Source organism: Eumetopias jubatus, unplaced genomic scaffold, assembly GCF_037043125.1.
Source record: "Eumetopias jubatus isolate StellerSeaLion01/CBP00866 unplaced genomic scaffold, mEumJub1_p1.0 scaffold_3, whole genome shotgun sequence".
NCBI classification, from domain to species: domain Eukaryota; kingdom Metazoa; phylum Chordata; class Mammalia; order Carnivora; family Otariidae; genus Eumetopias; species Eumetopias jubatus.
Window position 1 is genome coordinate 187,536,880 of NW_028274809.1, and position 144,179 is coordinate 187,681,058.

Here is a 144,179-nt window from a genome sequence, read left to right on the forward strand (position 1 = left end):
CTCCTACCGATTAAGGGTTGCTTAAGCAACAGGCTGGGAGAAGCAATATTTCCAGTTTACCGCAGTTGCTGAGAGCAACAGTGAAATGAGAACCACGGAATCATGAAACATTAGATCTGGAGGGACCCTAGAGAAATCTTACGCCTCATTTTCAATTGAAGAAACTGTAGCTTTGAGCAGTTTATTGATTTCTTTAAAGTCACATAGCTAGTACTGGCAAATCAGAACCAGACCCTCATTCTTCTGACCTCTGCTCCGGTGTTTTGCTGGATCTCATTCCTTGTCCAGTGATGCCCCAATCTCAGTATTATCAGGGTTGAAAAGGCAAATTTGAAAGGTTGCCTAGTCACAAAACCAACAGAGAAATGGGAGAAAGATCAGATCAGGGAAGAGTAGATGGAGAAGCTCAGTGTTGCAGAAGTTAGGGAGCGTTAGTACCACACACCAGAAAGACAGGAACAATGACTAGGCATATGCCGCATAAAGACCCAGCACAAAGCCAGCTTCACAAAGGCTCAAAGCCACATGCTAACTGGGCAGAGTACCAGGAAAGACAGCTGTATGGAAGCTATAGTCCAGAGACATGCAGAATAAATGCTGAAACTTGAAATGTGTGGCCAACAAGGGGAACAGGCACCAATAAACTAGGAGCATATTGAGTAAATAGCCTCATTATTTCAGTCAGCGGCTGAAAACATAAGGCTTTAGCTGGCTGTAAAGGTTCCTTTTAAGCCTCTTGGACCTGTTCTTCTTGTCTGAAGAGAATGTTGTTCCATTTGAGCAAAGGGAGAAAGAGGCAGGTGCATCTTATCTTTATGGAGCATCTTCCAGGGGCATGTTTCAGACCTGTGTTAATTCTAACTAAAATTCTTCCAGTTTGCTATTATTTTCTTTGTTTTACAGATGAGGACCTGAAAAATAACCATCTCTTACCTAAGGTCATACAGCTGTAAATGAAAGAGAGGGGTCTTGGGCACCTGGGTGACTCAGTCAGGTCAGGGTCCTGGGATCAAGCCCCAAGTCAGGCTCCCTGCTGAGCACAAGCCTACTTTTCCCTCTCCCTCTGCTGCTCGCCCTGCTTGTGTTCCCTCTTTCTCGCAAAAATAAATAAATAAAATCTTTTAAAAAGAGAGGGGGGGTCTCAAATTCAAGTCGGCTTAAAGCCCAACTTCAGATGTCTTCCCAATTGTGTGGTGGGTCAATTATGGAGGAGAAGATGGTAGTGAAGCTGTGAGGGGCAGCCCAGTTGGATTTTAGGAGATCTAGAGTTGGAGTTTGATCTAAATTTTGAGATATTAGGCATGAGGATGGAGCTGGAGCTTTGAATGACACTGCAACATATTTCAGGGCTCAGCACTGGAGTGCGCAGCTCAGGGAATAACAAAGCAATGGTGTGCTGGAGCCAACTCATATGTGTTTGTGAGAGACAGTGGTTACATTGACAGAAATCTGTCAATTCAGTATCATATTATATCTAGAAAAATGCTGCGATGGCTGATGTCAGAGAGATTATGGCCTATGCTCTCTCAAGGATTCTTCTGGATTCAGGTCTTACCTTTAGGTCTTTAATCCATTTTGAATTTATTTTTGTGTGTGGTGAAAGAAAGTGGTCCAGTTTTATTCTTTTGCATGTGCCTGTCCAGTTTTCTCAACACAATTTGTTGAAGAGACTGTGTTTTTTCCCACTGGATATTCATCTTCCTTTGACAGAGATAAACTGACCATATAATTGTGGGTTTATTTATGAGTTTTCTGTTCTATCTTATTAATCTATGTGTCTATTTTTATGCCAGTACCATACTTGTTTTTTAAAAAATATTTATTTATTTTAGAAAGAGGGAGAGCAAGAGCACAAGCAAGGGGGTGGGGCAGAGGGAGAGAGAGATGACCTCCAGTAGACTCCCTGCGGAGTGAGAAGCCCAACATGGGGCTCAAACTCACAATCCCAGTGGGATCATCCTCTGAGCTGAAACCAAGAGTCAGATGTTCAACTGACTGAGACACCCAGACACCCCGAGTACCATACTGTTTTAATTACTACCTATTTGTAATATAACTTGAAGCATTGAATAGTGATACCTCCAATTTTGTTTTTTTCTTTCAAGACTGCTTTGGCTATTCGAGGTCTTTTATGGTTCCATACAAATTTTATGATTACATTTTTCTAAATTATCTCCTGAGGCAAGGGGAAATAAAAGCAAAAATAAACTGTTAGGACTACATCAAAATAAAAAGTTTCTGTACAACAAAAGAAATAATCAACAAAACTAAAAGGCAACACCTAGAAGAAATTTGCAAATGACATATCTGATAAAGGATTAGTGTCCAAAATAAAGAACAGATACTACTTAATACCCCAAAACCAAATAATCCAATTAAATAATGGGCAGAAGACATGAACAGACATTTCTCCAAAGAAGGCATACAGATGGCCAACAGACACATGAAAAGATGCTCAACATCACTCATCATCAGGGAAACGTAAATCAAAACTACAATGAGATATTACTTCACACCTATCGGAATGGCTGAAATTAAAAACACAAGAAACAACAAGTGTTCCCCGAGATGTGGAGAAAAAAGAACACTCTTGCAGTGATGGTGGGAATGCAAACTGATACAGCTACTGTGGAAAACAGTATGGAGGTTCCTCAAAAAATTAAAATAGAACTACCCTATAATCCAGAAATTGCACTACTGGGTATCTACCCCAATCCACAAGAACCCTAATTCAAAGGGATACGTGCATCCTTATGTCTACTGCAACATTATTTACAATAGCCAATCTATGGGAACAGCCCAAGTGTCCATTAGTAGTTGAATGGATAAAGAAGAAACAATATGTTACTTAGGGAATGTTAGCCATAAAAAATAATGAAATCTTGTCGTTTGCAGCAACATGGATAGAAGTAGAGAGAATAATGCTAAGTGGAATAAGTCAGGCAGAGAAAGTCAAATACTGTATGATTTCACTCATATGTGGAACTTACGAAACCAAACAAATGCACAAAGGAAAAAAGAGAGAGAGAGAGACAAACCAAGAAACAGATTTTTTATTATAGAGAACAAACTGATGATTAACAGAGCGGACGTGGGGAGGGGAGGATGTGGGAAATAGAGGAGGGTGATTAAGGGGTACACTTATGATGAAAAAATAAAATGTAAAAAAATTATATTATAAGGGTGCCTGGGTGACTCAGTCGGTTAAGCGGCTGCCTTCGGCTCAGGTCATGATCCCAGGGTCCTGGGATTGAGCCCCACGTCAGGCTCTCTGCTCAGTGGAGAACCTGCTTCTCCCTCTCCCTCTGACTGCCTCTCTCTGCCTGCTTGTACTCTCAATCTCTCTCTCTTGTCAAATAAATAAATAAAATCTTTTAAAAAAAGAGAAATTATAAATAAGCACACTAATTATACCAAAATAAAGGTGAATATCCAAAACTCATTACTTCCTAATCATTATACCACATTTTTATATTTTCTATGGTAATGGATTTGTCTATGCATATGATTTCTGTAGTAGAGACAATGTACTACTTACTGAATATCACTGCCCAGCTTTGTGTTCAATATCACATTGGGAGCATGAAATTGGCAATGATGGGAGTAGTTATTCAACAGAAATTGGTAAATGCGTCAACTTGAGCCTTCATCTTTGGTTTTGTGGACTACCCAGGCTCAAGAAATTGATGAAGGAAAAATTAAATAAGGCAGAGTAAACTCAAAGGTGTGTTATATCTCTCATTACTTTGTAAGTAAGTCACATAGAATATTGTTAAACCATGGCTGAAGTGAGGCCATAGGTTGGCTGTGGACCCAAGATACAAGCATTTGGCAAAGTACATAAAAGCGTTCTGTGAAAATCAATTGGCTAGATGGGATTTATGATAAAGGTATTGGACATTTTGTTATTAATGGCCAATTACTTGCCATACATTTTGGCATCAATAAAATACAATACAAACGTATATACATACATACACACCCATACATTTTATTTTTTCTGGAGGGCCAGTTGTTAAATGCGTTCTAGCCCACCACAAAGCGAAGGGGATCAAAGTGATGAGGTCAGCTGTACAGGCTGACATTGGTCAATATACAGAAAACAGAAATGGAATGTAGTAGACAAAGCAGAAGCTGATCGCCCTGATGAAAAGCCCTGCGATCATATCTTGCACAAAGCTCCAACAACCCTGATGGTCATAACAATGTGACATTTTAACTGGCATAGCCCTCGGCACCATGGATACATGCTAAGGGAAAAAAACCCACAGGATATTTAAAGTTTAGGAGATCCAGTAATCCTTATGGAAATGGATGCAAAAGCACAGAGTGGAGAAGTGCGAGTAGGGGAGAGTTTATGAAAATCCCTGCCTGTGTTACTGCATTTGCCAGGGTTCGGCACCGGTAGAGATAAAATTACCTGCCTTCCGATTATTCAAACACGGAACTCTGGCAAATACATGCTTTCAAGCTCTCTTCCTTGTCATTGATCAACCCTAGTCCATAGATGTCAATGAGAAATTGATTTTCTAGATAGGAAGGACCTCAGATACATTATAATTCTGCAGGTATTTTTCATTAAATACATTCTGTCCTTTGGAAGGCTTTTTGTTTATTTATCAAATGTTTCTCCAGTTTTATTAAAAATTGGGCTTCCTTCTTCATTCATCTCTGAAATGATATTGCAGAAAACTGCGTCATTTAAAAATCATCCCATCACTGTGTACACTCCAGCAACTTTTCATACCGTGACTGCATATTCCTTTCTCAGCAGTCCTGGGAAACCTCCCTCGTTAGATCTTAACTCATTCCATCTTCTATGATGGGAGCTGCCTTCCAGGCAGGTTTAGATTTTTTTCTCCAAGACTTAAACATTTTATTTACAAAGTTAGGAGACATTTTGTGAATCCAGTTTCTTTCTTTTCAAATTTTTGTCTGCTTTAAAGCAATTGATTCAATTCAGGGTCCGTTTTTTTTTAAGGAGAGGAGTTTTCTCACTTTACACATAAAAATTTTCCTGTTCAAGATTTTGAGAGGAAAAAACACAAAAATAAGGAGTGGGTTTTTTTTCTTTTTTTTTTTAATTCAATTGCAGGCAGAGTTGAAACAATGATAATGGAGACATTTTCTCCGGTAAAAAAGCAATGGTGAAACAATTCAATTTCTATTTTATTTTTTTCCTAAAGAATTGGAGCATACTGTCACAGGGTTATACCCTTACTTCCATGTGAAACTAGATATACAACAAGCACCATAGATTATGAGGACCTCACAAATTAAATATGGAGTGGTGATATATTCACCGACACAAAGATAATAAATACGATACAAAATACTGGTTATATGACAGAGTTGTTAATCAAAAACATTGAATCAAGCCTCAGATTCTTGTCACAAGGCAGCCATTTTTATAAATTCCACCACTTAATAGTACATACTGGTGAAATATTCAGTGGATTTATGGCTGGTTGACATTTTGTACTCCAACAGTGTCATTATCATTTAGCCCCTATTACGTATGACTTTACTTTGGGTTGAAGACTCATCTTTCCTATAAGACTGAAGGCTCATCAGGTCAAGGGTTTTGTTGTGTTTTTAAAGCTTTTGCACATTACACATTGCTTGGTTCATACATATTACTTGGAGGAATGATACGTAATTATAAAATTAGTACCAAACAGTCTATTTAATAAAGAAATATGAATGAATATGTGTAGCGTAAACTGTGAAAGATTCCTTTTATCTTTCTTGGTTGAAATCAGGTTCCACTAGCAGAGTATTGACTTCAGCTCTAACCTAAAGAAGGGCCTGAGCAATTGCAAAGGTTCAGATAAGAGCCACAGAGTAATTTTCGGGCAATATTCAGCTGAAAGTATCAAAGAGCAAGGCACTTTCAGTGACGGCCCACTGTACTTGATGCGATTGATGTAGTATGAAGAGCTGTTCTCTTTGTTCTGGAAAGCAGAACAAATAGGCTGATGATTTGAATTAAGTATGAAGAAGTAATATAATATCCTTTATTCCTAGCTTAATCAAATGATCCCATTGCTCGAGATCAGAGAGCTCTTTCTGCATTGACGGTGTTGGCAAGCAACTATGGCAGATTTCATAGTAGCTGGGAAATCCATCTCCTGTCTTCACTGAGGCTGGAAATCACACTGAGGGTATCGTTTCCCTCCATATGAAATATTAGCTACTGCCTACCATAATCCCTTAAAATTCATATGGCCTTATGCAATGTAATTTAGATCTTGCAGTTGTCAATACTGATGTTGTTTATTTACCAGATTGTTGCCACTTCTCCCTCTGAAGACAGTAGCAAGGTGTCTCAGGGTGTGTGTGGTGTTGACTCCTACAGGGGGAGTGCCAAAGAAGAGAGAAAGAAAAAGATGATCAAAGAATAGAAGAGGATGTAGTCTAACAAATAAGAAAATACTTATCTTAAAGTATTTATTTTTTTTATTCATGGGAGTGAAATGAAATTTATGTACTATTTCTACTTTTATTATTCTAGAATTTGGTGAAGCTCTTTCAGAATGTGTTATTATATAACAGAAAACAATCTTTCTTGTTCTTATGCAAAAGATAAGTTAGTGAGAAATAAGCTATTAAATCTTTTTAATTGTTCAGTAATGATTAATAAGCTGTAAATAATTATGGTGGTGATATTAATTGATGCCATCCCAGAACAATAAATTTATGCAGAGCTTTGCAAAAGCAGCTCTAAATGTGCCTCAGAAGTAAAACATGGGCTTCTAGACTATTTACTTTCACATAAAATTAAATATACCCCAAATTTAATTAAAAAATCAGAATTAACACTTTAATAGATGCATAGTTTTCATTAGATCTCTTTAACTATTTGTCTTCGTTTATTGACTTACATTATTTAGGATCTAAATGAATACTGTATGTAACATTTGGTAACATGTGTGCCATATATTAGCCTAATGGCAGAAGGTATTATGTATCATGTAGATATATACTTAGTATCTCAATTATTTTTATATTTTTATAATCTATCATAAAATTCTGTACATTTGAGAATACCTTAATACATTTAAAATATTGTCTCACAAATAATTTATTGATGCATTTCTCCATTATTCAACAAATATTTATTGCATGCTTGTTAGGTACCACTTGTGTGAGATATTACAAGGAATTCAGTAGTGAACCAAAGGATAGCCCAGTGAAGGAGACAGACAGACAATTAAAACAGAGAGGTAACATAAAGGAATACGTATTGGAGGTAGTGGGAAAAAAAAAAAAATGGGAGCAGGGATTTTTATTTGAAGTAGTCTGGGAAGGTCTACTAAAGACTTAATATTTGAACCGAATGCTGGAACCTAAGAAATGGCTGGCCAGGAAGAGCCAGGGAAAAGGCTGTACAAAGCCTCCTACCACTCAAACCTTGCAGCCCAACGTGGGAGCATGGGGTCTAAGGAGCCATTGGCTACCCCATGCTCTAGAGATGGGTAATCAATAGCGACTCCATTCCAGTGGGGTGTATTCTTGAAAAGACAACTTTGGGGGAAAGTGAAAGAGTTTTATTTCGACATTATCTGTTCGTGGTATTTATGAAGATTTTATGTGTAGATTTTTGTTGAGGAAACAAACTGGAACTCAGGAGACCTGCAGCTTGGCGTCATCAGCATATTGATGGGTAAATAACCGCAGGGAGAGTTAAGATCCTGGAGACAGAGGAGGATTCTGACATCTACACTGGAGGAGCTCAGAGACTACTTGGAGAGCAGGGTGGCCAGGGCTGGGAAGGTTGTGCCAGTGCCGGACACATGCACTTTTTTTTTAAGATTTTATTTATTTATTTGACAGAGGGAGACACAGCAAGAGAGAGAACACAAGTAGGGGGAGTGGGAGAGGGAGAAGCAGGCTTCCTGCAGAGCAGGGAGCCCGATGCGGGGCTCGATCCCAGGACTCTGAGATCATGACCTGAGCTGAAGGCAGTTGCTTAACGACTGAGCCACCCAGGCGCCCCTGGACACAGGAATCTTGCTACTAAAGGTGGTGGACCTGAGGAAGTGTGACCTCCTGCGATCTCTTATTTTGTCAGGCATGGTTTTATTATAGAAGATATAAATCATACCTGGACCGAGGAGAATGGTCCTGCACAATATGATGTTTTAATGCATAAAGGGGTCACCAAAGAAACATGGGTGCAGGAACTTGAGTTCATGGTAAGGTATCACCCTTTGATTACAGAATATTTGATTTTTTTTTAATGTTTTTAGAAATGGGAAGGAAGAAGGATGCTAAGGGTGGGCGTCCTGGGACAGTAGCATTTCCATAGGACGTCAGTATTTTTTTCAATGAAGTAGAGAGAACCCCGTCTTTTTAAGAGGGTAGTGGTACTGTAGCCAGATTTAGCAGATACAACTACAGGATGCCTAGTGAAATTTGAAATTCCAGGAGGCAATGAGAAATGTTTTATATATGTATGCCCCATGCAATATTTTGAAGAATACATGTCACTGTAGTGAATGAAGGAAATGTCCATAGCACACATTACAGAGAGCAGAGACCGAGGTTCCTCACAAGATGGGATAGAAGTGGTCGGTGTTGTGTGAGACCATATCAGGCAGGTGGCAGTGAATGTATAAGTGGTGTCAGGTTGTTAATTCTGTGATTTTCTTCAGGAACATTCCACTGCATGCCTAAGGAAGATTCAGACATAGATTTGCAGCTGGTTGGGTTTCTAGAATTGTGGCCTTGGTGGACCAAGTGCAACGGAAGGAGAGGAATATGAAGGAATTGGGGATATTTTTTTTAAAAGAGTTGTTATAGTGATTAAGCTAGATGTGGATGTGATTTCAGGGATATTGCAGTTTCTGGTATTGAGAATGTTCATGATATCATCTTGGGAATGGGGATCTGTGGGCAAGGAGAATAAAAATGTGAGGTATCACAGAGATGAGAATAACAAGTGGGTGGAAATTTTACAAAGTTAGTAGGAATAAAGAGAAGTCTATGAACACAGATTACAGCCTTGAGCAAGTGAGACAATAATTGAGTCGTCAGGGGGTAGGTAAAGTTCAGCAAATCTATGGGAATGATTATTTTCTTTCTTTTCTTTCTTTCTTTTTTTCTTTTGAATGAAACAGCTCTCCTCTTTTTTTTTTTTTTTTTTTTTTTTTTTTGCCCAGTTTGGGGCGAGGGAGACAGGGGTGGTGCTTCTGAGGAGAACAAGCTTCTTCTTCCAATTTCCTGACAAGCACATGTTCTCAGAGACACATACCAGTATTTCTCTGTGAACTTAGAATTTCATTTTTAAATTGATGGCCAAAATCAACATTATTCAATATGTTTTATTAAAGATTTTCTCCTGTAAAAGGTAAGAATCTATTACAGGGCTTCTCATTATGATATATTTCATTTCTTTATTTTGTATCCCATTTCATAATTTTTACTCTATCTAAAAGAAAATTGAAGTGTAATTCCAGAATGTACAAATATGTTCTTGGCTGAAGCAGGAGTTTAGGAACTTATGACCAGACCACCAAGCTTAGTTGTGTAAGAACTGTATCTCTTTATTTTTGTTTTTCCATGACATGTTTGGTTCTTATTTCGAACCCCATTTTACCTGCTAGCAGCACACGTTTGCTGATAATTCAGGAAAACTGAGTCAGGCCATTGCCTTTTAACCTTTGCCAGGTAAGCTCTACCCATTTTGGACCCTCCTCTGCTTATTCCAACTCCTGTGATGTGCATTTTATGTTTCTGGGAGGCTAAGCAGTCATGTCTTTTTGCACGTGAAAATAAAGAGGAGAGCTCTTCCACGCAGAACTGAAGTAGGATACCTTCAATACACAACTACCCCAAATAAATAGGTTCTCACACCTTAGATTTGAGACTGGACCTAGAAGGGTAGCCGGGTGCAAGGCCCGTTCTCACCAACTCCCTTTTATTTCCCTGTGATTTTTAAATTTTCATTATCTTCCAGTTTGGGGGATCTTTATCTAGACACATGGGAATAGTTGTGGTGAGATAAACTGTCTCTGTTTGAACACATTCTTCCAAAGTTCTATGTCTTCCATGTGATCTTTGTGTCTTAAGGGCTAATCAGCCATTTCCTAAATTTTAAAAATTAAAACAAGAGAAGACCAACAATATGCACAAATATTATACTATTTAACCGACGCATATATGGATATACATGCTGATAAACACACAGACAGATATTCATGTGTTTGTGTGGGTATGTGTGTATAATGTCAGGTGGAATTGAGGGCAATAGAGAAAATAAAGCAGGGTTTAAAAAAAAGATATGGAGTGTGGGGTAAGGGGGAATTGTCAAAATAGGAAAGTTCTCTCTAATAAGGTGAAACTTCCATAGTGACCTAAGATAGTGAACCACATGCATTTTCCAGGAAAAAATATTCAAGCAGAGAGTATTTAGCACATAAAGCTCTGAGACCTGAGTGAGCAGGTCATAGTGTGTGTGTGTGTGTGTGTGTGTGTGTGTGTGTGTGTGTAAGACAGAGAGAGAGAGACAGACAGAGAGAGAGAGACAGACAGAGATACAGAGACAGAGAGAAATGGAGAGAAGGAGTGGGGGAGGGAAGGAGGAAGACAAGTTGTTGGATGCAGATGTGGGGAACAGGATCAGATCGTTAGGTTCTGTAGGTCACCATGAAGACGTCACTGTTCAGTGGGAATGAGACTTCAAACCAGCCATTAGAGGGGAGCGACATGATCCAAGTTACATTTTCAAAGGGTCGCTCAGCTGGGTGGAGAATTGGCCCTTACTGGAGGGACAAGCCTGGCCCCAGGGAACCAGTCTGCAGTTACTGAAATGACCAAGTGGAGAGATGACTGGTTTACAAGATAGTAGCTGGGAAGATTTCAGAGGTAGTCAAGATGTTGGACATATTTTGAAGGTGGGCCAAAGAGCATTTGTTGATGGATTAGGTGTAGTGTGTAGAAGAACTTGTGACAAATAGTTGACAGTGGTTATAACACTTTTTCAGATGGTGATTCTTAGCAAGTATAGTTTTGGTATGTGCCTTAAACTCCTAAAATATATTTATTACCCACACAATATTAACATGTGTATAAAGATTCATTGATTTACCCACGACCAAAAGAGGCTTTAATATCTCAGCAAAAGTATGTTAGCAGATGTAATAAAGATTAGGATTAGTGTATGCAAAAGAATTTGTAATGATAGGTGCTAATAATATTATCAGTGTTCCTCTATTTATCTTCTCCTTCCAAAACAATAGCGTGATCCTTGGAGTCACTTTCATTTCAAAGAGATCATTCCTAATGACATGCTACAACCACCTATCAATATAAATGTTCACAGTAATTTCATCTTCTGAAGAGCTAAGACTAAAATTTTCACACTCAGCATTAAAAAAATGTATCATTTAGTAAACAAAACTTTAGTTTTTTTTAAATCGGATCTTCAATATTCAAGACTATGCCAATTTAACACAATGAGATTTAATATTATATTAAATATTTGTGCATTGGTTTGCGTATATTCTTAGACACAAAAGTTCCACATGAAATATACATGCCCTTTACGTAATCATACAAATGTCCATATATTCAGATAGGCATGAAAATTTTGAAATCATTTGTGTATCTTTTCTTTTATCCCGGTCTATCTAATTTCAAATATGTTATTTTTGTAACTTCTGTTTCTCTGATAGCTTATATAAATAGTTTTCACATTTTATCTCAGTTAATTATCAAAGCTACTTTAAAAGAAGTAAGTCATTAGAATTATGGTACGTTGAGGAAACACTAATGATTAATTGACTTAGTTATTTAAGTACTATGAGTTTTACCTAAGATGTAAATCCCAATATTATGATTTCAATTTCTCTAAAAATATTCTGTGTTGTATTCTTTTTGAGTGGAGAGTGGCCGGGGGACGGGGGACAAGTCACCTTTATTAGAACCGTCTCACAGAGGCAAATATCACGGCTGATGTGCTGTAGAGAGTAAGTGTATCTTTAATTGTGACCAAGGTATGTGGCAGCTTTCTGGAAGAAAAAAAAAAGCAAAAAATTCTTGGGCTGTATGAACAATTCGTGAAATGATGGAGCTGAAGCTGGGGAGTTACAATAAATTGCAATTAAATGATGGGAACAGGATCCATTCCTGTTTTCTCTGATTCCAAAGTCTGCAGCATTCCTACTATATCAGACTCTCTTCTAATAAAGTTAAATTAAGACTGCACACATGACACTTAAGTAGTTTCTAAAGGCTGCAAATGAAACACATATACACAAATTTCTACTTAGATATATAATAGGAGAACAGAGAGCCCTGGGGAAACATGTGATCGCTATGTAGAGTCCCAGAATTTCTGCTCTTAAGTGCTTCTGGTGAAATACTGAAGGTCTAGAAAAGGTAAGGAACAATCTGCTTACTTCTTAGGCATTGCTGCTCATTAGAGTGCTCTGTCCCACTAAGTGCTCCAGCATTTAAGAGGATTATGAAGACTTTGATAAAAGCACATTGCACAGCAGCAAAAATCATTAAAAGACAGGAAAACAGAATCTACAAGGTCAGGTTAAGGAAAGTGACACTGATGAGGGTGACAAATTTCAAAATGACTCTCACATATAAAAAAGAATGGGGTCTTCATCTTCAACTAAACTTGGGGGAAAAGGTTTAAAATTGCAAAATAGATATTTCCTGTAGGTCAAATATTTGACATACCGAGAAAAATAGGAAATGTATTTGTTTGTGGTATCATTCTGTGGTGTAAATAATAACAGACAAGGAATCAACATTCTGCTGATGTTATTTTCTAGGTGGACACCGATAGGGTGGGGAGAGATCCAGAATGAGCTTTAGCTCTCACTTTCTCATATATGGTGAGGTCTTGCATGTCATTGTCCAAGGAGGCAGCTTTTTTTTTTTTTTAAGATTTTATTTATTTATTTGAGAGAGAGAGAGAGAGAACAAGCAGTGGGGAGAGGGCAGAGGGAGAAGCAGGCTCCCTGCTGAGCAGGGACTCCAATGCAAGACTTGATCCCAGGACCCTGGGATCATTACCTGAGCCCAAGGCAGACACTTAACCGACTGAGCCACCCAGGTGCCCCAAGGAGGTGGCATTTTTAATGATGGGTATTTTAGAACCACTTGAAAGCTTTTGAAATGCAGACTTTATTTTTCGAACAGTTTTCAGTTCATGGTTAAACTTGAGCCAAAAGTACAGAGATTCCCCATGTATCCCCCACCGTATATAGCACATCACCGCCCACTACAGAACTCCTGCACTGGAATGGAACCTTCCCTCTGATGGATGAACCTGCATGGACGCACACCATTGCCAACCAAAGTCTGTAGTTTACATTACAGTTCACTCTTGCTGTTATACGTTCTATGGGATTTGGTCCTTTTTATAAAACATAAAACTCCTGTGAGTAACAACAGGTGAGAGAAGTGCATCTTGCTGACACCAGAGCTCAAGAGCCAGGCTGCCTTAGCTCATCTGAGCCTCAAGAAGCTTTCCAACCAGGGAGCCAGGTTTCAAGACACTTGTAGGAGAAAGAGAACTGCATTTACAGTTGGACAGATCCTCTCTCTAGCTCTGTAATTTAGTAACTTAATCCAAATTGCCATGATTCATTTTGCCTATCTCCAAAATAGAAATCATCCCAGACCTCACAGGCCTTTGGGAAAGATTTAACGGAGGTCGAGTGTATGTAATATACCGTAATAGCTGGCACAGGTAGTCATTCAGTGAAGGATAGATTCCCCTAAACTTTCTAAATCTTATTTTGCTCAAGACGAACGTGATTAATCCCACCTCTGCCTTCTTCCAAGTACAATGGTGAAGGTACATTGCAATGAGTGACATTTTATTATTATTCAGAGAGATCACGAAGTATTGTAAGATGCCAGCCTCAAGAACAGGTTAAATTTGTCATGATGTGGATCTGCTAATAAAACTCGAGGAATTATCTAAAAATAATCAGAAAGCTGAAGCTTGCATTATTCTAATTTATAGAAAATTACCGATTTCACGTAAGCTTCTAAATTTACCATTTTCGCCCTGCTTAGGTTATTTCCATATGATGATCATCTGCATGGGGAAATAGAGAAGAAAAAAAACAGGCACTCTTTCTGATAATTTTTTTTTTTTGTCTTATGGCGTAAGGAATGTCTCTAATAAATTAAAGGCATACGTTTAGCATAGCTTATGGCACATAAGTATTTTTCTGAAAATTTAACGTTGGAATCCACATTTCTGCCCGTGTTTTGACTACTATTCCATTACTCGACTGAATAATTTTGAATAATATCCTATTCTTTTGATTTATCTTCATTTTTCACCTATTGAAAGACCTGTTTTCCACTTCCCCATCTATTTTGCATGATTATACCAAGATCAAAGATTTAGTGATTATGAATAACATTCAAATTCCTGACTATAATGTAGTACATATCTTTTCATTATCCTTTGTATAGATTTACAGGATTATATGATAAATTATGTTATTTTACTTGGCCTTCAGTTAATTCTATTAGAATCTGAGTTTATAATTTACAATGAAGTGAATTAATGTTGGAGTGTTTTGTTGTCATTTTAGCTTACCATAAATAATTATCTCTATGTTATCTACTGTTGACTTCTCATAAAAGATTAATGTAGAATTAGTGACAAAATGGGATTCTCATCAAATACAAAATCCCACAGAATTAATGCTTCCCAAGTTGTAACTTGAAAATTCAAAAAGCATTTGTGATTTAAATCTGTTGACTCTCATTATAAAACTTATATTTCTGTTTCACACACGTACATGAGGGCACACACACATTTTGTGTAAGAAGGAAGAAGTGTGAAGAAATGTCATAATCGAGTGTAATAAACTATTTATGATAATGCATTCATACTTTTTTGTTGCTGTTAACATGCATTATGGGAATATTGAGCTACCATGAATCTGGGTACCTTTCTAAAGGTAATCCCCCTTATGATCCAATGGGCCTTCTAAAGGATAACCAGTATGTAACTGCATATTACATAAATTGACTTGGTAAGTAAAATAAAAATAAAATGCAATATTTTCAGATTTCTTAGCTTGGAAATGATCTAATCAAGAGGTACAGATGAATGCATTTTTCCACGAGAGTTATAAATTATACATAACACGACATAACACTAAAGCATTAACAGGTCTATCACTGGTTAAATAAAAAAAATGAAGGCTTTCTATCTGACAGATCTGACTTTGCTACTATATTACATGTTGGCACAAATTTATTGTTTAAAAGCCTTTTAATACTATCCATCTTAATTTCCATTTTTAGTCAGCTAGGCAAGGAAATATTTAATGTATCAATTTGTTCAGATAGTTTACATATTGTTAGCATCAACCAAACCTTGTCTTTGTTAACTATATTGTAATAAAGTTTTGTGCCAAGATGTGCCTGTCCTCAAAAGAGTAAAATATAAATATCTCAGGGTGAAGGATGTTCTTTGTTTTGCATTTTGCCCTTTGTTTCTACAACATAAAGGCGAGTTCTAAACTAAACTTCATAAAGGGGAGTTCTACAAAACCCTTCTCTATTAAAATGCTTAGAAAATTATTTGCCATTTCACTCTAGGTTTGCCTGGCTCAAAGATAAAAGAAAAGAATTCTTTCCATATTTTCCATACCACACCATTATAATCTATTTGCTAAGAATGCTCTAGGGCATGTAGTACTGCCTTATGTTGTGGTGCTTTTAAACCGAGGACCATATGGGGTGCTATCCCAGGAAACAGCAGGGTTCAGTTACAGGGTTGGATGCTTTTTTATTTCTTTACCTTAACAGGCCCTGCATTTATACATTGTTGCCATCAGTACTATTTATTTAGTATAACTTCTGATGCATTTGCTAAGAATGCTATATACAGCATTATTTACATGTATCTCAATATTCACAGGTTTGTGACTTAAAATGCAGCACTCTGTATTATATAGCAATGTCATCCACAAATAAATTTGAGCATCAACCAAATCTATTTTGGAAAAGATAGAAATTATTTTACTGCACAGATTGTCTCCCCGCTAAAAAGGTGACTGTGAAGGCACTTTACCATACCTTATTGCAGAGATTGATAAATGTGTATCAAGGCAAGAGTGTATAATCTATTGGGTCTGCTTTCAAAATGATCATAATATCTTGGCTCATAACTTATGATATCAGGTTACTCTAAACATCTATAGTGTATTCCTGAGTGCATTTAAATTTGAGTTAATAATTCAAATTTTTAATATCTATTCTGAAACTATTATCCAATCTCTAGGTTAATGCAAAGACTAGGAGGCAATTTGTGGAAAAGGACTGAGAATTTCTGCTTCCTCAGAATCAGAATCTGGGAAAACAGCAGAGAATCCTTTGAGGATGCATTTGATTTGGATTTTGGTAGCCTTTAATTGATCCCGGAGCACCCTCCATAATGGAGGACTACTCTCTGGGGGAAAGGAATTTACTTGTGTCCTATACCACCCAGGGGAAGGAATGTCCTGACGCCAGCACCCTCTAGCCTATCTGCATGACTTAAAGAAGAAAATGAAAGAAAAGAAAAAGAAGGAAAGGAAAGGAAAGCAAAGCAAAGGAAAGAGAAAAGGAGAAAAAAGAGAAAAGGAAAGAAAAAGCTAAAAACTATGTATGAAGGCCACAGCTCAAGGACTTAGCTCCACTAAAAGACTAGGATTTCATCATAAGGTTATAGAACACTTCTCTCCCAACCTACTGCCTTACCACCAGCGCTCCCGTGTAAAACATTAGATTATAACTGAAGAGCTGGGAGACAGAGATGTTATCTAAAGAGGTTTTTTAAGAAAGTCTAGAAAAATAAGGGAAAGGAATTATAGAGAAATTTGAAAACTCTAGAACCAACAACTAAAACAAACATTAAATGCAAACTCCTAGCCAAATTAACATAAAACCTCACACTAAGGGCCTAACTACCTCAGCATCTATTCACTGACAAATGATGACCATTTTCAACAAAAATTACAAGGACAAAGGAAAACAGCATGAAGAGACAAAGCCAACATCATAACCAGTCTCAAATATGACACAGATGTTGCTATTATCAGACCATGAATTTAAAATAACCGATGACATACCTTCAACCTCACTGATGATTTCATTGGCTGTGTCCAGTCTACTGATGAGCCCACAAAAACATTCTTCCTGTCAAAATTCTTTTTTTTTTCACTTATTACATTTTCTTTTGATTATTTCTTAGCACTTCCATCTCTTTTCTTATATTAATCATCTACTCTAACATGTCATCTGCTTTTTCCATTACAGCTCTCATGAACACAGATGCAAAAATCCTCCACAAAGTATTAGAAAATTGAATTTAGCAATATACAAAAACATCAAACATCACATCCAAGTAAGACATATGACACATATACAAGGCTGGCTTACTATTTGAGAATCAGTCAGTTTAACTTACTACATCCACAACATAAAAAAGACAATTCATATGAGTATATCAGTAGAAGTTGAAAAAATATTTGACAAACTCAAATACTCATTCATGATAAATACACTCAGCAAACTAGAAATAGAGCAGAACTTCCTCAACTTGATAAAACACATGTACACAAAGGTACAGTTAACATCTTACTAAGTGGTGAAAAACTGGATGTTTTCTCCCTAGGATGGGGGAGAAGGCAAGGATATGGTCTCACCACCCTGCTCTAACATCAGACTGGAAGTCATGCTAGTTAATAAAACAATACAAGGCAATAAAGCTATACAGATTGGCAGATGTCATGATTATCTATGCAGAAAACTCCAAAAAAAAAAAAATAAGAAGAAAGACTGCTGGAATTGGTAAGCAAACATACCGGGGTTGCAGGAAACAAGATTAACACAAAAAATTCATTTGCTTTTTTGTATATTACCAATGAATAATTGGATTCAAAATAAATAATGATGTTGACAATAGAACTAACAACAACAAAAGAAAACCTGAGGTATAAATTTATCAGATATGATTACAATATAAGAATCTTGTCTACCCCAGGTCATTAAAATATTCTGCAATGCTTTCTTATACAAGATGGGTAGTTTTACTTTCTACGTCTGGGAGTCATCTAAAATAACATATGGGTATACTTTATCATATTCAGGTATTCTTCTTACATTCCTTCTTACATTCCTAGTTTTAGAGTTTTTAATTATGAGTGTGTCAAATTGTTTTCAAATGCTTTTCCCACATTTATAGAAATAATTGTGTGAATTTTCTCCTTGCATTAATTCATTTTTGAATGTTCAGTTAACCTTCCATTCCTGCTCTATATCCTCTCAGTCATTATGTAGTAGTCTTTATAAATTACTGGTATGAGTCAGGACCCCAGTTCATGTCTTTCCCATAAATTAATCCAATTCAAGCATGATTCATTGAAAAAAAATCTTCCATTTTCCATCAAATTGCCTTATTGTCTCTGTTAAAAAGGAACTGACAAGTACATGCCATTCTATTTCAAGGCCTGCTATTCTGTAACTCTGTTACACAAATCTCTTTGCTTATCCATGTGTCAAATCGATACTATGTTGATTATTGTGAATATACAATAACACTTGAAATCAGGAGGTGCAAGTCATCCAGTTTTGTTCTTTTCCAAGATTGGGTTGGCTATTCCAGTTACTTTGCATTTTCACATAAAATTTATAATCATCAAATCAACACAAAAACCAATACCATAAACTATTATAACTTTAATTAGATGAGAGAAAAATTAAATTTGGGAATTAGATAAATGTGGATGGAATTGGCATTTCAAACAATATTGAGTTTTCTAATCTGTGAACTCCGTGAGCTTCTCCATTAGTTAAGTCTTCTTTAATTATTTTCAGCAAGATTTTAATGCATATCTGTTGTTATAATTATATATATGTATATCTATGAATTTCACGTTTTTGATGCTATTTTAAATAGAATATTTTTTTAAATTTAAATTTTCCAATTGTTTGCTACCAGTACATAGAAATTCAATTGATTATGTATCATTCTTGCTTTCACTAATCTTGTTATATTCACTTATATTTCTAGAATTTCTGTAGATTCCATAGGATTTTACATAAATAATCACGTTACCCACAGATGAAGATTGCTCTTCTTTTCTTTCAGTATTTATGCCTTTTGATTCTTTTCCATATTGCATTGACTGGGATCATCAGCCTAAGGGCAAGTAGGAACAGTAAGCATAGACATTTTTGTTCTATGCATAGAGACGTGGGTAAAGGTTTCTTTAGATACCAACATGTATTGGGTGTGGATAACAGAAGATTTCTCAGCATGGCAGCATTTGATTTTACCCTGAAAATGTCAGAAATTAGTTACAAGGACACGGGAAGACAGAAGACTAGACAAATATGCACAGAGACATTAGACAACTTTAGAGGAGAGTCAGACCAGAGATTATGAAGCAGCTGGTTTGCTTAGTGAAATTCTGGACGTAAGCACAGCCATGTATTCAGCCACAGATCTCTATCTACTATGTGTGAAGCATTGACCAAGCTTTCTGCCTTCTCCTGCAAAAGACACTCCCTTTATCTAAGCACAGCACCTTCTTCAATTCTATTGAGATAAAACAAATCTATTTATCTATCTATTATCTATCTATCTATATCTTTATATCTATAGTCATAGATGTATAGATTTTTGTTTATTTGTCTGTTTTTACTGCTCCAGTCAAGGGAAGGGAAACGTTATTGAGGTCTCAGGGCCCTGGGGCTCTGGCAGGAGGCTGCCCTGCAGCAAAGGAAGAGCAGGTGGAGAGACTTACTTGACCTCCTTCTTGGGGCGCAGGTTGTTGGCGTGGCCACACTCCAGCAACAGTTGACAGAGCAGGGGTGCAGGTGAGCGTAACAGTTGTGGCAGATCATCTGGTTGCAGTTGCATTTCTGGGCCAGCTGGTGGAGGAAAGGCTCAATGATGATACCATCCCGCAGGAGAAGCACCAAGTGCTGGGTGGACTCTCTCTGGGATATTGTGGTCTAAGAGAGCACTGCCATCCTCCAGCTGTTGGCCCACAAAAATCAGACGCTGCTGGTCAGGCGGGATGACCTCCTTGTCTTGGGTTTTGGCTTTGACATTCTCCGTGGTTATCACTGGACTCGACCTCGAGGGTGATGGTCTTGCCGGTCAGGTTCTTCACAAAGATCGGTGTCCCTGTGTTTGCTTCAAAGACACCAGCACCAAATCACTCTGCCACCTCATTGAAGAGAAAGTCCCTAGATAATTTTAATAATGTATTTTAATCACCAAAAATATCAGAATTTCCAAAGGAACTAAATTGAACCTATCCAAATTAAGACTGATTCTGAAATTGCTTATTCCAATGCCTAAAAAGGGAAATGGACACAATGCTAGAGTTTATGAAGTAAGGAAAGATGAGGGAGAGCTAGAAAATTCAAATTTACTCAAGTTTGAAGAAATATGAAGAAAATCATAGGGAATACATAATCTGCATATGAAATAGAGTGAATATTAGGTACCAAAGTGCCACAGAAGAATGTGAAGATCCCTCCTTCTCTTTCTCTCTCTCTCTCTCTCTCTCTGTCTCTCTGTCTCTGTCTCTCTTTCTCTCTCTCTCACTTGGATGACATGCACGTGTTCATTTGTGTGTTGGTATGTATATATAATCATGGGAAATGTGATATACCGTAGTATACAGTGTTCTATTTTCTTCCTTCTAGTAGCTATTTTAGGAAAAGAAAAGCATGCATTGGGGTATTTTTAAATAACATTACATATAAAATGAATGCCATTTTAGCTAAAATAGATCAAAACTTCATGGCCAGTGACAAATGCAGTTGGTAAATAATAACTAACAATGATTTCCTGTTGAAGGAAGTAATTAAAATCCAACTTGTGAACCATATAATTTGTGTGAGTGTGTAGATCTGCACTAGGTGATTAAAACTGTAATCACTTTTTTTTATGGGTTTCACTTTGAAATGACTATAAAGACTTAAATGTTGGGAAATGCTATCTACATTGTTACTGACTCAAAGTAACTTTCCTAGATTATAGTCTCCAGGAAATGAGACCTCTGTAGAGAAATAAGTAAAACGCACCTTTTCTTAGAGATTTTACTGGCTGTTTTTTGTTTTTAAAGAAATAGTCCATCCAAAGGTAAATGAGAAAAAAAATTTAGTTCCACTAGAACTTCTCGACTTAAATTAATTTCCACTTAATTTTCCTTGAAACATTTGTTATATATGTTCCAAAATGTACATGCAGATAGAAATCAAAACAATCTATAATACCTTCAAATGCATTTGTTAATTCGTTCCTAGGGTTAAGCAGAAATTATTTCCAAGAGAAAATATAATTTGATTTTAGCTGGGACAGTGATCATTTGATACTGAATGAAGTCCAATAAAGGTTCTTATTCTAATGCAATAGTAATAGAAAACATTTGGGAAATTTGCTTTGCATGTATGTACTTAGTGCTTAAACAACTTACATAATATATATTGAAGATGTTTTGGCATTTCTTGTAAAATTAGAATGCTGTTAGAATTGCTGTGTATTTTCCAAGGACACTTTGGTCTCTGGTTAGAGGACATCCTTAGATATGCCCTCTCTTCTCTCTTCTTAAAAGTCCCCTCCCAATTTCTTATTGATACCACTGAGCTCCCTATAGACACAGACCATCAGTCTTGTTGTTGATGTACAAGGTGAATATTTGGGATTTACTCTGTTTTGCTTACTTTCTGCATTCAGCAGGCACTGCAGCTCAGTGCTCTCCTGAAGCCAAATAACTTAGTGCATATTGCCAAAACTTCAGACGTAACAGAAATAAAATCAATAAATCACTGAAGAGATAATTAGTAAAAGTTTATTGTGCACACACACAAAAAAGACATTTTGCAAACTGGGAGCACTCATACCAAAACATGGAATGAGGTTCAGGGATGTATTGTTATAAACAGCTTATATAGTGAGAAGCAGTGACTGTGCTCTTCACAGTGAGAGGCTATAGAATTAGAATTTTTTAAAAGATTTTCTTTATTTATTTGAGAGAGAGAGACAAAGAGCACAAGCAGGAGGAAGAGCAGAGGGAAAGGCAGACTCCGCACTGAGCAGGGAGCCCAACACGGGGCTCAATCCCAGGACCCCGAGATCATGACCTGAGCCAAAGTCAGATGCTTAACCCACTGAGCCAACCCAGGTGCCCTTAGAATTAGAATTTTCTTAAATAATAGAGAATCCAGTCAGTGATTACCTCATATCAACCTTGGGAAACAGTTCAATTTTGCTTCTTTCAGAAACATAAGCAAGAAATGACTCAGGTCAAGTTAGCCTTGCAAAATTACTTAAACGAAGCTGCTTGTACAACTAAGGTGGTTTGTCTGCTCAGGCAATTTTCAAAGCTGGTCTCGTTTGTTTTTTATGTTAACACAACTTTCATGAGCAGTCAAAATGCAAATAATTGCACAAATTACTGTACTAATTACAAACTGATAAATGTTATGAAAAAGAAGTAGGAGTGAAGAAATATATGTACATATGTATTTATATGATAATGCATAAGTATACTTTAATACTTTATCTTCATATGTTTCCAGTTTTATATATATATATATATATATATACATACATAAACATAAACACAGAGCAACAATGTTTTTAGGTGTGTGTATGCATTGTTGTCCTTACTCCTCTTTCTCTGGCAATTCTTTTTTTTTTTTTTTAAGATTTTATTTATTTGAGAGCGAGAATGAGATAGAGCATGAGAGCAGGGAGGGTCAGAGGGAGAAGTAGACTCCCCGCTGAGCAGGGAACCTGATGCGGGACTCGATCCCGGGACTCCAGGATCATGACCTGAGCCGAAGGCAGTCGCTTAACCAGCTGAGCTGCCCAGGCATCCTGACTCTTCTATTTTCTTTTATTTTTTTAAATTTTTTATATAGATTTTATTTATTTATTTGACAGAGAGAGACACAGCGAGAGAAGGAACACAAGCAGAAGGGGTGGGAGAGGGAGAAGCAGACTCCCCACTGAGCAGGGAGCCCAAAGCGGGGCTTGATCCCAGGACCCCGGGATCATGACCTGAGCTGAAGGCAGATGCTTAACGACTGAGCTACCCAGGCACCCCTCTTCTATTTTCTTAATAGTGAATTTTAGAAGAAATTCCATGTGTTATTCTTTTTTTGTGCATGAGACAATAGATAATGGTATCATTAGGGACACTATTTCCAATATCCTATCATTAAGGTAAATGATAAGTTGTATTCTCTTATTTTTATAAAGAGAGAAGCCTTTCTTCCTTTTCTCCACAAGCTAGATATTCAAATAATCAACTTAATCCCTAGTTCATAACAGATGCAGGAATGTTTTCAAGTCTACTGAGAAATCTCAGGATTAAAACACATTAGAAACACATGACTGACATGTATATGGATGTCTCACTTAAAGCCATCACCTTTTATGAAAATTCAGATTTAATTAAAATAATAATAATAATAAACATAGAGACCAGGATTTATTTTATAATGAATTAAACTTGGCAACGTGGGAAAGTTCTATACAGTGTGTTTCTATTTTCAACAATAAATCATTGCACAGGAATTAAATTTATACATAATATTCAGGAATATATGTATGTATCTATGTGTGGGTTACAGAAAAGTTATCATGGTATACAAGCATAACTTTTAAACTTCCTTATTTAAATATAGTTTGAGGGGCACCTAGGTGGCTTAGTTGGTTAAGCGTCTGCCTTGGGCTCAAGTCGTGATCCCAGGGTCCTGGGATTGAGCCCCCAGGTCAGGCTCCCTCTTCTACCGGGAGCCTGCTTTTCCCTCTCCCTCTGCCTGCCCCTCCCCCTGCTTGTGCATGCTCTCTTTCTCTAGCAAATGAATAAATAAAGTATTTAAAATAAATAAATAAAGTTTGAAAAGTCTCTGAGAACACTTAATATTTGCTTTTCACTGCAGCAGAGTGAAGATATTGTAATGATCCTGGTCAGAGGGAATGGGCAAAATGAAGTATTACTAGATAAAGAAATTATTAAGTCCCAAATCACAAAATTTGAAGCTCTGATGCAGACTGTAGGAGGTAAGTGGAGACTTGCTTTTGGAATTCTGACTGTGGGCATCGGACTTGTAGGTGACACAAGGCTGAGCTGCACAAGCCCCGGTCTTCAGAAGCCTGCATGCTTTCTTTCTTTCATGATCTCAGAAGTGTTTAAGCTAATGCTGTGATGTATTAAAAACAACCCAAAGGCATTCCTTTGGGAGGCATTGAGAAGCATCCAACAGAAGATTCAGTGACTCCAGAACAGGACAGGACAGGGAGATCGGGCAGGAGATGTCAAGCTCTCTGCAGGAGAAGCCTTTGTGCAGTCATCTTTCCTAACTCCAGAACCAACATGGAGAAGGGCCCAGCACATGGCTCCCGTGGAACAAAGGCAAAAATCCAGGACAACAGTAAGCAAGCCAATTACTAGAAAAGAGCTGAGAAACAGAAAAGAGAATATTTGGGTTGCCTTTTTTTTGGTAACCAAAATTTGCTATTAAAGAACTCGAGATATGTTTAATTTAAATGTGCAATAGAATGTGTTAAAGTGGTTATATTTTTAAACCTGTATATATTTCCAAAACAATTTCTATAAACCATAAAATTCCTACACCACTTCAGCCACCAGGTGCCTGGAAACATCAAGCCACTCTGGTCCCCCACCCTACTCAACACACACGCCATGTTTGTTCTCGTCTTTACAGTTTTCAGTTTGCTTTCTAACTGCTAATCCAAATGCTCTCCCCCCATAAAAGTGGAAGCCTGGAACCTGTTTCCACTTTGGAGGAAAAGTGACATCTCCACAGTATAAACTCGTCCTGGGGGCAATCAGAGGTTCCCCAGTTCCTTCAGCTGCTTTCATTCCTGGGGGAATCTGGACTCCTTGCTCAGCAGGGAGCAAGAAGTCATGCTTACCTCGATGGGGCCCCTTAGGGGATAGAGGGTCTATCTATTGAAATCCACAGGCATATCATACACAACAAGAAATCCCTTCCATTATGCTCCTCTGAAGGGCTCTCTGTCCCCAAAGTGAATGCATATGATATTTATCATTGGAAAACAACATTTTAAACATGTCTAAGTGAACTTTCTATTCATCCATCAATGCCCAGATTGACATTTATGACTCCCAGAAGGACTTTCTAATTTTTCTCTGGGTATAACTTCGTATGAAACGTCATGCCCCCAAAATTGTCTATCTTACATTATTATTTATACATACCCTGTGTCCCTTTTATAACATCAAGTTCTTGAAGTCCATGAACTGTATCTAAACATCTGCATGTTTCCCACAGGATCTAGAAAAGTGTCAGCTTTAAATATATTCCTTCAATTGAAATTAATTAAAACATTACTCTAAATTTTTATCACATATATTTTCTTCATAGCGAGGGCATAGGGATGATGGTTATGTCCCGGATCTGTTTTGTTTGCATTGAAAATTCATAAATGAGGGGTTCGTTTGTACTGAGTCTCCTTCCCAAATCTCTGAGTACCACGTCACACCATAACCTTACGCTAAGAACCAGATGTTGTAAAGCAATGCACCAGTGTTGTTCAGATTTATGGGAGATTTCAGAGAAAGTGTAGTGCTGAAATAAACGTACGAAAACTCTGGGAGCCTGGTGTGCAGGTGAGCTCGCAGGCACTCTGGAAAGCTACATATTATTTTGATAATGAAGATTCTGAACTTGGGTCTGGTGCCATGTTGAATGAGGTCAATCCAGGAAGTTCTACTTCGAAAATGTGTGTTATTATAAAAATGAACAATAAAAAAATTTCTGAAACAGTTTTAAACTTGTGAGATGTTAACCCTTGAAGTTTTTCCACAGTCAGTGAAATCTGTCACTGAGTAAGTGCAGGGCATACCAGCTGTAATTGCCTGACGAGGGTCTACACTGATTTGGAATGGCAAGAAATTAAAAATGTCTTTGAGCTTGTTTTGCAGAGGTGCACTGTATTTTTTTTTGCTAATTTATGTTTTGTGTTAATATGTAGTTGAGTTTAAGTATTTTAAAAACTAGCAAAAAAAGATAAAAATAAATACCTATCACCTTTTCATCAAATATTATAATTTAGTCATATTAGTGTGAGCATAGTCTTAATGAATTAATAAACTGTAGATACAGTTGAAGCCCCATTTTGCGTCTTCCTTGTTCATTCTGATTCTATCCTTTCCCAAAGAGTTCATTATTTTCAATTTGGTGTTCATCCCGAATACAGTTGCTAAAGAGGTTCCTCTAACATAAGATCTTCATATTTAATATAACAAATTCTTGCATACTCCACATCATTGTGCATCTTGCTCCTTCCAGTAGGCATTTTAGAATATGTATCCACATTGGTGCACATGTCTGTGGGCTCATTCTGCCTCCCAGCTGCCTCTCTGGCCAAGGTTGACATATCTTATTAGACACTAAACAAACAGACAAAACCCAGTTTTGGTTTCAAATTTATTGCCACTTCATCTCTCAAGACATTTCTCCAGAAGTTTCGCTGCCCTTGAGTTTACTCTTGCATAGTGCTGTCATCATTTCAATCTACTTCCACATGTGGGCTACTTGTTTCTGTTTAAGTAGATAATATCTTAAAACAGTAATTTTAATAAAAAAAATTAAGGCACACTGCTATTCAAACTGTGTTTATCCATTATCAGTCTTGGTCTCTTTAGCTGAGTTTAAAATTACCAGTGAACAGTTATTTTTTTGTGATTACTTTGAAGTTATTAGTCATTGCCTTTAAGTTTTTGTTTTGTTGTGGTATAAAACACATCACATAAAATTTACTATCTTGCCTATTTTTAAGCATATGGTTCAGAAGTTAAATAGCTCTCAGAACCTTTTCATTTTGTCGATCTGAAAATCCATATCTATCCGTAGCCCCACCCCGGTGACCATTGCTCTACTTTCTATTTCTATGCATTTGACTACTTTAGAGACCTCATATATTTGAAATCATACAGTATCTCCCTTTTTATGTCTGGTTTAGCTCACTTGCCAGAATGTCTTCAAGGTTCATTCATATTGTAGCATGTGACAAGATTCTCTTCCATTTTAAGCATGAATAATTTTCCATTGTACGTACATATCACATTTTTTCATCTCTTCATCTCTTGATGAACATTTGTCTTGCTTCCACCTTTTGCCTATCGTGAATAATGCTGCTATTTTCTTTAAGCTTTGTGTTTTTACCATTAGTCTGGTTTTCTTCACCTGTAGATCATCTATATCTTGTACCTTTAAAAATATCACTTTATACTAGGTATTCTTTACCATTATTACCATATACTTAAATAGGAGTTTCTTTCTTTTATCTTCCATGGCAATCACAGTCATTTGCAGTAGAAAACTATTCTTTTTCACATTCCAGAAAATTGTTTGTTTCTCCTGCAATCACTATTATACACACTAGACACGACAGAGATTCAGTTTTTATCCTACATGTTTATAATATTTCTTAACATTTTTGTTTTTGACTCTCTGTATTGATTTTTATATAAATCCCTTATTTCTATTTTCCAGTTCATTATTTGTTTTTTGCTTTACCATATCCAGTCTAGAATGTATCCCAATCATTTGCTGTATTAAATTGAATCAGCATACTTCCAAATATCTAATTCATCATTTTTTATCTACCTCTTTTTACTTTATATATGTCTGTTTTGTGTTCAACTTATATATTACAATAATTAAAGTTGAAAATTACTTTTCAAAGCCAGGCAGCCTATTATAAATTATAGGAAAATCTCAATTTCTCAACCCTACACTTTTTTATATAAGTATTTGTTATAAAAATGGTGTTAACTAGGGATGCCTGGGTGGCTCAGTTGGGGAAGCTTCTGCCTTCAGCTCAGGTCATGATCCCAGGGTCCTGGAATCGAGTCCTGCACTGGGCTCCTTGCTCAGAAGGGAGACTGCTTCTCCCTCTGCCTGCAGCTTCTCCTGCCTGTGCTCTCTCTTTTTCTCTCTGACAAATAAATACATAAAATCTTTTTTAAAAATGGTGTTAAGCTATAAGCAATGTGTTTTATAATGAAACACAATTATGCACAATTGTACAACACAATTGTACAAAGAAAAGAAAAACAATTATGCTAAGCCTAATTGTCAACCCACCAATTACCTATGCTAGTCTCATATAATAAGTTAACTTCATTCTCTTCCATGAATGACCCTAAGATTCAGTGCCATGAAAGCAAGTGGTCTCTTCCTTATAGATGAAGTCTTTTTTGGGGTGGTGGGCATTGTCCACTGACTACAGATCACTGGTGAATTTGGACTATTTTTTTGTGTTCCTGGAGTATTCTGCTGTCTATAGCAATTTGAAGAGGTTGGAATAATAAGTTGAAACAGATATCTGATTTCAAAATTCTATAGATGATTTGGTCTGTATCTAATTTTTAGGTACATGTTCAAGGCTAAGCTTGATATTTAAGAATGAACTTAATCCTCAGACAAATAGAGAAAGAAATTGGAATTAGTATACAAATTGAGATGCAGCTTCTCATAAATGCTTTTTGAAGGTTTTCATGGGCCAGTTGGTGCTTCTACATGGCCTATATTTTAGTCTTAAATACATTTTGGGGGAAGAGATCATTTTTATTCTCCTTCATTTTAGAGGAAGAACTGAGGCTCATAAAATCCGATCACTGCCACAAGGTCATATGGTAAGTGAATGCCTGGGATTTAAAACCAAGTTCTGTATCTCCAAATCCAGTGGTCTTATTTTATCATAGCTGCCATATGGAAATATCAACTTGGATATCCATCTGTGATATTTCCATAGCCTCTTGCTTCAGTATTGTTGGAGTTCCAATAAAAATCTAACTTCAGCATTTTCTTCGGTCATATAATAGTGAGAATGTGCTGCAAGTTTCTAAGCAAGAAATATCTTCTGAATCTTGTGTATCCTCACAGCAGGGAACGCCATTAAAATGCTCGTTGATTTAGCAGCTCCCTGAGAAGAGAACGACAAAGTAACTCAAGGGTGGAAGGACAGACTCAAAGGACAGGTAGAAGATTAGAAAAGGCAAAGTAAGATGACCCCAAGTTGAATTTCTGTCCAAAGTGTAGCAACAACTATTCAGGGAAAGAATAGCTCAAGGGGCAGTTTGGTCCCTATCATAATGCCCGCTGTGTCTGCCACTGTGTTCATCAGGAGAGCAGTGTTGAGTTATTTCTGAAGTTGAAGAGGATGACTGCTCTCGGTAACTCTGTAGGCTGCCAACAGTGAAGGGAGCTCATAAAAGATTACATAATGTCTTTCTAATCCTCCAGACCAAACTAAAATCTCCTGACACTTTTCCTCTTGTCAACTCAATGTGTGCTTTACTTTATCTGTTGTTTATTTTTCCATTTTAAGGGAAGTAATTTCCCTGACGATTCCTATCAAATACTACTATACAGTTTGCACTGATCACTTGATCGTAAAAGCTCAGTAACATAAACATTTAAATGCATATGACACAAAGCTGTATATAGGGCAAACTGCCATAGACATTGATTGGACTTGTATTTTACAGAGTAACAGAATGAGGACAATGGACTTAAGAGCAGAGTATACTCATGCTTTGCCTAAAAAGCTTGACCGACTCTACTTATTAGTATAGTCTGAGAACATTTATAGTTGGAATAGGTTGGATAATCAAATCCTACCAATGTTGATATACTTCAGTTTCCAATTTCCCCAATGACTTGGAAATTAGCTATTGAGCTAATCAGACTAAAACTGCCAGAAGTTGCTAAGCCACAGGGGCAGTTCAGCATGAATAATCTGTGTACTGAAATTGATGCCATTCAACCACATGAGAGCTGGTGGCCAGAACCTAAGTCTGAGATGAAAAAAACTGTAGTTTCCTTTCAGCTGGCTTGACTTCCCAAATATACATACTGATATTTTCCCTTGGGCCTCCGGCGATTTCAGGGTAGTGGTCAGAATTCTGGCACTCGTGTTGAACTTGTCTCTCCCAACACGTTTCTCTTTATTATTTTTTCTTGGATAGAGCTCTAATACACCTTTTGGATAACTTTTTTTTAACTATATTTAAAATTCAGTACAACTAACATAGGCAATTTTCTATGACAAAGGACAAAGCTTATAGACTTAACAGATTCACTTGTAGACTAATGATCTCAATTTAATGTAATGGGGATTCTGGCAGGTTGAGTGATTTATTCAATGTCAAAGAGTCAGTGAAAAGCATAACTTGGATAGACTACACTAATAACCTATTTATTATTATTGTTATTATTATTATGCTATTGTCATTCCTTATTCAATTCAGCCAAACATCTAATCTTCATGAACATCATGAAAGCATTAGGAATGGTTCAGGCCTAATTTAGACCCAACTCCTAAAATCTGCTGATGTTCATATGATATAAAGAGAAATGATTTTTCCACTCAGTAAATACAAAGTAAATTTGGTGGATAGGACATGTAGATGGATGTGTAACTAAAATATTAACATGCCAAAGATGTCATAGAGTTAATTGTTACAAGAGTGCACTATTTGCAACACATAGCTCCATGTGACAAAGTATTGGGGAATATCACCACACCTCTGCATGCCTCAGTTGCTGTAACAGGAATGAGATAGATGGGTGACCTTGGCAATCCCTCTTAGCTACAGACTACAAAGCTACTGACTCAAAACTAAGGGATACACTTTCCCAAAGCCTTCTGTTAATCTCAGGGCTGTAATGTCAAGGGTACAAGACTCATAGGAAAAGCCCTGAAGAGCCAGAAGTAATGCAGGTCATCATCAGTTCATAACTTTCCTTTTTGGGTGCATCTCACATTTTGGGGGATAATTTACAAGTTTGCTTCAGGAATGAGAGTAGGAACTTATGTCATTTCTATCCCTGTCATAAATGATCTCAGTCTCTTGACTTTCCCTACTTTATGCTCCTCTTAATTCTCCTTTGAGTGAATTTTATCCCACTTATCTTTGGCCAACCACTCAACTATGCTAAGCTGTAATCTAGCATATCTCTAGCTAGCAAATACATTCCAACTTATTTCATAAATAGCAAAAATGAATAAATATATCCAATATTATCCATTCAGGTTGAATCTTTTTTGCACTGAATGGATGGCTATTTTCAACTTGGTTGTACACTAAGACCTTTACTTTTGGCAACTGAGAGCACAGATCTCCTGGAACAAAGAGAAGAATCGATTCTGAGGCAGGGGCAGAGCAGTTGGGCGGAGTTGCCTTTTCTTCCCCAGGGTGGAGTGCCTCCCCTGTTCTCACTACATCTGGTAGCACAGATGGCAGGAAAATTAATAGGAGGGAGGAAGCATTGACCTCATGTGGATATAAACAAGTTCTGAGACTACACAGGCAGGCAAATCCGATAATAGCCTTAAAAGAGACCTTGAAAGTTCATTGAGTTCAGCTCCCTGCTGCTGATAGAGCTGTGCTTAACAAAGTCCGATGTCCTGGGTGAGCATCCTTGAGATACTGTGCCTAGAGATACTAGAATAGGTCACTGAGGACAGCCATGCAGTGCATCTCCTTAGGTGAGTGTCGAAGTAGGATATGAGCATCTGTTTTATATTAGTATATCTTGTTGGAGATACAACATGAGAAAAATGACTGCTTAATGTGCTTCCTATCGCATGGACTCAACCCATTATTAAATCCTCAGAGACAAAGAGCCTATAAAAAGATGCTCATCTTGAAACACATTTGTAGGGTTAACCCAACTAGCTTATTTCAAGAACATGTTGGTAGTTTACATTAATCACTAAACAAGTTATTTGTTGATTAAAGAATCATTGAGCTGAAAATGACCTGGGTTTTGTCCAGCCTTGGACTGGCCATTCAGACATGGTTGACAGGCTGATGTAAAAGTCATTCTCATCTCCCTCTCCCTCATCACCTCCCATTAAAGGTGGTCCCATTGGCAATGAGCCTTAAACCAAGGCCCACTGGAGGGTTTTACAGAAAAAGATGTGCTTTTCTGATTAAAGGGATAAATGGATCTCATGCTGTGCTTTCTTCCCTTCTACTTTCCTTGAACATGGACTTGATGATATATTGCAACCATGGAAGCAAAGCAAGAGAATTGCAAATTGCTGATATTGTTCCAGCAGCCTTCCTGGCAACACATTCTTGTTATATGAAAATAATTAACTCCTATTTTTGAGCCAGAATTAATTTATGAACTTCATTTGAAATACAGCTAAATGATGCACTTACTAGTGTCTAAATATTCTTTAAAATATCTTAATGGCAAAAGTCTATGTCATGGTAGTCAGAGTAATATTAATCCAACACTTACTCTATATATTACCTCAACTATTATATTTAGTTTTTATAATCTAGAAAGCACTTTCAAATACTAAATCACACCCAGGTTTTTTCTTAGTCTTGACAACTATTTTTACTCCAGTTATTTTTCATCCATATCAACTAAAAAAGCCCTCCTACTGTATATTAAAGATATGCATTTCTCCGTCTAAAATTAAATTTGGAAAAAGTGCTAGATGGACATATATGACAATCTAAAATGAAATTTGGAAAAAGTGCTAGATGGACATATATGACATTTCTACAAAATGAAACATAAAAGGGATTTTTCTGAGGCGTGTTTGAAAACTGTATATGTAGACTATGAGTCCCTGTATGACCAAAGATCAGGGGATTGAGCTAAATTTGAGTATTCCCAATATTTTTCAAATAAATCCACTGGTACTCCCAAATTGTATGAACCCGTGATTCTCTAAATTAGCATGCATCCAGGCCCTTTAGAAAACCTGCTAAAACACAGATACTTGGCCCCACTTCCAAAATGTGATCCAAAAGGTCTAGTTGTAGAGTCCAGCAATTTACATTTGTAACCAGCTCCCAGGTGATCCTGATAATGCTGGTTTGAGGAACAAGTTTTCAGTAGCACAAACACAAGAGATTTCCAATGATGCTTATTAATAAGGCTTTATACTTTCACTTTTTCAATATGGGAGAGACCAACTAATCTTTGGGAAAGATGTTGCCATATGCTCATTCAAAGCCATGTTTCTGTTTAATATGGCCCTTACATAGCACTGGCAAAGTTCTAATTCATATTTAGATCAACAGCCTGATTTCTCAGGCATCTGACTCTTAAACTTATGTAAAAACATTTATGCAAATAAGCGGTCTCCCCACTCCAATTCTGGTAGCTACTGTTTCAATGGGTCCCACCATTTTTATCTTTGGAATTCATTATGATCCATTCCAGGTCCTGTTGCATGTGAACAATCTTTAAAAAACATGTTAATACTATAATAAAAGAGCATGCTGGATCTAAAATTCACAGAAAAATACATGACTATGTTGTGATGCAGTGATCACATTTTCAATTTTTAAAATTTCCATTTAAATAAGGAAGAAAGCATGTTTTTTACTGATCAGTATTCTTTTCTTCTGTTTCTAGTTTTAATCACACACACACACACACACACACACACACACACATTCACAAGTTGTGCATGCTGGGGAATGCTGGGAAGATGCTACTTTACTCTTGATGGAGAGTACAGGCTGCTGTGATGAATCTCATGCAGCAGGTGTCTGATGGACTATTATTTAATTTCTGCTTTGGGGAAGAGCAATCAAATGGTAGCTGTTGGTATTTGTTTAATAAAAACTCCAGATGTTGACAATGTTTCCCCATGGCCATTGATATATAATGATTTGCACACAGCTGCTAAAAAACCATCAAGCCCCACTACTTCATGATTATCACTGGGAATAATTCTTTTTTTCTTTGTGTGTTTTATGCACAGCCCTCATGGCATGACTCACATATTTCTTGAGTGTTAAACTGAGCCAGCTAAATAAGATTTATTCACATTTTTTCCTTTATATTTCTGCAAAGAGCTCTGTCACACAGAAATGGGGGCATTCTGATGTAACAATAGAATGTCATCATTTCGAGCCACTAGTTACCCTGAAAATGCTGTGAGCTACACATATTTATATGGGGCAGAGTTTTGGCAAATTTTTGTGGTAAAATACATATATTTGAACGTTGAACACAGGCAAAGAGAGAGAAGCACAAAGATTTTGTTGATTTATTAAAGGGCAATTCAGATTCAGACTCACCAAGCATTTGAATTTTTCCTGGAATTAAAAAAAAAAAATTTCCTTACTTTTATTTTTTTTACAGTGAGCAAATGTCAGAAAGGGGAACATATTAAATGTGTTCTACAGCCATAGACGTATTTTCAGAATGGTTTTTGAGTTGCTGCAGGATTGATGGATAGGTGGTGTTCCCCAGAGAGCAAAGACAAGTCCTTTCTAGATATTTTAAGACACACAAGAGGGTGATGGGCGTCCAACAAGAGTTAAAATGCTTAACAGCAGCAAATGTCATGTTCATTTCTTTCTTGTTTTTTCCTTTCAGTTACTCATGGGTGGGCTCCTTTAAGAAAATGTGGGTAATCCTCCTGTGGCTCTTTAGGGGAAGAGAGACCAGCTGAAGACGTAGGTAGCAGAGCTGCTATATGGCCCTACTCGGTAACTGGACTCAGCCCACAGACTGGGCAAGAGGTAGGGGCTCTAATTGGTCCAGTCTTCAGGGAGGTGGAGATTGAGTTCTGTCTGCTCCCCTGGCCTTCCCAGTCTCCATAGGCCACCCCAGATCTATGACAAAGCTGGTCTCCCTCTCTCTCCTCTGCAGAGCGTCCCTTACTGTTGGGATAAGAACAGCCACAGCTACATACAGCAATGCTGAACTCATTAATAAGACATGTGTGTGTTAAAAACTGCATAAGGGACACTGAGTGATTATAGAATATTGTGTCAGTTTCCTACTGCTGCTGAAACAAGTTACCATGAACTTACTGGCTTAATACAACACAAATGTATGACCTTAGAGTTCTGGAGGTCAGATGCATGGAATGGGTTTAACCTGGTAGAGATTTCAGTGTCACCAGGGCTGTGATCCCTCCATAGTCTCTAGAGGTGGCATCATGTACTCACATCTTCCAGCTTCTGAGAAGCTGGTGGCGCCTCCTCCATCCTCAAAGCCAGGAGAGCAGCACCTTCCAATATGTGGCCTGCACTTCCCTGGCTGCATCTCACTCTCTTGGACTCTCCTTCTTCCCTCTTGTGAGGGTTCTTGTGATTACACTGGGTGATCCTGTCTACTCCCCCATCACAAGACCCTTGACTTCATCACATCCGCAAAGTCCCCTCTGCCCTAAAACAGGCTGCATTCACAGGTTCCAAGGATGATAACACACACCCCTGGGAGAAAATTATTCTCTCTACCACAAGCACTACAAAGATTCTAAACCATCCTTATAAATTCCAGATGAGACCAGGTCATTCACCCATGCTCTGTATAGTTAACTTTAGGGCATTGTCAATTAAAAACAAAAAACAAAACAAACAAAAAAAACAAACCAAAAACAAAACTCTGATTTACAAGAAGTTCCAAACTGTTCTTTTTAAAAAATAGTTTTAAATAGTTAAATGTTGCAGAGGCCTAAATAAGATTACAAAGAGCACATAAGATTTAAGGCAGCTATTTTGGGCTAAACTATACTAATTACTACTAATTAACTGATTATAATATGAAGATTAGAATGTCAAGGCATATAATTTAACATAAACTGATTTGTAATGGAACAGGCATGATTGACACTTTGTCTTCAGGGCTCTTTCTACTCCCCAGAGTTTATTTATGCATGTTCATTTTTACCTGATGGTAGAGGATAGCAAGACCCGGAAAGCAAAGTAGGAAAGGAAAGAATATGGTGAGTGTAAAATATGGGACCCCCAACTATTCTCGGTCACCATATGATGAGAAGGAGGGGCCAGAGCTCCAGGAGGTAAGGTAAGGGACAGGCATGTGTGTGTGACTGGTCTTCAGTAAGTTACTGGGTTGAAGACGTGAGTTGTATAAAAATGTGGCAGAGGATTGGGTGAAGTGGCAACGAACAGAGAGGGCCATCTGAAGTCATACATAACAAGTAATATTTACCAAGAGAAATATGACATCAAGTCGCCTACTGTCCTTGGAAAGTCATTGGGCACCCATAGATCTTTGGGTGCTCAGTGAGCCTGCCCACAAGGCACGCCCTTCAGTGGATTCTCCAAGATCCTCAGGGTGGTATTCAGGAAATCTTTCCAACATGAAAATTATAAGCTCTTTTTTCTTTCCTAAGAGTGGCATATAGCTCTGTGACTTTCCTAAATGTCAATGGTTGTGTGAAAGATAGGAATATTTGGATATAAAAACATGCAAGTCTTTATTAAAAAAGAAAGGCAACAAAGAACATTTCAACAATTTTAGTGTGGTGCCAAAATAATCTTAATGTGCCACCCACATTCCCATCCATTGAAAAACCCTCCTGGGGCGCCTGGGTGGCTCAGATGTTAAGCATCTGCCTTCGACTCAGGTCATGATCCCAGGGTCCTGGGATTGAGCCCCACATCGGGCTCCCTGCTCGGCGGGAAGCCTGCTTCTCCCTCTCCCACTCCCCCTGCTTGTGTTCTCTCTCTCACTGTGTCTCTGTCAAATAAATAAATAAAATCTTTAAAAAAAAAAAAGAAAAAGGAAAACCCTCTTTGGTGTCCACATTCCTCTCCAGATTCGGCCTGTCTCTTTTCTCTCCTCACCTCACCTACATTCATTCCTTAACTCATAAATAATAGCTTTGAAACAACTGCGTCAAAAGTCAAAAATGCCTCTGTTGCTTAAATCAATGGACTTTAAGCCATTTATTTCCCTGGGTTCCTCAACAACTGTGAACATACGTGATCCATCTTCCCTCTTTCAAATATTTTCTTTATAGTTGGCAACACTCACCTTCTTGGATTTTCTATTAACACTTTAGCTGGTTTTATCAATTCCCTTCAAAGATCTGTGGTCTCCTACCCAATCCTATTCCCTGTCCCAGTGCACTAACCTGCTCCCTCAAAAGTCTGTTCTAATACCAACAATATATTGTAGATAGCCACATGTCCTTCTCATAAATTTCTCTTTCATCTCATATAAATGCAATTGCATAATTAAAATTCTACTCACATGGCTCACAATTATTTAAACTCAATATATTCTAAACTATTAAGAGATCTTTCCCCAAACTTGCTTCTCCAGTGTCCCCTATCTTAGCTAGAAGCTGCACCCTCACTCATATGGCCAACCAGTCTCCAAGTCCTGCTGGTTCTGTCTTCTAAATGCTTTCCAACTTCACCCTCTTCTTGTTCCTGCCACTTCCACTACACTAATGCAAGCCACCAACATCTCCACAGCCCACCTCCACCTACTTATTCTGCTGTCTCTCATCTGTGTCTAAACCTATTTTCCATTCAGAACCAGCATGATCTGTCAAAGAAGCAAATGTCGTCTACAAGGCACTTGATGGTTTGGACTCTGCCTAAAACTTCAGAATTTGCATTGACTTTTCCACTACCGTCCAGACAGTACTCTGACTCCCAGTCCCCATGCATTACCTGCTGACCATACTGACCTTGTTTCTATTTCTCCAATATCACAAACCTCTTTTCTATCTCAGGTATTTGCACTTCCTTTTTTTTGCCAGGAATAATCGGCTCACCTATGTTTCCAAGTACATCCTTCTGGTCTTGCAGGCTACATATGGCCGATCCTTATACTCATATGGTACCTTTCACGTGCATACATCTCAATTTACATTGCATGATTATTTCATGGACTGCGATCCAGTCCATTTTTCCACTGCTCCATCCAAGCACGAATACTTCTTCTTGCTTACAACTAACTTCATAAAACATATTTAATACATGAACATCTTTATTTATTTATTTGAGAGAGAGGGATGGAGATAGAGAGAGAGCACGAGAAGGGGAGAAAGGGAAAACCTGAGCAGGGAGCCCAATGTGGGTCTTGATCCCAGAACACTGCGATATTTTTTTTATTTTAATACATGAATATCTTGACAGATGCATGATATGAATGAGAATTGCCTACTGATAGAAGTTGACGATGGTCAGCTGTAGAGAGAGATCTAGATGAAGATTCCAAACCACATTGTTCATTGTATATGTTTTTCCCACATTGAAGCTTCCAAGATTATGCCTCCTGATAACATTATAAATTAAATCACTGAAAAAGAGTGCACACAATTTAAAGGAACATTTTCAAAATCTATGAAATAAATAACACATCGATGAGACCAAAATTAAGATGACAAAATACAAATCTTAGTATGAAAAGTTAGAAGAAAGGAGAATAAAATCAGCAAAAATGAAGAAAATCGATCCTTCATAAAGAAGAGAAAACATAATCAAAAGAAGACAAATGAAAACAGAGTCTTCTGAGCTGAAGTAATTCCCCAGAGCATGAAGGGCATGACAAGGTCACCAAAGGTAAAAAGTGAAGGACAAGGGAAAGTACAAGCTTGTAGCCAGCCTCTTACACTTCAACCCACATCTGGCAGTTCAAACTCTGGCCCTTACCTCTCCTCTCCAGGCTCACCAGTAAACACAGCTGCAGTCACCTATTGGAAAGATTTAGTACCATTTTGCTCAGAGTGAGTTCTTAGTGAATATTGTTCATTGAACAAATTGAAGTTTGAGTCTGTACTCGGACCAAATTACTCCAATAACTCATATTTGTAGACAATTCTAACCCACCAGTCATTGACTTAAAAAATGTGGAATATAAATGTCTTTCTGTCTCTCTAGATAGATAGATGATAGATGATAGATAGATTTGATAGATAGATAGATGATAGATAGATACAAAAGAGAGACAGAGACAGAGAGATAGAAAGAAAGAGATTGAGATAAAGAGAGAGACAGATTGATTCCAACCAGGAAACATACTGACAAACAAAATAGCTGGAATACAGAAAATAACCTCTGTGGTTCAGACTTCTCTTATATCAATTCTTTCAGGAAATATCCCTGGAAAGCAAAGTGAGAGGAAAGAGAGAACTAATTTCAACCTCTACAAGGAAAACACTACTTAAACCTTGCATCCATTCAATCATCCAAAAATATTTCCACTCTTCTACCCTGTAAGTAGGTGGCAAACATTGAAAATATATGAGAAAGAGGTTATTAAAATTCCTGACTTTCTCAGTGCCTGTGGTTTCTCCCAGAAGACTGATGTGAATCAGTATTTGGCCAACAACCAGGTAACTACACTTATCAGGGAAGTGCATCACGCCATGAATGTGGATTCAACGTGATTTAAAGATCTATTTTGCCTCACTGAGAAGCTGAGTTAATCTGAAGCCTGAAGCTTGGGACAGCTTGTCCATGCAGGGTTAGGTGGGGCATGGAGAGTGTCTCAGACAGAAGAAATACCTATGGGAGTGGTTCTCAAACATTAACACGTGTTAGAAACACCTGGTGGGTTTGTGAAAGCACGGATTGCTGGGCCCACCCCCATCATTTCTGACTCAGTAGGTCAGAGATAGAACTCCAAAATTCTACAAGTTCCCAGGTGATCTGGCACAGGGAACTACTGCTGGCACAGGGAACTACTTTGAGAACCGTTGCCTAATTATGTGCTTTTGAGATGACAGAGCATTTATCAAAGAATGGAAAGCAATTCCACATTCATAAAGGTGGAAGAAAATAAGAAACAAGCTCAAGGTGTAGTTGAGAGGTAGATGGAGACCAAACCATCAAGCATCTCTTAAGTTATCGTTAAGAGATGAGTTTATAGACAATGGGAAGATATCAGAGTTTTAAGCAGGGAGGAACAATTTGATTTTGTTTCATTTCAATCGTTCTAGCTGTAGCTGGAGAGTGGTCTGTGGAAGAGAGTGAGTGTAGGCAGGGAAACTAGCAAAGAACGAACAGAAGTGACCCAGGCAGGTGCAATAGAAAGAAAAGCATAAAAGGGAGTTGTGAATACCAGCAAGAGAATATAGATGTCATGGTTCATGGTGCTAAAGTGAGTAAAAAAGGCACAAAAATCAGAAATGGCCTGATAGATTCCTTGAAGCTGAAAACAAACAAAAACTTAAAAAAAACTAAGCAGATTGGATGTTTTGATGAGACCAAATACATGTTAATGGAGTTAAATAGAAGTAAGTGCTTCTTAATTTCATGAATCTTTTGGGTAAGGAAAAACAGAAGACAGGGAGACTTCTGATTCCAATAAAATAAAGAACTAAGCTTGCATGAAAATCTTCCTACAAAGTACTAAAGAATCTGGGTTAAATATAGCTGTTTAAAATATTGCTAGCTAGCTCCAAATATAACAAGCAAAATCCACAAGGGCTATAATCAAGGAGGAAACAGGCAACCAGGAAAAAGGATGGGTTCCCCTGGGTCAACTGGACCCTAAAATGGCAAGGAGAGTCTTGAGAAAGGAGATCAGGTCTCTCCGCCCAGTGTGTTGGAAGGGACTGAAACTTATGAATGGGATGATAGTCTTGATCTTTGCAGTGTTACAATCTCAGTGAGAAGATGATAAACTGCCCAAAGGTTGAGATGGAGAGATGATATGGCTGGGAAGACTATTTCTATCTTGACTTGGGGGTTGAGGATCAGGGTATTTTTCTAAAGACATTAAAAGCTCATGCCAGCACTTTGCTTTATATTTGTTTGATTTTTCATTATAGATAAGCTGCATAAATGCCCAAGCCAAGCTGTGACTATAAAAATTGGTCCATAGACAATGACATCCTAGCACAAGCAGTGGGTACACACTCAAGATCAACTTGGAGGAATACTTCAAAGGAATAGGGGCTCATAGTAGAAATAAGTAAATAAGTAAGGGAAGAAAGAAATCATAACTAACAAGAAGATATTTTCCACCAGGTGGGAAAGGAGCAGACCCAAAAATGAGGAGGGTTATCACACAAAACTTGAGGTAACTGGAAAAATAAGAGTAATAAAATCAGTACACTCAAAAAGAAGGTATGAGACTAAAAGGAAATATTAAAAGATGCAAAAAGAAAGACAGTGGAGCAGACTATAAAAGGATCAAAAATGAGTTTTAGAAACAACAATATAATTATTCAAATTAGATTTTTAATGCATGCCTTGAACAGCAGATTAGATATGTTAAAAAGAAAATTAAAAAATTAAATGTTATAGTTGAGGATATTACATAGTACGTTAAAAACCACTGAAGAGGTAGACAATTGGAAACAGTATTTGAAAGGTGAATATAGTATTTAATAAGACAATGACACATATGAATACTTTGAATTCCAAGAGGATAAAACAAAATCAATGGGAGAAAGGCAATACCAAAAGAATGAAAGACCTTACCAAAGGACAGAAATATTAATACTGAAAAAATGCAATCAATTTTAATCATAAATAAAATATGCCTAAGTACATCATGGAAACATTGGGGCACTAAACACGAAGGAAGGAAACTCTTGGAAGGCACAGGAGTGTCCTTGATCTTAACCATTAGGCTATAAGCCACAAGAAGGTAAAAAATATATTTAATTATGTATGGGTTACAGAAAACATAGATGAAACGTGCTAGTGTAGAGAGTAAATGATTTAAAAAAATCTCAAATAAAAATGAAAGAATGCTGGCATAACAATATTAATTTCATACAAGATAGACTTTAATAAACATAATTAGGGATAAAGCATATTATTGTAGAATGATAAAAAGAATAAGGATAACCAATATACCTGAGATTTAATATCCTACACCTATGGGAATGTAATAAGATAACAATATATAAAATAAAATTGACAAAGTTACCAAACAAATCAACTATTGTACAAAATAATTAGAAATTATTTATAACAACTCTTTCTCAAGAAGTCATGATATAAGTGATAGATCTGAAAAGATTAGAGTAAAAAACACAAATAACAAGATTGGTGCAAGCGACAGAGTGGCAGGGGAGAGAGGGAAGCATCGTGAAATAGACAATATCTATGATTTTGAAACATCAGTAATTTTGAAGTATACAAAGAATATTTCCAGTTAACAATATAGGACACAGAAAAGGTCTCAACAAATACGAAGACAGCTATATCAGGCAAATACATTAAATTGGGGATTCATATTTTGAAACATCCCTAAATCTTCATAATTTGGAAAATAAAATATAAACACATTTAAATAATTCTTGGGTTAAAGAAGAAACAACAGAAAATACAAAAGATTTAGTTCTTTTTTTTTTAATTGGAGAAAAGAAAATCATTTATATTTGTAGCCCACCAAGTTTATAGTATTCAATAAACTAGTTATATGTTTTTAAATGTGTTATCATGACTATGTGGGGGTTTTGTATTTGTTCCTCTTTTGTTGATTTTCAAACTCTATGGTTAATCACTTTTAACTTGATCATATCAAATACTGTTTTTATTACACTGTATGTTAATGAACTAGAATTTAAATAAGAACTTAAAAAATTATTTATCCTGAATCACAAAAGATTTAGTGCTGATTAACATTGGAAACACTAGATATTCAAACTTGGGAGTTTCAACTATAGCAGTAATGTGAAGGAAATTTGAAGTGTTTTATTTATTTATTTATTTGAGAGAGAGCATGAGTGGGGGGAGGGGCAGGGGGAGAGGGACAAGCAGACACGCTGCTAAGCCGGGAGACCAAAGTGGGGCTTCCATGCCAGGACCCTGGGATCATGATGAGCCCTGGGATCATGACGAGGCAAAGGCAGACACCTAAACAACTGAGCCACCCAGATACCCCAGAAATTTGAAGTTTTTAGAATGCATTCATTCACTTAAAAAAGGGGTTGAGAATTGCATGATGAATATTTAATTTGGTGAGTTAGAAAAAGAGCAAAAGAGTAAGTGCAAGAAATATTGAAGGAAGGGAATCATAAAGTCTAGAAACTAATGAAACAAAAAATAGAATCCAAGGAAAATATTTTTTTAAAAATCTGATTCCTGGTCCATATATACAATGGAATATTACTCAGCCATCAGAAAGGATGGATACCCAACATTTGCATCAGCATGGATGGAACTGGAGAAGATGATGCTAAGTGAAATAAGTCAAGCAGAGAAAGTCAATTATCATATGGTTTCACTTATTTGTGGAACATAAGGAATAACATGGAGGACATTAGGGGAAAGAAGGGAAAAATGAAGGGGGTAGAAATCAGAGGGGGAGATGAACCATGAGAGACTATGGACTCTGGGAAACAAACTGAGGGTTTTAGAGGGGAGGGGGGTGGGGGGATGGGTTAACAGGGTGATGGGTATTAAGGAGGGCATGTGTTGTAATGAGAGCTGTATGGTGACTAACATAACATAGTAAAAAAATTATTTAAAATATCTGATTCTTCAGAAAGATAAATCCAATGTGTGAAACTCTGGTATGATGCATCAAGAAAATATAAAGAACACACACACACACACACACACACACACACACACACACACACAAATCAGGAATCAGAGTAATGTAGAAATCATGGACTGAATTGATTAAAAAAAATGATTATATAGATAACTTTCCAACATATATAAAATGACATTTTCAAAAAGGAAAAATTATTAAAACTCACTCAAAATGAAATATAAAACTTAACAAGCCATTTGTGGTATTAAAGCTATAGAAGCTATAGATTAACATTTACCCTCCTCCCCACCCACCTCCCACATGCAAAATAACACCAGGCCCAGACAGTTTTATAACCAAGTTCTATAAAACCTTAAAAGAACATGTAATCCCTAAGTTATATAAACTGTTCCAGAGGGCTGAAAAATGAGAGTTTCCAAATTCAATTTATGAAGCTACTATACCTCTGATAGCAAAGCCAGGCAAGGATAGATTGAGAAAGACAAATTAGCTGAATTAAGACAGTAAGTGCAAAATTTTAAATATCAGCATCTCAGCGCTCTCACTAAAATTATGCAAGTGGATAATATGTCATCAATGAGCCAGATTTATCTAACAATAGCCAGAATGGCATCATTAACTCAGATAAAATATACACAACAATCTTCATATATTAACAGATCAGAGGAGAAAAGGTAATGTCATCATTTCAGTAGATGGTAAAACTAATTAAATCAACTACCAATAAATGAAACTAAAACAATGTACCTGTAAATTAAGGATAGAAGCTAGCTTACTTTATTTGTTAAAAGAGAACTATAAAAAATCTATCCAAAATAATATCTAATGGTGAAATTTGAGAAGCTGTGCTTGAAGTCATAGAAGAGACAAGGGTCAACACTATTACTACTTATGCAGAACACTATATTTGAAAGACAGTGGGACAAAATATAAGTAAGTTAATGAATAAATATATGCAAAGAAAAAACACAACTGCTAACAAAAATATGATTCTGTAATAGACCATATAAGAGAGTATGAGATTAAAGAAGCAACAGGGTTCCTGTAACTAAGCAATTGCAAATATATAATTAAATGAGGATACCATCAAATTCTACTACATTCCTGAGGGGGGAAATTCTTACAAATATAGCTTAGTTTTCAATAGATACAATTATAAGAATTTGCCAAAGGACTTACCTGTCAGACATGGTTTTCATGGATAGAAATACATCATTCAAAACATTACTTTTCTATGTTAAAAAAAAGAAGGAGATAACAGGAGGGGAAAAATGAAGAGGGGAAATCGGAGGGGGAGACGAACCATGAGAGACGATGGACTCTGAAAAACAAACTGGGAGGGGGTGGGGGGATGGGTTAGCCTGGTGATGGGTATTAAAGAGGGCATGTACTGAATGGAGCACTGGGTGTTATACGCAAACAATGAATCATGGAACACTGCATCAAAAACTAATGAAGTAATGTATGGTGATTAACAAACGTAATAAAAATATAAATAAAAAAAAAAATAAATAAATAAAAAAAGAAAAAAAGAAAACATTACTTTTCTCAAATCATGCTAATTATTCCATGCAATTTTAAGGAAAACTTCAAGTCCTTATCTATGAAGCTTAAGAAAATGGATCTAAGCTTCTTATGGAGGAAGAAAAGCCCCAGAGTGACCAAAACAGATTTGAAGAACTAGTATTTCTCTACTATTTTGTTAAACTTATCATGAAGCAATAATAATAAAGTGTGTGTTGGTATAATGGCAAAGTACACCTTCTGAAAAAATAGCCAGGAAGCGTATCAACACAATCAAACTCATGCACACACTGGAACTTTCCGAATAACAAGTGAAATTGCAAGTCAACGTAGTTAATAAATGGTGCTAGACAATGTTTATCTATATTAAAAAAATATATCCAACTGAATAGTTCAAACAAAATGTAATCAACTAGGTTTAAAGATAGAAATGCAAAAGTTAAAAAAAAAAAGAATTTTAGAGAGACATTTATTTATTTATTTATTTATTTATTTATTTATTTAAAGATTTATTTATTTGTTCTGGAGAGAAAGAGTGTGAGCAGGGGCAGGGGCAGAGGGAGAGGGAGAGAGAGAGAATCCTCAATCAGACTCCATGCTGAGCTTGGAGACTGACACAGGGCCTGATCCCACGATCCTGAGATCATGACCCAAGTTGAAATCAAAAGTTGGATGCTGAACTGACTGAGCCACCCATGCACTCCAGAGAGAGACTTTTTAAAAGATAAAATATTTTAGACAAGGTCACCAAGAGGGGGCAGGGGAAGTAAAGAAAATGCTAGATAATTTTCTACACTAAAATAAACATGGTGCACTAAATTAAAAGATCTTCCACAAATGTGAAATGATATTCTCAAGACATATAACTGAAAAGGATTTGTACCCTGAATATATAAATAGTTACATTAACAATGGTGCCCCAGTGAAAAGAAATTCATAAGAATGGTCAAAAGATATGAACAAGAAATTGTTGGATTTAAAAACCTGATGAAATGGGCTACGTGGGTGGCTCCGTGGGTTTAAAGAGCCTACTCTGGATTTCTCTTAAATCATGATCTTAGGATTGTGGGATCGAGCCCTGCATTGGGCTCCACACTCAGCAGGGAGTCTGCTCGAGATTCTCTTTCTCCCTCTCCCTCTTATTCTTCCCTCCACTTTCTCTGTCTCTCTCAAATAAATAAATAAATCCTTAAAAAACCCAACTTAATGGAAGATAAAGAAAAGGATATAAAAGTTTATTATTTGCACAAGTAAATAGAGAAATGGATGCTAAAACATCTCATAAATACCAATTTGGTCAAATCTGCGTGAATCTGATGACTCAAAATATTGGCAACGCAAGTACTCTCACACCTTAACAACCCTCATGTGCACAAGGACATTTTCTCTACGATGCTTATTGCATCATTGTTTGCAATAAGAATATAGCAAAAATGTTTCTAATATTAGGGAAATAAGTGAATGTGTTTGACGAACAGTGAAATGATAATCGGTTGTATAAACACAATGCCTAAATACACATTTCATCATCTTTCAATTGAACAAGATGAAATAATGCATATAATAATGATTTGTGTAAGTTAAAAAAAAGTAGAAACAATGCTATTTTTTTTCTATTTCCCCATCATCTATCTCTTATCCATAGAGAGATCTATATTGATATATAGCTATGGTTATGTAAAAAATGTAAATTAATCCAGGAGTGTGATATAAAAGGAGAGCTATCACTGAGCCAAGAGGAAAGAGGAAGAAGGGTCTTATTTTAAGGAGTATCATCAGCTGCATTCAAGGAAAAGAGGGAGACAGAAAGTAACAACGACAAAATATTAACTAACATGTGCTTGCCACTAATTTCTCTGCTTTTCAACATGTTTGAAATATTTTATAGTTTAACAAATTAATCAAGAATCAAAAAGGAGGGAAGAATGCATATTTTGTTAGTATACAAAATTACTGGCACCTTCTCATAAAGGCAGGGTCACTTTTGTGTACACAGTGTTCTACATAATTCCTTACCAATTGTAGATGCTTAATAAAAGTTAGCTGCTTTCAGGACACCCTGCAGCAGAGAAGAGAGTACTCACAGCTTCTGAAAACAAACTAGATACATTACTGCTACAATTCCTCAGTCACATTGCTATGGTAGGATTGATAGAGCAACTGCAAAGCATCTTGTATTTCTTGAATGTCTGTGGTTAGCTAATAATGTGCAGCCAGAATTGAAAACCCAACTCTCTAGTTAGAAATTAATTTCTGAAAATATGCCCAACAAGTAAGAATAAGTAAAGCATCAGGTGCCTCTGAGAGCATCACCAAGTCTTTCCAGAAGTCTAGACCCTTGCTGTATCAGCATGGTCCCTAGGCAAACAACATGAGCATCAACTTGGAGATGGTCAGAACTGAAGAATCACAGGCATCTTGCCAGACATATAAAATCAGAGAATGTATTTTAACAAGATCTCCAAGTGATTTATATATCCATTCAAATTTGAAAGGCACTGCTCTTTTTATAAAAAAATATATTAATTGGGATAAATCCAGGTGCTTCTCTGAAGAAACACATAATGAGCATTTAATCATTAAAGCATATCAATCGTTTTGTCCATTTTCTAAAAAGACTAGTATAAAGAAAAGAACACACCTTTAATAAAAACCATTTTCAAAAAGGTCACTTGTGTCTGCTTTAACTGAACATAGAAAATTTAAAAGAGCTTGAACCTTTCAACCTTCTTATTTTATACCCAGTTTAAGTAAGAAGATGTCAAGTCAATTATCCAAGGCTATATATGTAGTTAGAGAACTCAGAGTTTTCCTGTCAAACATATCAAGGGAAAGTATCCGACTCTTTCAGAAGACAAACGACCCAAGCATTGGACTCTGCAGGCAGATCTAGAGCCACATCTTGATGGGCTCCTGGTTTGGTCACAAAATCTCTTTATGACCCGAGGAAAACCTGTCAAGCATCTCTAAGCCTTAGTTCTTAATCTGGAAAAGGAAAACCCTACTCACATTTCTGGGGTCTGTTAGACAAATGAGGACATGAAAGAGAAGAATTTGTTCAGTAAATATGGATCCCCTTCCACGATACTACTTTTCAAATCTCACCATCGTTTAACAGGTAAGATTTCCTGCCAATGATAGTCGACAGTGACTATTTTCTCTTTACTTCAACTTTGTACAAAAAGTCATACTACAGCTTATTTTACACTTTGCTTTTCAGTTTCTCTCCTCTGATCCCTATCATGAAAGTTTTGTTACGAATTAAAGAACACGAGAAATTTGTCTGCAAAAAAAATGTATCTTATTCAGGGAGCGTAAAATGTTTCATCTTGAGTTTTGATGAAAAGCTTAGAAAAATGAAACATTTAATCCACATGCTTGGAAATCACTGATTATCAAATTCATGTACTCCCCATTAAATTGAAACTCTGAAATTAAGGAGGTTCACCAGACAAATACAGGAATTACAGCCTCGATCAGCTCACCTGCTGCAGAAGCCACTGGAGCCATAAATGTGTAGGAATGCTTAAATGAAAGTTTGATGAATTGTTGGAGTCAGAGCATGAACTAGCATGAGAATGAGAAAATTCTGGAGGCTGATGATTTAGAGGAGGGTCCACACTCTCTGGAGATTTATCTCTAGGAATCTTACCCGTTTCTCATGGAGAAGAGTCTAGGGGGAAAAAAAAAACAACCCAAAACTTCTGAGTGTTTCTAGCATGGGTTGTGGCTATGAGGAGAGAGGGAAGAAGTGAGGTGGGGGGAGAAAGATAATTTTGAAATAAGTCCAGAGAATTATCTTATCTGGGAGAGGGAATTACCCAACTATATAACACTCTAGTGTTCCTGCCTCAACCAAGCTGTCAGGAAGAAAGTGAAAGACAGTAATGAAATTCACGGCCAAGGCTCATAAGAGCACTAAAACAGTGACCTTTAATCATAAGATTACAGAATATCTTTCCTACCTTCTATACCTACCTTCAACTGGTAAACTGCCTTATAGCTAATGCAAAAATATAAAATAAATTTTATGCAGATTGAGAATGAAGAAATTAAAATGTTTTATTTTGTACGTGCAATGGTTTCCATATAAAATACAAAAAAAAAAAAAAAAGCAAATGAAAAGCACCTGCAACCTAATAAGTGCTTATAGCAAGGCCATCAGATACAAGGTCAATATGCAAAAGTCAATTGCTTTCCTATACACCAGCAATGAAAAATAGGAATTTCAAATTAAAAACAAAATGTTCATTACAATAGCAGCAGAAAATGAGATATCCAGATCTAAATCTAATAAAATATGATGATATATAGGCAGAAACCCTGATGAAATAACAAAGATGATCTAGGGGTGCCTGGGTGGCTCAGTTGTTTAAGCATCTGCCTTTTGCTCAGGTCATGATCCCAGGGTCCTGGAACAGAGCCCCGCATTGGGCTCCCTGCTCAGTGGACAGCCTGCTTCTCCCTCTCCCTCTACTGCTCCCCCTGCTTATGCTTTCTTTCTGTCTCTGTCAAATAAATAAATAAACTCTTAAAAAAAAAGAAAACAAAAAAGATATAAATATATGGCGAGATCTTTCATGTTCCAGGATTGGAAGACTCAATATTACATCAATTCTTCCTTAATAGAAATATAGAGACATTGCTATTCTGATCAAAATCCTAGCAAGCTATTTTGTGGATGTCAACAACCTGATTCTTATGTTTAAATGGGAAGGCAAAAGATATAAAATTGCCAACACAATATTGAGTGAGAGGAACAAAGTTGGAGGACTGACACTATCCAACTTCAAGACTTACTATAAAGTGACAGTAATCAAGACAAACTAGCATCTGAATAGCATATGCAAATATATCTAGCATAGAACACACTAGAAGTGAAGCCCCTGGGTGGCTCAGTCAGTTAAGTTGTCTGCCTTCGGCTCAGATTGTGATCCTGGGGTTCTGGGTTTGAGTCCCACATCGGGCTCCCTGCTCAGTGGGGAGTGTGTTTCTGCCTCTCCCTCTGACCCTCCCCCCTGCTCATGCTCTCGCTCTTTCTCTCTCAAATGAGTAAATTAAAAAATCTTTAAAAAAAAAAAACCCAAAAAACAGAACACAGTAGAGGCCCCATAGTAGACTTAAAAATATAATCAACTGATCTTTGACAAACATGCAAAAAAATTTAATAAAGGAAGGATAGTCTTGTCATCAAATGATGCTGGAACAATTGATGGCCATGTGTTAAAACCAAAACAAAACAAAAACAAAAAACTTATAGGCAAATCTTACAGTTTCACAAACATTAACTCAAAAGGGATCATATATATATATATATATAAAGCAATACTGTAAAACTCCTAGAAGAAAACACTGGAGAAAATCTGTGTGACCTTGGGTTTGGTGATGCGTATTTAGATACAACACCAAAAGCACCATCTATGAAAGGAAAAAAAATAAGGGGGACTTCATTATAATTAAAAACATGCGTTCTGTAAAAGACACTCTTAAAAGAATACAAAGTCAAGTCAGAGGCTAGGAGACTATATTTTCGTACCACATATTTGCTAAAGGACTTGTGTTCAAAATATACAAATAAAAACATAAAAAGAAAACTAGGAAATGGGTAATAGTTCTGAACAGATGAGTCATGAGAGAAGATGCAGATTGTTCAATAGAAACATGAAAGATGTTCAACCTTCTTTGTCTTCAAGGAATTGCACATTAAAACCATGATGAGATACCACTATATAACTATTAGATTACCTAAAAATCCAAAAAACCTGACAATACCTAATGCTAATGATGTTGTAGAGCAACAGGAACTCTCATTCATTGCCGATGGGAATATAAATAGTAGAGCCACTCTGGAAGATAGTTTGGTAGTTTCTCAGAGTTAAGCGCAGTCTTAGCATGCAATGTAACACTTGTATTCCAAAGTAGCTCCTCAAGTAATTTCAAAACTTATGTCTGCAAATCTGCACGTATTTACAGCAGCTTTATTCATATTACCCCAAGCAAAACAACCAAGATAGTCTTTGATAGGTGAATGGATAGGCAAGCTGTGGTCCATTTATACAATGGAGTATTATCCAGTGATAAAAATAAATGAACTATCAAGCAACAAAAAGACATGGAGGTAAGTTAAGTGGATATTGTTAAGTTAAAAAGCCAATATGAAAAAGCTGCATATATGATTCCAATTATAAGAAATTTTGGAAAATGTAAAATTATTGAGGCTGTAAAATGATCCATGGTTGCCAGGCCTTCAGGGTAGGGCAAGAGGATGAATAACTAAAGTACAGGGGATTTTTAGGGTATTGAAACTTTTCATATAAAACTGTAATGAGGGATACATGGCATTATGCGTTTGTCAAACCTCTTTATAGCACAAATAGTGAATTTCAATGCATGCAAATTTATTTTGAATAAAAAAAAATTACTTGGATGCCCTGGAATCTTAGGAAAGAATGCAGACTGTGGCAAAAGAATCCAATTGTATTAAAAATACGTGAAACACCCCTTGAATGAAGTAGGAGGAAGGGACTGCTGACTAGTGTAACTTTTCTAATGAGTAGCAGCTGTAAGAGGAAAGGATGAAGCAGTTGCACAAAAGCCTTGTAGTCTGGTTGATGAAGTTTACCCCATTAAGATATGAGTTAACAATTCTCGTACTGCTATACACGAACACTGAAATTGAACAATGAAGTAAATAAATGAATAAATGGTGGATGACGAGAGCCAGGTTCCTCACTATTGGAGTAAGAATATGCAGATAAGCCAGGGGAGCTGGGGGTCTAGAATTATCTATATGGATCATTGGAGAAGTCAGTATTAACTTATGTTTTTTTGAATATAGAAATATTTATAGACATGTGTATATGCATGGGTTAGTCTGTGAACCGAGAGTGCCCCAAAGAGATGGTATCCTGGTAGCAAAGAGCACGTCAGAGCTTGGGTTCTAATGCTATTTTCCACTAACAAGTTTCAGGGCTCCTTGAAGAAATGACTGATTCTAGGACTGGGTCAGAAGAATAAGCAAGATGAGCCTGAAGTGTTATATGGGGCCAGAAATTAAGGATGTGTTTAAAAAAAAAATCCCATTGATGAGGTTTGTTAGTTTTCCAGATATTTTGCTCATATTGAGCCAGACACAATGCTAGCTTCTTGCACTGATTTTCTCTTTTAAACTCAGCAATCAACAATTTCCAGGTATGCAAATTGGATGGTTTCCCTCGATCATTAAAAGTACATTAGAGTTCAAATAAGTTATAGAGCTAGGAGTCAGACACAGATCTGTAGAGCTTCCCATTTCACTTTTTTGCAAATAAACCCTGAGGTTCCTATACTAGGAATAGTCTACTCAGAATTATTAAGATATGCCTGTGATAGTAGCAAATGGGGCATTTGTATGCTCAAGAAGTGTAATAAACTTTTTAAACATAAAATGAAATTTTACTGTGATTCTGAGTTAAGTTCTATTATTATTTGGGGATAGATTCCACATTTGTGGCAATTCAAGCCTGTCTTTTAGCAAAATTCATCATATAATGAATTATGTCATGGTACTGAAGTAGCAAAACAATAACTGTTAGGTCATAATAAAGAAGGATCATAGACAATGGAAAAATCTGATTCACTCATCCTGAGAGGCTATTGTCCCCAATTCTATACAGGGTTTCATACTAAAGACAGCAATGACAATAATAAATAGCAGCCACAGTTTCTGCAATACATGAGCTGTGTCCATTGATGCTTTCTCATAGAGCATCAAGCAATTTTATTCACAAATGGGTACTTGTTCATGCAAATTAATGGTAATTACAAAATAAATCATAACAGCATCCAAAAAACCCTATACTTCTCAAACCATATCTAATACAGGATCAATTGTTAGTTGATGATATTTAAAATATCACAAAATACTTTTTTGTATAACGCTTTAGTTATTTTAAATATTGTAGATTTATTTATTCCCGAATTTCTTAAAGATAGTGAATATGGAATGTTGAAAATAACCATGAGAATATCTTCTGAACAATTGGTGTGTCAATAGGGACAGCTGTTCTTCTCTGGATTTATGCCACCTATACAATTTTAATTGCCTTTAAAAATAGTTTTAAGCATTGATGCTAGAAGCAAAACCAAACTTGGCGGTGAGTGTGTTGTGCAGATTGACTTGAACATTTTAGACACTGCTCGTCAACAACTATCTTACGTTTTCCACTTTAAAAATTATCTTCCTGATAATCATGTAAAGAAAACATCTATCAATATTTAAATATTCTACCTTGAAACATGATTTAGCTGCATTCACTTGAATTTCATTTTCAAAAACACAAAATTAAGGATTAATTAGTATGGAACTCTTATTAATTGATCACAATTCCAAAAAGGAGTTTGGTGGTACTTTTGTTCACACTTTGGGTCAGTGATATAATTATATAGGAGGTATCAGGGTTTGTTTGTTTTTTTTCTTATTTTTACTTTAGATTCTGAAATTATTGAGTTTTTCATGCATAGTGATATGTCATATGATTTTTTTTTTCTTTTTTCTGTAGTGCAAAAAGGTAAAAAAAAAAATAGTCAAGCACAGATCTAAATAATGCTAGGTGAAATTCTTATATGGACCTTACTTTGGAAATTTGAAATTTTCATTGCCATTACTCTTTCAAGTTATTGCTGTGACTGTTTCTTACATGTAAAGAATCCTCTTCTTCAGCCTGTTGCTTTTTTTATATGAGCATTTTCTTTTCCATAGACCTTTGAGTTGCGGTTTTGTGTGAATGTGCTCAGTTGTTAAAAGGGGATTGTCTTTGGCCATCAATCCATAATGCTTGGAATGTTTCCAGATGGCCACACTGATTTTAACTGTTCTGCTCACAATGTAGATTGTTTTAATGTTGGGCTGGGCTGTCATTGGGATACTTCCAGAGATAAAATAACTTTAAACCATTTGGCCTTTCTTATCTTTTGTTTTTCATTATTTTAAATCTCTCCTGCATCACTTACAGGAGTTTCTTACAGTTAAAAAAAAAAAAAGAAAGAAAGAAAAGAAAAGAAAAGAAAAGAAAAGAAAAGAAGAGAAAAATACATATACAAAAACCCTATAGACTCATATTTCTAAGCAAGATTCTCTTGCCAAGAAATGTTATCTTTTTGCTGTGTCCTTTTGTGCTTCTAAAACATCTGAAATTTGATGAGTGAAAAAGAACTGTTATGTTTATCCTTAAAACAAATAGTAGGTGAGCTATAATTTTTCTCAAGTTGACCTAAGAATACTAGGCCTAAAAATGAGAGGAGGAACATAAATTTAAATCCTTAAAAATCTTTTTCTGCTATCTAAAAAATAAGCAGACAAATAAAAATTTAAAAAGATCTTAAATCCAGGAAGAATGATTTTTTCAATGGATACCTAAGTGTTCTTTACTTTGTGCCTGTATTAAGTTCATTAATCCAGTTACACAAACACTCAGATAGCTGTTCTTTGCTATAAGTTTTCTGTTAAATAGTCACAGCAAATTATGAAAAGTAAAACTTTTGGAGAGAAAGAATCTAGGTATTAAGTTTGTAAACAATGTGAACTTATAAAAACAGCACAGGCCTCACCAATGTCCTGGCCATACCCAAATGTTAGTCCTTCGGTTCTTTTGTTCATGTCTCTGTTTTATTAAACTGCTAGACTGTAAGAATTCTTAAGGAGGATAACTATGCATTATTCACGAATGTAATTCCCACATGATCCAGAACCATTCCTCTGCCATAAGGAAAATGGAGGTATTGAATATTTTTAAAACATAAAATTAGCAAAATGATTTTTTAAAACCATTTTAATTCAGCTCTGGAAACAAATGATGAAGAAAAACTACAAATGTAGACTTTTCAGTATTTCTATATAAAATACCAGATCCTCAGAAAAAAATTGTTAGATTTACAGACAGAAAACGCACCTGGGTGGCTCAATCAGTTGAGCATCTGACTCTTGATTTTAGTTCAGGTCTTGATCTCAGGGTTGTGAGTTCAATCCCCGTGTTGGGTTCCATGCTGGTCGTGGAGCCTACTTAAAAAAAATTTAAAAAATAAATTAAATTAAATGAAATTAAACTTAAAAAATTGCAGACAGAAGAAGATTTAGATAGATATCAGAATAAGATAGTCCAACTGGGGACCAGAATTCAATGCTTCTAACCAAAATACATCTTAAAAGAATTTGTACCAACTATGTTGTAATAGAGGAGATTTTCTTCTTTCATATTTCTCTAGAACTTAAGGATAAAACAGGTTAATATGTGAAAGAAACATTTGAAGGAACGAGGGCAATCAAAAAATATTAAGCTATCAAGTTTCTTGAAACCAATAGAAAGTAACATCTTATAAATCAAAAACTAATTATAAAAAGAAAATTACAAAATATAACAGTAGATCTACTTGTGATTTATTTGGAATTTCTCCTTTGATTCAGATAAGAGTTTCTTTTGTAGATCAGATTAAGCATTACAAGATTAATGGCACACTGAGACATGTATTTGAACATTTTTTTCAAGCTAGTTCCTTTGGAGATCTGATCCTAAAGCCTCGCCTGTAAATTGCTTATAACTAATTACAGTTACATAAACACTTAATAAATGCAGAACCGAAGAATCTTCTCTCTTGGTTCCTTGATTGTTTGTTCTCCTTCTCCACAAACTTCTGAGAGTTTTGAGTTTCCCCTCTTTCCAGCAACCACAACTCTAGTCCCAAATCCATACCCTTAAAATTATATTATGTTCCCTTCATCTATCTCCTAACAACTTTTCATATCGGGCTTGGCTATTGATATATGCTACGTGATACTGTATAGTTTTCAATTCAATTCGCTGCTTCAATTCTCAATAAGATTGCTATTTTGTCTTTCGTTGGTCAATGATTCTATTTTAAGAATGAGAATTCATGGGTCGAGAATTATTCTTTGGATACCAAAATAATTCTTGGACTAAAGGTAATCTCAGGATTTCACCAGAAAGTTTCATGTGGAAAAAGAAAAATATACAAAATATGTCACCAGATTTTACCACTCTTATTTTTATAACAAAGCTGTAATTTGAACTATTCAAGCAGGCAGCATTATTACATGAGGAAGTGTGATATGGGTATATAGGTGGAATTTTTCACTTATAATTCCACTGGAGATATAACAAAGAGAAGCTGCAGACCACAGTTGGGAAGTAGAAACATAAAAAAAAAAAAAATTGGATTAAGATGCAATCAGTTAATTTCCATCTAACGGCAAGCTGCATAGAAATAATTTATTCATAGCAAGTAAATTAAGAGTGAGTAACTTACTTATAGTGAGTAAATGATCAGAGTGGTTCATAGTATAAAACATACATGTTGTGAAATGATTTCTACCTGGAGAAGTAAAAATCATATACTATTATCACCATTTTTAAGATAAAAGCCTTTGCAAATAATAATGAATAATTGCATTGATCATTCATCTATTCTGTTATGGGTTCACTTATGTCCCCTCTCCCCACAAAAAGGACATACTGAAGTCTTAAGTCACAGTACCTCTGAGTGTGACCTTATTTGGAAATTAAGTCTTTGCAGATGTAATTAATTAACATGAGGTCATATAGGAGCAGGGTGTGTCCTAAACAAATATTAAGTGATGCTCTTAAAAAAGGTAGCCATGTGAAGACGAGGGTAATGCCATGTGATCACAGAGGCAGAGACCAGTTATCCAACTGCAAGCTAAGAAACACCAAAGATGGCCAGCAGCCAACAGGAGCTTGGAGGAAGCAGGGAAAGATTCCCTTACAGGTTTCAAAGGGAACATGGCCCTGCCAACGACTTGATATTGGACTTCAAGCCTCCAGAACTATGAGACAATAAGTTTCTGTTGTTTTAAGTCATCCAGTTTGTAACACTTTGTTAGTGCATCTCTAGGAAACTAATATATATCACTACTTGTATTTTAAAGCAAACATTTATTTAGAATTTACTATGTATCCACCATTCTACTAATTACAGATAAGGCAAAGATGATGGTTGCTTGGGATTGAAAAGTATGGGTTGAGGATGAAGATGGAATGCAAATGGATATGGAGTTTATTTATGGGGGACAAAATGTCCAAAAACTGGATTCTGTTGGTTGCACAGTCATATGAATATACGAAAAACATAGATTCAAAAGCGGTATATGAATTATACCTCAAGAAAGCTATTTTAAAAAATGAAACAGACTCTGGTTTCAAGCAAATCACAGTGAGGTTGAGGACAGAGATCAGTAACTAACTATAAGAATTTATGGCTAATTGAAGCGTGATGGAAGCTGTGTTGAGCAGTCACAGTGGAATGTTACTCACCAGGATGAAGGTCAAGTGGGTGAGGAGTAGAAAAAGTCAGAAAGTGTTCTCAGAGAAGGTGACAATAGGGCCAAGTCACTAAGAATGAAGCATGGCCAAAGAAGAGGTTGGAAAAAGACATGCCAGTTGGGGGAGAGCATCCTAACAGAGATGGCTTCATGTCCAAAGACCCTGAAGCAAGAAGAAACCAAATCAACATAAGCCAATTCCTCAACTTTGGATCTTTGCAAGTCTTTTTGAAGTGAAGTAGAAAGCAAAACCTGTAACAGAAATATATATGGTCATATATGCCAACCTGAGTTGGCATTTCAGGATATTCAATTTGATTTCAGAGCATAAAATGTCTCTTACTATTCACACATTTTCCTATATTCATGTCTCTGAGCATTTAAGAAAGATAAACTCAATGAAAAAATAGTTCTTTAAAAACATTTTTTAAATCTCCTATCTACCATATTTAGAGTCATATGAAATTTATTGGAATATACTATTTTTCTTAGGGCCCTTATGAAACATACAACAGGCTGTTTTTCAAAGACATTCTCTAAGTACATTTTGAAAGGATGAGTTAGTGCTTCTTACTCTGCGGGCTTGAATTGATCTTGAAAATTATGCCACCTTAAGGCTAAGCTTTTTGATTGTAAAGAGCTAGTGAGGTAGCGCACTGTGTAAGTGAACACTCAGATTTCCATCAGTGCTGGAACTTTATTGCAAATATGCATCTATGCATGTTGTTGGGTGCAAAAGTGTGGTTGGTGCCTAAAATGGATTACTATTTTCAGTGAAAAAGTGATATATGGAAAAATAGTATAAAAATCTAATGTCAAATATCTGTTGTGCATTTAAAAATGTATCTGAGAGAGATCATAGTGTAGAAATAAAGAACATACGTTTTAGAGTCAGACGTATGTTATTCTGAAATTGTATTCTGCCTGTTTCTAGCTGTGGGTATTTGAACAATTTTCCTAGTTTTTCTCTGCTTGTCTCCTCATTTGTTAAATGCGGATATCAAAATATCTAGCCATAGTATTGTCATGAGAATTTAATAAGATGATGCAAAGTGCTTGCTAAGAAAAGTGAAATTTTGTTTCAGGTGAAGCAAATAAAAAGGTTTCTGATCTAATTTTTATTTATCAACTATTTAGATTATTGGGAAGTTATATGTGAAATAACTAAATGACAGTAAGGGTTTTTTTTTGTTGTTCATTTTTTGTTTTGCTTCTAATAAATATATGGTAGCAGAGATGTTGAGGATGTTCCCTGGGATCAAACTGATGGAGTTTGAATATTAGCTTCACCATTCACTGGGTCTACATGGAGCACTTTACTTAAACTCCCTGTACCACAGTTTTATTATCTGTAAAATGGGTTAATATTATTAACTATAGTTATTGCAAACTATTAACTACAGTTGTTGCCACATGAAACATGTTTCATGTAGCATGAAAAACATGCTAAATATAATATGGAAAAGCATGCCATACTCGTATGTGGTCATAAATGTGAACAATTCACAACAGCCTGCACCACAGTGTCATGGTCTGCAAGGAATCCACACTCATGACCATCAGCAGAGGCATGAGAAAGTGGAAACAGACCTACAGTGGTTCCACATATACATTGTCCTTTCAGACACAAGCTTTAAAACACTCACTCTAGTTAAGTTTAAGAAGAAAAATACACAATTTAGAAGTTTAACAAAATGTGGGAAGGGTTTCTAAAAATTCCGGAAAATAAAATTCCATTATTAATTCAAATTAAGGAATCCATTGATTCATTTAGCAGTTTAATAGGTACACTGAAGAAGACATAATTAATTGGGAGATAAATAAGAAGAAACTATTCAGAATGAAGTACTGAGACGAAAGACGGAGAACACATAAACAGGTATATGAGACATAGAGGATGGTCATCAGTAAGGAGTCCTGCCATATGGGTGTTAGAGTCCTAGGAAGAAAGGAAAGGGAGATTGGAAGCAAAGCAATGTTTGAAGAGACAACAGCAGAATTTTCCAAATGTTCTAAAAGACATCAATACAGATTCAAGAAGCCATAGAAATCCTAAGAAAATTAAAAAAGAGAGAGAGAGAGAGAGGAAAAAAAGCCACACCTAATCATATGGTAAAATAAAAATAGAAAAAAAGCTACAGGAGATATGAAACCTGACAGCTAACTATTCTACAATAAAAATATGGAAGACAAAAGAAAATGGAATTATATATTCCATGTACTAAAATAAATCAATAATTCTGTATCTAAAATTTCCTACCTCAAACTTACCGTGATTAAAATATCTATTTCACAAAGAAACACTGAACAGAGAGAATTCATCATTAGAGGACCCATAGCAAAGGAAATGTCATGGGTGTTTTCCAGGCAGGTAGGAAAGAACCTCAGGTGGGGAGTTAGAGTGGGAGGAAAGAATAAACAACAATAAAAGGGTAAATGTGATAAAATTTAAGCAGATAAATTATTTAAAAATATCATGTAACTTAGGAGGATTTAAAAGTCTTAAGAGGATAACAAGACATCACGTGGCTTAGGAAAGGACATAAGTATCAAAAAGTATTAACCTCTTTAGCGCATCACTGTCACAGAACAACATTCACTAACCTTTACAAATCATAGAAGTACAGCATGATGAACAATCACAGAGTGAACTGACCATATGAAGACCAACCTAGTCAATAACTAGGAAATTATCAGAAATTAACTATATGGTTGACAGATAACCATATGTTCTGAAACCTAGAACTATACTCTCTAATGGTATTTGTATTGATATTAATAAGAATATTAAAATATCATATATAATTTGATTTTGCTCTTTTTGAACTTTATATGCTTTGAATAATAGGTTGTGTTTTGTTTTTTATGTCTGTCGTATTTTACTCAACATTGATTTTTGAAAATCATCCATATTGCTGTAGGTATTGGTAGCTCAATAATTTCCATTACTGAGAATATTCTTTCGGTATGAACATGCCACAAATCATCTATTTCAATATTAATAAGCATTTGCATTTTTTCCAGTTTTTGTTTGTTACAATACCTATATTGTAATTGTGGAGGCAAAATTTTGAGGTGTCTCGCATTGAGTCACTACATTTCAAGGAAACACAAATGTACACAGAAATATGAGGGAAATTATTTCAATAGATATTAATGTAAAAATATAGATATTCTTCCATAGCTCCAACTTCTACCCATGAGTTTTACCCCCAAACATGTACAATACTATTAAAATAAATTATAGAAATAATAATGAAATTATGAAAAAACTTGGTGGAATCTTTTTCATCTTAAACATACTGATATCTGTGCTTGATCAGAAAATTCTGAGGACATTTCCAAACTATTAAACCCTTCGGTTGTCTGATTTCATCAGATGGGGACAGAGAAGTGGAAAAAGATTAGCCATGTCCACCTCTGTTGACTTCATCATCTAAAAGGCGTATGCAGATGGAGGGTGGGAGCTATAATATACCAAAGGGGTATGCTATCTTGAGACAGTAAAGAGAAAGTGTCAGCTCTTTAACCATGAATCACAGGATAACTTGCTTGTTATGTCTCAGCTAGTTTCCAAATACTTATTATAGATCTAACTGTAAAAATTGACAAAATAGGATGAACTAGAGTTATATAAGTGAACCAAGCAAAATAACATCTAAAGAGTTAAATTACAAAGTGTACACACCATGGGAGTACTAGAAAGCTTAAGGATAGCAATGCACACTGTAGACAGTTCTAACTACTGTTTTCTCTGTGTCTTGGCTCTTAGCATAATGATACTTTGGTCTATTAAGTTTATACACCCATAAACTGTCCTACACTAATCATTTGGTAAGCCTACCAACTCTACATTTCACCTGTCCCTTCCCACAAACCATAGTTAATACTGTCATAAACACTGTAATAATTCAAATACTAAAATTGCTTCTGTTTTGTTTAAAAAGGAAAATACATTTTTCTCATTTTATATATTTTAGCAAAGTTGCAGTTCATGCTCCTTTATAATCCTAAAGTAAAATGATCAGGTGGGTCCTCCACCCAAGATATTTCATGAGGATAAGTATTGTATTTGTGTCTTACTCACCATGATATATACAGATCCTAGTATATTGCCTAGGCATATATTAGACAATCAATATGTGTTGAATGAAAGAACACACGTCTTTCTGGAGTATCCAATCAAATACAGATGGAGTAAGTTAAGGGTAATTAGTATTGGCTAAGTGTTATACTGGAGTAGGGAGTACTTCAAAATTTTACTGGCTCTGAACAAAAGGGTTTATTTGTTGTTCAATCTTCATGCAGTTTGGCTGAGTGAATCTGCTATAGATCTCTGCTAACAGAGGCTCCACCATCTTATTATGAGTCTCAGTGAAAGTTTTCAAGGTTTGCCAGAGCAAGGGAAAAGAACATGAAAACTAACACATCAACTCGGAAATGTTTCCACCTTGAAGTGATGTGTTCTTATATCACTCAATTATATTAACTTCAAGAGGGTGGGAAAATCTAATCCTCCCAAAATCTCAGAAGGAAAGAAGAACCAGAAATGTTGATGGGCTGCGGTGATGTCTGTCTCACCGAGACTACAAATACCGTATGGGTTTGAGAGATAGTTTATTTAGAAACCGCCAATATATACCAAAATACTGTAATTAACTTTAATGGCAATGTCCCAGGGAGATATTACGGGATAGTTGGAGTGTTAGTGGTGTGCAAAAACACACAAAAATATACACCCGTATGCACACACACACACACACACACACACACATCCCTATACTCCCAACACATTAACACAGTTTTACTGAAAAGAGTTAAAGACTTAGATTAGAATTCTAGCTGTCATCCACTGAGTGTGTTTGGAGATATAATTTAACCTTTTAAAGCTTTACTCCTACCATGAATTGAGCGATGAGTAACTAAGAAGGAGCAAAGTATCTCTAGTACATGGAATCTGTATTTGAATTCTGATTTTGATACTTAATTCCTGAATGTCCGTCAGTGACTTACATAAATATCTGAACCTCAATTTCCTTACCTTCACAATGGAGATGCAGTATAAACTTGAACGGTTGTTGTATCAAATAAAATGCTGTTTCACAAGGTATCCTGAAACTATAAGTTATTACCAAATATTAAGAATTATGCTTCCTTCACACTATTGTGCCTTGATCTTGGACTTTCAGCCTCCAGAACTGTGGGAAATAGATATCTATAGTTTCTATGGCATTTCTGATATAGCAGCCCAAGCCGACTAATGGGAACACTAATACAATCTACTGCCAATAAATTCCCATTGTTTTAACTCTTGATAGCTCTAAGTAATAAATTTGGCATAGATGCTGTAACAATGATTTTTTTAATAAATTTTTAATTCAAAGAATTATTGTGTACCATGGAGAAAATGTTCGTTTCTTTGTCATGATCATCAAGCAACCAATACAGTACCTGAGACATAATATAAATGTATGTGCGCCTTGGACGCAGAACACAATTAAGACCAAACCCCAGTTACTCCACCAAATTACTTAAAACAGGGCAAGCAAATCATTTAAAGAGAGAAACCCTCAGTTGTCTTACATTACACTATAAATAATAATAATATCTGCTTGACAGAGTTGCTGTGAGAATTAATGAAATTGTGCCCCAAAATAACAATTGTCCTTCTCCTAAAGCAAGTGATTAAGTTGTAGCTCACCAGACCTCCCACTGAGAAGAACTAGAACATATTGGAGAAATAGATTGTATAAGAGCTAGCTGGAGGCATTAGAGACCTACCCAGGTTGCTAGGACTTGAGGAGTCAAGACCCAGGATGAGGGGACCTCACTGAGGTGTGACGGAGCACAGTGCCCTGTAAGTCATTTGCCAATTCCTATGTGGCCAGAGTGGAGAGGTGTGAAGTCAAGCAGAAAGCACGTGCTTGAGGATGGGCACCCTGGGCACAGATGTTACCACCCCCTTGGCATGATTCTTCAAGCAAACAGGCAAGTTGTAGGGGGAAGACCAATATAGAAAAGATGATCTATTCTTATATATGGCTAGTAATAACTTAATTTGGTTTTGTGGGGGAAAAAGTATAATTAACTAAATTGAGACACAGGAAAACTCTGCCTTCAATAAATATCATCTGCTTCCATAATGCAGCGTTTGCCTGACTTATTTTTTCAGACTCTGGTTCTTATCTTTGTGCATACAAAAGTGATGTTCATATTTCAAAAATAGAAACAGTGTGAAAAGAGTCTCTATGTCACCCTCTCCATGTATAAGTGGGATCCAAATATCTCGATTCTCCACACATTATTCAGAATTACTGAGAGGAATTCAGAGATGGGTGTAATTCACTGTGATGAATGAAAAACAGTTTTGATTGTCAGAGCAGAAAAGGTAAGAGACTATTTCTCAGAAACATCCCCAGGTTGTTGTGATAATAGATACCTGAAGAAAATCACAGAAACCGGTTAATCACCGCAAGAAGGACACAATAAGAGGTTTATTCATAACGGATGTCTACATTTAGGCTTACAGAGGAGGCTGCCAGGGCACCAGTAGCTTCCTGACACTTGTAGGAGTCTATTAGAAATGTGCATGGTGAATATAAATGATAATCGTAAACAGGAAACACCAGGGAGTAAAACTTTGAGGTATAGAAATTAGGCAAAACTTCTAAAAGGAATCCTGCTTTTTCTTTTCATAGCTCTCCATACTGCTTTCTTGTCAATGTACCTGACATGCTTATGAATACTCGGGGGGTCTACGGGGCTGCCTATGAATGGGTAGGGCTCCATTTCAGTGACCTATTATCACACTGTCACTGAAATATAGACCAGAAGGCAGGAGCATACAGCAGATTTCTGTAACCCTGAGATACTGCTTGGTCTTTTTGCCATTTCTTTGGAAGTATGCTAACTCCTGGCAAGTCTGAAGGTAAAAAAAACAAAAACAAGAATAAAAAGAAGCTCATTGAAAGCAACTCTTCATTCCCCGTGGGTGCCACATGACTGAGAATACAACCCTCAATACTGAATTGCACTCTTTCCCTGCAATTCCAAGACCTAGCAGGCATACAACCCAGGATGACTCTGGGTATTTGAAGGCGATTAATCACTCTTGATCTGTTAAGAATACCAAGAGTCATCTGACCCCAGGAGGACTGTCAAAATTATAGTTGGTGACAAATTTGAGGGGAACGTTTTTTTAGAAACATGAAAATATTTGGGTTATTAAAGGGGGTTCCATATAAGACAGTTTATGTCTATAAAAAGAGACAAAGCATTAGGACAAGCTTCTCCAAGCATCCTTATGCATGCATGTGGGCATCTGCATGTTCAATAAGAATGATAAAATGAAATCTGTCACATAACAATTTAGTTTTTTTAACAACAAATCTAAAGGCTGTTTGGTATTTAAGAGACTTAATGATAAAAGTAAAACATTTAACTAGTACATCAGACATTATAAAAAAATTGTATAAAAAGACAAAAAGTAGAAATCAGAAACAGTAAATAATATTAATAAATTAAAATAAGAGAATGTACTGGGGCACCTGAGTGGCTCAGTAGGTTAAGTGCCTGCCTTGGGCTCAGGTCATGATCTCAGGGTCCTGGGTTGGAGCCCAGCATCGGGCTCCAAGCTCAGCGGGGAGTCTGCTTCTCCCTCTCTCTCTGCCTCTTTCCCCTGCTTGTGCACGTGTGCACGCTCTCTAACTCAAGTGAAAAATTTTCTTTAAAAATCTTTTAAAAATGTACCACTCATTAGAATAATATTGTTGGAAGTCGGTTTCTAAGAGTAAAAGAGGAATGGGATAAAGTCATTTAGGTTAATAAGGGGAAACCATTTCTCGACCACGTAAAACCATTCCACAAAGATAATATCGTCCTCATGAAAAAGCTATTCAAAAGATTAATAATAACTAACAGTCACTTTTACTCTCAGTTGTCTATTCAAAATTGGTACAGGTAATTGAAAATCAAATGTAGGTGCTTTATGTTGTTGTATTTAGGGTACGTAGAAATGGCAATTTTCCTCAATGTACACATCCTAATCACAAATAAATTTACTTAGGTCTTCCAGACTTGTTGTAAGCCGGCTTTATAAATGTCTTTTCCATTGAACAATAAAATGCTGTATGCGCAACCAATCTTGTGGTTTGATGGATTCCATAACACCAGTTCATCACAAGCAGTTAAATTGCATAGTCATTTGGTTACATGTGTCCCAGGGTTAGATGCTCAGTCCTAGGATCTGCTTTTAAAATGGAGAATAATCATCAACAAAAAAGAGCCAGTACTGTGATTTTCCTATTAGGGATTTTCAGAGGTTCTCTAGAGCCTCCGTACCTGCCATTGACACTTATGGGTCATCAAACTCAAGAGGGAGGGCCCCTTCTACTACATTCTAGAACTGCCAGAGAATTTTACTTGATCCAGACCCCATTTAAATGAGTCAGCCTAACAGGTTTTGATCAATGGGTCAGAGCAACCTACAGAAATGTGTCTCTGTCTTTATGGTAGGCAATGCAAGGTACAGAAAATTGTCTCTCAGAATATTCTTAAAATCCCCAGATCATTGGACTTGTCGGAACCTCTCCCATTTGTCAAGCCCTGGACTTATATGGGCTTTGTATATTTCCTCTGTCATATATTCTCACTAAGGTTTGCTGCCTCCCACTTACCAGATCCAATTAACACAATGTCATCAATGAATGGACAGGGTGGTGTTCACTGTGCTATTAATATGATTGCAGTACTTGAAATCTACATTTCTGCAGAAAGTAAGAGAATCGAAAATTTCCTGATGTAAGAAAGGGTAGTAAGGCTGCTATCAAGGGCTCATAAGGTAAAATGATCTGAGGATCTTTGTTGAACAGAGTTGAAAAGAAAGCATCATGCTATGTCAAAAGTTGCATCCCAGATGCCAGAGGCTGTCTTTATTTGATCCAGTAGAGCTAATACACCTATAATCATGGCTGGAATTTATATCTCCCCCCAGGTATATTTTTAATAGTCCCTAGTCATTCTGCAAGGCCCACCTGGCTTTTTCACCAATCAGGCGTATCCTATAGAGACCCACTAGGAAACACTCTGAACACGTCAAGGCTTCAATGATGCCACCATGTTGTTTTGTGTCCTCTTGGATGCAATAATGCTTCTAGTTTGCTACCATGAGAGATGAAGGGTCAAAGGAGACTGTTTCCACTCAACCCATCCTAACATAATAGCTCCTCACCGGTCTGGTAACCCATGTGGAGATTCTACATGTTCCTAAGTATATCTGTTCTCACTGTATATTCTAGAATTGAAACAATAATCACAGGATGGACTTGTGGTTCAGTTGGACCCCTCAGAGACAGACTTGGGCCAAAACAATGTTTATCATTTGACTTCCACAAATTTCTACTTTGAACAATGGATTTTAGTGGAATCTCAGGAGATTCGTGTAAACAGAGAGAGTCCAACCTTGTGTCATTTAGGTAAATGGCTAGAAGTACCTTTAGGGAAAGACTTGTAAGATGATTCTCAGATATGGAAGTGGGCTGTGATATGGGTTCTTCCTCAAGTAACCTCACCTCTTATCAATTGAGGAACATTAGGTTTGTGAATTGACTTGGTTCAGAAAGTGAGCAAGACACAATCAATCCCCACTAATGCAACTTAAGTCAATTTCAATCTAACAGATTCTGGATTATTCAATTACATATGTCAAACGGGACGTAAAGGGGCTACCCATCTATGTCACCCCTAGGGATTTGTGATGAGTTAGCCATAACCACAGATACCTGAAGCTTATCGTGGTAATCAGGCACACCTTATCTGATAGTGAGGTGTCACCATCTGGCCTCTACCACTTTGCAATTACTGTTATTAGAATAGGTTTTATGCAGCAAAACTAAACAACTAAAAACAAACAACCTCTCCCAATGGGGGGGAGGGGAAGGGAAGCATTAAAAATTGATAATAAAATTAATTATTTTTTAAGGTTATTTTCTTAGATTTTGTGATGTTAGTTTTATTTCACAGCTTTTAAGACATTTCACTTGTTGTGGTTGTTTTTATCATTGCAAATAATCATTATTGCACTTTTTTGCATTTATCATGTTGCACTTTTTACTTAAAGGACTTCAAAATTGTGTGAGCCACTGAACCTACAAAACTTTGCTCAACCCCTGAATCCATTTTGACTGCAACTTCACCCAATGCCACCTATGGCCCTTGGAGGAGAGATACTATCTCATTTCTTCAGGTTCTGGTGCAGGAGGCATTCCAGCCTTGCCAGAGATATGGTGAGGGAATGGGAGGTGTGGCTGAGCAGGTTGCACCTAATTAGTCCACTCCAACATGACTTCTGCTAGAGCATTTGATTCCTTTCACACAGGGATGAGAAAACTTTCTGTAAAGTACCAGATAGTAAATATTTTGGGTTGTGTGGGTCCTAGGGCCCCTATTGTAACCATATAACCTTGCCATTTTTGTGCAAAAGCCTCCATAGATAATGCATAATATGGGTGTGACTGTGTTCCAATAAAACTTTATTTATGAAAACAAGCTGGCTGGCCCAACCTGACCCATGGACTGACCTGTGATATGGAGAGTGCCCAGCAGCTCTGGCAATTAAATCCCATCAATTGAGATGACTTAACTAACTAACTTAGTAATCTATCAATGCCAGTTGCTTGAGCTAATATATTAAATCCTTCCTTCTAGGTGGTTGCATCTATATCTTTTTTATCCTTCTTGGTCTATCAAATCCACTCCAACACATTCTCCAGTTTCCTGTTAATTCAGATCGAAAATGTTCTGCAACTTGTCTAGTATATAGAGTCTTTTCTCCCTGAGAGGACCATCTCTGGTACTTCCTTCTCTGAGCCTCACTGGGATCTGACTTTCACTGTAGGCCTGGGAGTCATGCATGAATGTGGTGAGAAGAGACATCCCTGGTCAAGACAAGGACACCTCAGGGAGATTTAGGGGCTCCAAGCTCTTAGCATCTATTCTGTCTGCTCATGTATCTCCATCCCATGTGTTACTAGGACCCTTCTCCTTTTAAGAATCCTTTAGGAGGAGGACCCTGGAGGGTCACATTCATCAATGCTGTAATCATGGGACCTAGGCCTAATTTTCACTCTTCTTTCTGGTGTAGCTTCAAAGGATTAAAGCCATCTTTAAGGCTGACTTGGTGGCCCTCTGATTTTCCATTCATGCCCCAAGTTGGGCATATATCCGAGTCTTTCAGTTGGTCTAATTCCCTGAGTATTCTCTCCATGACCATCTGAAACAGCCAGCCATGCCTTACTTGTTACACTTATCACTGCAGCTGTAGTGGCTCTGAATTATATCCATTTGCTCTCAGAACACCTTGTCTGCCTTCATGATGCCACCGTATGCCACCATATGCCACAGATCACGATGCCCTATATTCCCTGGCAAAGAATTGATAAGTGCACTCATACAGTACCAAAGTAATCCAATACCAGAATTCAACTGTGAGGTCTGTTTCCTGGGGCCATTGTTAGTGACAATTTCCATACCAAAGTCCCAGAAGAAATCAATGTACTCTCAGGAGGGGAATTGAGAAGATCTAATAGAATTTAATGAAATGGCTAATTTATTATGGTGTTAGTTGGCTTATGTTAACTAACTGTGGATAGTAAGAGCCCCAGGGTCAGTAAGTGGGGGATGGGGGAGCATTACCATCCCAGGTCTGAAGGAGCAAGGAAAAGTGCGTCTGTAGAACACAAAAACTGGTAGCTGTAGATGCTAATGGAAGGCTGACCAGTAGTCTAGCTTTGGGCAGAGGAAGTCAGCCACAACCAAAACACAGACTAACAGGGAGAAGCCAGAAGAGTAAAAACCTGGCGTCTCTCTCTTCCTGCCATCTATGATTGTTGCTGTTGTCTATTGGTTGGCACCATCCAGACGACACGGGATGGGGGAGATGGGTTGATTTTACCCATAGAGATTGCTTCCTGGGACAGAGCACAGTCGGAAAAAGAGTGGAGAGTAGAATTGGTGGGACAGAATTAGTATATCCAGCACAGAGATCTCGTATCTCATATCTCCTTGCCTTTGACTAATCTCAGTTTCTTTATAGGTAAAATAACTTCTGTTATTTGCTTAAATAATTAATCACTTACCAAGTTTGTGGTTCACAGTATTTACTAATCTATAGCTGCTCAGATTATTACCTGAGTGCCAGAAAAATATTCAGAAGAAGAAGGTATTCTAGAACTCATGTGGTTTGATATTTAAGTACTTTGAAAGCATGCGCATTGTGTTTTGCAAATTATCTGCAAAACGGGTATAAGAATGTCTTATAATCTGTATTAAAGAGCAACCATATTTAAGGACAGTACCAGAATGGGCTTTTTTTTCTTCTTATTACTTATAACTAGACACAAAAATATTCGGAAGCCTTGATTCCAGGTGTAATACTTTCTGATAACTAAAATGCTTGTTATGTTTATGCAATGTATTATCCATGGACAATTCACGTTATTTATAACCTGTAGAATTTAAAGGTTAAATAATTTCAAAGACACTATATAACTACACAGTCCAAGAGGACTTTTGAAAAAAATGCCTTTACTTAATAACCTTTGTATCAGATAATCATGTGGGGAGGGGGGGAATGGTCATTTGATTAAGAATTAATAGTGATTAGTGATACCAAGGGAATGCTACACTATCTAAACAAATTTCCAACAGTTGAAGGTAAGACTATGGAGAATATTACTTCAGAATTGACTACCAGCTTTCCTATGGAAACTGCAACAGTTAGGACATACCAGACTTGTGGAATCAGTTTTCTTTCCTTTTTCCCTGTGACATGTATCACAGTCTATGTATTAGCAGAGGAAGATGTCTACTTGTGTTCCGTATCTCGATTCTGGTCTAGGATGTGCCTTGATGTTCAGTATGTTTTAGACATGGATTTTGCTAAAGACAGGGGAAATCCATTGTAAGCAGGGGAAAGCTTTACTCAGTTATCAACCCTAATATTTAGAAGAGCTTCACAAGATCGATTTCTTGTTATCAGAAGGCTGTTGTAGCTCCAGAAGACTAATCCAGTGGGAAGGACATTTTATCAGTGATTTGAGTTGTTTTACAAAATCCAAAGGGACAAGTATGACCTGAACAACTCCTTCACCAGAGGTGGGAGAACTTAAGGTCAACACAGAGCTGTTTTCTTGTTACTCCCTTACTCCAGGCAGGATGACTTACAGAAGGGGAAGTCTCAAAAGCAGAGCTGCAGGACATCTTGTTACCTTGCCCAGATGGCAAAACTCGTAACCAGCCCTGTTACAATTGCTACTTGGGGTCTTGATCTATAAAGGTTCAGGTTTCTCAGTTCTATTATTTTCTTTGCAATCTGGGCATTCAATAATTTAATGCTGGACAAACATATTCAGAGAAGTGCTCTCACAGCCCTGAGAAATCATATAATAGTGCCCTCATATCCTTAGACCAGAAAAGGGCAGATCATTTCTTCTACCGATAGGACGCTTGGGGATAACATGAAAGAGTATCATCTCCTCAACCCATCTTTGGATGTGCTGGTTTGTTTTCTCTCTGTCCAAGCAGATCTAAACTGAAATGCCATGGGTAAATCATGGACAGAGAAGACTGAGGCCCGCATCTAAGCCAAGGCTGCAAGCCACCAGAGCCTGTTAGAGGAAACAGGAAGTCAGCACCTCAGGGAAAAGATGACAGTGATTCTGGAGGTGGGACTAGGTGATTACAAGGGACAAGAAGACGCTGCAAGTCAAGACACAAAGTTGGGAGCAGTGGGTGATTTTGAAATGGCCTCACCTCTTGACACATTGTCTTCTATAGTTGTAGGCCCTTACAATAATTTGTCAGGGGCCCTTTCTGAGTTTGTTTTGTCTTGCTTTAACCAAAATAGTTTAGAGGAACCCAAAGTCTTCTGCAGTCTTGGTTCTAGCTGTGCCAAAGAAAACTGGACCCTGTAGTTCATGCTCCTGAAGGATGGAGAGATGGTATGGGTTGGGCAGGTAGGGAGAAAGAAGGAGAGAGAAGAGGAAACAGGAGAAAGGTTAATGAGCATTGCCCTCATGAGAGCGAGGAGGAGCATAATGCTTTCCTCATAGCATGGTTGAGATGAGAAAAAAACTGACCATGATTTAATAAATTGTAGAAGCTGAATAGTTGGAATACACCACTTCATTATGTTAGTCTATGTAGCTTGTCTATAGCTGCAAGATTTCATAATATATTCTGAAATATATTATGAAATTATTTCATAATTTTTATAATATATTTTTTTTAATAGTTGGGGCTATTGGTAGAAATGGAGCATTATGTGCATGTGTGTGTGTGTGCGTGTGCACATGTGCACATGCATGCATATGTGTGTGCACAACTTTGCACACACATGCTCTGTGTTTGGGGGAGGGTAACTGAGAGCATAGGCAAAAAGAAAGGAAAAGTAAAAAACCGAAAGGGTTATATTTATGTAACCATAACCTTTTGGGCAGGAGCTTACATTTCACACTCAGGAACAATAAGATACTCCTAGGAAAGAATATTGGGCCAATTTGAAGAGCTCTTATGAACGCTCTGAGTGATGTGATGGTAGAAACAAGTTAGACATTCATCCAAGTGTCCAGGCAAGAAAGCAGCATCTACACTCTAAGGTAGGTCAAGGGGACCTCGATGAGGGCAAAGACATGAGGAACGCAAGAATACAGGTTATACAGCTAAGAAACGAAATGCAGAAGGAAAGGGGGAAAGAAGAGAATAAATTTTCAGAATGTTTGGGCACCTGGGTGGCTCAGTTGGTTGAGCGACTGCCTTCGGCTCAGGTCAGTCCTGGAGTCCCAGGATCGAGTCCCGCATCGGGCTCCCTGCTCAGCAGGGAGTCTGCTTCTCCCTCTGCCCCTCCCCCCTCTCATGTGCTCTCTTTCTCTCATTCTCGCTCTCAAATAAATAAATAAAATCTTAAAAAAATAGTTTTTTCAGAATTTTTGAAAACAGTGATGGGGGCAATTTGGACTACTACGGATAGTCAGAGAGCCTAGGAAGACCCTACTGGAATGCAGGCACGGGAGACACAAGGAAAGGGAACATTCTTATCAATGTCACCACTCCTGGTTGATAGGCCGTTCCTTTCAAGGGTTCCTTCTAATTACCGCCCATGCTCATCACTTCCTTGTCATTGCTACCGCCAGTTAACTACTAAGCACTCAGTGTTCACACTATTCCTTGTCTAAAATTCCTAAGCCTTTCCTTTGAACAAATCTCTCTCCCCCTTATTTAAAATTCTATATTTCCCCACTGACTAGAGAATAAAGTAAAAAAAAAAGGTTTAATGTTATATCTTTATTCTCTAACTCCTACCTTCTTTTCCAGAGCTATGTCTTATTAAACTCAACATGACATTCAATTGAAGTCAAACTAGTCTCCTAACTGAAGCGTGACTTCACTCATGATCCTCTCAATATCCTCTTTTTTTGCCTTAAAAACATTCTCCATTCTTCTAGGCATGGCTCTGTTTCCACTCTCTCTGCAATGGTTTCTCTGAAAACTAGACCATAATCAGTCCCTTCCTCCTCTAAACAACTGCAGCATCACACTGAGATGATTGCGTATCTTTGTTGGATGCATAGCATATTCGCTTAGTGCACAGGTCACGCAAACAGATGGAGCTCCATTTGCCGCTCCTTGCTTTGTGACCTCGGGAAGTATCTTAATTTCTCTGAGTCTCAGTTTCTGTATTCCCAGTGGCTTCCCATCTCAGTCCTTATTAAAGATCAGCTTAGACTCTACAAGACTCTGCATGATTTAACTTCTCTCCAAATCTCCAATTTCTTCCCCCTCCAGCCCCTCCCTCAGTCAACTGGCTGCAGACACAGTGGTCTCTTTGCTGTTCCTTGACCTCATTGAACCTAAGCCACCTCCAGGCAGCCTTTTATCAGCCTGCTGGTTCTCCCAGCAGAGGGTCACCAGACCAGTTCCCCATTTCCATCAGTCTTTCTCTAATTGTCTCCTTACCAAGGAGGTTTTCCCTCACCATCCTAGTTAATGGATCCCAATACCCCAGCCTGTATGTTCCCTGTTCCCTTCCCTTACTTCACTTCTTTGTCCCATAACATGGATACCATTTTCTGTATTGTATGTGTGTGTGATTGCCTCGCTTCCTTCCCTGGGAGGTGAGCTCTGTGAGGGAAGCTGCTTTGTTTTGCTCATTGATCTACCTACAGAAGGATCATGGAGGGCACTGGCTCATACTACGCTCCTTATAAATATTTTTTTTATTTTTTTAAAGATTTTATTTATTTATTTGATAGAGAGAGATAGTGAGAGCAGGAACACAAGCAGGGGGAGTAGGAGAGGGAGAAGCAGGCTTCCCGCGGAGCAGGGAGTCTGATGCAGGGCTCGATCCCAGGACCCTGGGATCATGACCTGAGCTGAAGGCAGATGCTTAATGACTGAGCCACCCAAGTGCCCCATAAATATTTTCTAAAATAAATGCTGAACTCCCAGTTGTGTGGAAATAGAGTGGAATAATCTATTCATAGTTCTCAATAAGTGGAAGATTTTATTAACATTATTTAGTTGAGGCACTTCATTTGCAAAAAATATTATAAACCTAGTAAACATGGATTAGGTGTTAATTATTTCCTTCCTTTCCAGTGGTTTGAACATTGATGTAAGCTTTTTTTTTTAAAGATTTTATTTATTTATTCATGAGAGACAGAGAGAGAGAGAGAGAGAGGCAGAGAGAGAGAAGCAGGCTCCCAAGGAGCAGGGAGCCCGATGCAGGACTCGATCCCAGGACTCCAGGATCATGACCTGAGCCGAAGGCAGATGCTTAACCATCTGAGCCACCCAGGCACCCCGGATGTAAACTTTTAATGTCTGCTGTTTTGGAAGGGAAAGAAGTGCAACCTACCTCTCAGCTTTGAACGTATTGGATAAAGGAGAAGAAGAGCATGCAATTTTTATTATTTTCATGACTTTGATTCACTTTCCCTTCTTTAACAATGGGATTACTCAATAAAATTCTCTGACTTTTCTCTCCTATTTTGGTTTCTGGAGAGACTTAGAAGTAGAAGGATGTTTGAGGGTCCCCTGGAAGTAGTGGTACTATAAAAGGGTGAACAATAAGAGGAGTTTATGTGAAAGAGGAAGAGGGAATTTGGACTGTCAGACTTGTCATGCATTAAGTTCTGGCATTTGTCTATATGAGGGTACTTTTTCAAAATGGAAACAAATGAACTCGATTTAATAAAAAAAAGATTCATTTATTTATTTGAGAGAGAGAGAGAATGAGTGGGGAAAGGGGCAGAGGGAGAGGGAAAGGGAGAATCTCAAGCAGACTCCCCACTGAGCACAGGGCCAGACACAGAGCTCAATCCCGTGACCCTGAGATCACGACCTGAGCCAAAATCAAGAGTGAGATGCTGTTTTTTTAAAGATTTTATTTATTTATTAGATAGAGAGAGACACAGCAAGAGCAGGAACACAAGCAGGGGGAGTGGGAGAAGGAGAAGCAGGCTTCCTGCCAAGCAGGGAGCCCGTTGCCGGGCTCGATCTCAGGACCCTGGGATCATGACCTGAGCCCAAGGCAGGTGCTTAACGACTGAGCCACCCAGGCACCCTAAGAGTGAGATACTTAACTGACTGAGCCACCCAGGTGCCCCATGAACTCAGTTTTTGAATATCAAATGCATCCTAGTAAACATGATTTATGCATCCTCGACTCCAGTAAAACAGTTCACCTGTTCTCTAACTGCAATTATTCTCTAGTTGTTTTGAAGACTGAAGCTTGCAAACATCGTACTGGAAAACTTGTTTGGGGAAATATTTTCTATAATTTAATCTACTGTTCTCTGTAATACAATTTCAAAGCTAGACTATTTGTTTAGCAAGATGGTCCCTTGTCTAATTCTGTGAGTAACTGTATTTAATTGATTTTTTAAGTGAAAGGAGGAAAGAGAAGAACTTTAAGAAATCAGAGAGGGAGAAAAATCATGAGAGATTCTTAACTCAAGGAAATAAACTAAGGGTTGCTGGAGGGGAGGTGGGTTGGGGGATGGGGTAGTTGGGTGATGGGCATTAAGGAGAGCACATGATGTGATGAGCACTGGATGTTATATGCAACTGATGAATTATTGAACGCTGCATCTGAAACTAATGATATACTATATGTTGGCTAATTGAATTTATATTAAAAAAAAGAAACAATGGCAACTCCAGTTAGTGACTGGCTAAGTGGCGAGCAGTAGCAAAGCAATATAAGGTGGGGGTGTTGGGCACATCTGCATAGGGGGATATCCACAGGCAGCCACAATCACATTTTGTCTCCATCTTCCACATTCCAACAATATAATTTCTAATGTTTCTTATTCTGCTATTTTACTCAGCTACAAATTACTGTCAGGATTGTTTCTCACATCATGATCTTTTGATAACCTATTTTTTGGCATTTCATTTTGTGTTTTTTTTTTAACCCCTAAATCTTTCTGGTCTGTAGATATAATATGAGTGAAAAATAGTAATATGTAAAAGATAGAAAACATAAAATTTGCTGGATTTCAAGGCTGTGAGAAAGCAAATGATTAATTAAATGTTGATCTTATCAATGAAAATGCTAACCACCCTTGCTTTATTATTTTTTAATAATTTATTTTATTACATTATGTTAACCACCATACATTATATCATTAGTTTTTGATGTAATGTTCCGTGATTCACTGTTTGTGTCTAACTCCCAGTGCTCCATGCAATACATGCCCTCTTTAATACCCATCACCAGGCTAATCCATCCCCCCACCCCCATCCCCTCTAGAACCCTCAGTTTATTTCTCAGAGTCCATAGTCTCTCATGGTTTCTCTCCCCCTCCGATTCCCCCCCTTCATTTTTCCCTTCCTACTATCATCTTCTTTTTTTTTTTTAACATATAATGTATTATTTGTTTCAGAGGTACAGGTCTGGGATTCAACAGTCTTACACAATTCACAGCGCTCACCGTAGCACATACCCTCCCCAATGCCTATCACCCAGCCACCCCATCCCTCCCACCCCCCACCACTCCAGAAATGCTCAGTTTGTTCCTGAGATTAAGAATTCCTCATATCAGTGATATCATATGATACATGTCTTTCTCTGATTGACTTATTTCACTCAGCATAATACCCTCCAGTTCCCTCCACGTTGTTGCAAATGGCAAGATTTCATTCCTTTTGATGGCTGCATAATATTCCATTGTATATATATATATACCACCTCTTCTTTATCCATTCATCTGTAGATGGACATCTTGGCTCTTTCCACAGTTTGGCTATTGTGGACATTGCTGCTATAAATCGGGGTACATGTACCCCTTCGGATCACTACATTTGTATCTTTGGGGTAAATACCCAGTAGTGCAATTGCTGGGTTGTAGCTCTATTTTCAACTTTTTTAGGAACCTCCATACTCTTTTCCAGGGTGGCTGCACCAGCTTGCATTCCTACCAACAGTGTAGGAGGGTTCTCCTTTATCCACATCCCTGCCAACATCTGTTGCTTCCTGACTTGTTAATTTTAGCCATTCTGACTGTGTGAGGTGGTATCTCATTGAGGTTTTGATTTGGATTTCCCTGATGCCAAGCGACGTTGAGCACTTTTTCATGTGTCTGTTGGCCATTTGGAAGTCTTCTTTGGAAAAATGTCTGTTCATGTCTTCTGCCCATTTCTTGATTGGATCATTTGTTCTTTGGGTGTTGAGTTTGATAAGTTCTTTATAAATTTTGGATACTAGCCCTTTATCAGATATATCATTTGCAAATATCTTCTCTCATTCTGTCAGTTGTCTTTTAGTTTTGTTGACTATTTCTTTTGCTGTGCAAAAGCTTTTTATCTTGATGAAGTCCCAATAGTTCATTTTTGCTCTTGCTTCCTTGCTTTTGGCGATATTTCTAGGAAGAAGTTGCTGCGGCTGAGGTTGAAGAGGTTGCTGCCTGTGTTCTCCTTTAAGATTTTGTTGGACTGGGGCGCCTGGGTGGCTCAGTTGTTAAGCGTCTGCCTTCAGCTCAGGTCGTGATCCCAGCGTCTTGGGATCGAGTCCCATATCGGGCTACCTGCTTGGCGGGAAGCCTGCTTCTCCCTCTCCCAGTCCCCCTGCTTGTGTTCCTGCTCTCGCTCTCTCTCTCTCTGTCAAATAAATAAAATCCTAAAAAAAAAAAAAAAAAGGATTTTGCTGGACTCCTGTCTCACATTGAGGTCTTTCAACCATTTTGAGTCTATGTTTTTGTGTGGTGTAAGAAAATGGTCCAGTTTCATTCTTCTGCATGCGGCTGTCCAATTTTCCCAACACCATTTGTTGAAGAGACTATCTTTTTCCCAATGGACATTCTTTCCTGCTTTGTCAAAGATTAGTTGACCATACAGTTGAGGGTCCATTTCTGGGCTCTCTATTCTGTTCCATTGATCTATGTGTCTGTTTTTGTGCCAGTACCATACTGTTTTGATGATGACAGCTTTGTAATAGAGCTCGAAGTCTGGAAGGGTGATGCCACCAGCTTTGCTTTTCTTTTTCAACATTCCTCTGGCTATTTGGGTTCTTTTCTGGTTCCATACAAATTTTAGGATTATTTGCTCCATTTCTTTGAAAAAAGTTGATGGTGCTTTGATAGGGATTGCATTAAATGTATAGATTGCTGTAGCATTGACATCTTCACAATATTTGTTCTTCCAATCCATGAGCATGGAACGTTTTTCCATTTCTTTGTGTCTTCCTCAAATTCTTTCATGAGTATTTTATAGTTTTCTGAGTACAGATTCTTTGCCTCTTTGGTTAGATTTATTCCTAGGTATCTTATGGTTTGGGGTGCAATTGTAAATGGGATCCACTCCTTAACTTCTCTTTCTTCTGTCTTGTTGTTGGTGTATAGGAATGCCACTGATTTCTGTGCATTGATTTTATATCCTGCCACTTTACTGAATTCCTGTATGAGTTCTAGCAGTTTTGGGGTGGAGTCTTTTGGGTTTTCCACATAAAGTATCATATCATCTGCAGAGTGAGAGTTTGACTTCTTCTTTGCCGATTTGGATGCCTTTGATTTCTTTTTGTTGTCTGATTGCTGTGGCTAGGACTTCTAATACTATGTTGAATAGCAGTGGTGATAGTGGACATCTCTGCCATGTTCCTGACCTTAGGGGGAAAGCTCTTAGTTTTTCCACATTGAGAATATTTGCTGTGGGTTTTTCATAGATGACTTTTATGATATTGAGGTATGTACCCACTATCCCTATCCTCTGAACTGTTTTGATCAAGAAAGGATTCTGTACTTTGGCAAATGCTTTTTGTGCATCTATTGAGAGGATCATATGGCTCTTGTTCTTTCTTTTATGAATGTATTGTATCACATTGATTGATTTGCGGGTGTTGAATCAACCTTGCAGCCCAGGGATAAAGCCCACTTGGTCATGGTGGATAATCCTTTTAATGTACTGTTGGATCCTGTTGGCTAGTATTTTGGTGAGAATTTTTGCATCTATGTTCATCAAGGATATTGGTCTGTCATTCTCCTTTTTGGTGGGGTCTTTGTCTGGCTTTGGGATCAAGGTAATGGTGGCCTCATAAAACGAGTTTGGAAGTTTTCCTTCCATTTCTATTTTTTGGAACACTTTCAGAAGAATAGTATTAATTCTTCTTTAAACGTTTGGTAGAATTGCCCTGGGAAGCCATCTGTCCCTGGGCTTTTGTTTGTTGGGCGATTTTTGGTGACTGCTTCAATTTCCATAGTGGTTATAGGCCTGTTCAGGTTTTCTATTTATTCCTGGTACATTTTGGTAGTTTATACATCTCTAGGAATGCATCCATTTCTTCCAAATTATCTAATTTGCTGGCATACAGTTGCTCATAATATGTTCTTATAATTGTTTGTATTTCTTTGCTGTTGGTTGTGATCTCTCCTTTTTTATTCATGATTTTATTTACTTAGGTCCTTTCCCTTTTCTTTTTGATAAGTCTGGCCAGGGGTTTATCAATCTTATTAATTTTTTTCAAAGAACAAGCTCTTAGTTTCGTTGATCTGTTCTACTGTTCTTTTGGTTTCTATTTCATGGGTTTCTGCTCTGATCTTTATTATTTCTCTTCTCCTGCTGGGTTTAGGCTTTATTTGCTGTTCTTTCTCCAGTTCCTTTAGGTGTAGGGTTAGGTTGTGTATTTGCGACCTTTCTTGTTTCTTGAGAAAGGCTTGTAATGCTATATACTTTCCTCTTAGGACTGCCTTTGCTGCATCCCAAAGATTTTGAGCAGTTGTGTTTTCATTTTCATTTGTTTCCATGCATTTTTTAAATTCTTTAATTTCCTGTTTGACCCGTTTGTTCTTTAGTAGAATGCTCTTCAGCCTCCATGTTTGTGAGTTCTTTCCAACTTTCCTCTTGTGATTGAGTTCTAGTTTCAAAGAACTGTGGTCCAAAAATATGCAGGGAATGATCCCAATCTTTTGGTACCAGTTGAAACCTGATTCATGACCTAGGATGTGATTTCTTCTGGAGAATGTTCCATGGGCACTAGAGAAGAATGTGTATTCTGTTGCTTTGGGATGGAATGTTCTGAATATATCTGTGAAGTCCATTTGGTCCAGGATATCATTTAAAGTCTATTTCCTTGTTGATCTTTTGCTTAGATGATCTGTCCATTTCAGTGAGGGGGCTGTTAAAGTCCCCTACTATTATTGTATTGTTGTTGATGCGTTTCTTTGCTTTTGTTATTAATTAGCTTATACAATTGGCTGTTCCCTTTTAGGGGCATAGATATTTACAATTGTTAGATCTTCTTGTTGGATAGACCCTTTAGGTAGGATATAGTGTCCTTCCTCATCTCTTATTATAGTCTTTGGTTTAAAATTTAATATGTCTCCTATAATGATTGACACCCCAGCTTTCTTTTGGTGTCCATTAGCATGGTAAATGGTTTTCCACCCCTTCACTTTCAATCTGGAGGTGTCTTTGGGTCTAAAATGAGTCTCTTGCAGACAGCATATCGATGGGTCTTGTTTTTTCATCCAAATTGATAGCCTGTGTCTTTTGATTAGGGCATTTAGCCTGTTTACATTCAGGGTAACTATTGAAAGATATGAATTTAGTGCAATTGTATTGCCTGTATAGTGACTGTTACTGTATATTGTCTGTGTTCCTTTCTTGTTACTTTTAGACTCTCTCTTTGCTTAGAGGACCCCTTTCAATATTTCTTGTAGGGCTGGTTTCGTGTTTGCAAATTCCTTTAGTTTTTGTTTGTCCTGGAAGCTTTTTATCTCTCCTTCTATTTTCAATGACAGCCTAGCTGGATATAGTATTCTTGGCTGCATATTTTTCTCATTTAGTGCTCTGAATATATCATGCCAGTCCTTTCTGGCCTGCCAGGTCTCTGTGGATAGGTCTGTTGCCAGTCTAATGTTTCTACCATTGTAGGTTACAGATCTCTTGTCCCAAGTTGCTTTCAAGATTTTCTCTTTGTCTCTGAGACTCATAAGTTTTACAATTAGATGTCAGGGTGTTGACCTATTTTTATTGATTCTGAGGGGGGGTTCTCTGTGCCTCCTGGATTTTGATGCCTGTTTCCTTCCCCAAACTAGGGAAGTTCTCTGCTATACTTTGTTCCAATATACCTTCTGCCCCTCTCTCTTTCTTCTTCTGGGATCCCAATTATTCTAATATTGTTTCGTCTTATGGTATCACTTATGTCTTGAATTCTGCCCTCGTGATCCAGTAGTTGTTTATCTCTTTTTCTCAGCTTCTTTATCTCCCATCATTTGGTCTTCTATATCGCTAATTCTCTCTTCTGCCTCATTTATCCTAGTAGTTAGAGCCTCCATTTTTGATCGCACCTGATTAATAGCCTTTTTGATTTCCACTTGGTTAGATTTTAGTTCTTTTATTTCTCCAGAAAGGGGTCCTCTAATATCTTCCATGCTTTTTTCAAGCCCAGCTAGTATCTTTAAAATCGTCATTCTGAACTCTAGTTCCAACATCCTACTAATGTCTGTATTGATCAGGTCCTGGCAGTTGGTACTGCCTCTTGTTCTTTTTTTATGAGGTGATTTTTTCTGTCTTGTCATTTTGTCCAGGGGAGAATAGATGAATGAGAGAACAAAATGCTAACAGGGTAACAACGACCCTAGAAAAATATACACTAAACAAATCAGAAGCAACCTGTACCTGGGGGAAAAGAAAGGGAAAGAAAGAGAAAAGAAAAAGAAAAAGAATAAGATTTAAAAAAAAAAGAATATGATCAAATATGATCAGGCTGGTGCATAGATCAGTGCCACACACTAGATTCTGGATGTATTTTGGTCTGTTAGAAGAAAGTGCCTCTCTAAATTTTAAAGAAAGAAAAACTTATCTATGTACAAAAATAAGGGTAAATACATTGAAGGAATGGAATATGAATGTAAAGATGAAAATTATAAAAGATGTTATAAAAGGAATTGATAAGATTAGAAGTTGGTTGAAAAAAGAAAGAAGAGGAATTTTTTTTTAAAAAAGGGAGAGAATGTGATCAGGCAGGAGACTAGAGCAAAGCCATACACCAGAGATTTAGGGTCTATTTTGGTCTGTTAGAAGAAACTGTATCCCAAAATTTTAAAGAGAGAACAACTTATATATATATATATATATATATATATATATATATATATATATACCAAAAACAAGGTTAACTACTATAAAGGGATAGAATATGACTCTAAGAATGCAAAATAAAAAAGATTTTTGAAAAAGAGATTGATGAGATCTTGGTTGAAAAAGGGAAAAAGAAAAATCCAAAAAAAGAAAAAAGAAAAAAAGAAAATTAAAAAAATTAACTTTGAAAGACTAGAGATGTAGGGGGAAAAAAGCCATGAATTCTATGTTCTGTATTCCCCTAGTGCTGGAGTTCTGCGGTTCTCATTGATTGGTAAACTTGGTTGGCTGGCTGTTCTTGCTTATCTTCTGGGGGAGGGGCCTGTTGCCGTGGTTCCCAAATGATTTTGCCAGAGGCGGAATTGCCCTGCCCTTGCGGGGGAGCTGGGCTAAGTAATTTGCTTGGGTTTGCTCTCGGGAGTTTTTGTTCCCTGCAAGCTTTCAGTACAGCTTTGGAGGACGAGAGTGAAATGGCGGTCTTCCAATCTCCACCCAGGAGGAGCCGAGAACTTGGGGCCTCGCTCCTCAGTGCGCCCCTAGAGAAAAGCAGTCAATCACTCCCATCTCCCCGGTCTCCGGCCACACTCTGTGCTCACCCAGCCTGTGACCGAGCATTTCTATCTCTGGCACCTGACTCAGTGTGGAGTCTCCAAACCCAGCAGATCCCCGCGGTGCGTTCCCGCGCTGCTCCTCCCGGGGGAGGAAGAGGAGTCTCCCCGGATCTGCCGCTTATTGGGTCCCTGCTGGAGGAGCAGTGGCCCAACTGTGCCACGGTTTATGGCAACCCCGACCTGATAGCCTGCTCCTCACCTCTGTCTCTGCAGCCGTCTTCCCTGCTCGGATACCTGGGAGCTCTGCTGCCCTCAGTCACCCCCAGTCTTTCTGTGACCCCGAGGGTCCTGAGACCACACTGTCCCAGCAAGGGTTCCACCCCCTGCTTAGCCACTGGAGAGACGTCCCTCAGCAGAGCAGACTTCTAAAAGTTCTGATTTTGTGCTCCGCTGCTCTGTCACTTGCCGGTAGCTGCTGACAGAGGCCCCCTCCCCCGCCATTTATCTTCCCGAATATCGCCTTGGATTCACTTCTCCGCACATCCTACCTTCCAGAAAGTGGTCGTTTTTCTGTTCAGAGAGTTGCTGCTATTCTTTTCTTCAATCTCCTGTTGAGTTCGTAGGTGTTCAGAATGGTTTGATCCCTATCTAGCTGAATTCCTGGGCCCAGATGAAATTTAGGTCTCCTACTCCTCTGCCATCTTGCTCCTCCCCCCCAACCACCCTTGCTTTAAAAATATATGTACTAAAGAAAAAAGTATATACTAAAAATTAAAATAAATTACAATTACAAATTTTTTATTAAAATTTTTTCTTTGAACAAATATTCTCTACACATCCTTACTTCCCTCCATTTATCTCATGCATTATCTAAAGAGGAATCTCTACTAAATTATTTGTGTGGTTTGTCCCAAAATATACAATGTCAGTTTTTACTCTGAAAATTATGAGGGATACACAAAAACACTTTGGCTATGAAATAGAAAAAAGTATTAGCATTAATGTCAGCATGAGGAAGTTATTTGAATTTTAATTTGAGTTACAAGTCTTGAAAGAATTCCCATTCACAGCTAAATGCCTCAGAGCTGTCATACGTGGATGCTTGTTGTACATGTCTGTTTATCACAATATACTTTGGACCAAACTATCCCGTTGTATTTAAAGACCCCAAATTCCTTCATTAAAAAAAAAAACCCTAAAAACAAACAAACAAACAAAAAACAGAAAAAGAGAGGGGCACGTGGGTGGCTCAGTCAGTTGTGTCTGCCTTCAGCTCAGGTCATGATTTCAGGGTAGTGGGATCCAGTCCGACATCGGGCTCCCTGCTCAGAGGGGAGTCTGCCTTTCCCTCTCACTCTCCTCTGTGCTTGCTCCTACTCTCTCTGTCTCTCAAATAAATAAATAAAATCTTAAAAAATACAGAAATATAATTCACTTTTTATGTTTTTTTTGTTACTTATTAGCTGTGAGACTACAAGCAAATCAGTTTAAGTCTATGAATCTGTTTCCCTATTTCAAAGAGTTGCTATGCTTAATGATGCCGTAAGGCATGGTTGGTAATGCCCAGGTCAGAGACGGTCAGTGACGCCCAGGTCAGAGATGCTCAGCAATGGTCATCAGTTATGGCATGACTGGTCAACAGTCTACACTGAATTGTCATCTGGAACTTACTTTTGGGGAAGGAATTCTTCTAGACACTAGATAAATTATATATCAAATTTCCTCTACACACAGGATGTACAAATAAATTCTGCATTCCCAAAGGGCTTTTTGCATAAGGTTTACTCGAGTTTCACTAACAGAAAGCCGTTCCTGGGACATCAGTCATCAGGATGACATCAGACTAAAATTACAAAAGTCATATTTACACATAGGACGTAACAACTACTGCCGAATTTGAAATAATTTGAAATAAGTGTAAATGACAGATACAATAATACAGGTTAAACAACGAAACAATATTACTTAAAATCATCACTTGTATTTATTGTTAAATAAAATAAAAATAATTCTTTTAAAGATTTTATTTATTTATTTGACAGACTGACAGAGAGAGCATGAGCAGGGGGAGTGGCAGAGAGAGAAGCAGGCTCCCTGCTGAGCAGGAAGCCCGATGTGGGACTCGATCCCAGGACCCTGGGATCATGACCTGAGCTGAAGGCAGAAGCTTAACCAACTGAGCCACCCAGGTGTCCCTAAAATAATTTTTTTTTTATAAAAGGAGCATCATTGAATTTTGTCTGCAAGTTTTTTAGCATCTCTTCTTACCTCTCAGGTATCGTTGTTTGATTAAAAAAAGGCTATTATGTGCAAATAAGAAGCATGCTGTTCTCTTCGCTTGATAATTTCAAATTTTTAATTATTCAGAGAACTAAAAATGTAAAAGTAAAAATGTAAAATCCAGATATACCAATGTTATTCAGGAAATGGCATTTCACAGAAGGCTTTATATACAAAGTGCTTTGTCCTTAGAAATGATTTACTTACATCATACATTTGGAACATAAAATTAACAACAATTGCTACAATATAAATAATGCAGCCACACATTAATCATTTAACCACATAAATAGGAGACTACTTTTATTTGTTACATTGACAGAAAAATGTTGCAGAATAATTTTTGTTTGTCACCTCAAAGATTTCTTTTTTCTTCCTAATTTGGGTTTAGCATCCAGTGACATGGAGATAATTTCCTATCTATATTTTTTTTGCCCCATTTAGGCTATTAAACATTATAACCTTGTATTTAGGTTTACTTCATTAAATATGTATGTTTTGAGCAATCTGAGCCCTCATGTCCATCACCAGCGTTGTGCGCTCCCAGCACTTCTGTTCTCTCCAATGGGTCTGTAACAGCAATGTCACCAAGACAAGGCTGGGAAGGAGCACAGAAGCCTGAGACTAGCACACTGGCTTCTGTCCAATGAGAGCCCAATAATTTCTACGTGGAAGAACTACTGATGGTCTGGAATATGACAGCAAATTATGCAAGCAAGCGAAATATTGAAATTTATCTTCATTTGACCAACAGCAAAAAAAGCAGCTAACTGCTGCAGAAAAGACTATTAGGTCACGGCAATGTCAGAGTAAATGAAGCTCATGCTTGGTTCCCACTTGCAGATGGTCAAAGATATGCATAGCTATAATACATATATATTTTTATAAATGAATAATGTGTATATATGTTCATATACATATACACACATATGTGTGTGTGTGTGTGTGTGTGTGTGTGTGTATATATATATATATATATCAATTTTTCTTCTGGCAAATCAACACCATGTGGATTGGCCAAAAAGAATTATCTCCATTGTCCTGAATATATTTTCCCCACATCTGATGAATCTATGTTGACAACGAAATTATGTGCCACACACTGTTTTTGGAACCAAAATGTACTGGTCAGAAAAAACAAGTACAAGTTTTAGGGGGTCTTGTTGACTTTTTTCTCCCATCTTTGTACTTGAATCATTGAACTTTTCCAATGTGTCATGAGCTGCCATTAGCTTCCTGACATGTCAAGATTGATTTTGACAACGTGCCTGCATCATCCCTCTGTACGTGTTTAGTACACCATGAGAGCTGCAAAACTGAACAATAAAAGTTAAGTGCATCTCCCGAGGACGATAGGTATTACCCACAATGCTGAGCAGTAGCCGACTGTGGTCAGCAGAGACCAGTTAGAATTATCTAAAGTAAATCTTTTTCTTTGTTAAAAAATAAGCTTTATTCAATAGATTATAGGCTACATGTTCTTGGTTTGTTTTGTTTTGTTGCATTTTGATTTTTTAGGAAAGTCTAATTGATTTGTTGAAATGTACCTGTTAGGTCAATTCTCTGAATTTACCACCCATGTTACAGAAAGTCTGATTCTTTCAGCCATTTTATTACAATCCTTCTAACTTTTTAATCATGGAATATCATAAAAGGAAACAAAATTCAAATACTAGTTTTCCATCAGTAACACATGTGACTCTTCAACAACCTGTTATTTCTCAGGACCTTAGATTCTCATGTGTAAAACAAGTGTATTGGTTTTCAACTTATTCTCATTGTTAAACTGCATAATGAAGTTACTAAGAAGGTTGGTGTGGACCCTCAAAACATTCCAAATTCTTTTGCACAAAGAAAGGGTGGAGACACTCTTCGTGCTGCTCACTTAGTCTATCCACGGGCCCTTCTCTTGGGTGATGTGAAGCACAGAGAACTAGACTATAGGGATGTCACAGCTGTTGTTAACTGTCCACTTTGATTCCCAAATGCTTGCAAATAGCCCCAGGCCTTATTACAATGCAGAGCTAATCTTCTGACAGTGATTTTGTGCATGTAGACACAGTTTAGATACTTTGATTATTCCTGAAGCATAGATTGAGTTAGCCCAAAGTATCTGAAATACATAGGATAATTTCTTTTCAAAAGGAGCCCACGTTTTGAGCCTGGGTGGCTCAGTCAGTTGTATGCCCAACTCTTGATTTCCGCTCAGGTCGTAATCTTGGGGTCCCAGGATTCAGCCCCACCTCGGGCTCCACACTTAGTGTGGAGTCCGCTTGAGATTCTCCCTCTCCCTCTCCCTCCTCCTGCTCATACTCTCTCTAAATAAATAAATTAATTAAATATTTTTTTATAAAAAGGAGCCCAAGTTTTACCAAAAATCTTAAGCAATTTACCAATAATTTACTAAATTTCTATTTTTGAGGGGATGGATTATATAATTATATGAATAATTTGAACTGAATCAACCCAGGCAAATATCACCTTACTTAAATTCTTTTTGGTTACCTTGAGGATTTTTAATTATTATTTTACATATTTTTAAACATTTAGATATATTGCAGAGAGGATCAAATTAATTAAGATAGCATAAACCTGTCATTAGCTAAAACATGATAAATAATATTAAAAATATATATTTGCAATGAGATTCTAATAATAAAGTGATGTTTATCTTGTTTTCATAAACAAAGTTCTTTCTGACACATACTCCTGATTCCATTTCTTTACCAAAATACATGAAATATAATTTGAAAATTAGTTTGACTCTCAGTTATTATGGGTGCTACTTTAACTCATTGTGTGTTTCTTTTTAATTAAAAGAAACATAAAATACTCAAGAACAGATTAAATGATTTGCATCAGGTATTCAAAATCAGTTAATGTCACCACCAAGGGAACAGGACATTTTTTGTTTTTTTTACTCCAAGTAAGTCATGCACTGCACTGTGCATTGCTTGTTTTCCATTAAATATGTCTCTGATTAAAAGCATATGATAATAGTACTGCCTTTAAAAGCATGCTGGGATTGTTGCCATCATCTTCAAACTTCAATCATCTCTCACTGCCTCTCAAAAAGTGGCACGATTCTCAAAATCATAATGGGAAGGCCAGAATATATTTATTCAAATAATCAGGAGACATCAACCATATTCTGATATTTGTTTTTTGGGGGGTGTGTGGAAATAAGAACCCACAGTCACAAGGTTTGAAAAGTAGACACAAAGCCATCTAGTAAAGTGAGTGGATAATAGCACATACAAAAATTACAGCTGGGCTAGCTATTTCTTTATATCTGTTATATTGGCCTTTCTTCCCACCCAAAAGCTTAATGTCATCTGTAAACAAGGAGACTTCACTCTGTGCCCTTTTTCTGGATCTTTTGTATAAAAAAACCTCTAAACAGTACCAACTTTGGCGATGGTCAGTGGAATAGCACAGTACAGTTCATGCCAGTTGAGTCTCCAGTTGTCCCTCTGTGTAATTTAAATTCATGACCTCACTCTATGAAAAACTGGCTCTCCATTAAGAGAGACCAAGATTTCTTTTGTTTATCAGAGGAATTGGGCTTATTGCTGAGAAGACATATGCTCTCATTGAGAATGTTCTTGCTCTTTTTATTCATAGTTGAAGAGCAAGCAACTTGCTAAGAGATTCAAAAATAAAGCGAAACAAAACAAACACAGAAACAATTAAGCTCTCTCAATAGAATTAAATAGACAAACATTTCACTCAGGAAGACTAACTCTTCAAAACAGGCCTCGTCCCTAGGTGAGAGTAGAAAGCTGACTTTGATTTCAGGACTTAGTTTCCCTCGCTCTGGTCCACTCTTGTCATTTCTGGCTCTTCCAATAATTACAAAAGTGGTGGGTATGTTCTCACACTCAGCTGCCACTCTGCCCTCTTTAAGCCAGGGGTGGCTCCACATAGAGGATTTCACACTGAGGACTCCATTAGCTACCCACCCGGATCTTAAAACCTATCATGTTGAATTAGAACTTCTATAAATTCTGCTGATGGGCTCCTCCCTGAAGGAACCAGTTCCAAAGAAGCTAATTTTTACAGATCCTCTAGATGGTAATGATTTTGTTATTGTTCCTATTAATGTGTTCATTCCATAGCATCGACTCCACACTCCCTACACCCAATCACCGAGCTCATGATGTGTTCTGCCCTGTGACATACTTTGGCTTGTCCCTTGAGCTCCTGACACCCCCTTCCTATCTGTGCCTGTTTTCTATGACACCTCATCTATGCTTACCCTTAGGTGCCTGGTTTTTTGAATTTCTACCTGTCTTGCTCTTGGCAAGTAGTAAATGAGTTCATTCCCAACCTCCCACAGTCTGCTCCATGTCCTTGCTGTGACCTTGGATAAACAGATGCAGTACCCCAGCCTCACATCCCCAGCTCTTCTTTGAACTTGGCATCTGTCACAGCTAGAGGCATCCCATGTATACCCCTTCCCTAGGCTTGTCAGAGAGCCCAGAGCTCTAGTCTTTGCTCAAAAAGTAATGCCCTATGAAGCCTATCATCCAAATACGGATCGTTTCAACGTGATTAATTAGGCAGGAATGCACTTAGAAAAATATACAATATGTTTTAATTCAGTCATTAACGAGCCTGTATTTACAGCTATTTGCAAGACACTGTGCTATATAATGAAAATAGGCGTATTTTATAGAAGAGAAATAATTCTGTTTACAATGTCCCTCATTTAACTTTATAATGATGTATGATTGGTCATGAGGGATGCTTGTCAAATATAAACATCTCAGGTGTTTTAAAGCCTGATAGTTTCAGTGGAAGGTAGAGAATAAGGTCTTGCCATCATCTGTTATCTGGCCTTTCTGTGAACAAATCCAGTAGGTGAATGAATATTACATATTTTCTTTTTATTCTGCTTCTCACTGGTAGAAAGGGAATAGTGGTTGGAAAATAGTCCATCTCTCTACCTGGAGTCAGTCACTCTTATTTAGAGACACTAAGGAGGCACGGAGAGAGATTGATTTCAGCCAGTTGCATGATAAGGCAATGGCTATGCCAAAGAGAGTAATGGTACCAGGCAAATTAGTAGCTTGGGCATATACCAATATTCTGTAATATAGATTAGCACATTTTCCCTCAAAATAGTTCTGTTATGTATGCAGGAAAATTTTCTCTCCCCATTTCAAAATCGGGAAACCAAAGAATCAATTATCCTTATTTTTTTTTAAGATTTTATTTATTTATTTGAGAGAGAGAGAGAGAGAGCATATACGGGGGGAGGAGCAGAGGGAGAGGGAGAAGCAGCCTCCCCGCTGAGCAGGGAGCCCAATGCGGGCCAATTCTAGGACCCTGAGTATCCCAGGACCCTGGGATCGTTACCTGAGCCTAGGGCAGACGCTGAACTCACTGAGCCACCTGGCACCCCAATTATCCTTCATTTAAGAAGCGTTGTTGGGATGTAACTTTTGTGCCTCCAGTGTCAAGATCGCTAAATCTAGGGGATGGTAATAATGATTGGAGAAAAATTACGAGAGAAAGTTCGATGGGACGTAGGAGACTGGTATCAAAAGCCTGTCCAAGAAGTGTTGCTGATTTAGTGAAAAAATATAAATCATTGAAGATTTTGGACATAGGAATGCTCTAATGAGAGATTTGTATTATCCCCGTTTTACAGGTGAGAACATCGAGGTTTAAGATGACGTCATAAAGCCATAAGGTCACACTGACAGAAACCGGCAGAGCCAAATTCACACCTTGGGCTGTCTGACAGGTCCTCTCCTTGGCCAAAGCTGAAGATAAAAGAAACATAAAAGCCAAGGGATGGAGGTGGAGAATAGATGGGAGAGCTATTTTAAGGACAGAGATGAATAGATTTAGTCATTGTTGACACACAGGCTAATAAAGAAGGGGGAGGAAATTAAAAGATAATTCCATATTTTGAAACCAGGAAAATGTCTTGTTATATACAATGGGAGGTAGATTATCATTGCAGAAACAAAATCTGGCATGACAAACCCATCTTGTACAATGTTCTCTTAAATTATAAAAAAGAATGAGTCAAGGCATCATGTTGACTAAACATGTTTACTGCATTAAAAGTGACTAACATTTATTTGTGGTCTCACTTTTTAATTTACAAATTCCTTCATATGAATCACTATATTTGATTTCTCACAACTTCATGAAATGGGCTCTAGTGGTACAGAGCAAGAAATTAAGGTTTAGGGATGATGCTTCACTTGCTTAATGTTACACAGTGAATGCAGGATCAAGTTGGGGCATAAATTTATGTTTTGTGATTCCAAATCCAGGATACGAGGAGGTTCTTAGGATATGATAAATAGTGATAAGCACTCTTAACTCGCTTGAATCAAATGAAATACACATAAATCCCAAACTAAATAGAACTAGTTATCAATCTATTGAAGTGCAGCAAGGGAGGTTTAGATAAGCTTCCGGCATGATTTCTAGTTCACCAAAGATGTGAATACCTTACTAAAGCAGAGGTGAAACAGCCTTATCTCCAAAGCATGAATAATGCCGATAACCCCCTGCCCTGGCAAGATTACCTGTGGTCCTTTAAAAGGCTGTGGAGGTGGTCTAATGACCTTAGAGATACCACTTTAAATTCTAAGTATGTTACCTAAAAAAGCGAATTTAATTACAGTCTTCAAATCATATCCTCTTCATTTTTAAAAAATTCTCTGATCCTGAATAAAGTAGACAGTCTTACTTCATAGTGGACATGGGGCTCTTTCCCATGGTTTTCTATTTGGTGTGGGATTGGAAGGCTTCCCTGAGCCTGTAACTCCTTACTCCCATTTCACACCTTGTGCATTTTCTTTTTTAATTTTGAGAATCCATAAAACCCGTAAGGACTTTTCCCGTAGCACACGTGTGAGAATCAGTCTTTATCATACAGAGAAATGTAAGCAGGTGTATGCACATCCTTATCACATCACTAGGCTGCTGACCACTTCCATGAGAGTTTCCTCGAGAATCTCATTAATTTGGTGTTCTGTGCCTAACGGCTGACAAATTAAAATCACTTCTGAAAAGAACAATAACAGCAAACTTTTACTTAGCAGTTATTATGCTTAATAATTAGTTATTGGGGCATCTGGGTGGCTCAGTCGGTTGAGCGTCAGACTCTTGGTTTCAGCTCAGGTCATGATCTCACAGTCATGAGATCGAGCCCGGCATTGGGGTCCATGCTCAGCAGGTGTCTGCCTGAGAGATCTCCCTCTCCCTCCTCTTCTACCGCTCCCCCTGCTTGCTCTCTCTCTCTCTCTCTCACTCTCAAATAAATAAATAAATAAATAAAATCTTCAATAATAATAATAATTAGCAGTTATTATATAGTATAGGCTTATTTTTACTTGCAATAAAAAGGAGAAAACAAGTGATATTGTGACAATGAAACTGATCAATCTTAGTGGAAAAATAAATCTTTGCAAGTCGCTCCATACTTCACAGAGACAAGTGGGGTAGGAGAGAAAGGGGAAAACTCCAAAGTCTTTATTGGTTCTTCCCATTGCTAAGAGTTGGAAGAGGTGATCCTTTAGGGCAACAAATGAATGAGGCTTCAGATACAGTGGTAATTATTATATATTGAGCCAAAGAGGAGACAGCTGGGAAAAGGAGCGCCCCTCATCTCAAAGGAGGAAGATAGTGGATAAAAACAGTTCATATAACTTCTTAGTCAGCCCCACTTTAGGAAATCATTTGCTCCATTTAAGATGGCTGCTATGGATTGTCTTCTGGGGGAAAATCAACGGTATGTACTGGATAATGAGCTATGGGACAGGGAAGTGGGTGCAGGATCGCATGGATTTGGAGGTCTGGATAAATGGCAAAAATTCAAGTCGCTTGCTCCTTGCCAGAATTGCAGCAGATTTCTAAGGCAGAGAGGAGGAAATGAATGGGTTTTGGATTTCAAAGAACAAGTTACCTCAACAGTCACGTGGGTTGCACATGCATTATATCTACTTCTCAAACAGTCCTGGAACTTGGGAATATTTTCCCATTGTGTTTACTAGGAAGCTGAGAAAGTCACATAAGAAGTATACTCATGAATTAAATTAGAGTCAGAGAGAATGAAAAGAAGGGATAATGGCTAATTATAGCTAAATACGTGAACGGAGTTCAGCGGTTGTCTGGGAAGGTAGAAGGTAGAAGCCACATCTAAGCAATGAAAATTTGGAAAGCAAACATTTTCCCCAGTGGATTTGTTTATCCTTCTCTGATCACCTAAAACCTCCTAGGAATCGTGAAAAGAGTTTTATGAAAGGGGAAGTAATACTTCAGTTAGTTTAATTATAAAGATACCTACTGTAACATAACTTTGTCTGACATGTACATGACATTTTTGTTTGATGGAAAATGCATTTTAAAAAAAAATAAAGAATAAACCTCATTTGTTAGTATTTATAAATGTACACATAGTACTTGTTATCAGGCTTTCCACAGTTTTTTGTTTATTTTATATATACCCATTATATATACTTAATACCTAAGTAGTAATTTGTTTACCTGAGGTTTTAAATAATATGCTACAGAATCATTGTAATTAGATATATAGTATCCTCTTTTATGTATTACAATTTATTTAGACAAATCTTTATAATTTGAAATGTAAATTGTTTTCAATACTTAAAAATTTTAAACAATATATTACCTCAAAATGTTCTTATAGCAAACTATTTAAAATGGAAATTTGGCATCAACGATATATTTTTTAAAGCTTTTGCTGCATTTTTCTGATTTGCTCACCATTAAGAACCAATTTAAACCCCAGCATGATATGGGGCACCTGGGTGGCTCAGTTAAGCATCTGCTTTCGGCTCAGGTCGTGATCTCAGGGTCCTGGGATCGAGCCCCACATCGGGCTCCCTGCTCCGCGGGAAGCCTGCTTCTCCCTCTCCCACTCCACCTGCTTGTGTTCCCTCTCTTGCTGTCTCTCTCCCTGTCAAGTAAATAAATAAATAAAATCTTAAAAAAAACCCAGCATGATATATGAGAGGATATATTTATCCCCAGCCTTGTAATTACCGAATGATGCATTTCAACTCCCCGTTTCATAGGTAAAATGGAATTTGATTATTGCCTTTTCTTTCATTTGATGCTTATTTGCCTAAAAGTTCTCACCAGCACATTGGCCAACTGATTCCTACTTCTCAACACCAGTTAGGTTCTTTGTCCATTTTTCTATTGATAGAGTCAGTTAGTATGAGGAGATACTTGGATACTGAGTACTAACATTTAGGCAGTATACTACAAAGTATTTATAATCACCTGTAATGTTACTTCTTCACCAAACAGAAGTTTCCTATCACACAAATTTACTCCTCTTTCCCCTGCCTTTCTGTCTTTGCCTGTGTGTTTCTGTAGGCCTCCTTTATGCCAACAGCACATATTCACCTAAATTTCATTTCAGGGCTTCTGTGGTTCAATTTTCTACAATTCAGTGTTTAATCCATCTGGATTTTATTAGGGTGCATGTTGTGAGGTAGGGGTTTAACTCCATTTTCCTTTTCCACATGGTTTGCCAATTGGCCCATACCATATGTTAACTAATTTATCCTTTTTCCCCTGATGCAAAATGTCATCTTCATCATACTACCTTCAAGGACACCTATAATGTATACTTGGCCTGTTTATGGGCTGCTTTTTCATGTCATTTATCTGCCTGTGTCATCCTGCGAAGGGGTCTGACGTCTTAACCACAGAGCAGGTCAGAAGACTTACGACACAGGAAGTTGTCTGGGATGGGGGTGTGGGTGAAGTGGGGGGACTGAAAATTGATGATGGGAAGTAAGCGCAGGGGCTTTAGTTTGAGGAGTGATCAGCAGCGAAAATCTCCGAGAAGACCAAGAGTTCTCCTTTCCCTTGACACAAACTGCAACAGAGCAAATCCCCAGGAGGAAAGGCATGCCAGGAGGAGAAAGCCAATGACAAGAACAAGCAATCAAGTTTATAGTTGCTGCCTGCTCTTCTCTCCACTGTCTCCCCAGTGGAGTGTCTTTGCGAGCTTCCGAGCAAGTGACTGAAGTCAGAACAAAGTTAGCAGACTTCCAGTCTGTCTAGAGAGGCAGAAGACTCGCGTTCAAACGCGTCTCTCAGATTTGGAGCAGAGTGTTCTTCAAAGTTGTGTTAAATAGAAAACCTTCCCTTCTTCTGTCATCCTGGTGGCACAAGGAAAGACTTTCCTAATTCCCCATCACAGCCACCCAAAAGTGCCTGTATTTTTGCGTGAACAGATCATGCACATATACACATTTTTAATTTGATATCTAATATAAAGTTTTGCCAGGAATGTTTGATGATATATGAAATGTTGGAGACTTGGAGAGGTGGGGGGAGAATACTTTATTTCTGTGTAATGGATATTCCCTTTTGCAGCCTATATTAAATTACAGGGGACATAAAAAATATTACCTGGACCATTTATGGCTGCGTTAGCAAGCACAAGTGTTTCATGTGGATTTAAATAGGACCTATCCCCAGACATGCAATGTATTCTCCACAGCAAGAGCCTCACAAGATACAGTTACCACAGTGTCAATGTCCTTCCAGGTCCTGATGTGCATTCCTTCAACCAATACTTACCCAACAAGAATATCTCCAGGGCTGGAAAACTTGACTGGTTGGCTCCTTGAAACAACACTGCCTATTCAAACATAGAAACTAGGTGTAAGGAAGAAAATGCAAATAATACACTTTTTTTAAATGAGGAGAATCAGGGTGAGTGTGTCTCTGTACCATCTGTTGAGGTAAATTACATACAAATATTTCAACACCAGAAGGCCATGTCAATGAACACATCTAAGCAAGAATCGAAGCTGAATCCATAGAGAATTCATAAAAATGTGTTGAGGCCTCACACAAGCTCCCAAACCATCTTCACAAGCAAAGGGTGTTTTTTATGGTGTGGAATCACATGGGAGGCAAACTGCCTGGCTCAGTGCCAAGGCCTTTTCACAGTTACCCAGAGAGCAAGGGAGAAGAAGCCGGGCCACATGGACAGGTGGCATCTGTAGCACGCCTGGAAACTGATACCAGGTTTATACAGGAAGAGGGGCAGGACTGGTCCCTGAGCTCCTTGCAAAGCAGAGCATGAGGATGAACACATTGCTCTGGAGTAAAATACTTTTCCTCTCCAAGGGTTTGCAGGCTTATTGCTGTCTTAGCACTCCTAGCCATATGCCTTTGGAAGCACTAAGCATTGATTTCAATTTTCTTTCACTTAATCATAAACCATAATATTTAATTGCTTCTAATTGTTTGAATAGGACTGGTTACTCCTTTAGAAACCTTTTCTTTCTATAAGCAAAAAGATAGCTTTGCCTTTTCCTATTTTTTTTTTCAATTTTAGTGGGGTATAATAGACAAATAAAATTGTAAGATATTTAAAGTGTACATCATGGGGATTTGATATATGCACACATCTGAAAACATTGTCCCCCACTTATATACCTTTTGTATGCTTAGGAGGACGTTTGAGTTCTACTCTCTTAACAATTATCAGTTATACAATACAGTGTTATCAACTATAGTCACCATGTTATATATTAGATCCTCAGACCTTATTTGTCTTACTGCTGTAAGTTTGCAGCCTGTTACGAACTTTTCCCTCTTTCCTCCACCCCTCAGGCACTGGCAACCACTCTCCTCCTCCTTCTTTTTCTTCTTCTTAATGATTTATTTATTTATTTTAGAGAGAGAGCAGGGGGGAGGGTCAGAGGGAGAGGGAAAGAGAAACCCAAGCAGACTCCACACTGAGTGCAGACCCCCACGCAGGGCTCGATCTCACGACCCTGAGATCATGACCTGAGCCAAAACCAAGAATCAAAGGCTTAACCAACTGAACCAGCCAGGTGTTCCGCAACAGCTCTTCTACGCTTTGTTCTTGTGAGCTCTACTTTTCTATTTTGGATTCCACAGGTAAATGATAACATGCATTATCTGTCTTTCTCTCTCTGGTGTATTTCACTCAGCATAATGCCCTCCAGGTTCATCCATGTTGTTGTAAATGACAGGATTTTCTTTTCTTTCTTTCTTTTCTTTCTTTCTTTTTTTTTTTTTTTGAAGGCTGAATAATACATTTAGGATGTATAGATCACATTCTCTTTATCCATGAAGTGCCCCATCCAGATTTCAGCTGAGGTGCCCCACACCATGCCAGACCTACCTGTAGGATGACATCTCAGTTCTCCCAGTTGGAGCCTGCTTCTCCTTCCTCTGGGCGCTCATTATGTGGAACATGGCAAATCACCTCGTAATTATTTGCTCATCTGTCTCTGCCCATTAGGGTAAAACTCCTTAAATTTTCAGACCAGATTTTGTGCCTGTCATGTAGATGTTCAATGGATGGAGAATGAATGGATAACCAGTGACCCTGGCATTGAAAACGGATGCTGTCTGGAGAACAGATAAACAAAATGGGAAAGATTGACTAGCCTTCCCTCCATGCTGGTTGCAGGGTCTGAGAGTAAATGATGTTTGACTCTCCTAACTGATGAGTAAAGAACAGGGGCAAGTACTCTTGCAAATATTTAAGTTCCATGTGCAAATACCAGTGGGCTAGCAGAACTCTCTAGACCAGCATGAGGGAACTCAACTAATGTAACAGGAGGTAATTAGGAAAGTAAACACTTTGGAAAAGTATTAAAAAAAATATTCCAGAAGGATGAGTCTCTCAGGTCAAGTGCAGGAAACTTTGGCTTGTATATCTTAGCCAATGTGAATAAAATTTTAAAAATGTACTTTCTAAAGTAAATGTTTCTGTGCTAAGCAAATGACCTGAATCATCTAAAAAGCCTCTACAATTATGAGAATAATTTTAACCAAAAAAACCCATACATTTCTATACCTATGTATAAGAACTTGGATTAGGGTTCAGTCTGTGTAGAAAAAATGAACACTCATTCCTAGTCTTTCTTTAATTTTCCAAATTAATTTAATATCAATATGATAAATTTTTAAATAATTTCTTTATGTTTATATCCTTATTTTTTTGTATTTGGTTTTTGGTTATAGTATATTTACATTAGAATTAACCTGACATCATTTTCATACAATCAGATGCTACCAACATATTCAAAACAATATAAAAATCCTATAGTTCAGTTCATAAAAGATGACCCTGAGAACTACTTAAAAATTTCTATTTGTTGAACTATGTACCACAAAGTAAAGGTCACACACTGATATAGTTTTAAAACAATAAGTCAACATAAAATTGCCAAGATGATTTGTTGAGAGCATCTTTTTGGTCTTGTGGAACCAGACAGTCCTTGAACAAAGGGACTGATAAAAATGTAAGAATAATGTCTTCTGGGGTCTTGGTTCTGAGCTTCTATGCACCCGGTAGAGAACACCTATTTCTAAAGTGAGGATTTTGCATTTAACAGTTTTCTTTGTGTATGCCTCATGCTGACCTTACTTTCTGGGGTGAGGAGGACTTCATTTCATTATAAAGTGAGCCTCCCTGACTGGGTAAAATTTGGTTTTCATTCTTACTGCCACTGACTCTGAAGTAAGCAGTGCAGTTCCGAGATTATTCCTTCTCTCCCTCCCTCAGAATCCCTGTGCCCAGCTGGACATCTGAAAACACTTTTCCTTCCTTGTATTAATTAGTCTGCTTGGCATGTCATAACAATGCACCACAGCTTGGGTGGCTTAAACAGCAGACGTTTTATTCTTTCTCATAGTTCTGAATTCTAGGGTCTGAGACCAAGGTGTTGGCAGGGTTGTTCCCTGAGAGGCTGATCTCCTTGGCTTGTGTGTGGCCACCTTCTTTTCCCAGTGTCCTCTTGTGGTCTTTTTTCTGTGCATATCTGCATCCTAATCTCTTCTAGTAAGGACATCAGTCATAATGGATTAAGGCCCACCCTCATTGATTCATTTTAACTTAGTTAGCGCTGCAAAGACCCTATTTTCAAATATAGTCACATTCCCAGGTACTGGGGGTTAGGACTTCTACCTATTAATTTTGTGGGACTGTTTAACCCATAATATTACTGAAGGATCAATGTTAACATTAACCTTACTTGGATACTTCTCATAATTCCCTACATCTTTTGCAAATATCTCTGCCATCAATTTTCCACTGTGCAATTATTCTTGAAAATTCTCTTTCCATTCATACTCCTTGGGGATCTTATTCAATAAATTTTGACTTTTCACCTCCATAAAGCAGATTAATCTTTTGTTTCATTTGGGGTCTTTGTAGGAAACAAAATCCACTGAAGCTATTTTAAGCAGGAGGGGATTTATAAAGGGATATTAGAAAGCTCACAGAATCATTAGAAGGAACGTGAAATGAGATGTAGTGTAACTTAAAGCAATGACTCGAGGCCCTCCTCATGGAACTAGGGTTGAGGGGAGAATTGTCCAGATACTGACCCCCAAACTCTCTGAATTTGTTGCCACCTGTCACCCCAAATAGCTAAACCACACTGTTTCTTTAAGTTGCTACTTAGAAATCCATCCCATGTGGGTCTGTCCGAGGGGGGCTACTGGGTTACTATTGAATTCTGTTTATGAATCCGGAAGCTGTGTTCAGTCCATTCAATTCACTGGACTGTTTACTCCTGTGTGTGTGTGTGTGTGTGTGTGTGTGTGTGTGTGTGTGTGTGTTATATTAAACACTAAACTTTGGAGTCCACCACACATCTCTTATATTACCCTCACAATCATGATCATACATTTATATCTCAAAATATTTCTACCAATATTATTTTAATTTTAGCTCTCAACACCATTACTATTTTAATACTTAGCTCTCATTTACAATGGCTTTGGAAAACAAAATAGAAATCAACTTCAATCGGTATCTCTAAGCTCAGTCTTTTCGTCCATGGATATCATATTGTATCTCTCTTGTAAAGAACCATCCCTTCCCAATTAACTTAGTGTAAGTGGTGAAGAGCTGTGTTGTCCAGTGAGGCTATTACCTTGTCACTCCTTCCCTGAAGTGTTCTTTCCCATGACATGTTAAAACTGACCTTTGCTATCACGGTTTTCTTTCAAGTTGTTTCCTTCTTCTTTGTTCTATGTTAAAGGACAAAACAAACAAGACCAAAAAAATTAAGAAAATTTGTTCTTGTCAGTCTATGTTCTGACAAATTTTTCTAATCTTCTAAAGCATCTGACCTCTTCCTGAAGACACACAGCCGTCCAACTTAAATTTCCACAAGTTCTTCCTCTGAAATAATCTTTTCCATGCACAAACTGAGTTACTCAGACTATTTCTGGTCTGGAACATTACAACATTCTAATCAAGACATTGGCAACTTAAAGACCTAACAATGCTATGGCTGTGGTTTTAGGGTATGCTTAGGTACATTTTATTTCTAGGTATTCTATCTCAATGTCACCAGCATAACTTAAATTTCTTACAACCAGAAGCATTTCTACTACTTGTACTATAACTTGACAAGATGCCTATTGTGTATAAAATAATGTAAAAGTATTAACTATAAGTATAAACATCATCTACTGAGTACCTAACGTGTACTAGGCAATTGCTATCCCCATTTTATAAATATGGACAGATGTCTTTAAAAAGTTAAATAGTTTGCCCAAATTCACAGTACTAATAAATGGCAATTTACTCATGAAATCTTGAGCAATTATATGTATACTCTAGTGATTATTCTGTTCACTGAAGATTCAGTAGTGGACACAACAGACTACGTTCTTACCATCATGAGACATATGTTTAGTCAGAAGAGACAGGTTTTATATATTTACATCTGTATCTATCTATATCTATGTAAATACATACATACATAATATATATAATGTCAAGTGGTGTCAAAGAAAAAGGTGGCAGGTTAGGGAGAGAGTAAGTGTTGGTGAGTATGGTGGAGACAGAGGTGCTAACAGGGAACGATTAAGAAGGTGACAAGTGACAAAGGAACCTTACAGGAGGCAGAGTAACATGTGTCAAGGCTCCAAGGTGGGAAAATGCCCAGTGTAGGGGGAGGAGGGCGAGGGCAACACGGTGTAGGGGGAACAACAGTAGGAGATGACGTTGGTGAGGGAGAGAACATGGGAAGAAGGTTGGTCAGACCCTATCTGGACATGAGGAGTAGCCTGGACTCCCTCAGACACCATCCCTGAGGCAAGGATTTGAAGCTAAGTCATTTTGGGGGAGGAGATTCCAGGAGATACCAGTACTGAGCAGGAAAGCGAGAGAGGAAAAGGAAGGCAGCAAACTTCATGTTTGTTCAGGTGCAGGTTACTGCTTGCAGTAACGGGACTCCCATCCTGTTGGGACCTCTGGGAGGTGGCAGATCAGACATCTCAGAGAGGTCTCTCTCTGGAATATTGATCCACCACTTCCTCCGGCACTGGGTGAGCGCTGCTCCCAGGGGCTTGCACTCCTCTGTGCTTCCATACTGTCTTCTTGGGGACAGCTGGAGGCAGTCCTGAGGAAAGAGCCACAGGTGCTTGCACTGAGGTTTTCAGGTCTCCTCATGGAGAGCGCTGACCAGCTGGGTGTGTAGTTAGGAGCGCTGACAGCATCTTGACTCTGCTGTTGGGATGCTCCCAGCGCAGGAGTGGTGTCTTAGTCCATTGGCCTGCTGTAGCCAAGTACTACAGACTGCGTGGCTTATAAACAATAGAAATCGATTTCTCACAGTCTTGGAGGTTGGAAGTTTGAGATCAGGGTGCCAGCCTGCTCCAGTGAGGGCCCACTTCTGGTTTGCAGAAGGGGTCCTCGAACGGTGCAAGGGTCTAGGGAGCTCCCTGGGGCCCTTTTATCAGAGCACTAATCCCACTCATGAGAGCTCTGCCTTCATGACATAAGCATGTCCCAAAAGGCCTCTCTGCTACTACCCTCCCACTGGGCATTAGGATTCAACATAGGATTTTTGGTGGGGGTGGGGGGGGGGACACGAACACTAAAACCATACCTAGTGGCATGAACCAATGTGCACTTTTACAAGTCACTCTGGCGACTGGGTTGGAATGGGCAGTCGCCCAGTTGGATGTGGTGCCCAGAGCTGAAATGAGGAGCTAGGTAGGGGACTGTTGTTGTCCTCTTGGCCGGCAGGCAAGAACTTGAACTAACTCAGCAATGATGGCCAGACATGGGAAGACTATGGATGTGTTACGAAGAGAAAGCTTAACAGGATTTGTTGATAAATTTATTACAGAAAGGAGGAACAAAGGGCTATGAAAGATGTCTCCAAGGGAATGGAAGAATGGAGTTGTCATTTACTAAAATGGGAGACATTGCAGGATGGGCTTTCTTTGAGGAAAAAAAAAAAGTGTGAAAATAAGAATCTCAAGCCTGAAAAATATCTTTATGAATTAAATATCATTATTCCCAGTTCTTAGATGAGAAAAATGTGCTCAGAAACACCATGAGTTAATAATATCAATAGTATTAATATAATTTATGTTTGAATCTATATTTAGAACTTAGACTTATTCCTTTTGTTTTAAAAATATTTTATTTATTTATTTGAGAGAGAGAGAGGGAGAGAGCATGAGCAGGGGGGAGCAGCAGAGGAAGATGGAGAAGCAGGCTCCCCACTGAGCAGGGAGCCCAATCTGGGGCTCAATTCCAGGACTCCGGGATCGTGACCTAGAGGAAGTCAGATGCTTAACTGACTGAGTCACTCGGGTCCCCCAGAAAGTTTCTCAAAACAAAATATCCTTTAACAAAATCCTGAAACTGACATATAACAAGAAGGCTGAAGGGTAAGTTAAAGTAATTACGGTTTATCTGCAATGTAAATAAACTTCAAATAAATGTTTATTCTTTATAATAAAAGCAAATTAATTTTAGTAGAACTATTAAGGAAAAATATGAATTAGTCACATTGTAATAAAGGAGCCATAAATAAGGAACGGTTGGCCACTTTCCACAAAATGAGATTATGGAATGCTGTCTTAGTGGCTTCAATGTCTTAATAGTTCCAAATACATTCATCCCTAATTATTCAGAGCCAGATTAGTCTCTGTTCCATTATCTGGGCTTTTCTGGTCTCCTTTTTATTCTTTTGGGGTTTTAAGCACTATCTCTAGGTTTACCACCTAAGACCTTTATTAGCTGAGGGCAGAGAAAATTACATTGGAGTATCTGGCTAATTATAATTGTTTTATTAAGGTGTGTGTAGGGAATAGATTGATACGACTGCCATAAGATTTTTAAAGGTCACTGTGGAAATTATGGAAAATAAATCCGGCTAGTTTTTAAATTGTGATTTGAAATATAAACCAGTATTTTGAACACCAGATACCTATAACAAAAGTGAACTATAAAGTATGTCCCATCTCAAATGTAAGTACATTATATAAATCATGAAGGATGAATAATGATTTCTGGAAATCGTGCATTTCCTTAAAATTCCAATATTCAGTAAGAGAAATATTAAAATATCTACACACTCAAGGAATTGGACACTGATTAGATATGCATATATGTAATATAGGTTATTCGTATATTATAGATACTTTACATATTATATACTTAGATATAGAGAGAGATAGGTACATTATATATATACTATGGATATTTAACTGACATCTACACACTTTGCTCTGGAGCAAAAAGTTTAATAGCTGTAGTATATGGTATGAAGTGTGTTAATATCTAGTTTGAGCAGGAGTTTCGTAAGCTTGAGTTCACTCCCAAGCTCTTAAAAACTCCAGGTTTTGTCTGTGTTCCTGTCCTACCTGAAATACATTTTCTAATACAACAATTACAGAAGTTACACATTTATGGAAAACTCAGGTGCATATTTTCCCCTTCACACCAGATCAAGAGAACTCAAAATACTGGCCACATACTTTATAGGACTTGTTCTTTCAAATAAATGCAGCCTCTTTTCTAGACATTATTAATAGTAACATTATTAGTAGGAGCATTATTAGTTATGAACATTTTGGGAAAGTAACTTGATAGCAATAGCTGGTATGGGTACTCTGAACACACTCGATTATATCTAAATAATTTTAAAGAGAGTGATATATTTTGTGTATTCTATTAACCAAGGATAAAGTCATAGAAAATAAGATAGTGATGAAGTATACTTTGCTATAATAATTTTCTTGAATTTTTGTATTATTGGATAATAGATATTGATGTGACTTTTAAAAGCAAAGTAAGTATTCTCTTACTTATTCTCAATGCTGCATCAGGTATTTAATGGGGCCCAAATCCTTCATTGTTCCTGAGTATTTTTATTTAGGAAACTTTGTTTGCAGAGACGTTCACCACATTACAGTTAGTACATGTGACAAAATGGGAAAGGCTGGGAAAAATGCATCACAGTTGCCCACATAAGCCCGTCTGAGAGACGGTGCGTGATGATGACAGGTACACAGCAAATTCAATAAATAGGCTGTTTATTTTAAATACTTCACATATTATCATAAAGTAAATTAAGAAACATTGAAATAACCTAGCTGTTTTAACACATACTTATCTTAACGTATTGTCTCGATATCACTTTCAAATAGAGATGTTTGAAATGGTGTCTGCAATCTACATTTTTGATCTGCCTAAATAGCTGCTGGCTTCAGCAGAACATTAATGCAAATCTAATGTACCTGCTGGTATGATTAGCTGAATCAAATGATGGCATTTAAGTAACACCTAAATAATCTTAATTAGGATCTTCGACTCATCTTACCACTTACAACTTTACAGATGGATAGTCTTAATTATCAGCCTTTTGATTAGGATAACAGCCCTAATCAAGATGATGTGGGCCTGATAGACAGGGTATCAGTAAATTAATGACTGCTGTTATGTGGGAGCCTATGCAGAAAAAGGGAGTTGCGTTCTATGAGAGACAGGGTGACGTCTATGCAAAGGAATTAATATCATCAGGGGGAAAAATCAGAGGAAAGAATCACGGGTTGAGATTAATGTTATCACACCCAGATATATTTGAGTCCTTATGTTCAACTGATTCTATAAGTTTAGTGTTTACATGAAATTGACTTAATGCAGGTTATTTCACAAATGTTCCTAAATTCTGTATCGGTAACTTGATAAGTAACTATCGTGCCTTAATGGATCTGGTATGCATGAATCAAAGCTATTGGGAATGACTTTCTTCTGATAGAAATTATGAGATGATAAAGCAAGAGACAGGAAAATGTAAAATACTTCTGCTTAACATTTTTCCAGAAATAGTTTCTCTTCAGATTTTTAACTTTCCAAATTACCAACTGTCTATGTAGTCACAAAGCAATGTCAACAAACATTTTCTTGTCGTTGGACATGGCCTTTTAAAAAAAATGATTTATTTGAGAGAGAGAAAGAGGGAGAGAGAGAGTAGCAGGGAGGGGCAGAGAGCCTTAAGCAGACTCCTTGCTGAGGGTGGAGCCTGATGTGGGGATCGATCTCACCACACTGAGACCAGGACCTGAGCAGAAACCAAGACTCAGAGGCTTAATCAAATGGTGCCCCTGAACATGGCCTCTTTGATTCCAAAGCTTTCCTAGTATTTAATGAAGGAGAAAACAAGCTAGCACTGTATTTATGCTCTTTTTGTTGGATTGTAAGTTGCTGGAGAATCAAGGGCCCTCACTCATTTTCATTTTGTGCCTTACCATCCTAGGTCTTACACATGAAGTCTATTATGTCACTTGAGTTTTTACCCAGAACCTTCCTCAAGCTCTGTCCTTGGTCCTCAGTGCCTAGGATCCAATCTAGGCTTCTCCACAACATACTCCCCTCCACCTCCTCCACCTCCTCCATCTTCCTTTTAAGGCCATGATGGGCAAGTTCCTCTTCTGTTTTTTTCTTTTACCACATGTCCTCTGTCTAGCACAAATCTAGAATCCGGACTAGTGAATCTTCAAGAGCCCCCCGAACCCCACCTCTCACTGAACAAACAGTTAAGTTTAGTTTCAGAATTCACTCCTTGGAACGGGAATGTATTGGTAAATGTAACATCAGGAATTAGATGTACTATCCACTCCTACATGAAACACAAGACTCTAGTATGGATGTGCGTTAGTGAGGACATGAACCTATTCTCATCTGAGAGGAAGGGAGAGGCAAACCATTGAGCACTGTTTGCCGTTAGATACACTGAAAATCCACTACAGTGATGGGGCAATTATGAATTCACTGTGTGTTTGCAACATATATCAAATGGTATGTGTTTCAATGTTCTGTGCTCACGTGCCTTATCCCTTGAATAATAGTAATGATGATCATGAAAGGGATGTACACAGTGATTGTGGACACCTGACCTCTTTCACACTAACATGTACAGTGGGAGACTTCTCTGTGCAAAACCACAAACACCGCACCTGCAAATTTGTTCACTAAGTTATTCCAGCCCTTGAGAAAGGAGAGCTATGGAAACATCCCCTGAAAGTCACATGTTCCTGCACACTCTGGGGTCTTCTCCTTCTTTGACCACTACATGTTCTCTCTCATCCACTAGCTTCTCTTCACTTAGCAATGACTGCTAGTCCTAAATGTTTTTTTTTTTTCAAAATTCTGCCCTAGTGATCTTCCCAAAGAAAATTCTGCTTTAATAATGTCACCCACCTAATAGTCAATATTTACTTTGTATAGATTAGTATCCTCACGGGTAATTCCTTCCAGCTTTCTCAACCCATAAACTCAAATGCCTTGCAGATGCCCCACCTGGGTGCAGCCTGGCAGCTTGGAGTCCAGCATGAATCTGAATGCACTGTCTTCCCCCTCACCACGATGTTGCTGCCATTCAAACTCGGAATCTTGAGCGATGATGTGATCTCTTCTCCTCACCAGCAATTTGCATTTGGTTACCAAGGTCTCCTGACCCTGTCTTATAAATGTTTTTTGTGTTCGATTCTCCTTTGTTATTCTCATTGCTGATCATACATGCTCAGACTTCTTTGTCTTCCTCATCTCATCTCTAGCAAGCTTTCCCGCCATCTTCTCTTCCTTGACCTATGCTTCGTTCAGCACCCAAGTTCAACTATTACAAGTTGAAAAAGCAACCCTTTAAAGAGCAGGATAACAGCTCTTACAACTGCAGCAAGTAAAGAATAAACACAACTTCGACTAAGTCTACTCTGGCACCATCCTGGAAACACTAGTCCGTTGCTATCCATTTGGCTCATGGAAAAGCCCAGTCCCCACTCCAGTATCTCTCCAGTTCTCCCCTGTCTAACTTTTTCTCCTTGCCTTCACTTCCCGAACTCACACATAGACTTGGTACCCACCTGCAATGCTCAACAGGGCTAATTACTAGCTCTTTGAACTCCACTCCAGTCTCAGTGCCTCCAAGTTTTTAGGTACATTTCTTACCACCCACTTTAGCTCTTGGGTTTCATTCAGAATAGCTAAATGTATTTCCAGGGTTTTCTCATTTCTGCCTATCTCTCTTTCAACTTACAACAGAAATATTTCCTGTCTGCTGACCTAATTCTTTTTTTAAATAAAATTTTTACTTTAAAATAGTTTCAGATTGACAGAAAAGTTACAAAAATAGTACAGATTGTTCTCATCTACCTCACAACCAGTTTTGCCCATTATTAATATCTGCATTAGTATGGCACAATGTATGCGTTATGGAAGTCCCAGAAGGGAAAGAAAGCCTATTCTGCTGATTCACTTCTGATTGTAGCTTGATTGTTATGTCATTGGAGAAGTTATATCTAGCTATGACCTGTATGCTAAGATATTAAGTCCGGATTTCAGAAACTGACATATTCCTTCATCATTTAGCCTTATGTTCTACTCATGAATTGTCTGAAAATAAAATAAATTAATACATTATTTATGTGAAACACAGATCTCGTAAATAAAAGAAAATGTATTATTATAAACTTCAGGGAAGATTATTATACAATTCCTACCAGCAAAGGATAACTTTCAAACTTTAGTGGATAGAGCAGGATATCAGTATGTCATTCAACACGTGGATTTGCTTCCTATTGCTCACTATGATCTGTAAACTATCATATCAGTCAATAAAGGGAAATTAGAGGCAAACTTTTTACTTTGTTGGGAAGGGTAGCATATAAATCTATACTTACTATTTTAGACCCTCCAACATATTCATTACTTAAATCGTTTTTAAAGTTTCTATACTCTTTGAAGCCATCTGGTCACCCCTGGATTAGTCATGCCCAGGAAATGATACAAATGCAAAAAGGAGAGGAAGTTGAAACTCACGACATCTATTGGTTGAACAGAAGGAGTGGACTGGCTGCCATGTTTGATATCATAAAGGAAATAGCAGCATCGGGTAGATAACAAAAATTAGGAAAGAATGAGTGTCTAGTACTCTTTCTTAAACTATGTTCAGAAGGAAACTGTTGGTGTCTGAAGAAAAAAAAATAGATGAAACAATGTCCCCATGTTCATTTCTCATTGTGGAATTTAAGTTTAGTTGTTTTTTCACAGAGAAAGTAATTACATTTTAATAATGGGTACATTCTGTAAGGTTATACATGAGCCAAAGAACCACATAGGTCAGTTCATCTTGACTAATTCTCAGCTAAGGGTACAATTTTTGGGGAGGAGTTTTTTAAATATAAATTAGATGTGACTTAGTTTTCTTAAATTTGCATTTTTCTTATTATTAGTTATGTCTACCAAAATGGTTGTACCCTTCAAAAGTTGTTGATTAGGGGTGCCTGGGTGGCTCAGTTTGTTAAGTGTCTGACTTCAGCTCAAGTCATGTCCTCAGGGTCCTGGGATGGAGTCCTGAGTTGGGTTTCACGCTCAGTGAGAAGTCTGCTTGTCCCTCTACCCCTCCCCTGGCTCGTGCTCTCTCTCTCTCAGGTAAAAAAAATCTTTTTAAAAAGGACATAAACAGCTGTTAATTAAAACATAAAATACCAATAAGAATGGTAATTGAAAAATATTCCTATCTATGAGGTAAAAGTACATAATAAGCTAACTCCAGTGCGTATGAAAAATATGAATCTGAATGGGGTGGCATAAGCTCATTAGCTGGGTGTGATGATTCCATGCCAACATCTGGAAAAATCAAAGCATGGAGAGAAAGTGTGATGATAGGTACATATGTAGAAACTGGGTGCTATTGGCCCAGTGATCCCCAGTACAGTGTCTGTTACAAAATTTTGTCAAATAGAAACAAGAATCCACTGAAGCATTTATTTTCATAAAAATTAATAAATCAATTAAATTCTCCAAGAATAAGTTTAAAAATAGCATTTCTGATACAAAATTAATTTTATAGTTAAAACTACAGAAGACAACAAATCTACAAGGCATCCCTGAAAGTCATACTCCTAGCAGATAAAATAGGCACAAGTCACAATATTTCTGAGAAGTTAATGGTAAATCTATTCCATTTGAAATCAGAAAAAAGGCTCTCAGCAAATTCTTGAATCAAATCACAGTTAGACATAACATGAAATTAATTACACACAATATGAAAAATAAACTACTATATTCTTTCATGTTAGTATAAATTTTATTTTACAGTCAAATAAAGTTTAATTTATTAAGAATGTTAATCAAGTCCTGATCTATGCAGAACATTTTAAGGACCAAGTCCTCAAGAACTTTTTGCCCTAAAATTTCTTATATAAAATCTATTTTTTTTAATTTTGTCATCAGTCTTTAATGAGAGTTATGATTTAACTCACAATTGATCAACTCAACTGCTGGGGATATTTTTTTATAAATGGTAACATCCTCTGCATTGACATGACACCAATATTTTCTTTACCTTAAAATCTAGCTCAGATGTTTTTATTTTATCATTTTTGAATTATTTACTCCAATATTGATACCATGCAGTATGATTCACTAAAGGGCAGTTGATGCCCACATTTTAAGGAACACTGACAAACCTTCTGTAGCTTTTACTGATGAGGTTTCTTCACATAAGTTTGTCTTGAAATCAGGTATATTTTTCTGTTTACAAATAAAAGCATAATAGATGTCACCAAAGCACTCAAAATGTCATATGTCAAGGATGTGTCTCTCTTTATGATGTATTTGCTTGGAGTCTACTCTGCGAACTGCTGCATAATTGACACTGGTCTTAACTGTTAATCTGATCATATCAAAATTCTTGTCATAAACCTTTCATGATTTCCCATTCACTGATTAATTAAACTTGAGCTCAACCTGGCATTCATAATAAAGTCTTCAGGGCTCTGCCCCACACTCTCTTTTTCTTTTTCTTTTTCTTTTTTTTTAAGATTTATTTATTTATTTTAGAGAAAGAGAGAAAAAAATCATGAGTGGGGGAAGGGGCAGAGGAAGAGGGAGAGAGAGGAAGAGAGAGAATCTCAAGCAGACTCCCCACTGAGTGTGGAGCCTGAAGTAGGGCTCGATCCCTTGACCCATGAGAGCAGGACCTGAGCTGAACCCAAGAGTCAGTTGCTTAATTGACTGAGCCACCGTGGCTCCCCACCCCACACTTTGTTTTAAGCCCTCTTTGCCATTACTTCCTCTGAATGATGACTCGAATCTAGGTTTTCTTTTGATTTTAAGTACATTTCTGACATTTTCTACTCCCTCTGTCTTTTATACCTTGTTTTCTCTCTTCTGAATTGCCATTTTTATACACAGAGTTTAGGATTCACATTAAATGTTTTCCTCTTATCATCAAAAAAGTCATCTTCTGGGGCGCCTGGGTGGCTCAGTCGTTAAGTGTCTGCCTTCAGCTCAGGTCATGATCCCAGGGTCCTGGGATCGAGCCCCACATCCGGCTCCCTGCTCTGCGGGAAGCCTGCTTCTCCCTCTCCCATTCCTCCTGCTTGTGTTCCCTCTCTCGCTGTGTCTCTCACTGTCAAATAAATAAATAAATAAAATCTTAAAAAAAAAAAGTCATCTTCTTTGACTTTGAATCCCAGTAGGATTTATCTGAATTTCCTTAGAATTGCTTATGGGACTGTGCTTGGTACCTACCAAATGGGCATTTGTCTTAGAGAATAGAGACCACATTATATTCATCTCTCTATTCCTTTTTCCTGGCCAAAGTACCTAGCATAGTATCTTGATTATGGCAAGTGCTCCATATATACCTAGGAAAAAATAATGAATAAACACTGCAGTGTAAATGCGGAAAATGTTCTCAAGTTTTTTGATAAAGCACTCCGCTTAAGAGAATTCTTTTAAGAGATCTAAATAGCAGCTCCAAAAATTAAACTAGGTTTAATGTCCTTCAAAAACCATTTTTTATTTTGAGGAGAAAAAAATAATTGATCAAAAGATGGTGTTAGAAGGATAGAGTATCTGGAAAATATAAAATAGAATTCTATTTCAAGAACATCATGGAGGAAAGAACCAGCAAAGGAAGAGGCCATGTGTAATTTTGCATGTACTTTCTCTCTCCTTCCACAAATTTTACAGCCATTCCTTTCAGAAAGAACTCTGACTTGATGAATACAATGAGAGAGGTTTACAACAAAAACAAATCAACTGAAAGCCAACCCCTTAGTATGTCTTAATAGGCCTCAAAATAACCCCTTTTTGAAAAGTAAGATTAAAAAATAATAAGCCATGTATTTCAAGTAAAGCAGAAAAGGATGTATTTTTAAATGAAGAAGAAACATTTTTAAAGCGTCTCCTGAAATATGGAAACATCTTATTCAATCATACCTGCTATTTTATTACTTAACACAAAAAATAAACTCATCTTATCTCACACTGTACCTCAGAACAAACCTAAACCGGTGGGAGATTGAATGAATAAATGCATAATAAAAATATTAGGAGGTACAGAAAAATTGTAATATACCTCGTAATTTTAACAATATAAAATAAAAATATAGTTTCTACCAAGAGAGTCATAATCAAAGTTAAAAGACCAAAACTTTTTAAAATATAATACATAAAATAAATATGACAAACCATGATATCTCTAATATGAAAAAGTTATTACAAAGCAGTTGTTAAAAAAGAAGGATGAATAGCCAATATAAAAGTGGGCAAAGGCCATGAACAATGTTACTCCTAAGAAAAATAAAATTAATGTCACATAAATATATTAAGCTTTACTAATAGTTAAAGAACTATGGAAAGCAAATATTCTTTAAAAATTAAAAATCTACTTGCCTCTCAAATTAGCAAAGATTTAAATATTTCAGAAAATGCAATATTAGTAAGCATTTGAAGAAATGAGTTTGAAGCCTTCTGAAGTTGAAAAGGAGAAATCATGCACTCTTCAAGAGGATAACAACTGGTCAAAGATTTAAAGAAGACCTTAGCCATGTGAATCAAAATATAATTAAGCCTATCGATGGCCAATGCAGTTCTACTTCCAAGAATTTATCCTACCTTGATAACGGCACAAGTATGAAAATATCTATGTCTTAGGATATTCCTTTAACAGTGTTCAAAATACTGGGGAATTATAAACAGCCTGGATATCCCTTGACACAGAACTGGTTAAAGAATGGTGTACTCAAACAGTAGCGATTAAAAGTGAGTCCACATTGTCAAAGGTGAGGGCAGTTTCCTGAAAGAATAAAGACAAACTTAGAAGAACTCAAAGTAGGCCACCCAAAAATTAAGATAGCAAATATGTGTGAGGTTGAAAGGGAATCCGAAGGAACAAACTTTACTGGATATTTATGAAGTGCCCTAAGCTTTATTCTGACTCTTTTATTTAATCTCCATAGTCAAGTCTAAAATGGTGAACTGTTGGGGACTCATAACCACCACAGCATTAGGACCAGATTTTAAATTCAGTATATCTGATTCCAAAGCCCATGGCCTCTGTACTACACCTCAGAATTCAGCTTCGTCTTTGAAGGTGCTCTTTTTTCTCTGTGACCTATGTGTTTTATAGGTGAAGCTGGTGACCTTATGAGAAAGAAAATGTATGCTAATCTCTACAGAATTGGCTGCCTTTGAATACTCCTTTTCCTTGTGATTTCAGAGTCCCATCTATAGGTAATGTAAAAATGCCTACTAAAATATAACTAAGATCAGATGAACTGGCATTTTATTATAAACAAACACACAACATATACTGCAAAATATAAGTTCAGATCACTGTTACTAAAAATGTCTATATGTACCTACATCACACCTATTCAAATATTTTCTCATTCTTTTTTTTAACTTAGCTACATCTTTTCTGGTAATAGACACTTAGTATTGCTCGAAAATACCTTTTTTTTTCCATTTGAACATTTTGAGGGGAGTTTCTTTACTTTCCCAAAAGCAGTTGTTCAAGAACAAGTTTCATATATTCATCCTCCAACACGCTTTCCTTCTTTGGGACATGATACATTAGTAACTGTATTTGTAAGAGGCCTAAAGAGAATAAGTTAGTTCAGGGATTAAAAACATGTCAATAGACTAATTTTGTGTTCTACTGGTATCACTAATGTTCAGGCATTATAAGAAGGCATATATTTTCAGGCACAGCCTCCATTTAAAATTCCTCATCATTCCGGTGAAAAGCACACCCCCACAATTCTTTTTGGCTTCTGAAGTATTGCAAAATGCCACGATGGCTTTCATATAAAATCTTCCAAGACAAGGTCATAAAAAGCACATATAAAATCTGTTGTCTCAGGTTAAATAAAACACTTGGCAAACAGTCCCCAGCTGGTAGCATCCGGTATAGAAATTATTATTTTGTTTTTCAGCTTACTTTCTGTAAATATATTTATAATCCTTTGTTCTATTTGTGTCTAATGATGCCTAAGTACAGTTGACACCAAAAATAAAATCCAGGTCATGAACTTTAGAATATAATGGGTCATTATTCCAGTAGCAAAAATAAGGGAAAAAAAGCCACATGGCCAAAATCCGAGAAGACCCCACCTTTGGACAACAAAGATGTGAGAATAAGATATGCAAAGGTTGCAACCCAACTTCATTTGGAGGTCACTGCCTGGACAGTTACTGCACCCCTATGATCCTCCGTGTGCCTGTCACTGTTCTAAGATCTGGGGAAGGGAAAGAGAAAAAGGAAGGGCAGGAGGAGGGAGGGGAGGGGGAGGGAGGGGAGGGGGCGGCGGAGGGAGAAGAGGGGGAGGAGGGAGTAGAAAAAGTGAACTTTTCAATCCAGGATTAGAACTTGGAAAATAAAATCAATATTGTTCCCTATCCTTCCACAAATCATCCTACTTATGGCAGGCATGGTTAAAAAAACAGACACAGAGCCTTAGTGAAAGAGGAAATGGATGGAGTCTCAAATATATGGCCCATGTGTGTTCATTTTCCTGTCCCTTCGTAGCTGTGGTTCTCAGAGGGTAGTTTGGAACTCCGGGGAATCCCCAGGAGGCTTCCAGGAGGTCCAGAGATCAAGACTCTTTTCTAACAAAGCCAAGACATTATCTGCCCTTTTCCCTGTGTGAATGTTACGGGTGGGAGAGTCTGCCTTGTGTGAATGGAGGTCTCTGCCCTTGGATTCCCCGGGAGAAGATTTATATCTTAGGGAGCAGTGCTTGAAAAAAGACAGCCAGAAGGAAAGTAGCAAGTGTCTGGCAGTTTATTAAAGGGAAAGTAGACTCTCCAGGTGGGAGAACCTGCAGGGTCCTAAGGTGGAACTGGCCCCTAGCTGTTTTGGGCTGCGAACCTCTCTCACTTCCAGGTAAAGGACTGGCAGCAGCTGGAACAGGCCACAGACCCCGCCCACCAGGCGATGTGACACGCCCCCTCGTCCCCGCACCACGCCCCCTCGTCCCCGGGCCACGCCCCTTGTCCCCCCTGCTCCCTTTGCAGCTGCTGAACTGGGCCAGGAGGAAGCTGAGCACTGAGATGCTGAGAGGGGCCTCTGAGGACTGGGGAAAATGTGCTTTTTACTAAAAACGGGAGGTGACTGAAGTAAGCCAATGAATTTTAAAATTCAGATGTAGCCTCCAATCATGATAACTGGAAAACAACTGATGTAATCCACAGCCATTGCCCCATTGCCTTTAAGTCCCCTCACCGTGTTTCCCCAACAGGACACTTGTGGGTTTCTACCCGAATCTATGCTCCCCACATTCTAGACCCCATCACAAACATGCTGCTTGCACTTCAGCGGCTCATCACTGCGTGCTCAACATGCCTGCAGTAGAATTCAAATTTGCAAGGGATCATTTGAATTTCGTAAAACTGCTCTCATCCACATAAGCTTCACAGCCTCCCAATATTTAAAGGCTTTTCTGATGAGAAAGTATGTGATTTCGCTTTATATTAAACAAATTATGATATATATGTAACATATATATATTAAATTGTTTTATATTAAATAGTAAATTGTGTCCATGTTTGGAAAATCTGCCAAAATCAGTGAACCTTTACTTCCCAAGGGACCAATGCCTCACGATGTAGAATCACTGTGGGGTAAGAGATTTACTCAAGGTGCACGGTAGACACGTGTATTTTCATGTAACAGAATTTGAAAAGTTAGTAATATGGCTTCAGATTACATATTGCAATGACAATTTTGTAAACAATTCCATTTGTCAAGATTTGGTGTGGTATCAAAAAAAAAAAAAGAATAGCCACAATAATCTGAAGAGTTTCCAGCTACATATCTGTATAAGATTTTTTTTCATAGACTTTAATGCAATGAATTGCCACATATTGAATGCAGAAGCTGATAGGAAGAATACAGGTTCTTAGATTAGGCCAGTCATTAAAAAGATTTACAAAAATGTAAAACAATGCCATTCCTCATACTCAATTTTTTTTTTGTTTCTGGAAAATCATTATTTTTAATGATATTACAGTATCATTTTTTGCAATATTATTTTAGTAAAATAAAAATATTTTTAAAATTTGTCTGACTTAAATTCTAATGTGTCAAAATACTGGTAGATATAACTCAAAAAAGCAAAAGCTCTTTGGGGTCCTCAATATTTTTAAGAATGTAAAGACCAAATCGTTTGAAAACTCTAGCTGTATAGCAACCCAACAAAACATGAGACAAGGATGTGCTTTTTGTATTTGTATAATGAAAAATCAATTTATGTTGTTCTAAAACATCATCTGAAAGACACATGGGAGAGATGAATAAATGTTAAGATACTTTTACTCCCTTCCTTCCATTATAAAGTCAAGCCTGCTTCCAGGAAACTTATTGGAAGTCAGATCTCCTTCAAGCACCTCCTGAATCAAAAGGCAAAGTCCTTACTCTCTCAACATTTACAATTGGCTGTGAGTGCTTTTATAATCCCCATAACAACTTCTTCATGAAGACTTTCTAAATAATTGTGATTTCTCCTTTTTTGAACTCTATCTGGGCTTATGTTTATATCAAGCAACTTACCATTTTAATCAAATAGGAATTTCCATTGCTCCCTAGGTAACTTTAATTTTCTTTACCTCTAATAATTTATGGATCTTATTCCCAAAACCAGTCTATAATATAAGCTTATTTAGCGAAAAGCTTGTAGTTTTACCTTCTTTTGAATCCCCTCTGTTCCTTTCATAGTGTTTTGATTAGATGAGGTACTGACCATCATCTCATCTGTGATTGTTGAAAGGAAAATACCTGCGTCCCAATTGTAAATGTAGACCTAATTGACCTTTAGGTATACTTCATATCCCACCCCCCCAGCATTACCCTCTTTTGCTTGAGACAGCTGTTTCCATATGTTTATAAACTATTTGGGCAACTTAAAACTGATTATATAATAATGATGGTGACAAAATATATCATAAAGTCTGATATACTGTCTGAATTTAATTTCCAATATTTTAGCATGTAGAGTTCCACATAATCATACATGGTTATTTGTGGCAATCTGCGACCTATGTATGCTTGTTATTATTTCATGTACTGTAGTTGAGATCCTATAATCAGCTTACATCCCAGTAATCTGTTACTTCAGCTGTTTTTATCTTGATCAACACTAGATAGCAGGATGGTTAGTAATGTGGATGTTAAAATGAATTGAGTGATGTTTAATATTCATGCGTTGACTAGAAATATGGTCCAGGCAAACCAGCTCTTTCATGAACTATGTTCTCTGTTGAGCGAAGTCTTATCCACTTCATGTGGAAACGTGGCTTTGGGATTCTAAAATAGTCTCTGATTAAACAACTCAAGAGACAACCGGACTCTAATTAGAAGGTTAGATGAATCCTCTTGTTAGAATACTGCCACAGCTATGTCTTGTGCACCAGCCATGCAAGGTGCTTTGCTAGCTTATGAAGGTCTCGAGTGCCGGCTTACAGCAAAGGTGTGGTAGTTTTCCTGCCTGTGTGCTAGGAGACATTTGGATGTGTGGCAGAATTTTGTCTGGAATCAGTTTCCATTATAACTTGTTACCAGAATAGAGTGGGTGTGGTTAAAAAAAAACTTGTAAACTACACTAGGTACCTGATACCTAATGAAAAAGAACAGAATAATTATCAATGACCAAATTGATTCAGGTCTGTTTGCAACAATATTGTATTTTGTTTCACATCAAATTCAAGGTTGTTTATTTGAACACATAAAGAAAAGAAAACACATAAAAGAAAAGGTAAACAACAGGGAAAATCACTATTCAGAAAAACACTAAACAATAAAACACTAAAAAAAAGACAAAATCAAGAAAAAAGTAATGATGCAAAATGCAATATTATAAATTATGTTGCCATAATTAATGGAAATTTACATTCAAAAGGTATTTTTCATATACTACCTAATCACCTTTATTTGTTTGACTTAATTTTATAAACAGATAATATTTTTATTTTAAAAACCCAGGACATATTTCTTGGTATTCTACACAAACACATTGTTGCATTGGACTGGGTAATCAAATCACAATTATATAACTATGCTTTATAAGTAGTCTTTATGCACATTATAATTTCCACATATGTTACTGTGAGAAGAAGTCAATTCAGAAATGAACTAGATGGGTCAAATCACTTACAACTTTTTAGTATTGTAAAAATAACATCTAATTAACTTTGCATCATATTTAACCTGAAAAATGCTTTCCTTAGAAAGGTAGTGAATTGTTAGTTAGGTAATTATACATTTATAGTCTGTGAAATCAGTAATTAAATGGTAACTAAAATGTACTTACATGTTTACACACCATAAAATTACGGTATTTTTAACATACTGTAATTAATTTATATTTAACATACACTTGTGTATGCTTGATTAAATGTCAATTAGGTGCCTATTTGTGAAAAATTAACCATTACCAATTTATGGAAATATAAGATAAAGCTAACCATTTTGTTCCTTTTAAAAATTTTTATGTTGGGTTAAATGTCATCCTCCAATTTTATTTTATTTTTTTTTACATTTCTCAACATGTATATGTATATAAACTTAGAAATCTAATTAATTGCATAATTCAGGACAAATGGTAACTTCAAATGCCTAAAAAAATGAAAAACAAACAGAAGTTTCTTAACCAATAGAGATAATTTTGTTCTGATGGATTAGTATAGACTTTTTAAACAAAACACATTGTTCTGTTTCTTGCATTTGTCGCTATATTTTCACCCTCATTATTTTCTCTATATTTTCTGACTTTTTAATGATCAATGATTTTGGCCATGTAGAAATTTAATTTAAGTATATTTTGCACAAAGCTTAAATAAAATGCAATTTTATTCATAAAACTATAATTTTTATCACTATTTTTATAAAATACATTTTTCTGAAAAATGAATATTGCTTACATATAAGTAAATATGAAAAACCTGGATTATTTAACCTGTTTTATTTTATCTTATTTAATTAATTTATTTATTTTTTATTGTTTGCATATAACACCCAGTGCTCCATTCAGTACGTGTCCTCTTTAATACCCATCACCAGGCTAACCCATCCCCCCACCACCCTCCCCTCTGTAACCCTCAGTTTGTTTCTCAGAGTCCACAGTCTCTCATGGTTCATCTCCCCCTCCGATTCCTCTCCCCTCATTTTTCCCTTCCTGCTATTTTCTTCTTCTTCTTCTTCTTCTTTATTTTTTTTATTTTTTTTAAAGATTTTATTTATTTATTTGAGAGAGAGAGAGACAGCACAAGAGGGGGGAGCGGGAGAGGGAGAAGCAGACTCCCTGCTGAGCAGAGAGCCCGACTCCAGGATCATGACCTGAGCCGAAGGCAGTCGCTTAACCAACTGAGCCACCCAGGCGCCCTTCTTCTTCTTTTTTAACATTTAATGTATTATTTGTTTCAGAGGTACAGGTTTGTGATTCAACAGTCTTACACAATTCACAGTGCTCACCATAGCACATACCCTCCCCAATGTCCATCACCCAGCCACCCCATCTCTCCCACCTCCTACCCCTCCAGCAACCCTCAATTTGTTTCCTGAGATTAAGAATTCCTCATATCAGTGAGGTCATATGATACATGTCTTTCTCTGATTGACTTATTTTGCTCAGCATAATACCTTCCAGTTCTATCCACGTTGTTGCAAATGGCAAGATTTCATTCCTTTTGATGGCTGCATAATATTCCATTGTGTATATATACCACCTCTTCTTTATCCATTCATCTGTCGATGGACATCTCGGCTCTTTCCACAATTTGGCTATTGTGGACATTGCTGCTATAAACATCGGGGTGCACATACCCCTTCGGATCCCTACATTTTTATCTTTGGGGTAAATACCCAGTAGTGCAATTGCTAGGTCATAGGGTAGCTCTATTTTGAACTTTTTGAGGAACCTCCATACTGTTTTCCAGAGTGGCTGCACCAGCTTGCATTCCCACCAACAGTGTAGGAGGGTTCCCCATTCTCTGCATCCCTGCCAACATCTGTCTTTTCCTAACTTGTTAATTTTAGCCATTCTGACTGGTGTGAGGTGGTATCTCATTGAAGTTTTGATTTGGATTTCCCTGATGCCAAGAGATATACACAACTCTAAATAATGTGTGAATATCAATACTGTCTAAGTAAACACTTACTTAGTGTGTGTGTGTGTGTGTGACTTTAAAAGATCCATAAAAAAGGACAGAGACATAAGGAAATCTTGATGGCATTTTGATTGTGAAGTTGCTTCTCATTTGCCTTAGTACTAATTGGCCTCTAGCTAAGATTTTCCCATTAAAAATTATATGCTTCTCCATAGTAGGTTATAGCTATCAATTAATTATGACAATGATATTTTCATAGGAAAAAAAATCCAGCATCTCAAATGTTTAGGAAAATTATACATTTCAAAATGGAGACCAGAATTCTGAGAAGTTTGGAGGATGGACACACACACACACACACACGCCCCTCTGGATAATATAACATTAAAAAAAAAAATACTACCATATCTGCATGAAGTTTAACAGGGACTACCACTGTCTTTGACCCGTTGCATGGTCATAAACCATGTCATTTTTCTATACTGTGTCAGTATAAAATGGCCTGTGGAGATAGGAAAATTGCCTGACTGGAGATTATTTGTTTTTGGGAAACTCTTTCATAGTGATAGCCATACAGATGTTCTCAAGTGTCTTGTGGAGAATGGTCATCGAAGAACCTAATGTTCAATTGAAAAATGATTAACATTTAGTTTTATCAATTAAAGAATATTACATTATTACAGGTTGTAATGTTCCACTTCTAGCACATTTTAGCCATACCAATATGCTGCTCATATTCACAAAAATCACTAAAAAGTGGTCAAACAAATCATGTAGTCATATAGACAAACAGCTATTAAGGTCATTTTTTCATTTAATTTTAACTGATTGTTCTAGTTATGATAGAGACATTGCTTAGATGTGTAGATTTGTAGCTAGACGTCAAATATGAACAAACACAAAGTGATTCAATATGCTGTTGAGGGACCATTTCAACTTTCCAAAGAGTAAAGAAGTCCAGGGTCCATAAGGATATTCTCTACAATGATGTGTTGGATGAGGGACCAAGGCAAAGCATGACTGCCGACTGATTAGTGTCATTGAGCCAAAAGACATCTTTACAGAGAACCATGTTCAATCTGGCCAATACTATTGTATATCCTCACAATTAGATCGCAAAGACCAAATCAAGGTAGCATAATTAAATTGAAAGCATTCTGACGTGGAACAATATCAGAAATGGGAATTTACCCTTTTTCTTTTACTCAAGTCTCCGTGTCCTCCCCAAAGCATCCCATCATAGAAGATGCTCATCAATCCTTGTTTATTATATCCTTGAATGGCATAATGGGAGGCATTATAGAGAGACACATGTGAAATAATTGTATTTTTCTCTTTAAAAGCCATTTTCCAGTAGTGCTGATAAATTATCCCAATTTATTCGTACTTTTGATTTATTCCTAGTTCTTTTACCAAATCCCATCCTCCAGTATACGTAAATGTATGCATTCAAAAGAAGGCTTCTCGAAATTAAGATTCACACAGTGGTTATGGAAATAAGCCTTCTATATTCTAACACATTTATAATGAAGACTCTGTGTCCTAAGACTGTATAGTAAAATATGTCAAAAAGTCAGAGACTAAAATAATGTATGTAATTGTAAAAAAAATTAAAACCCATAGGGTCTCTGTTGGGATGTAAAATACTTAAGATAATGCCCTTGTTACATAGTAGGAGACATTTCATTTTCTATTGAAAGGGTAAAGTGGAAAAAATTGAGTAATACTTTCTAAAAATTTTAATGTAGCCTCAGTGTTTACTTAGACAGTATTGATATTCACACACCAGTAAAGTATATCTATTTATATAGATTTGATATATATGCAAATATATGTAAGTATTTATATATAAATATATGTCTCTGTATCTATATCTATACATATCCATCCATCGGCATAGAAATTCATAAGAACTTCTTATCTAGGAGAAACCTACAAGTAGATATTTGTGGTCTATGTTTTATCACTTATTTTAAGACTTTAAGTTCATGGTGGTAGTTATTTTTCAACTGTTCTTAATTAACTTCCCTATACTTTTATTGACAAAGTCCCTATCCTCCCACCCCCCCAAAAAAAACCCCAAAATTACAACACTACAGGAAATTAAGACAATTAATACATAATAAGGAAACGTTAGGGAGGAATTAATTTAACTACAGCAAAAATATATTGGCAAGTGATCGGTAGCCTCTGGAAAGATATTACTTTGTAGGAAGTAGGCAAAGAAAGATCTTGCTCTCAATCTCATTGCAAAGGAACCCTGGAGGGATGTGCGCCTTGTCATCATAACCTGGGACGGCGTGAGTGGAACTTTCTGAGGCAGTCAGATTCATCCCGCTTCCTCTCCTCCATCCTTCTCCAGGCATATCTTCTTTATTTGTAGGAAATATAATCTGAAGAAAAATAAATAACAAAGTGAAAAGGATTACTGTCAAAGACTCAGAGAAAACTAGAATATCATTTAACTAGAGGTAGGAAAATTTTAGGGAGTAGCTCTAAAGATTATAGCTTTCCATGTTTTTGTAATGAAAGCAAAGGAATATGACAGACTCTTTAAGATTACCTTAGTACAGGGGCGCCTGGGTGGCTCAGGCGTTAAGTGTCTGCCTTCGGCTCAGGTCATGATCCCAGGGTCCTGGGATCGAGCCCCGCGTCGGGCTCCCTGCTCAGCAGGAAGCCTGCTTCTCCCTCTCTCTCTGCCCCTGCTTGTGTTCCCTCTCTCGATGTCTCTCTCTCTCTGTCAAATAAATAAATAAATAAAATATTAAAAAAAAAGATTACCTTAGTACATGAAATTCTTCACATTTAAAGAAACAGAAAATGGTACCATGATTATTAACCTACTCCTGTTAATCAGAATGGGGTAGCAACAAACCCAAATTCTCATTGCCATTATGCAATGGAAGTGTATTTCTCACTTATCTGGGGCTGCTGTGGGTGCTGGACCACTCTCTAGGGCAGCTGTCCTCTATAGCTGACTCAGCAATCCAGGTAACTCTACACTGTTGGCCCACACCAATTCATCTGAAGTCTATTTCCAAGACCATTGCAGTATTGGAAAGAAACTGGAGAATCCTCCATGGGTTTTCCACCATGGCCACAACCAATAACTGGCATTTTATTGACCAGTTTCTACCCTAGTAACAGGAAGTGCAGAACTATGTGCACTCAAAAGGAAAAGAGAAATAGACACTGATAAATACTAGCAACGTCTACCAAACAGCTTGCTAAGTATCTGCGGCATGCGTAGTAAATTTGGGCTAGCACTTCGTACCAATATACTTTCTAAATGAGTTTCTCTTAACCTTCAGACAGACAGCTACTAGGATAACACTTGTTTGAAAAGCATTGGTACACGTCATCCTGATAAAGTATGTTTTTATTTATTTTTGATACATTGAAGAATGTGAATAATAATCTGAAAGCAGCAAAGTAACATCTTGAGAAAATCAGCTATAAAACAAGAGTTCAAAGAGATTCAGGGATGAAATGGGAAGATAACCAAAGGAGAGAAAACACAATTAAAAGCCCTCACACAAAAGAAGGCCAATAAAAAATAACACTATCAAGAGTGTGGTAGCAACAGTAAAAGCACCTGTAAGTATGATGAAATATAATTTAGGGAAAAAGAGAGAGAAAAGTGAGAAATGCTAGATATGTGGAAACAATGAATTAGAAGTTACAGTGAAATATTGATTGCTGCAGAAGACCAAGAAATGAAATCAGAATTGCATGCCAATGTCCTTGGAAAAAGAGAACTGAAGTGGGATGTGGGAAAGATAAATATTTAAGCATAAAAATCCCCATGGGAGGTCCAACACAGAGAGGAAAGGTGGACCCGGTCAACTGCCCAGGTTAGACCCCACAGACCAACAGCACCAGTCATGGCAGGAGGTCAACTTGGTGGTGGCATCTCCCGTCCCTGTCAAACCATCCCTGGTGGAATATTCCTGGCGGAACGGAGATGAGCAGCCCTGAGTAAAGACTTGGGGGCAGAATAAATATCATTTTAAGTCATTAAATTTTGGGTTGGTCTGTTAAACAGCAATAGATGGCCATATCTTTGGCACTACTTTTTGGAATAGGGAAACCCTTCTGTAAAAGACTTTAAAAATCAATTACTCATAAATAGATGTCCATTCCTGAAATCACGGCCTGAGGACATGGAATAAGGCACCACCCTCGGGGGACTGAGTCAGGGAATCTGTTTACTTTATAGGTCTGATGACCTGGGAACTGGGGTTGGATATACACATTGTTGACATGACTGACCCATTTACGAAGCTAAGTAATAAAGTAACTTTCTTTTTTTGAGGCAGCCTAATCTTGGTAATGAATGAAACTTTTCAAACACCATAGGTCAAAAGACAGTTGTCTGAGATGCAGGTGAAGAAGGGGAAGGTGACTATATGTTGAGAATGTCATCTTGTGAGTGATTTAAGTATATTATATTATTAAATTTAATACTTAATACTTTAAAATGTGCTTAATATTATATTTTTCTCTGTAAATCTGGTTTGTCAATGAAAACGTCTATTAGAAAGGATTATAATAAAAATGTAAATTTTAATAAAACAACACAAAGATTTCCCCAGAAGATATATTTATTCTTTTAAAGAAAAATCATAAAAAATTATACGACATAGAAATGTAAGCTAACGGGAAAGCTGCAGTTGAAAGAAAATTATGAATTATCTCATGATTTTGCACACATTTGACAATTACACTAGGCAAAGTAATAATATGGTTCTCTTAAAAGTCAACTCTGTCAAAATCTGTTTCCAGAGGAAATTATTACATTTGATGGGTAATTCATCTGCTTATATTTTCATATTGCTTAGTGATTTCTAAGACATCTTGCAAGTGATCATACTCAAGGCTTTCTTAATATTTTAATGGATATAAATTATCTCATTGAATCTCAAAAATTAAATCAAGCATAGTCACATATTTTACTTGACATGGAGACAGAAATATTAGGAAATCTTATGCTTTATTGTCTATCATTTCTTATAAGTATATTCCTTCCAAATCTTATTTTTTTTTGTGCAGCTACATATAAAAACATCTGCAGAAATAGTTTTCAAATTGTAGGAAAACATCAATTTTCAGTTGTTAATACTTCTTTCCCGTAAGTGGAAAAAGAAAGAAATGGGTCTGAATTCAATTCATATGTAAATTATAAATTACTCACATCAAGCAAGTACATTAACTTTTAAATATTCGATTTGGTGCATTAGTTACTACAGTGCATTGATGCACTCCACAAAGTAATGAAACTACAACAGGACATTTACATTTTTGCCTTAATGTCTGGCATGTTTATATCAAGTATCAACAATTTGTTAGAATATGCAACAGACATTTTTTAAGTTAATTAATGAAAAATGTCAAGTAAATTTCCAAAAAGCACTTTTAGCATACTTTCTAATAATAATGCATATGCAATTTAGTTTAGTACCATAGCAATCCAATTTTCTCAACACTATTTCAAACTTTGTGTTTACACCAAATTAAGGTCACAATTGCATAAAATTTTAGAGCAGGAAGGGACTTCAGAGAGCATTTAATTAAATTGCTAATTTCACTAATGAGGAGATTGAGGGACGTTAAAATGACTTGCCCACAGTTAGTCACAGCTTATAATATGGTCGCACTTGAACCTCCCTACTTGTAGTCCTGTATAATTTTTACTAACACAGAGCATGTACTCACAGTCGCATGAAAACACTTTCAGCCCCCTTCAACATTAAAAGTATTAAGAAGTCATATAAAAATAAAGTTGAAATTCTAGAACTATAATTTTTATACTTTTATAGAAGACATGTTAGGAATGTCATTGTCTCTCATCAAACCATTGAGGGGTGCCTGGGTGGCTCAGTCTGTTAAGCATATGCCTTCAGCTCAGGTCATGATCCCAGGGCCCTTGATCAAGCCCTGCATCAGGCTCCTTGATCGGTGGGGGGGAATTCTTCTCCCTCTCCCTCCCCCTCTTCATCTGCCTGCCACTCTCCCCCTGCTTGTGCTCTCTCTCTCCGTCAAATAAATAGATAAATATCTCTATTTAAAAAAGTTGCAAATGATTGCTTGTGCATCTCTGATAAATTCTTTACAAGTGTACAGTCTTTAATTCTTTTTAATTATGTGCTGAAATATAATATCTGACACACACAAGAGCTAATATGTTATAGATTTGTTATAAAATAATTTATATACATAATCATGTATGTAAAAATAATGTACATGTAAATCTGTCATTTCACAGAAGAAACTGAACACATGAATAATCTGCACATCTCTGCTTTTCCTTTATGTCATCTCTTGCTTTCCACCCCTAAATAACCACTAGCTTCAGCTTTGCATTTAGTTTTTCCTTGACTTGGTAAATGATTTTATCACACATGTATGTATACATGGCTAAAAAATACATTTGCCAGTTTTATTTGTCTTTAAGCTTTATAAAATTGTTATTAAACTATAAGCAGTTTTCTGGGAGTTTCTTTTACTCAGCCTCAGGTTTCTAGCATTTATCTCTGATTTATTTTTTTATTTTTATTTTTTTAAATATTTTATTTATTTATTTATTCATGAGAGACAGAGAGCGAGAGAGAGAGAGAGAGGCAGAGGGAGAAGCAGGCTCCCAAGGAGCAGGGAGCCCGATGTGGGACTCGATCCCAGGACCCTGGGATCATGACCTGAGCCGAAGGTAGACGCTTAACCATCTGAGCCACCCAGGCGCCCTTTATCTCTGATTTATATGTAGCTATGGTCCATTCATGGTTCCTGCTGTAAAACATTCCAGTTGATCAATATATAGCAAATAATGTATCCATTCTATGATGAAGTGATATTCTCTGAAATCTCTTACACCTGAATCCCGCAGGAAATATACAGAAATGTCTCTTAGATAAAACAATGCATGGAAATGCTCGGTTGTTCTGTGTGCAAAGAACAAATTGTTTCATGCATGGAAATGCTGGGTTGTTCTGTGTGCAAAGGACAAATTGTTTCCCAAAGTGGTAGTAACATTTCATCCTCCCAAAGCAATGCATAAAACTTCCCCTTGACCCATACCCTATCAACACTTTATATTGTTAGACTCTTATTTTTTCCCATATTTTACAAGTATAAAATGGTAACTCATTTTGGTTGTAATGGGTGTTTCCATAATTAGTAGTGAAGTTTGACATACATGCTTCTTCTTCTGGGAAGTGTCTGTTCATGTCCTTTGACAAAATATCTACTGGGTCTTTGTCTTAATAATTTATTTTGGATTCTAATGTTTTCAACTGTATATGTTGCAAATATCTTCTCCCAGATTTTGATTCATCTTTTCCCTTTTAAAAATGTAATTTACTGAACAGAAGTCCTGAATGTAGAGGAAATCAAGAGTATCAATCTTTTCTTTTAATTAGCACATGTATCTGTCAAGGAAATCCTTCCCTAAAGTCAGAAAGATACTGTCTTATTTTCTAAAATACCTGTGTGTGTGTGTATTGGGAGGCACCATTTCAATTTCAGGCTTTATTTATGTGCCACACAAAAAAGATACAAATTATCATTATTTTTCAATAGGATCTGCCATCCTAGTCTGTTACATATTAAAAGCCCATGTATATGTTCTGGGGCTTCAGTTCGTTTACATTGTTGATTTGCCTATCTCTCTTAACTCCTATAGTTTTATTTTAAATTTTGGTAATTTTGTAGAGCATATCCAATCCTCTATTTTCTTCTTCATCAGTTGACTATTTTCACTTGCATATACATCTTAGAATGGGCTCTCATAGAGTCTACATCAATTTTGGGAGAAGTGACATCTTTGGCTCACTGATTTCTTCCATCCTAGAAAAGGGTATTTGCTCCACATATTTAGGTAACTTTTAATTAAGTAGAGTTTTATTTTTCTACATATATTTTATAGATCTTTTGTAAGACTTACTCTTAAGTGGTTTGTTTATATTGTTAGTGTGTACCATGTTTTTTATTTACTTGTTTTTGTTTTTAAGCAGCGTTATTACAATATAATCAATGCAATGTATTTTTTAATTGTTTTAAAACCCTTTTAGTACACAGACATGTTGATAATAGAATTTTGTAATGATCCTATATCTGTATACTCTGCTACTCTCATATTATGGTTAGTAATTTGCCTGTAGCATTTCTATATTTGAAGATAGTTAATTCAAATATCTATATTTACTCCTTCTCAATCCTTATGCTTTCTTTTCTTCTTCTTTATTTTTCTTGCACTGTTTTGAAGTTCTGGTACTTGGTTAAAGATCAGCTAAGAAAGTGGTCATCCTTGTCTTGCTCTTGGTTTTAAAGTCAATGGTTTCCAGTGTAGTGCCATTAAAGAAGGTGAACATTTATTTTTATTTGTTTCGGATGCATTGTGCTTCCGTATCTATAGATTTATGTTTTTAATGAGATCTGGATATTTTCAGCTAGTACATGTTCAGATATTGTATCTCCTCTATTTTTCTCTATTGTCTCTGTTACTAGATCTTCTCATTTTATTTTCAACATACCTTCAAGATACCTTCATATTTCCAACTCCTTATATCTAAGTACCTCATTTTATTATATTATGTATCTTGTCATATTTTCTAGTTCTCTGTTTCTTCAACTCTGTCTAATACATTGCTGAACTTTTCTAGTTATATTTTCTTGGCTATTTTCCCTTGTACATAATTTTAGGATTAACTTGACAAGACCCATGAAAAAATCCCCTTGGTATTGTGTTGGACTCTCATAGAGATTCATTTATTTGATCAACAAACACTAATTAAGAGAAAAATCACTAATTGAGATCCTTCTCCACCTCTGAGGAGAAGGAAAGCATATGGTACTTGCTTTGAGATTATGTGTATTGGAATAAATGTAAATATTTTAAAAAAGTAAAGAAGTACTCTGTTGCCTGACATTTTACAACTATGTTCTGTCTATTGGAATCTTTAGCAATAAAACTGGTTAATGCTATGCTGTAATCCTGAGGCTCTGAGAGATCTGGCCCATATTGGAGACATCAACTGAAAAAGTAATTTTGTTCTATGTATTTAGTCTCTATTTACCATTACTTGATTAAGGAGGATATTTTAGTTTATTTTTACTTGGTCATGTTTTTTCTGTTAATGTCCATAATCCAAGTAAATAAAGTGTGCTGCTGATGAAAAAAGTATAGAATATATGTAGTCTAGAAGCTCCATTTGTTTTTAAGTTTCCTTATTTATTTCTGATAATGACTTATGACTGATCAACCTTTGAAATTGTGTCATTTTTACTAAATATTCCTATATAATGATTATATATTCTGTACTAACAATTCTAGTATTTTCAGTCTTTGAAGTCGTTAAAACTTTTATTTACTTATACGCATTTATTTGTGCTAGCTGATCCTCAGTCACAGTAGCTTAACCTCTCATGCTTTTATGTTTCTTGACGGGAAATTCATTTTTGGACTTGAATGTATAGGACTTTTATGGGCCTAAACTGGGACTCTCTAGAAGGGATTTACTTCAATCGATGTCAGGGAATGCCACCACCCCCATCTTGTCAAGCTCTGCCTCCCTTGAGGATTCAGTCTTGTCCCAAGTCCTAGACTCACTCTCCCAATTTCCATCACAGGGCTGCTGGATATTGAGTTGATTACATCATTTATTTGAGCACATGCTACTTTCAATTCTTCACTGTGTTTGGCCAGTGGAGCCTGAATATATTAAAATATTGAATTGTAGTTCACACTTACACATAGGGAGTTTACTTTGGAAACTATGGATAATCAGTCATGAAATGCTATCTTAAAATTTCACTTCAGTGAAAATATATTCAAGTAAAACCATTTTATATTTTTGAAGGTAATTTCTTTTGTAATTGGATCACAACCTGACTAAAATAAGTTAATCCTGAACACTTAATAAAGAAGATTCTCTAACAGTATATTTTTTTAAAAAATTGAGACAACTCTTCTCTGAAGAAAACAAGTCCCAATAACTTAACTAAAGTATGTCCTTTCATTTTTTTATATGCTGTAAGGAACTGAACCAAAAATCTGTATGAACTTTACATTCTCCTCCATACTAATTTTAAGCTAATATTGTGGAACTAATGACAGCCTTGAGAAATGCTATTATCAATTCCAGCTGTCTCTTGCATCAAGATACTCTGAATTACGGCAATATTTTAAGAAATGAAGCTCTGAATAAAATCCATTACAGATGAGCTTCTGTTTTAATACTTCTGGAGATTCTTTTATATTATGGTTATCTCTTTTCCTCACCGGAAAAAAAAACAAAACAAAACAAAAACAAAAACAACAGGACAACCTGAGTTGTTTTCTTTCCTTTTTTTTTTTTTTTTAATTACTTAGTTTTTGGTAGTTTTGGCACTGAATCCCTGGTCTTACTGAACAACTCACCCACAGTCTCATGATCTGGACTGTCTCCAATGTGACATTGGTATATTTGTTAATGCTTCTCCTCACCCCCCGCCCCCGCACGGGGGTCCACAAATGAGGTGCATCCTCTCTTCTGTATTTTCCACTTTCTTGAAGATGAAATGATAGCTCTCCTAAGTCAAATTTTTTCTAATCAATTGAGAGTTTTAAAAAAAGTCATATTCCATCTATTTTACAGCTTCTTCCCAGCTTACTCAGATGAAAATATATATCCCTTGTCCTGCATCTAGTATAACACTTACAACCCATACTTATCTTTACACATGTGTATGTTTGTATGTCCCACATCACATGTCAAATCCCTAAACACAAGGGATCTGCTCTGGACACTTTTCTGTGTCTCTTTTTCTACATAATATTATTTGAAGAATGCAATTGAAGTTACATAAACTTTGTCATTTTGCTAGTATTATGGAACAACACTTGGTTCACAGGACTAAGTGAATAATCTGTTTTTAAAGCCTCACTAATTTTTGATTTAGCATTTCTTGTATACATTCTATGTGAAAAACATGTTGCATTTGATTTGGTAATTCACAGACCAGATTTGAAATAAAAATGTAGCACAAAATTAGATGTGAAATTAATGAAATATTAGCAAAAATTAGATACGAAATTGTCTCGATAGGGCTAAAACTTAATGATTTTATGCCATCTCGCTAAATTCTCTGTACTTGTTGGATGCTTTAATCAATTGTCTTTACTTCAATACTCTCATGATTTCTTATTAACAAATTTCAGGAAACCGCAGCGTTGTCAACAAAGAATATACCCTTTTATACTGTCAGACTTTCCTGTAGGGAAAGACATACATTTCTGATTATAAATACTGATTTTGAAGGGTCTAAATCACAAATGTAAGTTCAAGAGGGCTGACGAGTTGCACTGGTCTAACTACAGTCCTAGCTCCCATGCACGTTCCAACTGGGCCTTTCACTGCATGCGGAAAATTCTCTTATGCTTCACATTTTTACACCCAATTGGAGTTTTCCAGGCAAAAATTAAAATTGGCACACATAACAATAACAATGCTGCCAACAAAATACTGTAATACCAGCTGGAATAAATAAAAAAAATCATTTCACCTACTTTTCTATATGTTCACACCATTTTTATAATTAAATATTATTTGTCAAATACCATATTTTTCCAAATTTCATTTTTAATCTCATGTATATAAGCCTGAGCAATTATAAAACATTTGGGAAACCATGTGTCTTCTAACAGATCCTACATTCAAATACTCCTTCCCTCTGTGCAATTTAAGTTAAATCGATCATGTCTCCCAAGGGGATTCGTTTCAACAGGCTTCTTTCCTCTCCACTTTCTTCTTCTCACCAGTGGATGAAATTGGGAACAACTTTGTCCTTCACTGCAAAAACACACATTTTCCCTAACCTCATAGCTTTTAGCTGCTACCTCATCTATGTTCTCTCTTTTATTTTAAATCTAATTTTATTTTGAATTTCCTTCTCCATTCACTCACCTCTGTCCCTGCCAAGATCCAAAACAGGTGGTTAATATCAAGGAATAAATGGACACTTAACATCTTCTATACATAACCTACGTATTTTACTCAGGTCTTATGTTTTTAAAAATATTTTATTTACAGGTGCCTGGGTGGCTCAGTTGGTTAAGCGACTGCCTTTAGCTCAGGTCATGATCCTGGAGTCCCGGGATCGAGTCACATATCGGGCTCCCTGCTCAGCAGGGAGTCTGCTTCTCCCTCTGACCCTCTTCCCTCGTGTGCTCTCTATCTCTCCTTCTCTCTCTCAAATAAATAAATAAAATCTTAAAAAATATATTTTATTTATTTATTTGTCAGAGAGAGAAAGAGTGAGAGAGCACAAGCAGGGGGAGGAGCAAGCAGAGGCGGAAGCAGGCTCCCCACTGAGCAGGGAGCCCGATGCAGGATTCGATCCCAGGACCCTGGGATCATGACCTGAGCTGAAGTCAGATGCTTAACCAATTAAGCCACCCAGGCGCCCTACTCAGGTCTTATCTTAATTGTCTGTGTCCTTTAACATAACTGGAATAGTTATATCTGTTTTGTGCACTGTTACATCCTCACCAGAAGTATATCTTCATCTAAAAGAGTACCTGACATATAATAAGAGCTCAATTAACGTTTGTAGAGACAATGAGGTTTGATAAATGGAGTCCACCTTTCATCCAGTAATTGTTGTCATAAATCTGAGAATCACTCATACCCATGCCATGAATGTCTCATAAGCAACAAAGTCTTTCCTTTCTAAATTCTAAACCTACCTAATGTCTATACACTCCTTTCCTCCCCTCACCATTATATATAAATGTATTCTAAAGGAATCATTTTATCCATTGTCTTTAGAACAAAATATGAACTACTTAGCATGATATACCTATTTGCTTATTATTTGTCTATCACCAAACAATTATCACAAAGCATAATTTACTACTCTCTGCACACATTGCCCTTAAAGCTATACTGAATGTTTTGCAGTTCTTTAAAGTACTGTACTCTTCTGATCTCTCAATTTCTGTCTCATAGAGAAATACACATACACAACTTCCATTACACCTCTTGATCAATGTCTTTCTGCGTGCCCCTCAGAACTCAATCTTAGACTCTCTTTTCTCTCTTACATAAAATTTTGAGATGATCCCCTCCAGTGACAGTGCTACACATTCCTCTATATGCTAGTCACTTCTAAATTTATCATTTTGCTCCAAATTCTAAGTCCAAGACTTGTATATGCAACTACCTACTCAAAATCTCCAGTTAAAAAACCTAATACTAATTTCACACTTATAGTCCTAAAACATATCTCTTAATTAACTTGTCCATAACCATCTTGCCCAGATCACAACATGACACCACCACTTATCCAAATGCTCACCCCAAAGCCTGGGGGTCATCTTTTGCTTCACACTTTCCTCATAAGTGGTATACAATTCATGAAAAAGTTCCATTTACCATTAACTCTTCTGTGATGTCTTATTGCCACCGCCATAGCTGTGATCCTAATCCGGGTGACGTGCACCACTCAACCAGACTAAGGCTTTAGCCTACCGACTGGTTTCTCTGATTTTACTCTTATCTCCCGAGAATAATTTTCTGCAAGGCAACCAGAGCAATTGCTTGGAATAGCTAAATCATATAAAATCACTCTGTGGCCTTCCATTACATTCAAAATATAATCCCATTTCCATACCATAGCCTAGAGGGCCCTTAATGGTATAAACCCTCCCTCCTTCTCAGACAATCCCTACCACGCCTGGTCTTGCTCATTGCACTGCAGACATGGTCTCCTTTCTACACCTCAGTCTCAACAACTTGCTTTTCTTCCTCAGGGCTTTTACATTTGCACATTTCTCTGCCTGGAAAATTCTCTTCCCTGATTTTTGTCTTCTTATTTTATTCAGATTTCCACTCAAACATTGCCTCCTTAGGGAGGCAACCTCATGCACTTGTAGAGTGGGCACTGTGTTGAGGCACCCAGATTCTCCTTTTGGACCAAAGCACTCAGCTCTGTCCTTCCTAGGAAAGAGAATTGCCTCGCTGAAGTTATGCTTACTCCCTGGGAGTAGCCAGTGCTGCTTGATGTGGGGCAAGAGTTGCCTGGCTCCTTTGTTTCAGTTCAGAAAATTCCTCAAAGGGCCATCAAATCCCTTGAGTTCCACGTGGAATCCACTAAGGCCTTAGCTGTTACTACAACGTGTTCAATCCCTCTTTTTGCCTGGTCCTGCTTCACTCACTCCCTCAAGAACATTATTTCTCAGAGACTTCCCTCATAATCTTCTTGCGTGCCAATACCCATTGCACAATGGTTCTTGAGAAGCTGACCTAAGACAAATAGCCTATATAGCAACCGCTTGCTCCATGAGACTTTCTCCCAATCACCTGATTCACCTTTTTTCATAGCTTTTTTCAGTGCCTGACATTAGATTAAATATTTATAAATTATTTTTGTCTGAGTACCCAACAGCACAACTGGAATGAGATGTCCCAAAGGGCAAGGGCTTTGTGTATCTTGCTGCTCACTTTATTCCCATCACCCAGGAAATGCTCAATATCTGCATGACGTTATTGAAGGTGTTCCGGGAATAGAGTGAGACATGAAGAAACTCCAATTTATAAAGACTTCAAGCATTTGTTAGTATGTTAATTTAGTGGTCCAATCATTTAAAAATGTTCACTAGACATCTACTGTGTTTTAATGTAGTTTTCTCTCTTTTGAAGATATAGGAATAAAATGAGTGTCTGAATTTTCAATACTCACAATGTTATCAAGAGGGAGGATGGTGCACTAATGAATAAGCAAACACTCTTTCCAATGGCTTAAGTGCACGTGTACATTTGTCTAAAAGGTGAACTCAGTGTACAGAGAACTGTGTGTTTACCTTTACCATAGCAGTGAAAGAAGCTATGCTAAGGAAGAGAGATTTGAACCAAACTTAAAATAATGAGTAGGCACTTGACACAAAGGAGGAAGTGAGGGTAAATTGAGATTATAAACAGGGTTCTCTAAGTGTGCAAAGGAAGGAAGATAAGAAAGAACCTGTTTTTCCTGAATATATCTGAGTAATTTGGAATGCCTGCAGCTCAGGGAAGAAAAAGACAAATATTACATGACAAAAACAGAAATGTTATAAAGAGTCGAGTTGTAAAGACTTTTTGGATAACATGTTACGATGGCGGTGATAGGAAGCCACTGAAGAATTTTATGCTATGGAATGACATAAAAAGACTTATTTTGGAATGGTCATTCTGATGCAGTGTTTTATATTAATTAAATGTGGGTGAGAATGCTAAGTAGAAGATCCCAAATAGAATAGATAAGTTGGAGATAATTAATAAAAATAATAATAACATTTACTGAGCAAACACCATATGGCAAGCATTATTCCAAACTCTCTTTAAATACTAACACACTTAATCACCCATGAGTTAATTATTACCAACCACATTTAAGAAGCTGAGGTACATAAAGATTAAATAACTTGTGGGGCACATGGGTGACTCAGTCAGTTAAGTGTTTGACTCTTGATTTCCACTCAGGTCCCGATCCTCCAGGTCATGAGATTGAGCCCCTCATAGGGCTCCACACTCAGTGGGGAGTCTGCTTGAGATTCTCTTTTTCTCCCTCCCTCTCTTTAAAAAAAAAGATTAAATAGTTTGCTCTCAGTTACAAAATTCCATCTGGTAGAGTGGAAATCAGTCTGTCTGTAGATTGGGAGGTACCTGATTCTACTCTGCCAAATTTCTACGGGCGAGCATCTTACACTCCTTGTTTCCCTTAACTCATCCCTTTGGGTTCCTTCCCTAACTAGGCAAAACACTGTACATGACTTACTGATTTCTGTTCGTGGGAATTCATGTGGGCAGTTGGCACATAGGCATATAGGCAAATCTCACTTCATCCTTTAGAATCTGCCAGAACCCTGCTCAAAAGTCTCACTTAAATTCTACTCCCCCATTTCCTCAAGTATTTGAATCTCACGGATATTTTTCATCTGATTAAGTTGCCCCTATTTATCATGCTTTAATTGAATCTTTCTTAAAGTTTCTTAATATAAAAATTTACATCAGGCAGTGCATTCTGCAGCTCTCCATGGACTTGACTGAAGACAGCTGTGTTTAATGAATCCTGTTTACTGACCTATTAGTAGCTCAGGATTCAATAAATATTCCTGAAGTGCTTACTTTGCCAGAGACCCTTCCAGTTGCTGGTAATACTCAGAAGGTAGCAGATCCAGGAAGAAGACTCACAAGTCATATTTCTGGAGGTGACTCCCCACCTCTGCTGGCTGTGAAGTGGGGTGAGAAGGGTTTGGGGAAGAGGACCCCTAGCCTAATGGCTCCATGAGGCATCAGAAGTCATACCTCATTCAGTGAAAGCAGAGGGGAGAATTAAGAATTGGACAAAATGATCCAACAATGACCAAGCCAAAACGCCTTATTACCTATGGTTCCTGTGCCAAAAACAGTTCTGAAGAGAGCTGCTATTTTCTACCTCTGGGAGAAAGTTAGTTGGCTCTGAGCCTTCCCCTTTTGTGTGCCTTCTTCCCTCCTCCACCCCCACCCTGACTCTTCCTGCTTTCCCTTCTCCCTCCATTAGGTCTTTCTCCTATTTCTTCCTATTTATTTACTTTGCTCTCCTTTTTCTGCCAAAACAAATTTCTCCATCTCGAGCAGACTCATCAAACAACCCCTTCCTTCGGTCCCCTCCTTCTGGCACTCTGTACCTGTTGAAGATCTTCCAGGCTACTTATTTCCTAACTCAGGGCCTGGACATTGGCTTCCATCTCCATATTTAATGGATTCTACTTCTTTCCTTTGCCTTCAACCCCTACCAGATTACATTTTACTCATCATTTATATTTTGCCTCAAGTATTTCTTTCTTGAGGCTAAATAAAAAGCAGGATTACATGTATTACAAAGAGCACTTACTATTTTTCAGGGTCTGTTTTATAAAATAGATATTTATACATATATATTTACTTGCATATATACATGCATTTTATGTATACGTGTGTGTATATTATATATATAATTTATCATTAAATAAACATTTAATGTTAAATTAATATCCATTTAAATATTTCTTTCCAAACCTACATAGCAGTCATTTTTATAATCATCATTTTCAGAAGGCGAAACGAAGAAGCAGAAGTGTTAAGTACCTCACCCATGGCCACACATCAACTAGGAGGTAGATCTGAGTTTTGAACTTGGCCAGCTCTGAGTCAGGATGCCGATAATTGTCCTGAATCCCCAAAGCTAGGTTAAATCTCTCTGACCAATCATCCCACGGGACCCTATACGTTTCCTCTGCACTTTTCTTTCCATGGGTATTTACTCAAATAACAATGATGCTGTATTCAGTGCTTGTTTCTTTTTCTTTTCTTTTTTTTTTTTTTTTTTTTTTTTCCTGCCAGGCCCCAAGCTCCATGAGGGCAGGGACAGTGTCCGTATGTTTTCCAGCATTTGTGTGCTGGCACAGGCCTAGCACAGAACGGGTATCAGTAAATGCTTGTGTGCAGACTACTAGGAAGACATCTGATGAAACCAGTTCACAGCAAGAAAAGTGCCAAGTGCTGAATGTATCTAACTATAAATGATCCTCTGCTTGGCTGTATTTTCTGTAGCATGGTAAAGAAAACCTAATCATAGGTGACTAAATAAAAAGTGATATTTAACTAAAATTATCTCTCAGAAAAAAAAGTCAGCCAGTATTTGGGTCTAAACAAGTCTCTTCCATTACAGGCACTTTTTCAATGATTTATTCTTAACCACAACACACTATTTCAAGGAAGACCTATGTCTTGAAATTACCTCAATCACCGTAGCTCCGAGTCTTTGCAAAGGCCACCTAAGTTTCCAGGAAAAATGAGGAGCTCATAATTCCAAGTGTTGTCTGTCATTATCAACAATACTTTGCCATATGTTGAAAAGTAACACAGTCAATACTCATATTATGGAGCATATGAATTTACACTTATAGAGCAAAAATGACAATAGTCTTAGTGGTACGTGGATCAGTTCTGGTGGCTTGAGAAAAAATCTTCAGTAATAGCATCATATGTGGACCCCCAAAATTGTGGCTCTCACACAACTGGGATGGAAGTTGGAAAGGGCTATGGAGGGCAGCAGATGGGCAACACATGGAAAGGACGCATACTTGATGAGCTCACTGATATCCAGGATATGAGTGCAGAGTTTAAATTAAATTCTTTAATATAGGGGCCCCTGGGTGGCTCTGTTGATTGAGTGTCTGACTCTTGATTTCAGCTCAGGTCATGATCTCAGGGCGGTGAGATCAAACCCCATGTAGGGCTCTGTGCCAGGCATGGAGCCTGCTTGGCATTCTCTCTCTCCCTCTCTTTCTGCCCCTTCTCCCCGCCTCCAGCCTTCGTGCTCTCACACTCTCTTTAAAAAAAAAAAAAATTCTTTAATGTAATATGATAGTATAAAATGTCAATATCTCTATATTGATAATTTATGATACAGAGGTAAAATTTTGCTTTCTGCAATATATAATCAAATTATTAAATATGTAATTATACAAATATAATTGTATATCATTCATCACATATCATTCATCACAATAATCATAATTTATACTATGTTATCTGTTATATAATTATGTATTATATATAATTTATACATATAAATACATTTGATTTTATATATATATGCATATGCCTATGTATAAAATTTATTTAAGCTTATATATTCCTGTTGGCCTAAACATTGCTTGGATCTCTCTCTCTCTCTTTTTTTTTTTGAAAATCTGACAAGTATTTTTATTTTCACGTTCACACGACATTTGCTAAAACACAATTTCTTATTCTCTTTCCTCCCCCTATTTCCTCCCGCCACCCCTCACAGACTCAAGCAGACTTAGCTTCAACCACCTAGGGAGACAGCACCTTAACTGGAATGAGGTTTGCCTCAAGTCCAAGGGTTGTCCTCCTGATTGTGGTTACGGAAGTGACAAGTAAGAAGGAAACAGGCCTGAAATAGTTGTTCATAAGGAACAAAGACCAGTGTGCTTTTTTAACTTCTCTCTCTGTGTCTGTCTGTTCTCTTTGTTCCATTTGAACTTTGAAATACTAAACGTGGGCTATCAAAGCATTGTAAATTATATTTATCACATTGATTTATGTCTATGTGAACAAGGATCCTTTCATGAACAGCAACAATTTTGCATAAATTACATTAGAGTCAGATGAACTTTGTTATTTGGTTTATTAAATTACATCACTAAGATTTCGCCATGTATCTTCCTTTATTTCAGCTATTCAGGTCCCATGATGATAGACTTGTAAATGAAAAAAAAAAATCTAAAACATAAAAGAGAACACAGCCTCTGCAATCACAAGAATTTAGATATATAAAGGTAAATATATAAATAATTTCAAACATACTGTTGTTTTGGTTAAGGAGCACATTATCACTTTTCTATCTTCTACCTAATGATATACATTTTGTATTGTACTCAATTATGCTTGTAACAAGCAAAACATTGTATAACATCTGTCATGTAGGTAGGTGTATTCCAGAGGTTCTGTGTATAATTGCCAAAACTATGAGTACATTATATTCACATGGGGATTTTTTTTTATGTAGAACATTCTCTTCCTTTCTTCCTAATCTTTATGCTTTGAATATTTTGAATATTAAAATCATATCTACTTTACTGTGAATAAAATACAATTCAAGAGATTTTATATCTAAGAAATTATTTTTAATAAATGCTGTATTGTAAGAATTACTAGTGCATCCAGGAATATAGAGAGAGAGAATATACATATACACATGCAGTTCTGCAGGAGCTGTTTCCTTTTTTTTTTTTTTAAGATTTTATTTATTTATTTGTCAGAGAGAGAGAGAGAGAGAGGGCATGAGCACAAGCAGGGGGAGCGGCAGGCAGAGGGAGAAAAACATTCCCTGCTGAGCAAGGAGCCTGATGTAGGACTCAATCCCATGACCCTGGGATCATGGCCTGAGCTGAAGGCAGATGCTTAACTGACTGAGGTGTCCCTGCAGTAGCTGTTTCTGAATCTCAAGATCCTTTGTGGAAAGAATGGCTAAGAAAATGTCCAGGTGCTGTGTGTTCCTTCCTTGCTGGGCACCATGTAAAATTCATCCCCAGCAAAAATTTTATCCCTCAATATGTTTTACATTGAGTCTGTCTTTTTCCATACTTGTGTATGAAAGCAATATGTAATATGTGGCTACATGCTTTAGATTTCACCATCAGTGTCGGTTTATTTCCTTGGAAATGGTGAATCTACTCAAGGAGAGCAGACTAATCATGTAATCTGTTACAAGTTCACAGAGACTTAATTCTTGCCAGGTGGGAAATCCATTGTGCTCACTACAAGATTTAGGGAGATGAGCACCTCTTTCTCTGTTTTAAGAACTATTTAAAATTTCTTGTGACATTAATTATCATAATTTCTGGCCAGCTAGATTTTCGTTCTCACCTAATTTCTGGGTATAGAATTTCCCTGCATTCACAGGAGATATCCAGCTCCACAGAGGCAGCCCAGCCAGAGGGGTGAGAGGTGGACACAGAGCCTGGCTGCCTGGGTTTGACACTCGCCTCTCCTGTTGACTATCATGGCCTTAGACAGGTTGCTGCATGAGCCCCTGTCTCAGCTTCTGCAGATGCAAAATGAAGATAATAATAAAGGCTGCCCCTAGAGAATTATTTAGAGAATGTAATGAGTTAATATATGACCACTTAGCACAAATTCTGACACATGCATGCTATGTAGGTTAGCTTGAGAATTATTATAGAAACTATTTAGAGTGAAAAACACATACTTGCCTCCATTTTGGGGGACGGTACTGTGTAGTAGCTAACACAGCTCATTCTCCTTTGGTCTTCAGCGATATGCGTGCCAAATGTACCAGCATTTCCATTTGTTCCTCTAGCAAATGCTTACCGAGCAACTAGGCATCAGACCCCACTTTTGTAACAAGGGCCAAGTTTGAGGAAGTCAGCATCTCCAAGTTTCAGAGCTAGCAAGCGGCGGTGGGGGGAAATCTCATGCACCTGAAAACAAAATGTGGCAAATGCATCAGGTAATCATCTTTGCATGGTGGAAGGACACAGAGAGTATTAAATCAGGCCATCCTGCCATGACCAGATCTAGAACCCTGGAGTCAGTTTGCCTTGGTTTAAGAAGTACTAGATCTGCTAATTACCAAACTTATGAACAAAAATAAATTTCCATCCTCTGTAAGTCCCCATTTCCTTTCTGCAAAGTGTGGGAGATAAAGTACTTACCTCACGGGGTTGGCGCAGTGATTTGTTTTTCACAATAATAGCTGATATTGCCAGAACATTATGAGTCAAGTATTGTGTGGATGGCTTTGGGTGGATTCCCAAAGACTGGACATGAAGTGTTTAGAGTCATGCCTGACAAAACAGCCAATAACTTTTTATGTTCTTGACGTCACAAGAATCAACATGCTGTTAAAAGGATAAGCACTTTTCAGCAGTGGCAGTTCCGTGGGAGATTTCAGTTTCCTGTCTGCTTTCTAAAGAGTCTGGCTGAGTCTGTTCCTGGATGAAGACAGAACAGAGGTAGAAGTCTTCTCTCTGGGGAGGTTTCTGATACGAAATTCTGTCTAAAGTGATTACGGGCTTCAATGAAGGAGGACAAACCATTAGTTTTGAAAGGTCATAGTAACATCCAAAGGTGGCTCATAATCTGAACACCTAGAAGGGTGAGGGGTGGGTAGTAAAACTGTGCCTATTTTATGAGGACACAATGGTCTCTATAGCCAGTGATCATATATCCCCCAGAAGATTAATGAGTCAGACTGTTCATAACCTATGCTCATTGGTACTTGGCTAGCTTTAGAAAATCCAGTGATACAATAATTTTGCTTAATAGATTAATTTCACTGTCATGTTCAGAAGACAAATAAGAGAATGGTATGAGACAGGGTCAGAGCATGTAGCACTTCATAAGCAAGTCAAAGGAATTCATTTTTTTTTCTAAAACTGATGATAAGCCAGCTAAAAGTTTTAAGCATGAGAATGTCGTGACGTGTGTCATGTGGCTTTCAAAGTTCACTTGGCTGCTAAGTTGAGAGCACCCAGAGGGGTAAGAGCTGAGCAGAGGCCAGCTAAGCGGTTGTGTTAATAACACAGGCGAGATATGGAAGTGCCTGAATGAAGTAACAGTGTTAAGAATGGAAATGACAGGTTGGGATGTGGGTTAGTGAGCTAGTACGCACTTCTGTTTTTCCTTCCAACATCCTTAACCTGGGAATGTATAACTTCAGGAAGTCAACAAAAAAGAAGAAGCAATGTGAAAAGTCTTGATTTTTAGCTTGAGCAACTTGATCCACTTACGGAAATGTGGAAATCTGAAGGTGGAAATGATTTTGGAAGCAAAGGGATAAAGAGTGTTAAAATTGAGACGCCTGTTAAATATTTGTATCCACAATTAGGCAATTGGGTGTATGAGTCTAGAGGTCAGATTTGGAAATATTAGTTAGACATCGATTTGAAAAGGTTAGGTTAGATATAGAATCTAGTCCAAGAGAAAAGTTGGGGTTAGTTACAGTTTGTACTTAAAGTGTTACATGCTCTGACCCTGTCTCACACCATTCTTTTATTCATCTTCTGAACATGACAGTGATGTTCATCTAGTAAGCAAAAATTATTGTGTGACTGGATTTTGTAAAGCTAGCCATGTACCAGTGAACACGGGTTAGGAAGAGCCTGACTCATTGACCCTCGGGGGGTTATAGGATCAATGAGTGGAGACACCCAACAAGAGAACATGTTTAGAGGAGGGAAGAGAACTCAGAACAGGACCTTGAGGAATGGTCATCATTTAAAGGCATCAGAGAAGAATAACAAGAAAGAACAAGAAAGAGCTAGAGAGGAGGCAGAAAAATGTGGTGTTCTAAAGGCCAAGAGATGAAGGGGAGGTTTTTCTGATGAACGTTGTTGAGATATTGCTAAAGAAGAGCTCAGAGGCCCATGAAGTTGACAACATGGATGTGTCTGGAGACCTGGAGAGGAGCAGTGTCAGGGAATGACCTGGCCAAAGAACAGAGAAGGTGAGCAGGCAGAGATTTCAGGAAGTTTCGCTGAGGAAAGGCATCCAGAATAGGATTGGGAATTGAAAAAGAATGTGAGGTGAAGGTATTTTAAATTTTATTTCAGCTTTTAAAGACTGGGGATATTGGGTCTTGTTTGTGGGAGGATGAAGATAATCTTACGGAGAGGAAGGGATTAGGGGTGTAGAAGAGGCACTGCATAATCATGAAGGAACCCCCGTGAGGAGGCAGTATGGACTAAGACCTCCAGCATGAGAAGAGTAATTGGCCTCTGGTAGAAGCAGGGACATTTTATCCTTAGAAGAAGACCAAGGGTAAAAATTATAATTTCAGAAGTACAGAGGTTGTCAATTTTGATGTTGGGGTGATAAGCATATTTCTAACAAGTGCCTTACAAACAGCATCTGCTACTTCAAAGACTGCAGAGAGGAAAGCAGGATTTTCCTGTGTATGATCCCAGGAGGCATCTCTAGGTTGTCCCTACAAAGCCGAGTCCTGGGCCTCCCTCTTCCATCAGGCTTGGTGTCCTGTCCAAGTTCAATTTCCAAGTAAGCAAGTGTCCAGATGCTGGGGAACTGGTATTGCTAGCACTCCCCTAAACAGAAAGCTTGAAACCAGCACATTTGTTCCCACCTGAGAATAGCACTCCAAGACAGCCACAAGGCAGTGAGGCTTCTTTCTGAGAGCCTCCATGCACAGTGCCTTGAGGACCATCTTTGGGATGCCTGAACTTGGGAACTGTACACCTAGTTAAACTCTGCCCGCAGTTCCTGAGCTAAGTGATACTTGCTGGAAGTCATGTACGCAAAGTGGTATGGATAATGCTGTTCTGGTCCACAGCAGAAGGCTTAGGCTGGGTCACCCCAAGGCCTGGAGACATCCCCTAGGGATGAGGGTAAGTTTTAAGAGCAGACAATAATCAAGTGGCTGCATTGCTCGTTTGTGAGCCACAGCAGCCTTTGAGATAATGGGAGCAAACATCCCTTGCGGTGTGGTGGTGAGTCATTGTGAATACCAAGTGGCTCAAAAAGGTGAGTCACCTACTTCCCAGATGTTCACAGGATCCACAGGGCACTAAAACCTATGATAAGGCAAGCTACATAGGAGGCAAGGCGATGGATGGGGAGGAGGGCCACAAGGGACCCCTCTGATGACAAGGCTGTCCACAATTCCATCACATAGGCCCTTCACACAAATGTAGATAGCCTTCTGAGTCCTAAGGAGGATGAAAAGGCAAAACCATTCAAAATCTTTGCAAAGAGATAAGGACAGCCTCCCATGGACGTGCCAGGCAAAAGAGGAACCTCTAGATAGAATGGACACGTTCATACAGTTGAGTAAAATCCGAGGGTGGGAAGATGATAGTGCATTTAAAACAATGATCACAGATTAAATTGTCTGAATTCAGTAATTGGGAGCAAATAGTCATATCACTTTATTCCTGAACTGGCTTCTGTGACTTCACCCCATAGAGCTTTTTTTTTTTTTTTAAGATTTTTTATTTATTTGAGAGAGAGAATGAGATAGAGAGAGAGCATGAGAGGGGAGAGGGTCAGAGAGAGAAGCAGACTCCCTGCTGAGCAGGGAGCCCGATGCGGGACTCGATCCCGGGACTCCAGGATCATGACCTGAGCTGAAGGCAGTCGCTTAACCAAACTGAGACACCCAGGCGCGCACCCCATAGAGCTTTCTGAGAAGCTTCCTGACAAGCTCGATAATATTCTACACACCAAATAGAACTCGTTTACTGAAGTCACTCAGAAACAGTGTGTCATGGCATCATGGTTACATGAAAACTACAGGTCATGTAACCAATGCCAGGAAATGGAGCTCTCTG

General features: G+C 37.3%; 1 pseudogene; it reads right to left on the minus strand.

Moving 5' to 3' along the window:
* Nucleotides 1-19,783: 19,783 nt before the first annotated feature.
* Nucleotides 19,784-106,423, minus strand: LOC148164783 (ubiquitin-ribosomal protein eL40 fusion protein pseudogene; annotated as a pseudogene).
* Between the last annotated feature and the right edge of the window lie 37,756 nt (nt 106,424-144,179).